The sequence below is a fragment of the Zootoca vivipara genome, chromosome 7 (assembly GCF_963506605.1).
Source record: "Zootoca vivipara chromosome 7, rZooViv1.1, whole genome shotgun sequence".
NCBI lineage: Eukaryota > Metazoa > Chordata > Lepidosauria > Squamata > Lacertidae > Zootoca > Zootoca vivipara.
In genome coordinates, this window is record NC_083282.1 from 82590050 (window position 1) to 82734228 (window position 144179).

Here is a 144179-nt window from a genome sequence, read left to right on the forward strand (position 1 = left end):
AATAACTAACAGCATCGATCTGAGGCTTGGCACCAAAGGCAGGTTCCAAATGGCAAGGCGCATTAAGAGATCGAACTATTAAACACGGATAATGAGCAAAATAATTATGTGTTTCCAAGCCGTAAAAGGTTAGACTTTAAAGTTGTCACAGTTCATAAGCAAAGGAAGATTTAATCCCACTCCTAATAAAATATTTATATGATAATGCACTTTAATCAAAACAGTCGCAATTAATTTGGGGGCGGGAGATCTATCGTCCTTGTTTGCTGTCCTGGATTTTCCAATTGAGGGGAGTGGGAAGGAAAGAAAGAGAGAGAGAGTACTTTAGCACAGCATACATTTTCTTACTGAATAGTGGATGACTCCCACTCGTTTGCTTTTAAAATGCAGCTCAGTTCAGGATAAATCGACATAGCCACAAACAGCTGTGTTGTTCGCATTCCTTAACCCAAATGGTGATCACACCTAAGATTTTGCACAGTGGTCATTGCTTATGCTGCCATAATTATCTAGAGGAAAATATGAGGAAGTTGCGGGGGCCACATAGAGCAGCTTTCCCCACCCAGATTATTATTTTTATTAATTACATTTCCCATCAGTCCAACCAGCATAGTCAGGGATGGTAGTGGTTGTAGTCCAAAACATTTGGACCTCAACTATGAACCTCATTGGACGTCACTGCTTTCTGTTCCCCCATGAAAACAGCTATAAAGCTGGTCTGCCGTCACAAATGTTATCCCTTCCCCCCCCGCCATTTTCCAGGTTAAGAGGGCTGCAAACATATTTTTTTCTGGAATCAAATAACATGGAAATGAGTGCTCAAGCATGCATTATTTTCCACTCCTTTTCCATCGTACAAAATTTCAAATATTAATGCAGAAATTAATAGCGAGTGAAACTTTGGCGGAATGGAATGAGCTCCCACGGGAATGTGGCCTTAGCTCATGTGGGGAGGTGAGTGAGGAGAAATGCATGCCCCTATTCAAAACACAGCGGTCCACTACCTGTTGAAGCACATCCTGTGAAAAGCCATAAAATCAGTCAGGTGACTAAAAGGGGTGGGGCCACTTTCCATCCATCCTTTTATTAGACATGGAGCAGAATTGTTGGTGGCCAGATGATGGAGTATGTACACAGATTAGTTTCAAACCCAGTTTAACAATTTGAGACAAGCAGCTGTAGGTTTGCATGTTAGGAGCAGCCATGGAGGCTGAGCCACAGTGTTAAGGTGAATTCCAAAATACATATTTATTCGTTTAAAAAAAATCTCCAGCTTTTTTAATATAGAAAAAAACACCACATACTTTCTCTTTATTTCTATTTGCTGCCTGTGAAAGATCCCATATGTTTTATCTACAAATGGAGACAGATTTGGGTTAACGGCTGGGTTTTTTGTTTTCAATAATGGCGGGGTCAACCATTGCTTGTTTGTTTCTAGGGATAGGCCTAGCTGCAACCTGCTTAGCACCCTCTATTTTTTTGAAACGTTGGTTTGCTTAAGACAGGCATTGACCGAATGTGGATTTTTATTCTCGCCCCACCTTACTAATTTTACTTTTAACATTACAGTGGTACCTCTGGTTGCGAACGGGATCCATTCCGGAGGCCTGTTCGCAACATGAAAAGGCCACATCCTGAAGCGCCGAATCTGTGCATGTGTGTGATGCAATTTAGCGCTTCTGCGCATGCGAGCGCACCGAACCCAGAAAAAACCCGTTCCGGGACTTCCGGGTTCGGCGCGGGACGCAACGTGAAAAGACATAACCTGCAGCGGACATAACATGAGGTATGACTGTACCACAAAATGGTAAGGCAGCAACACTTTTAGGAGGCACATTTTAATGCCTTCAGTAGGTATCTGTAGGTGAGTTGCTTTTAAGTCTCAGTAGGTTTGGGTTTGGGACCCAGGTGGCGCTGTGGGTTAAACCACTGAGCCTAGGGCTTGCTGATCAGAAGGTCAGTGGTTCAAATCCCTGTGACGGGGTGAGCTCCCGTTGCTCGGTCCCAGCTCCTGCCAACCTAGCAGTTCGAAAGCACGTCAAAATGCAAGTAGATAAATAGGTGTCGCTCTGGTGGGAAGGTAAACGGCGTTTCCGTGTGCTGCTCTGGTTCGCCAGAAGTGGCTTTGTCATGCTGGCCACATGACCTGGAAGCTATACGCCGGCTCCCTCGGCCAATAATGCGAGATGAGTGCACAACCTTAGAGTCGGTCACGACTGGACCTAATGGTCAGGGGTCCCTTTACCTTTACCTTTAGGTATGCTTTTTAAAGCACTTTTCATTCTTGTTGTTTTTAAAAAAGCATAAACACATAGTTAAATGCAACCGTGGAAGGGGGAGTATCTGATTGAAGAGAATTCCTCAAAGTAGGAAAGGGGGATACTTTTTTTTAAGGTTGTATTTTAATGCAAGCCAGCCCTGATAACTTTTTATATGCCAATATTGCTTACTGTGATTCCCCCTCCCCCTCAAGCGAAGCTTAGTGTTACTCGTAAGGCATCTCTGATGTGCCTTGTTTCTCTTTTCACAACCTGCTACCATACGACATGCTAACTGTACTTCCAAACAGTGCGCTGCAGCCCTGTGAATCAAGCTTCTCCAGCAAATTCCCACATTCCCCCAGGAAAGCCTCTCAAAAATGCCCTGGCAGTACCAAAAGCTTTGCCATGCCTGTGACACTACCCCAGCCTACATAAGATTTGCCTAGATGCCCAATTGACTTCTTATTGTGAATATGGGTTGTGCCCCAATGATAGCCCTACTCAGCATATACCCAGTGGGTGGGATTCTGCCTAATGCTAAATGGGGTTTGTGCACAGGGAACAAGTATGCACATGCAGTGACAGAACTAGAGGTTAGCTCAGTTGGTAGAGCATGAGACTCTTAATCGCGTTGGTTTGAGTCCCATGCTGGGAAAAAGTTTCCTGCATTGCAGGGGGTTGGTCTAGATGACTTTTGAGGTCCCTTTCAACTTATAATTCTATAACTTTCCCCAATCTCCTCCCTCCGTGTGCCCCCTAAACTTGTTCTGTGGGTTCCCTCAGCCCCCCAGAGCAGATTTAGGGGGCCATGGGTGGAGTGAGAGGAAAACCCTGTTAGAATTATACATTGTAGAATTGGAAGGGACCCAGGGGGTCATGTAGGTCAACCCACTGCAAATTGACCTTGTTTTTGTGCCTGCAAGAACTTAGTTGAAATCCTGTCCACTGCAATGAATGAACATGACTAACTTAGGCTCAGTGGATCTTTTCCGATTAGGGCTAGCATCAAATACATCCCTGCGTGTGCATATCTGTATATCTATATCTCCTTGTTATTTTCTCACTTTATCGGCAAGTGTTCCCTTTCTGAGGGGGCGGTGGAGCAGGAAACGCTGAGTCTGCTGTTTCTCTTGGAGTTCAGATGAAAAGCTTTTCAATGAACCATCATTGATTGGAGCAACTTCTGTTGCCTTTGGTTTGGCCAGATGTTTCCTAATTAACTATCTGTCATGTTTTTTGAGAGTCCCATGGACTGCAAGAAGATCATGGACTGCAAGAAGATCAAACCTATCAAACCAAGATCAAACCATGGACTGCAAGAAGATCAAACCTATCCATTCTTAAGGAAATCAGCCCTGAGTGCTCCCTGGAAGGACAGATCGTGAAGCTGAGGCTCCAATACTTTGGCCACCTCATGAGAAGAGAAGAATCCTTGGAAAAGACCCTGATGTTGGGAAAGATGGAGGGCACTAGGAGAAGGGGACGTCAGAGGACAAGATGGTTGGACAGTGTTCTCGAAGCTACGAACATGAGTTTGACCAAACTGCGGGAGGCAGTGCAAGACAGGAGTGCCTGGCGTGCTATGGTCCATGGGGTCACGAAGAGTCGGACACGACTAAACGACTAAACAACAACATGTTTTTTAAGAACAGACATTTCCTACTAAATGAAACGTAGTGTGTGTTTCTTGTCCCCCCCCCCCTGCCTGGGTGAAATAGGGCAAACGACTTCGCTCTGGCACTGAGGCTCCCATCCCCCCTCCCACCCCCGCTGGAAGATGGAAGTTAACATCAAAAGCTTGATCCTTTTTTATTATTCAGTGCAACCTCTTAAGGCCAACTTTAACAAGTTGCAAATGCCCCATTTAAAAGTTGGTGCTTAAAACTTTGGGGATGAGTGAAGAGAAATATTAGCACCATGTTGCTCGGGTTACTGCAGAGGCCGTTTTCCGCAGCAACACCAAATAATAAAGCACACTGCTTGTATTCACGAGAAGGAAAGCCTATGTTCCCCCATGAAAAGACAGAGCTGTTCGCTCTCTTCTTTTACTGGTGCAGAACCAGTGAGATTGCAAGTAGTCGATGAATGACTCCATGCATGTATTGCTGTGACATTTCTTCAATACCTTCTTCCCCTGTGAAAAAGCCTTCTTTCCAAGGTGGTATGTTCTGGTGCGGGGTGCAAATTTTACATGGAGGTGCTTTCAAAGAACACAAGAACCTGCCTTATACTGAGTCAGAGCATTGGCCCACCTTGCTCATTTTTGTCTACACTGATTGGCAGCAGCTCTTTGGGGTTTCAGACAGCAGTCTCTCCCTGTCCAACCAGGATATGCCACAGATTGAATTTAAGACCTTCTGCATTCAAGACAGATGTCCTACCACTGAGCTATCACCCTTCCCTATAGAAGCAACTTGCCATCTGGGAACTGAGGCAAAGGACTGTGGCACCAGTGAAAATGCAGCTCGACTTGAGAACCGAGGCAGGGTATTTCTGGGAGTGGGCAGCTTGTTTTGAGAGATGCAGCTCTCCCTCTGATAATTGAGATAGTACCTTCCCAGGAGAGGGCTATACCACCTCGGACAGCGCCGATGCGTTGCACTTTGGCACTTATTGGTGACTTTCCACATGAGGACTGAAGTTGTGTGTTCCTGGGAGAGCAATCAGGCTGCATAAGGCCTTTGGTTGTTCAGTAATGGGCAGGGGATGAGGCCATTAATGCTTTGGGTTGCTTAAAGCTTGACAGCTTTATTATATTCTTCTTCTTCTTCCACTAAGTAAACCTTTGCTTCTAGCCACTGTCAAACAGAAGAACTGCTTTGTCAGTGGATTCATGACAAGCTAATTACAGAGATAATAGATCTCAACAGAAATGAATATTCAAATATACACGCCCCCCCCCCAAGTGTACATTTCAGGGAACACATTCCAATTCTGAAAGCTGTTTTCTTTATATTACACACATTCACACACAGAGATATCCTTTCAGCTTTCTTTGTGCCCTGTTAAGGTGAAGGCAGAGTTGTCCCGAACCCCTCCAGGCATAAACCACATCAGTGGAGGCCCCACTTGAGAATATCTGCAAGTTCAGTGAAATGCCTGAAAGGGAATCCTACACAAAAGGTGTTCTCAACTAAATGGAGAGCCTAATCACATACATACACCCCTTTCAAGATGTCACACACAATTGGGCATTACTGTTAAATGTTAAGATACCACAGGAGGTGGGAGCAGTGGGGATGAGCACTCTGGCTCCATCCCAACCCCTCACCACCCTCCAACTTGGGAATGGTCACCTTGCAAAGTGGGTAGCCTTTTGTATTTGTTGTGAGACATTGTCTCAGTCAAACCAACAATTCATGCTTTGCCAGATGGGCACATGAAGAGGCTGAAGCTCACAGAGTTTTCCTGTAAAGTTTGCTGGAGAGAGAACTCTGTGAGATCACTTCCCTTTGTCTGTCTTGGCAGGAAGTTGCAACACAACATACTTCCTTCCTGCTTCTCTCTCTTTCTTCATCATGCTTCCAAACTGAGCTCTGCAGCCAGACACAATTTTTGAACTTACATTTTGTACTTTTGTAACTTGGATAGTAGTTACAAACTGGCCTTTATTTTACTAATGCCACTCCTGCTTTGAGACCCAGATTATGCAAGTAAACACCTCTTTTATTTCTTCACAAAACAATGTCTGTGTGATTGTTGTTTTTAAGGGGAAAAGGTGGGTAATACTAAGGAAAATCTAGTCTGCCTTAAAGCATCCTGGATTATTGTTTCTAGAAGGTTAAATCAAACTTGTCTTAGCTTCCAAGTTTAAGCTGCTAAGGATGATATTTTGCTGATCTCACTTATGTGAGCAAGGAAGGATAATATATCCTCTTTCTAGTGTCTAAACTCATTCCTATGCTTGTGAAGGCTCTCCATCATTTTACAACCCTGAGTGCAGCAGAGCAGCTTAGTGGTGAAGGGCAGGCCATGGGGCACATGTAGCTGATAGCCCAGTTCTCCAACACTGCACTGCCTTTCCCCACCTAAGCCCCTGCTGCCTGAGGCAGCTGCCTCACTCGACCTAATGGTAGAACCGGCACTGTGTACCCTGACACTATTGTATCCCTTTCCTGTGTGCATCTCTCCCATGGCAGTAGATTGCAAATAGGAGATCAGGTCTTTGTGCATTGCATAACATTCAGAAAAGCACCCCTGTATTCTTTTATACATCAATAGGTGGGATACAGGTCACAACTAGAGGGTTGAGATTTTTGCTCACCATCATTTTCATCTTATTATCATTACCACCACCTGTTCAATGAGCTCTATTTGGGTTATTATGCTTTATGTGGTTGCAGATACAATCAGCCAGCTTCTTTAAAAGCCCAGCTGCAGAGTTTATTGTACTTTCCATATTTATATAAGACACCTCTCGTTCTCTTCCGTTAGGCACCTGAGCAATTAACCGAAAAACAAAAACATCAACAACAATTATCTTACTTAGCTTAATGCCAGGGAGACAAGACATATGGAAGGAGCAATTGGGGCACGCCAGACATGTCATACTCTGTCTTAATTTTCAGGAGCTGGACTGGGCAGTGCTAACATTTCAGGGGGGAAAGAAAGGTGGCCTGTAATTAGGGCTGAATACACACCAGACCTTTGAAAGAACATTTGATGCACATTGTTTCTGCTCAAAGAATTCTGAATTCAAAAAGAATTTTGAATTATGGTGCTGGAGGAGACTCTTGAGAGTCCCATGGACTGCAAGAAGATCAAATCTTTCCATTCTTAAGGAAATCAGCCCTGAGTGCTCACTGGAAGGACAGATCGTGAAGCTGAGGCTCCAATACTCTGGCCACCTCATGAGAAGAGAAGAATCCTTGGAAAAGACCCTGATGTTGGGAAAGATTGAGGGCACTAGGAGAAGGGGACGACAGAGGACGAGATGGTTGGACAGTGTTCTTGAAGCTACGAACATGAGTTTGACCAAACTGCGGGAGGCAGTGGAAGACAGAAGTGCCTGGCCTGCTATGGTCCATGGGGTCACGAAGAGTCGGACACGACTAAACGACTAAACAACAACACACACCAGACCTTTGAAAGAACATTTGATGCACATTGTTTCTGCTCAAAGAATTCTGGGCACTGTAGTTCACCCCTCACAGTTATAATTCCCAGCAACCCTTAACAAACAACAGACCCCAGAATTCTTTCAGCGGTTGGGAGGATGTGCTTTGAGTGTGCATAGTGTGAATGCAGCTTCAGCTTGTGTACACACAACACATTTAAAGCCCATGACTTGCCCGAGAGAGCCCTGAACTTGTAGTTTACCCCTCACAGAGCTACATTTCCCAGAACCCTTAACAAAGTACAGTTTTCAGGATTATTTCAAGGTCAAGCACAAATCCAGAAAGATGACACCTCAGAGTTTTAGCCACACTTTGGCCCCTTCACAGCCTCCTGAAAATAACAGCTACAAAAGATGTGGGAGGGTCCAACCCCACACCACCCTCCCTGTAGTTTGAGGGCTGGGACTGGGGAGCTACTTGTTTTTCCTCTATGATTAATGTAGAGAGTAGTGGGAGACATTCCCATTTGGTGAACTTAAATGCTACCTAATGGTTCCCCTGGGGTGAGAGCAGCACATTGCAGCCATGACTACAAGTAAAAGGTGCTCTTGCCCACATCGTGGAAAGCCTGGGGCAAGCTGACCCGGGCTGCAACATAGTGCGCTTACAATAGAGAGCTAATAATACCGCACTCCCACTGTGTGCCCCTGTCAGTGTGTTGACAACATGGCCTGTCAACACCACGATTGTGTTGCCTCTTTGGAGTTGGCCTTGAAAAGACCTCGGTGAGACAGCCCACTGAAAAACAGAATCTGCAGGGGCTTCCAAGGGACACTTCCTCAGCATGTTGTGTAGAAGCTCAGGTGAAATTAATATGGCACAAGGCACACAAGCCCTTTAAAGCACAGTCAAAGCACATTTCCCACCCTCAAAGAATTCTGGGTACTGTAGTTTACCCCTCATGGAGTTAACAATTCCCAGTAACCCTTAACAGTCCCCAGAATTCTTTAAGGGACTAAGTGCGTTTTGAATGTGCTTCATAGTCTGTGGGTGGCATAAGGCAAAACTCTCTGCAGTATGCAGAGGCTCCAGCTTCTCCAGCTGATTGAGGGGGCCTGACACAACGTTGTGTGAGGCCTGGCCCCCTCAAAAAAATACTGAGTGGAAATGCAGTGTAAGATTTGTGTTAAGGAAGTGAACTGCCCTCATGTGCACTGCCACAGGGCATCCCCAACTCCCTTGGCAATGGTGTCATCTGTTGAACCTTGGCTACTGAATTCAGACGGTTGCCAAAGACTCCATAAGTTATGAATAGGGTTCTATGCAGCTCTCTGGCAGAATTGATGTAGGGTTTCTACTAGGCTGAGGGGAAGACTCGGATAGTGCTCAGTGACTTCCACTGTGCTGGAACACAACAGAACCATCAACCCAAGACCATGAAGAAGGACCACTGAAATGGCTCCAGATTTTTGGCAAGCCTAGGTGCTCCTCGGTGATTATTTGGTGGACTGTCGGTGGGTGCTCTCTCCACGTTGGCGCTATCTTGGAATTTAGAAGTACAATCGACTTGGAGATTCCAGAGTACTAGACCGATTTCATTTCAGGGCTTTTACAATGGGACATATTTTGACACCACAAGAGTATTATTGGGATTTGGTAACCCCTGAAAAAAGGACCTATAACTGACAGCTCCACACCACCCACCGATATGCAAGCTGTTGTATTGCTAGGACCCTTTCAGCCCTTTAGACACTACAAGTAAAGTGAGTGCTCTTTGCATTGTGGTATTCCATCTCTTTGATAGTCAGCCCCCTTTCTTCTCCACCGCTAGTCCGTTAGGCCAAGTGGGGCACTGTCCCAGCAAGCTCAGTGTGTCCTTAGCCAGCCCTCACCTGCTTGCCATCTTACTTACAAGCATAGAGGAGGACTAAGGCAGAACTAGAATGAATTGGCTCGGCCTCTCATCGGCGCCACCTGATGTTGGGCTCCTGGACCAGCCTCCACTAGCACCTGTTACAACTTCTGCTTAAATCGTTTTCTTTTTCCATTGCTCACCCCTTGCCCATCATAATGTCACACAACGTATGGTTCTTTCCTTTTCCTAAACATGGGTTGAAGGGTGGTGTGCTTGTGTAGGCTTCGTGCAAGTGTGATGTGTGAATGTATGTTGGTTTGGGGCAGAGCCTGGGGGCACAGCCCCAATGCTCCCCTCCACATGCTCACATCTGCCTACACTGGAATACGGCTCACAAGCTCCAGAAGCCATGCGCCTATGAACATGATGCTAACTAAAAGCAACAAATGCATTAACCCATGCTGAAAGCACTACTTTGTGAAACAGTATCCATAGAGATCAAGATATGGGGAAGGGTTTAATCCATGGGTCAGCAACCTTTCTCAGCCATGGGCTGGTCCACCGTCCCTCAGACCTTGGGGGGGGGGCTGGACTATATTTTTTTGGGGGAAATGAACTAATTCCTATGCCCCACAAATAACCCAGAGATGCATTTTAAATAAAAGGACATATTCTACTCATGTAAAAACACGCTGATTCCCGGACTGTCCGCGGGCTGGATTGAGAGGGTGATTGGGCCGCATCCAGCCCCCGGGCCTTAGGTTGCCTACCCCAGGTTTAATCTGTCCCTGATAGAAACTGTTCAGCTCAAATATGGTGGTTGAGGAACAAATAGGCTAAAACCAACCTTCTGCTAAAGCCAACCTTCAGCTATTTCCCCCTGCTGCCTCCCCCCACCCCCCAATCCTTCCCCCACCCCCAAGTAGCCTGCACCAGCTTCTGATTGCCTTTCCTCCCCACCGGACTAAGCAGAAAAGTCCTCAAAATAATTGAGGTCAAAGAGCCAGCAGTCTCTGAAGCCATTAGAGTGCAGTGTAGCTGTGACCTGGAAAATAAATCCATTTCCAAATGCTCACTATATTAAAGGTTGCAGATGGAGTTTATGTGTTTGCGTAAACATTTATCCACTCCCAGCTCGGCTGATTTGCAGCGATATTCTACCATTATGTGATCTGCACGGGTGATCCATTCACCGATGCCTTGTTCTTCCACTTTGTCTCTTTTCCGTGTGTGGTTCTTACAGGTCTCTAGGTGTTCTATTATGGCAGGGTGCACAGGTTTTGGGGGCCCTTGGGCACATTTGCAGACTGGAGAAACTGCCGTGGGCACATCTCATATGCACAGGCGCATGTGCTGGAACGATGCAGGTGCCCACTCATTCCCACACACCCCCAGGGGGATATGCCTGAAAAGAAGTGTTTTTGCACCAGCATCTGGCCTAATCATGGACAGGGGGGTTGGACTTTATGGAAAGTGTAGCTGGGGAAGACAGAGTTAAGCTTACCTTCCTACCTTGCATACAATAGGAGGCTTCATCCAAGCCTAATTCCAATGCAGGGAGGCATGGGCGTACCCAGGATCAAAACTAGGGGGGGGCAGGCAAGCCACGGGGCCCGGCCACGCCCCCAGCCACCCGATTGGCTGGCTGGCGATGACGTCGCTGGGATCCCCCAGGAGGCGTGGTCAATGTCCACACACCCCGGAGGGGAGGGGGTGGTCACCCCAAGAGAGAGACCGAGAGAGAGGCGGAGAGGAGCCTGGCGAAGGTGGCAGGGAGGAGGAAACACACACACACACACACACACACACACACTTTCCCTCGCACACAACACAACTCAAGCACTTTCTCTCCCGCCCTTGCTGCCGCTCCTCAGACTTACTCCGCTCCTGCTGCGAATGCCAAGTTGCGACCACCGATTGCCGTCGAACTTGCCTGTAAGTACAAGGGCAAAGAGGGTGAGAGGAGCCACTGCAGCAGGCTCCTCTAGCTAGCCTCTTCCTCCTCAGCATGGAGCGGTCACTCCGGAGCCTGATCCTGTGACGCACCCACCCACTGCCTCCTCCTCCAGAGGGAGGCAGCGGTCACGCGGTTCTCCGCAACCACTTTCCCCCGCCGGCCACTTTTTGCACTGGAAAAAAACAGTGCGATGCTACAGCTCGCGGCGTGAGCTGTAATTTATACCTTTCCCCCCCTTCCTTTTTAGCTTCTAGGGGGGGGTCAGCTGGCCCCCTGCCCCCCCTGGGTACGCCCATGCAGGAAGGGAAGGTGACCTTGCAGGTGTGAGGAAAGGCCTCTTTGAGTGCATGTTCGTCACTCATGTGTGCCATGTTGGTCACTCATGTTTTGTGGCAGGCATAGGCAAACTGAGCCCTCCAGATGTTTTGGGACAACAAGTCCCATGATACCTAGCTAACAGGACCAGTGGTCAGGGATGATGGGAATTGTAGTCCCAAAACATCTGGAGGGCCGAGTTTGCCTATGCCTGTTTTATGGGATGGAATATCTCTCTGGTTTCATTTTTGGATTGTGATGGCCTTCTAAAGTCCAAGGTATAAGGTCCAGCTATCTTGTTGTGGCTCTGTAGAATATCAAATATAATTGATATTCAATATTAATATGTAATAATTAATATAAGGTAAAGGGTAAAGGGACCCCTGACCATTAGGTCCAGTCGTGACCGACTCTGGGGTTGCACGCTCATCTCGCATTATTGGCCGAGGGAGCCAGCATACACCTTCCAGGTCATGTGGCCAGCATGACAAAGCCGCTTCTGGCGAACCAGAGCAGCACATGGAAACGCCGTTTACCTTCTCGCTGTAGCGGTTCCTATTTATCTACTTGCATTTTGACGTGCTTTTGAACTGCTAGGTTGGCAGGAGCTGGGACCAGGCAGCGGGAGCTCACCCTGTCACAGGGATTCGAAACGCCGACCTTCTGATCGGTAAGCCCTAGGCTCAGTGGTTTAACCACAGTGCTTAATACCCATCAACATGGTTGCCCTATCTGTAACTAATTACAACTTCAAGAAGATGTATTTCTTTCCCATTTGGGAGGGGGGAGTTACCTGGAACTGTGTGTAACATGTAGTTTGGCCTTTACTCATCTCATTATGTAGAACCCAACACAAAAATGAATACCAAACGAAGAATCTGCCATGCCAGATATCTGGACACAAAGTTTCTTGGCTTCCTTCAAAATGCTGAAGTTGTGAAACACTGTTAGGAGCAGAAAGTCCCTTTGGTGCAGAGTAATGTAATCAAGAAAGCGAAATGTATCAGGCAGAAGAATTTTTGCTGTCATTTAGCGCTATAAGCATGATGTGCAGCCCAGCGATACTATCCAAGAGGAATTTCAATCATCTCTTTAGCAATAGCATTAATTACTGCAAGCACTTGGCAGCCAATATCACTGATATGTTGGGTGGGGGGGAGAGAAGAGAAAAACAAATTTCCCTTGCAGACATTTTAAAAAGTCAACCAAGAAGACTCTTATAAACAATTTAACATTACACATTATGTCTTCACCAGAGTAGAAAGAAATATCAGGGTAGACTGGATGTTTCTGGAGTCTCTGTAATCATTGCTTGGTTTTTATTTAAATCGGGGATAAGAAACCCATGCCCCCCCAGTTGTTTCTGAACTACAGCTCCCATCATCCCTTGTCACTGGCCACAATGGCTGGGTCTGGTGAGATTTGGAGTCTAGCAGTATCTAGAGAGCCACAGGTTCCCCATGCCCCATAATATTTGTAAATGTCCAGGTTGAGTCTCCATGACAGGTACAGAGACATAAACACTTGGTTAGATCCTGCAAATCCCAAGGCAACAGCGTTCCTCCCCCTGAAACCCCCCAAATCCAAATCAGCTGGTCTCTCAGACAAATGTAGACTGCTGCTTATTGCAACACACCTCCCCATGCAAAACTGGTTTGGAATCTCACCTTGCTGTAGAGTGGTTGCTCACTCGTCACCTAGAAAGATGAAAGACATCACCAAAAAAGGAGACGAAAGGAAATGGAGCGCTGCCTAAATGTTCATAAGCAAATTTAGAAAAAGGTGCTATATTTTTAATAGAAATACAAATCTCACCACGGTTTAGAAGACATTGAGTCAGTGATAGATTAGATATATCTTTATCTAATCCATATCTACATATGGTAGCTCCATGGAGCAGTTCTTGGCTGTCACTATGACAGAGAATGGTCCAGCCAAAGTCAAGTGCTTTGAAGTGTTCAGAATTCACAGATTGATGTTTGGCTGCATTATGTAGCAACATTTAGGGCCATAGGTGCCATGCAGCCCTTCAATGCTATGAGTAGAACCTCAAGCTTATAGGATACAATACATAAAGTATTTGGAGGGATGAAGGTCCACATTTGTGGCATGAAAGTTGCAACAGGGTCTGAAGTTTCTAGTTCTCCACATGTGCCGAATATTGTAAACTGCTTTGATATCTAAAAAAATTCCTTCAGTAGCACCTTAAAGACCAACTAAGTTTTTATTTTGGTATGAGCTTTCGTGTGCATGCACACTTCTTCAGAAACGGCTACCTACCTGTAACCAGAACTATGCTTTGATATCTGTTCCTTTACTTATTATTCTAAACAACTCGGATGTTCTTGATGCTGAAGTGTCGCGGTCTAGTTGGAGGCAGAGGAATAGTGGGAGGAACCAGCTGGGGAACCCCCAAGGGAAGAAGGCTCAGAGCCCAGTGGTGGTGGGACCACAATGAATGGTCACAGGGAGAAGACTGGGAAGAGGAGATGCCAGAATCTGAAGAGGTAACAGGGCTTAGTGAGTGGGGAGAGTCTGTGGCAGAGAGAAGTCCAGAATCAGAGGCAGAAGCTGAAGTAGGAGAGGAGGGAGGCAAATAATAATAATAATAATAATAATAATAATAATAATAATAATAATTTTTTATTTGTACCCCGCCCATCTGGCTGAGTCTCCCCAGCCACTCTGGGCGGCTTCCAGTCGAATATAAAACAATACAGCAATAGCACAATTACAAAAGTCACAAACAACACATAAACCACATCAAAAAAATACACAACCGATTAGAAAACAATTTTGACATAAATCAAAATCTAAAACTAAGAATACATCCTTAATACAGTTGAAAATAACATAGGTAAAAAATAACAGGAATTTAAACAACAACAAAAAACAAAACAGAATGGAGCCCTCTCTGTCCAGCAGCAGCGGCGGCAACAGTCCTTTATAAAGCCCATCAGGCCCCGCCCTGGGCCAGGTGGTGAGTGGCAGGACTGGGGCCTCCAGGCGCTGAGCAGGGGAGTCCTCCTGGCTGGTAGCAGCAGCAGCAGTTCTTATAGGCCTTGGCCCCGCCCTGGGCCAGGTGGTGAGTGGCAGGACCGGGGCATTCAGGCGCTGAGCAGGGGAGTCCTCCTGGCTGGTAGCAGCAGCAGTTCTTGTAGGCCTCAGGCCCCGCCCTGGGCCAGGTGGTGAGTGGCAGGACCGGGGCCTTAGGCGCTGAGCAGGGGAGTCCTCCTGGCTGGTAGCTGCAGCAACAGCAGTTCTTATAGGCCTTGGCCCTGCCCTGGGCCAGGTGGTGAGTGGCAGGACTGGGGCCTCCAGGCGCTGAGCAGGGGAGTCCTCCTGGCTGGTAGCAGCAGCAGCAGTTCTTATAGGCCTTGGCCCCGCCCTGGGCCAGGTGGTGAGTGGCAGAACCGGGGCCTTCAGGCGCTGAGCAGGGGAGTCCAAGAGGCAGAGATGGGTCAGGCTGGTGAAGAAGCACAGGTGTCTTCGCCTCCTGCTGTGACACACTCCCCTCCCTGCTGGTCTCCTAGAACCAGGAGAGGCATGAAGAGGACAGAGAAATTAGCTTTGCATAGGCGCGGTCTCAGATTGCTTGGGGGGAAACCCTGGAGAGGAGGGGAGTTAGGCAGTCTCAGCAACTGTTTCATGGGGGCAAGACCTGTGCAGAGTCTGTTTTTGCTAATAAAGAGTTAACTCCAACTTGCTCAGTGTGATTTACTGCTGGCTCTCTCCTGTCATATAGTGGTATATGAATATTAGTATTATTAAATACAGTTGACTTGTACCAAGGCCCTGCATAAAGAACCACTACTGAAGAGTCTGATATTAATTCATTTCAGACCTGACATACCCTCTGTATGGTCTGATGTCCAGCCCAAATAAAATCACATGGGGCTGGAGATGTCCCTACCTAGGACATTCAACTGGCAAAGAAGATGCTCTTCCACTGAGCTACTTCCCTAATTACTGCATTTTTCGCTCCATAAGATGCACCTGACCAAAAGATGCACCTAATTTTTAGAGGAGGAAAGGGGAAAGCCCTGTTTTTTTGGGATCAGCTCAAAGTTGTGCAGCTTCTTTTGCAAATGGGAAAAGCCCCTTTTTTGGGTGGATCAGCTCAGTTGTGCAGCTTTTTTGCAAAGAGGGAAAGCTCCACTTTTTTGAGCATCAGCTCAAAGTTGTGCAGCTTCTTTTGCAAATGGGAAAAGCCCCATTTTGGGGGGGATCAGCTCACAATTCTGCAGCTTTTTTGCAAAGGGGGAAAGCTCCATTTTTGATGATCAGCTCAAAGTTGCTGAGCTTACCTTGCAAAGGGAAAAACTTTTATGGGGTTCAGCTCACAGTTCTGCATTTTCTTTAGGAAAGGAAAGGGAGCCATTTCTACAGTTTCCAGACAGGTAATCTAATCAGCCAGTCACATGCCGCTGCAGCCTCCTCTGCAAAACATTCAACAATGGAGGCCTGGGCAAGGGGGCGGGGCCTGGAAGGGAGCTAGAGTCCCTTATCTCCCTCCCCATCTCTTGCAATCAGCTGCTGAGCGGGTTCCTTTCAACTCCCTCTTTCTCTCTTGTTAGCCTTTAGCTCTTCCAAAAAAGAAAGAAAGAAAAAAGCACAATCTGCTTTTCACCCCTGGGCAATCTGGCTCCAGGGACCATGCATTCGCTCCATAAGACGCACAGACATTTCCTCTTACTTTTTAGGAGGGAAAAAGTGTGTCTTAAGGAGCGAAAAATACGGTAATGCCCACAGTCTGCTTAAGGAAAAGGCTCCCTTGTTGCAAATCAGAAATCCATCAGATCACTCTAGAATCATCCCAAACGAGGAAGCGCCAGGCCAGCTGCCTATTTCAATGCTGATGTCCTTACCTGATGCCAAAGGAGGATTTGTAACCATTTGCGTGTGACTTTTGAACATGTACATCTCTTGTTATTGCAAAAATCAGCTAGGAAGAGCCATTAGTTTCTGAGAGCATTGGTTGAGAAGAGCAACATTAGTTCAGAAACATTAATTTTGGACAAATGTTTACAATTAACACATAATTTCATTTCTAATCGAGTTTGGAATGAACACACACCACATCCCATCCAATCCAGAGCATAAGAGAAATGATGCTAAAACTTCAAATCAGGTCAGGCTGCAGAAGGAAATGCCTCCCAGGTGACTAGTTTATGGATTTCTTCTTTCCAAGAGTGGAATTAAATCCCTTTTTGCAGGTGGAGAGTGGGCAAAGGTGGTGGTGGTGGAGTATCTTGCGTAAGATCACCAAAACTGTTATGCAACACACCTGGCTGGAGAGATGAGGCAGAAATTTGCTCCTGTTCACATTTAAAGGCAAACCTACCAAAACACTATGCGAACCCAAACCCAGCTACAATTTGAAATTCACACTTCTCTGAATTTTGCAATGCCATTCTCCAGCCATGTAATGTGTAAAGGAAAAAAAGGTATATACTTAGGTGTGCAGAAAAATGTCTCTATTAGTCAAAATAACATGCAAAAATGCATTACATTTGGGAAAATATAAATATTAGGGAAAAACAAGTTCTACTGAATCCATAGGTTTATTTCACACACCCCACACCCCCTCCCACTAATTTGGCCTCACCTGCTTTGGGGTAGGGGGCAGGGGAACATGCCTAAGAGATGTGTTCTCCAGGATCAGTGGGAGCATGCCTCTCTGAATACCAGGTCCTGAGTTGGTGCCTATTTTGTTGTAGCTCCTGGGCTTCACATGGGCATCTGGTTGGCCACTGTGGGAAAACAGGACGCTGGACAAGATAGGCCTCTGGTCTGATCCAGCAGATCTCATGCTCTTAGGAACTGTCTCTTCCTATACAAGCACCTTGAGAACTTTACTCAGACTCCAGGGTCAAACTTCAACCATCTCCTGAAAGATCTAGCTATCTTCTGAGGGTGAGAGTAAGGAAAGAGGCATTTTCCACCATGGTGCCCAGACCGTGGTATGATTATGCCAGAAATGCGAAACTGGCCCCGCCCTCTTTGCCAACACTGAAGCAGGCTTTGAAAACTTTATTTCTAGAAGGGCTAGAGCAGGTTTTCCCAAACTTGGGTCTCCAGCTGTTTTTGGAATACAATTCCAATCATCCCTGACCACTGGTCCTGCTAGCTAGGAATGATGGGCGTTGTAGTCCAACAACAGCTGGCTACCCAAGATTGGGAAACCCTGAGCTTAGAATCTGGCTTCCCTGCTCAAGGGTACCTACCAGTGAAGCCCTTCATGGGAACTTGGTTGGTGACCCCCAACCTAATGGAGCGGTCTCCCCTGAATTGGATCTGGTACTGTATTGAGAGAAATGAAAACAGTGCAAGGAACTAAAATACTAGAATTCAACAATTCATTGTATGTAGCCACATTTCAAATATAATCTCTGGGTTAAAAGCAGATAGAAATAATTTGAGGAAGCCCTCAGATGCAATGGGCCCTCATTCTGTGCATACCTATAAATCTACCACTGCTCTGAGCAGGAGCCCAGGCTGCCTCTGTTACACAATTGGTCGAAAGTGATTCTCTCTGCATCGGAGAGAGTCCCTTTTCTCACATCTCCTGAATGTCACTCTAATTTTGCTCTCCCTCAGTGGCTGACAGAGAACTTACACTCTCTGTTGGCAGAAACACATCGATTCTGTCACTTGGTACAAGGAGCATCATCCTTTTTCTGACGGTGTAAACATCTTTTTGTCCCCCGAAGGGACCAAAACTCTTCTGCAATCCAACTTGACTGACAACGTGACCTGGATCCGAAGGATTTTCTTCTGAGGAAAATCCGCAGGGATGCTGTGCGAGGAGCGCTGAGGCAGAGGCTCTGTTTAATTCTTTGCTCACCTCAGCAGAAGTGAAGAGTGTCTGAGGAAAATCCTTGTGCCCCAGGAGAAACTCTTGTTAATCATGACCAGGCTGGAGAAACACTGCCTTTAGAGGAAAAGAGCAACAGATAAGGCTCCTGGGTGCTTTGGTGGAAAAGCCAGAGCTGAATAGACATGATGGGTGCTTCCAGGTGACCTCTTTATTGAGCATTCATCCTGACTTGTTTGCAGGTTAGAGGATGTTGGCTAATGATAACTCATTCTGATTTGTTCATGGGGAGGTCAAACGAGGTTGCACCAAACAAGTGTTATATCCCACACTTTCCAGAGCATTTCCCCATCACGTTCCTTATTGCAAAAAGTCTTGTTTTGGGGAAGCAAGTTTGTTGCACAAAACCTCCAAATCAACGGTAATTGCACAACCTGAATTATATTGGATGCCACAATTAGAGGCTAAGCCTACTAGTAAGTGTTTTGCTTGAGATATATATATGTCTATATATTAAGTCACTTCACAAGAACCCTGCTAGAATATGCAGGTTCACCTAATCAAGCATCCTTGTCCCTATAATAGCCAGCCAGGTGTATCTTGGAAACGTTGGAATAGGAAGGGCTGGGGGAGAAATTTGGTTTATTTGGTGTTAAAGGTGAACCTACATAATTGATCCTTACCAGGGTGGGGATGGGGGCGGGATACAAGCCAAAACACAGCCATCCTTTGAAATGTGCATTTCTCTGAATTTTGCTATCCAGCTCTCCAGCGAAGAAATGTGTACAAAATTGCACATAATAAAGTGTGCATATATTCATGAAAATAATATACCAAAGTGCATTATATTAGGGGAAATTGCATGCAATAATGTCTATAGGAGAAATTCACAGTTGAAGAATTTTCACAAGGACTTTTTTTTTTTTTTACAAAATCACAAACTTGATGTAGAAATGTGGCAAACTGAATTTTGGATTGCAAAAGTGAGTAATGGAGAGAAACAGAAATCGATTCATCCAACCATATGAGCATGATGTAAAGCCTTCCTATCCTGACCCCTGACCCCCTAAAAGTGGCATTCAGAATGGCTCGAATGTGTGGGATATTTAATGCAGTCAAACCAACAATTCATGTTTTGCCAGATAGGTGCGTGAAGGAGCCGAGGCTCACAGAGCTTTCCTGTAAACTTGCTGGAGAGAACTCTGTGAGATCACTTCCCTTTGTGCCCTGACAGGAAGATGGCAAAGCTATACATGCACCTCCCTGCCTGGACACACTTGTCTTTTCTCCACCATGCATACAATGTGAGAACACCCCTAGGCTAAATAACTATATTAAGCCTGCTTGGACAAAACTGCTGTATTTGCAGTATACAAGAACTATACTGAGTGAGTAAATGTTATTTTTAGCCTTTTCCAGACTGTTTGTGTGTGACTGTTATTTTAACGAGGATAAAATAGAGTAATTCCAGGAAAATCCAGTGTGTCTTAAAGCATTCTAGACTACTAAAACTAAAAAGGCTAACACTAGCCTATCTAAGGTTCCCTTTTAAGCTACAAAGGAGTTGCACCCTGCTAATAATAATGATGATGATAACAATAACAATAACAACAACAACAATAACAATTTATACCCCGCCCATCTGGCTGGGTTTCCCCAGGTGGCGCCTTGCCTTCAGATGTCTTCTAAAAATCTGGTAGCTGTTTTTCTCTTTGACATCTGATCGGAGGGCATTCCACAGGGCGGGCGCCACCACCGAGAAGGCCCTCTGCCTGGTTCCCTGCAACTTGGCTTCTCGCAACGAGGGAACCGCCAGAAGTCCCTCGGTGCTGGACCTCAGTGTCAGGGCTGAAGGATGGGGGTGGAGACGCTCCTTCAGGTATACTGGACCGAGGCCATTTAGGGCTTTAAAGGTCAGCACCAACACTTTGAACTGTGCTCGGAAACGTACTGCTGATCCCACAAACGTGAGGAAGGAAGGATAATATCCATAAATATATCCTCTCTTGGCATCTAATCACATCCCAAAAGAATGCAGAAGAAGACAAGATAGTCACAGCCCTTTCCTCTCTCATCCTAGCACAACCCTGTTCATACTGTAGCTCATCAGCAAACCTGCAAAGCAGGTGAAGAAAGAGGTGGGGCAACAGATCAGTGATTAGCAGCACGGTCCTATCATTAGGCAGAGTGGAGCAGCCACCTCAGGTGCAGATAATTGGGAATAGCAACACCACCCCATCTGTTCCTCCTGACTCCCCTCAGCCATTTCCCTCTATGGCCTCACCTGGGTGCCCTACACTTGTTGCCTCGGGTGCCAAGTGGGAGATGCTATCCCATCGCCAGGCTTGAAGTTGGCATTCATTTATTTTATTTTTTATTTATGGAATTTATATACCGCCCTATACCAGGAGGTCTCAGAGCGGTTCACAATCTCAGGGTGGCTTCTGTATGTGGGATGGAGAGGGAGAACAGCTTGTCCTTTGCCACAGGTGGCAAAATGTCTTGGGCTAGCCAGTGGTTGGACGCGGTATAAGGTAGCTTCTTACCTTCCTATGCACTGAGGGATCGAAAGGTATGCATCTCTTTAAACATTTTGTCTGGTTTCGGTTAAATTAAAGGGGGTGGGGTGGGGAGTTAGATCAACTTTGAGCTGAAAACCTCATGAAGTAGGCCATGCGACCAGAGGAGTCAGCAAAGAGCTTCTTAAACCCGGATACCAGAAACTTCTTTCCCCCTTGCCTGAAGCCAGGAAGCCTCCAGGAATCAGAGGTGATTAAATGCAGGCGAAGACAGCTGTGCAGAGAGAAAGTGAATCATAAAGAGATCTGTCAAGAAGCTGTGGGAACGAGGATTAAGCCCAGGCCTGAGGAGAAAGCTACAGAATTGGAAACTCTTCCCAACAACAGCAGCGGCGGAATAAGTTTGGGTTTGTGAGGAGGAGAGAAAGGAAAACACACACTTTGAAAAGACCAAAAGGAAATTCTAAGTAAGAGTCAAGAGACTGAAATGTAGCTGCTTTCAAGTCAAAGTATGTACCTTCCAGCAAGTGCCAACTGGTGAGGAAGAGACGAGGAACTCATTAAACTATAAAGAGTCCTGTGGCACATTAAAGACTTGCACAACTTTATCTTGGCCTGAGCTTTTGTTGGGAAGCACCAACTTCATTATTTCCTGCAACTGTCAAGCCTTTCAGAATTCTCCTCCTCCTCCTCCTCCATTAAATGGTAATTATCCACACCAGGCAGTTGTCAGTCATACTAAACCTTGGTGTTTATTTTTCATATGCCTCTCTCGCATTTTATTTTTTTTAAGGAAAGAAAGCAGCCAACACGTAGGGTTGCCAGACTCAATAGTGGACAGGACTTCTGTGCCTTTAATTGCCCTGCTCTCTTTTGAGTCTGGAAACCTTAAAGAGAAACCAGCAGACCCTTTGTTTAATTTCCAAGCAAAGGGTCTGCTGGTTTCTCTCTAAGGTTTCCAGACTCAAAAGAGAGCAGGGCAATTAAAGGCACAGAAGTCCTGTCCACTATTGAGTCTGGCAACCCTATCAACACAAGCAGCAGCAGATGCAATTGTTTTGTTTTGTTTTCAATTGGCTCCTCATCTGCTAGCAGTGGAGTCCTGGGTGATGGCCAACTTTTCAGCCACCTTCTGTAGCAGTGGCTCGGTGGAGTTAGGGTGGCCACGTGCCCTCAGAGCCTGCAGGAAAATAATCTTTAGAAAAAGTACTTAAATGGAGGAGGACCCCCATAATGGCCCAGTGGCAACTGAGTATGTTCATTGGCCACATAATGCTGACTAGCTGTTGGCTGATGGGAAATTAAAAAAACAGGAGAGAGTAATGGAATGAAGTCTCCTAAGCAGGAGCACTCCATACTGGAACAGGCACTGTTTGTCACGACTAGAAGGCAAATGTTCTGAAAACCCACAGGGTTAGGTAAATAAACACTATAGGGATAATTATGACTTGTAGAAAAAATAATCATGAAGGGAAACCTAAAAAGTACAACTAGGGGACCCTGCAATTCCTACATTCCCCACCTTCCCTAAAAACAACAACTTGGGCTATTTGGATGTGCTCTGAATGTGAAGCAGAAAAGGATATACCCAAATATGACAATTTTAGCACCTTCCATCTTTCCTTATTTAATGCAGCCCAAGGAAAGTTCTTTTGCTTCTTTATTAGTGCTGTAAATCTAAAGGACACAAGACTATAGCAGGACATACCATTCCTACTTCCCTCTATAAACTTTTATAGTTTTATATTATGGAATAAAAAAATGGATCTCAGTCATTCAGTCGCTTTGTTTCTCAACCTTTTGCCTTTTTTGGCCTGTATGCCAATCCCAGGCACGTGGGGATTCCTGGGGAGTGGCATCCATCATTGTGTTATCAAAGATCATCTCATGCCCTGAATGCCCAACTGATCCTTGTGTTCTGCAGGAAAGAGCCTCCTGCAGTTACCAGGCCCATCTGGATTCCTAGTTATCGCCTTAAAAGATATTACAAGGGATAGATACCAGGAAAAAGGGAATGACCCTGCCACTGTGGAGGGAGATAAAAAACAACAACTGTGTGGTGAGAGAGGATGGTGTCATTGACTCGTGCCTGGAGCACTTTGCGCTGCAACACTTTGTTGCTCTCCCAATGCTGATTGCAAACACCACTGAGCATGAGCAGTTGCACCTCCTCTGTGTCCTTGTTCCATGTGGCACACTCAGCAAGTGCTGGGTGCCCCATAAATAATGTCAGTGTTAGCCTGACCCACATACTCAGCTGTTCAGTCACGGTGACCCAGAGAAACACTCGGGCTCAAAATACGAGAGTCTTTTAGGCACCCGGAGATGGTTTGTGTTCTTCAAAATAGCTCTTGATGGGGTTTGGACTGTGGAATCTGAGTCAAGGGTTGAGTTGTTATTATTTAAGGGATTTGGAGCAGCATAAACCCAGTATAGAATAATTGATATAATAATTGTGATAGAGCGCTTCTGTGCATGCATGTGGGGTGAAACCCAGAAAAATACTTCCGCTTTCGCAACCCGAAGTTTATGTTACTTAAGAGTAACATAACCCAAGAATCTTCTCTCTCTCTCTCTCTCTCTCTCTCTCTCTCTCTCTCTCTCTCTCTCTCTCTCTCATTTTCAGTGGATTACTATTTTAAACCACCAGAGGCAGGAGTTTTGTGCCTGGCTGTTTGAAAGCTTAGGTCTCTCAGTGGATGCTCAAAAATGTGTAGGGGCAGCACTGAGGGCACTGGGGTGCCCATGGTGCCATGTTGGGGACCCCAGAACCAGAATTTGATTATTTATCTGATACAGTTTAATGATCCCCTCTTTGATTTGCAGAACCTCTGGTTTTCTGTTCCATGGTGCTTTTACTAAATTGATTTATATATCTTGCATTTATTGCTTATTGTAACCTGCTTTGAGGGCCCCCTAAGTGGTAGGGAAACTGCGTATAATGCTGCTACGGTGCTGATAACCAAACACCGAGAAGCAGAAGAAAACCAACCGTAATGTTCGTTGTGTTTATTTCTTTCATCTGTACACCCTCTTGAAATCATGTATGGCATTCTTTTAATTGCTTTCATACATGAAACTGTTTGGAAATGTTTTGTTTTAACCGCTGGCATTTGTATTGCTAAGTTGCTTCAGGCGATTGGGTCCATCAATCCCAATACTGTCTACACGGGCTGGCAGTGGCTCTCCTGGTTTCCAGACAAGGAGTCTCTTCCAGACTGCCACTACTTTGGGGTAGGATTCTATCACATCCAGGCAATTTGAGGTTGCCTGCTTTAGGGTTGCTTTGGTGGTCTTGTGCAACCTGCTGCCCCAAAAGTTCATACTTTTTCATGAGGAAATGCATTGGAAAATTGTGGGGTAAGAACACTTGCTTTGACACAACATACCTCCTGTGGATTGTGGGAGTTATAGTACAAAGGAGGGTGCCAGATTGAGACCCATGTTCACACCAAGACGGAGGAATCTGAGGCCTAAATTATATGAAATTATATGAAAATGATGGTGGTACTTGTTGTTTAGTCATTTAGTCGTGTCCAACTCTTCGTGACTCCATGGACCAGAGCATGCCAGGCACTCCTGTCTTCCACTGCCTCCCGCAGTTTGGTCAAACTCATGTTTGTAACTTCGAGAACACTGTCCAACCATCTCGTCCTCTGTCATCCCCTTCTCCTAGTGCCTTCAATCTTTCCCAGCCTCAGGGTCTTTTCCAGGGAGTCTTCTCATGAGGTATTGGAGCCTCAGCTTCAGGATCTGTCCTTCCAGTGAGCACTCAGGGCTGATTTCCTTCAGAATGGATAGGTTTGATCTTCTTGCAGTCCATGGGACTCTCAAGAGTCTCCTTCAGCACCATAATTCAAAAGCATCAATTCTTCGGTGATTAGCCTTCTTTATGGTCCAGCTCTCACTTCCATACATCACTACTGGGAAAACCATAGCTTTAACTATACGGACCTTTGTCGGCAAGGTGATGTTATTAAAGTTTACTATTATAAAAAAGTTTATTATATACCATAAGTAGGAGGAGAGATCAGAGGGAGAAGATTGGGGGGAGGGCTGGGTGCTGAAGGGGCAACAGGGTTTAGTGAGCAGGGAGAGCCAGCGACAGGCAGCAGTTCAGACTCCGAGGCTGAAGCAGAGGAGAGGGGATAAATAAAGAGGCTGCTGCAGAACCCAAGGACTTCCTCTCCTACTGTGACAAGCTCCCCTCTCCACTGGTCTCAAAGAACATTATAGTTAAGTACCTACTTAACTCCTACTAAATTATCTAAAATGTATAGAGCAAGTTCAAATATTTGTTGGAAGCATAAAGAAAAGGAAGGTACTTTTTTCATATGTGGTGGACATGTAAGATAACAAAATCATTTTGGGAAATGGTATATAATAAACTTTTAATAATGTTTAAAATAACTTTTGCTAAAAAAAAAAACCAGAAGCTTTTTTAAATTAGGAATTACAGGTATTGAGATTCCTAAAGACCAGAAGAGACTTTTCATGTATGCGACAACAGCTGCATGGATGCTACTGGCCCCAAAATGGAAAGAAGCAATAACCCCGATGAGGGAAGAATGGCAATCCAAACTGCTGGACCATGCCAAAATGGCAAAACTAACTGGGAGACTCAGGAACCAAGACGACAAGGACTTGGAATGGGGAAAATTCATAATTTACTTAGGGGACCATTGCAAGCAAATCAAAACTTTAGCTGGACTATAAGAATCACTTGTAAAGTAATGAAGATTAAGGATTATTTGGAAAAATGATAATAGTGGAGAACGTATGGATATGTAGTCTTAATTATGGTAAAAAGAACCCACGTAGGGGGTGGGGATGGGGAAGTCATGAGATTCAGAGAATCTCACAAAATGATTACACAAATTGTTCGATTGTAAATTTCTACTGATAAAACTAAATTTAAAAAATATTTTTAAAAATAAATAAATAAATAAATAAATAAATAAATAAATAAATAATAAAGCCTTGACTTGGAAAAAGTTTTTCAGTTTGAACTGATGTTGGTAAAAAGCTAATAGCCAAAACAGGCACTTTGGGAATCTGGAGCTCTTTAGGAATCCACTGTGCTCTGCTTATATACTTGTAAACAAATCAGAGACACCATGGATTGGATCTACATTTAGAGGAGACCTATGGCAAGCCATGGGATGTGGGTGGCATTGTGGTCTAAACCACTGAGCCTAGGGCTTGCCGATCAGAAGGTCGGCGGTTCGAATCCCCGCGACAGGGTGAGCTCCTGTTGATCAGTCCCAGCTCCTGCCCACCTAGCAGTTCGAAAGCACATCAAAGTGCAAGTAGATAAATAGGTAAGGTAAGGTAAACGGTGTTTCTGTGCACTGCTCTGGTTTGCCAGAAGCGGCTTGGTCATGCTGGTCACATGACCTGGAAGTTGTCTGTGGACAAACGCCAGCTCCCTCGGCCAGTAAAGCGAGATGAGCGCCCAACCCCAAAGTCGTCCGCAACTGGACCTAACGGTCAGGGGTACCTTTACCTTTTTATGGCAAGCCACAGATCTACTCTAAGTACTTCCACAAATCTCCAATGCCCTCTCCCCCTAAACGTTTTATTTATTTTTAAAATGTAAGTAATTTTTCATCTTGCTTTTTGGGACCAAAATACTTTCTAAGGGCTGTATCCAAGCAAGTTCAACTGAGAGTAGATCCACTCAAATTAATGGACCCAAGAAAGTCATGCCCATTAATTTTAAATGGTTCTACTCCTGAGTAGAACTAACATTGGCTACAACCATCAGTGGCTCAAAAACAGTAATAAAATTAAACATTACCAATCCAGTCGTTAAAACCATGAGCACTTTATACATGTTTGAAAGCAGTACAAAAACAAAACAAAAACAGCCTATATTGTAATTACATTCAAGCTATGCATCATCTGCTACTATTATGCTAACAGTGAAAGAAGTTTAAGACCAGGCATCCCCAAACTTCGGCCCTCCAGATGTTTTGGACTACAATTCCCATCATCCCTGACCACTGGTCCTGTTAGCTAGGGATCATGGGAGTTGTAGGCCAAAACATCTGGAAGGCTGCAGTTTGGGGGTGCATGTTTAAGACCATACCAACCATCAAAGAAAGATTGAAAGAAACCTAAGAGAAAGGGAACCAAATGAAGCTTATGAAGAAGGGAGCCACCACTAAAAAGGCCGTCTCATTTTCCCACCGGCCCAGTCATACCTACTGCAGATGCACAAGGCAGGTCTCTGGGGCCTATCTTAGGTACTGTATTTCAGCACTGTCCCTAGAACTACTCAGTGTGAACAGTATGCATATAGAGCGGGAGGCATGTCCAGGAGGTCTGAGAAAATCCAAAAGGACATTCAAGAAAACCCTGCAAACAGTTGAGTTTTTCAAACATAATTTTAATGTGATCACTGCAATTCGACCACAGCTTCAGAGAGGAAAAGAAAGTCTCAGGTGATCTGTGCTTAGGACTTCAGTCAATCCGAAACAGTTATTTGAGGCAGGGTTGTGACATGTATACATTTGGTGCAATAACGCAAATTAGGAATATTTCTTTTGTTCAAAAGAAAATAAATACTTCATTTGCATGCGCGTGCAAAAGCGCACACACACATACACAAATATTCCAGGACTGAGATTAGTTTACTTGAAGAAGAAAAACCCACACAGTTTGTCATAGGCTTTGCTTTTTTAAAAAAATGAATGCAAAGACCCAAAACAGAGGGTTTTCCCCTTCCTTTTTCAAAATCTTTTTCAAAATCTGAGTGTTGCGTTTCCAAGACATGATATATTTGTGTTAAACAAAGCAAAAAGGTGAAAACAAGCAATCCAAAGTATTGTAAAATTTATTGTTTTAAGTATTGCAGCTTTTAAAGAATAGAATGACATATCATTGCCACCATCGGTTACTGTTACACAAGAAGCATTTTACAACGGAGTTGTGGAAATTGGCATCAGAGTACATATTCATACTAAAACAGCAAAATATAGATAAGTACTGCATTGCATGTGCTGTCTATAGTTTACATAAGTTTTTTTAAAAAATCTGAACAAAAAAAAAATTCAGGATACAGGACTGCCTATAACAAACTCCAAAGCCAAAAGCAATCCAACTGGAAATTGAAGAAAATATTAAAATACAATGAAATGTGACTATAAGGCAGGCAAATTAGGACTTTTAATGTAGTCCTTCATGAGCTTCTATATTACAGCAAATAATTGAAAAAAGCAGTTTATGGAATTTTTTGTTTTTTTCTCTCCAACCCCTTTTGTTTTGTGTAGTACACGGGAGAAGTATAGGTCTATATATATCTGAGTGCCACACAGATCATACAAGAGAATACAAATTAAGTCTGTTCTTGGCTAGTATATTTATGCTACACTTCTGGCTTCTTTAATTCAACTCAGGAGAGAAAAAAGGGTGAGCTTTTTCTTTCCGTTAAACATAGCATTTAGTGCAATTTTGAAGAGAGATTCAGGTGTACTAAAAAGAAAGAACAATATTCTCAGAACAATAATGCTTTTTTAAAAATTATTATTATTCTTACCTATGACCATCCTTATTTTTAAGTGAATTGTGGATCAGATTTCTAAACCCAACGCTTACAAGAGTTGAAAGCAAGAATCATGAAAAAGAAACTTGACTACTTAGAACCAATTGCAACCTGCCGTTATTATTTTCAAATACGCATTCATAATATTTTGGTGGAACTGGTGTTTAAGAATTCTCTTTGCTCTACTGTAAAAGTAGCCTACAACACAAAAAGAAGCTCCAGATCTACTGGCTCTTCACACTTCTAGCAGTTAGAAAGGAGTTTGTGAACTATAAGTGTTGCCTTGTTTTCTTCCCATAATTTTTGTTTTTTAAGGGGGTCTTTTCTAGGGCTCATTTCTTCACTCATTTAGTCAGGCGCAAAACATAGCATTCATCAAGGAAGGTCTGTCCTTCCATCTATTTTTTTTTATCAATGAAGGTCTGTCTGTTTTTATGAAGGCCCACAGATCTCCCATTGAGTTATGGGGGCAAGAATGGAATTATGATTAATACTGACTACATACAACCCCCTGTGCACAAGTGTATGTCTGTGTCATCAATGCTAGCAAGATTCCCAGCAGAATTTCTGTAAAACTGGCAAATGGTTTGCCATTTAGAAACCATCTAAGAAGTTGGCTCATTTAAACAGCCAGCATGACAGTGTACACATGCCGCAGATCTGATTGCAAAACTATTATTGGGGGGAATTATAAGGGGGGACATATTTCTCACTGCAAACACTTAAGCAAGTGTGAACAAGCTACCTGAGAAACCCCAACGGTGGAATGACTCCTTGATCAGTCCAGGTTAGTATCCGAGTTCCTATTGGCACAATTCACTTAAGGTTGCCACTTTTTCCTCCTAGCGGGGCTCCTGGTCCTGAAACAACTTCATGTCTGTCAGAAGCTCAACAAGCACACCTTTCCCCCGGGATGGAAGTGCTATCAAGGGAAAACATTTGCTTGCGGTCTTTCTGCCTTCCACCCAGGCTGAAAAGGCACAGGAGCCCTGGTAGGTAAAAGGTGGCAACATTAGATCTACCGGTAAGTTGGTGAGTTGTCAAAATCATTGATGTCCACCATGTATTAAGCACACATCCGCCTGCATCTTAATGCCAACAAAGGGCAAACGGGATATCGTTTTCCTTTGCTGGTATTAAGCAGCAGGAATGGGGAGGAATCAAACCACTCTCCACCAGAGCCATTGTGTTAAAGGGAGTTCTCACGGTGGCTCCTGCTTAGACCAACACTATCTTTGATAACTACAACTGGCCATTCAACAAGTTGATTAGCAAAGCTTAAGAGGGATGATGGCATTACACAAACACACACACACACACACACACACACACACACACACCTATTTTGGTCAGGCAGAGACTCTCATGGAAAGAGGGTTGAGAGTGGACAAGAGGGCAGAAGTGTTGTGCCGAGTTAACAAAGGCCAGGAAAGAGGGTGGAGCACTGACCATCCAGTCTGTCTCCGAATCAAAGGCCTCTTCCTTTGTGGATGCACACCAGCCTTTTGTTAAAAGCAGAGGAGCAAAGCCAGGAACAAAGTTGGCAGCCCAGTGCCGGCTCTAGGGGTTTTTGTTTGCTTTGTTTGTTTGGGGCAGAACAGGGGATTTGGGGCAGTGGGCCTCCCCCAACAGGGGCCTCCTCCTCACCAATGTCACCTGCTGACCCAGTTTGCCTTCTTCCTTCCCGGCAGCTCGGAGGGAGAGGGAACTGCAACTCATCCCTACTGCTCCTACTTAGAAATGGTCAGGTGTAGGACAATTACGCGGCAAGGAGTAACAGCAGCAAGAGCCAAGCAGGTGAAGGCGGAGGTCAGCAGTGGGTCTCCTGCCCCGCTACCCACCACTGCACCCCCTAGGATAGCAGACTCCTCCCATTTTATACAAGGCACTCTGAGGACGTTTAACAACCACCAACCCCGGTGATGGTTTTGCAACGACAGCAAGAGTTTTCAGATATGTGATGCACATTCACCCAAAAGCTACTGAGGTAAGCATTATTATTATCATTTTCGTTTCGTCATCTCTCTCTCTCTCTTTCTTTCTTTCTGTAGCAAACACACTAGTTAAGACCATAGAACGGAGAAGAAAAATGATGACAACGACCAACAAACAATTAAAAAACACAGACCGTTACGAGTCACTCGTTTTGGCTCAAGAGGGTGGCAGATATATATATATATATATATATATATATATATATATATATATATATATATATCAGTTTCGTCTTTTGGTTGGTATTCTCGATTTGCAATATCCACCACAGTTTCAATACCTACTGGAGTAGGATACGTGCATACAATGTATTTCAAGTTACCTCACAAACAGTCCCAAGAAGAGGTGGCAGAAGACAGGAGGGAGCACCTTAAGCAGCTAGGCACATCAGACTCGGTCTAGGGGGGTGTCATGGGTACAAGTTCAAAGAAGTGGTACCCCCCCCCTTTCAGAAAAAAACCCCCAAAGAAGTAATTAGGGAAACCAGGGATCTTAAAAAAGGGAAGCGTGACCAAACCCTGGAAGTTTCCTATCACTAGCAATGATTGGATTCCTCCCTCACCCCCTTTTCTAATTTATTTCTTCAGAAAGGGAGGTTTTACTGTTTCTTTTTAATAAGGCACTAAATAGACATGTTACATAAAGGAAAGATACTCTTTTTTTTTCAAAAAGAACTTCTATAAATTCATATACTTTGTACCTTTCGTAGGAAGCGGTATTTATTCCTTTTAGTTCACCTTTTTTTTAAAAAAAAGGTAAATTGCAGGTGCCGTAAAGCTATCGTCAAGGAGCTATGGGTGGGAAAGGCAGGTTACGATGCTGTGAATAATAATAATAATAATAATAATAATAATAATAATAATAAAGGTCCAGGAACCTATCACTAGGCAAAAACAAAAAATAGCACAAAAATTCCTTTAAAATGGTGAAAACTTCAAGTTCATCTCTTAGTTGTCTCTATTGTCCTCTTTAAAATATATATAAATAGTGTTGCAAATGGTCAGAACTTTTAAAACTGTTCTCTGGCTGGCTGCAGGATTGCTGTTTCTTCCCCCCTTTTTTCTTCTTCTTCAAGTAATAGAAAAGTCGCATAAAAACAAGAGTTATTGCCTTTATATCTTTCATTTATGTTACCTTACTAGTTAGCATCTGGCAGAAAGCAAAATTACACCTCCTTGTAAAAAATAAAATAAAAAATGGTCGCTTGGTACAGTTCCCTCTTCTAACCATTCCCTATTACTCCAACATGGAGCTCTTGCATCCCCCCCCTCTGGTGGAACTGTGTAGGCATGAAGGTTGCCAACTTTTCAACTGGCCATTGCAGCTGTGCCTTTATCAGCAGCTAAAAACACGAGACCAAAAGAGCAGAACCTGTTCCGCCTCGTCCAGCTTCTCAAAGTGAGCAAATAAGATGCCTCCAAGAATCCCACAAGCAGCCGTCCTCTCCTTCCTATCAACTGATATTTAGTAGCGTACTGCATGTTGTGCCTAATAGCCACTGCTAAACCTGTCCTCCACGGTCTGTACAGACATGGCATGCACACACACACCAGCAGGCGATCGTGTTTGTGTCTCCGTAGAGTTGAGGGTGGGGAGGGAAGCTCCACTTGCTAATTTCTCACCATCGTGCTACTGTTAAAGACAGAAGAACGGGCCAGGCTGGTTTGTTTCCGTAGAGTTGGCAACCTTTGCAGCAATAGATTAAAATCTACGCACAAGACAGGAAAAAGCGTTTCGTTCCCTTATACATGCATCTATTTCTTCCTCTTTCTCTCCTTAATTTACGTCTCTCACTCTCACTCTCTTGCACAGTCAACATACAAAATTCACCATGAGGGTTAAAGCAACTGATCAGGTCTTTTTTATATACAATATATAAAAAAATGTAAACAATAGTGTTGTAAGACAAAATGCTTTATGAAACAAGAGAACTAGACAACACTCAAAAAGAAAAGAAAAGAGTAGATAATGGTGACATGAGCTGTTTCGAAGGAGGATTAGCGAGCAGAACCTCGACACAGAAGGATGTTGCAATGGTTATGTTTTGAGCGAAGGCCAACTTTCGGAAGAGGTAAAGGTTTCGCTTCTAATGCATTAAGAACAACTCTTTAGCCTTTAATACATCACAGGAGTCAACATGTTTCCATCTACATTTGTCCACGACCCACTCCAGCCCCAGCCCCAAGTCCCCCCCATCAGAACCTCTTTAGCTAGAATAAATAAAAGAGAGTTAATGACCAGAGGAAGCTGAGCAAGGCCTGCCAAGTTGGGTGCCCTCGCACATGGATGGATTGAATCTCAAGACCAGTGGTCAGCAAACCTTTTTCAACAGGGGGCCGGTCCACTGTCCCTCAGACCTTGTGGGGGGCCAGACTATTTTTTTGGGGGGGGAATGAATTCCTATGCCCCACAAATAACCCAGAGATGCATTTTAAATAAAAGGACACAGCCGGATTTAGAAGGAGATTGGGCCAGATCCGGCCCCCAGGCCTTAGTTTGCCTACCCATGCCCAAGACTGATTACATGGGTTCAACAGAACTGCATACGCTTCCCTTTCACAAGTCATAGGCTCCGGCAGACTTTGCACAACAGGGACCAAGAGGAATGCGGTCCCCGAGACATGAATGCTTGATTTCACCAGGGCGGTGGTGGTGGTTGAGGAAACCAGCTGAGAGTTTTTATACGCTTGGCTCACCACATAGCTGGGGAGTGGCATTTGGCTTGGGGCGAGTGGGTAGTTCTGCAGGCCCAAAAAACTGGGAGCAAAGGAAGACGAGACTCTTGCAGTGTTAATACTCGTGCAAATAGAAGGGATGTCAATGGACCCATATTCTTGTCCCGACAGAGCAAACTGCACCTGCTCAGCCCTCCTCTTCATTTACACGAGTATTAAGTGCACAGGGACCTTATCCTTCCCCATCTGGTCAACCTTCTTTTAAGAGTTTATTCAAAAAAATTTATGGGAAATGGAGCTGTCCCAAACCAGGCTTCTACAGAGCATTAGAAACAGCTGATCCATAAGGCAGGTTTGCGGGATCACCCTGCTTTTATCGCCTTAACTGACAAAGGTGAGCCAGACTGGTTTGGGGGGCGGGGGAAATAACCCCAACAATTAGAAGTCACCACCTGATCATTAAAAAGAAGGCATTTTAACAACCACTTATGCTTTTATAGTCATCCTGAAATTAGTGAGACGGTAGCAGTAGAAGGAGCTGTTTAAATTGCTCTCTCGAGGTCTTGGCTTTGCAAAACTCTGTTTAAAGAACACGATGTCTGCGCTCTTCTTAGCTTTGCTCAAAGCAGGGGCTCCCCAACCATTTAAATTTTGGCCATAGTTCTGCATTCTGCTGGCAGGGCCTGTACAATATGCGTAGCTATCTCCGAATCAATGAGAGCCAGACAAATCTTGTACCAGGGCAACTGTGAAATCATGCAGTGCTAACTCTTTGTCAGGGCAAGCTCCAAACTTTGCTTTTAAAAAAATATATTTTTGTCATGCTTCCAATAACCATAAATGGCCAAACAAATGCACAGTCAATATTTTATTTGTTGATTTATTTTTTAAAGTCTTTATTTCCAAGGGAATGTACAAGAGTGGAATCTTGCGCTGACTTAACATCCCTGGGAACAGACACCTGAGTGCAAAAAGAAGGGAAACTGTGAACAGTTTCGAAAGGTGCATACACGAATGTATAAATGACCACTTTTATCTTTAAGTCGAAATCATACCATACCAGAAAAGAAAGAGGGTAGTTTATACACATGCATTAAACACCCTTCAGAACGGATACAGTTCCGTGTACATTCTGCAGTCAGGTATCTTGACGACACCTGTAGCCAGGCGTCATAGATGCGATGATCAGGTTTGAGACATGGCCGAGTGACTCTGGAGAGCAAAAATATGAAAATAGAAAAATGTACAAGATGCAGTCTTCACATGATGTTCCTTACTGGTCTGTGGCTTTAGTTTTACAGGCATTCCCTCCCTCAATTTCTCTTTTTTAGTCCTCACTTCCGCAGCAACCCTATACACATTTACCTGGGAGTAAGTCCCATTCGACTCAGGGGAGCTTACTTCTGAGTAGAAGCATACAGAATTGCCCTGTTATAGACATGTTTCCCTTAACAGTTTTGTAGCAGATGTGATAAGAGGCTTTTGACCAACACAAGCACTGACACATTTATATTAAAAAATAGTGCAAAATTTCAACATTTATATAAATAACTCTAAACCCCTGCTTTTTTTTGTTTGTTTTTTTGTTTCGCTTTTTTTTACAATGTAATACATGCTCTTTTGAGTTGCCTCACAAAAATTGCCATTTTTTTAAAATTCTAGTTCAGAAAAAAACACAACAAAAACTCTTCTTCTTCTTTTCCCCCTCGTCAATAGTCTCTTCTAATATAAAAATACCTGCTTCCCCAACACACATACAGTTTCTCTTATTTTTTTTAATATATATTTATATTTATATTTATATATATATTGCAGATCTTTAAACAAATGTTTTTGTGCAAATATTTTTGTCTTTTAAAGTTAAGTGAAATAAACAACAACAACAAAAATATTGTAGCGCCGACACACGCAGCTCAACTAGAAACAAAACTGGGGCTGGGGTGGGGGGGGGGAGGCAGAGAAAAAGGATTGGGTATTTTTCTCTTTAAAAAACAAAACAGAACAGATACCCCCCCCCCCAAAAAAAATACCCAAAAAACAAAAAACCTTCTAGACAGAACTCAACAAAGAAATGTTTTGCAAGCTTGGTTGGCTTGTGCATTGAGACCAAACATAAACATGTAAATATTTATATGGAGAAGGGCGTTGCGTTTCATACACAGCGTCTCCGCCTCTCGATATCTCCCCCCCCAACCCACCCCACCCCACCCCGGGTAACAAGTGCAGAGTGTTTAATATCATTCTCTTTCTCTCGCTCTTTCTCTTTTTTTAAAAGGGGTGCCCTTTTTGCTTCTCTTTCTCTTTGTTCCACACTGTTGTGCTCTCAAGGCTGCCGAACTGCGATGAAGGGTGGAGCCTGCCCCCCTCCAGTATGGCGGTCACCCCGCCGCTGTTCTGTTGGTGCTGGTAAAAGGTTGAGCCGGGGAAGTGACCGATCACCTCACTGTACGTGGGGGGCGGCCCTTCCATCCGGCCGCTGCTCCCATAGCAGGTGGCGCTGATGCCAGAGTTGCTGCTGGGGGGCCGGGGGCCCCCGTACACCGAGCTGTCTATCAGGTCGCTGTCAAAGATGGTTCGGTTGGGAGGCGCCCGGACAGACTCCCTGTTGAGTTCCATTTGCTGCTCCGGGTCTCGGAGCTGCAGTGTGCACGGCCCCTGGTAAGGCGGGGGCTCCTCCCCGTCTGACAGAGAGATGGTGGGTGGCAGGTCGATCTCGTGCTGCATGTAAGGGTACGTCGGCTGGAATCTGTTGAAGCGGTCCCTCTGCAAGAAGGACGGGACGGCAAGCCGGTCCGTAGGCCTCGGTGTGTAGACTTGCTGCTGGAAACAAGAAGGGAGATGGGCGTAAGCGTCGCGTTCCGTGTGCAAGCCCACGAAAGCTGGCCTCTGTGCTAAGTTTTGACCATGTTTCGGGCACAGGCTGGGTGAAGAGGAGTGGTGGGAAGCCCCAGGGGAACCCCCAGAGGAAGAAGGTTCAGAGTCAGGAGGTTGGTGGTAGGACAGTGAGGAGAGATCAGAGGGAGAAGATTGGGAGGAGGGCTGGGCGCTGAAGGGGCAACAGGGTTTAGTGAGCAGGGAGAGCCAGTGACAGGCAGCAGTTCAGACTCCGAGGCTGAAGCAGAGGAGAGGGGATAAATAAAGAGGCTGCTGCAGAACCCAAGGACTTCCTCTTCTACTGTGACAAGCTCCCCTCTCCCCTGGTCTCAAAGAACATTATGTGTAACAAGACGGGCAGAACAGAGACCAGAGGTGCACAGACACAGTTTGCGGCTGCTTGGGAAACATCTGGGAAATGGGGAACCTTAGAAAGGGTAAAGGGGGGGGACCTTCAGTCTTGGCAACTGCAAGAAAGTGGTGTTGGGAATTGGAAGGGTTGCTGAGCTAGCTGTATGCCATTTCCTTGCATAAAGAGAATTTCACTGGCAACTGTGACTTGCCTCTGACTCCAGCCCTGACACCATGCTACTTACCTCTGTTACTCCATTTCCCGACACTGTGCTTTCTGAAGGCCACAAGCTTCCTTCCTAAAATGGGAAAGAACAGGAAAAGGTTGGATAATTCCTATTGGGCAATGCTGCTCCCCCACCCTGCTCAAACTTATTAACGATTGCTAGTAACAACGGCAACTTCCAAAGAGCCTAACGGTTTCTAAGAGCTGCACATGTATGATCTGAAGGAGCGTCTCCACCCCCACCGTTCAGCCTGGACACTGGGGCCCAGCTCTGAGGGCCTTCTGGAGCATCCCTCATTAGAATCACAGAATTGTGGAGTTGAAAGGGACCCTGAGGATCATCCAATCCAACCCTCTGCAATGCAGGGATATGCAGCTGTCCTGTACAGGGATCAAACCTGCAACCTTATCAGGACTACCCTCTACCCAACTCTACCCAGGTTATATGGCCTGGAAAAGTGAAACCACAGGGAACCAGACAGAAGGGCTTTTTGGTAGCTGCACCTGCCCTGTGGAATGCCCTCCCGGCAGATGTCAAAGAGTTAAACAACTATATAACTTCTCACAGACATCTGAAGGCAGCCTGTTTCAGGAAGCTTGGATGGGCGGGGTTTAGGAAGGGTAATGGGAAGTCACAGAATGAAAATTTATGACGTACTTAGTGATGTATTATGTAAACACTTAATAATAAGAAATAGAAAAAAGAAACAAATCATTATTATTACAAAAAAAATCACAATTGCTACCTGCTGGCTCACAACCTGCTCACAATCTAACAGGCATGATACAAAAGGAAAAAGACTGAGGAGGGAAGAAGAAAACAGCTGCTTCTTCAGTGGTCAGTTGACAGGGCAAGGTTGGTCTCCCCTTTGCCGTATGCTTCTCTTTCCCTATTTAATTCTCACAACATCCCTGTGAGGTAGGTTAGGCTGAGAGTGGGTGTTCTTCTTGAGAGACAGGAGGCACAGCCTTCCAGTGGCAGGCGGCAAAGCTTAAAATGCATCTTGTACATTATGTCAGTGATGCTTACAACAGCCTTGGGAGGCAAGAGCAGAACCTCCTATTAAATAAGATGTCCCTTGTATTGGGGAAAGTACCATAGCTCACTGGAAGAGCACACTGTGAGTAGTACCAAGTTCCATCCATCCTTAGCATCGCCAGATAGGGCTGCAAAAGGATCATGACTAAAAACGGACCTCCATGAACCAGCACCAGGCAGTATCTTAAGTAGCAGGAGTTTGCATGGGGAGAGAAGTTGAGAGAACTATAGCTTGTCTGGTGACACCTCTAAATTATTAGCTGAGCCATCTACAGTCACACCTCGGTTTAAGTATGCCTCGGTTTGAGTATGTTCAGTTTAAGGACTCCGCGGACCCGTCTGGAACGGATGAATCCACTTTCCATTACTTTCAATGGGAAAGTTCGCTTCAGGTTAAGTTCGCTTCAGGTTAAGTACGGACTTCCAAAACCAATTGTGTTTGTAAACCGAGGTAACACTATATTCCAAATTCGCCTTGCTTTGGCTTGCTGCCCCTTGGAATGCCAGCAGCAGCCAAAAAACAAAACAAAACAAAAACCAGATTTGAGAGGGATGCCTGCTTGGAAGCAGAGGCCATGGAATACTATCAAATTCAGCTTAAAGATGATGGGAAAGTTGCCCAGAAAGCCCAATGCAATATTGAAACTGACCCAGAAACTCCAGCGGGTGCAGAATGTCGCGGTGAGACTCATTACGAGGTCCTCACCGCGAGACCACATTCATCCAGTGCAGGGCCGGCTCTAGGGGTAGGCTGGGTGGCGCGGGGCTGGCAGGGGGGCGCCTCATGGTGCCCGTCCACCAAGGCGGGGGCGCCGGAGTGATCTCCGCACCACGGCGCCCGACATGCTTGAGACGGCCCTGATCCAGTGCTTTACCAGCTGCGCTGGCTCCCGGTGGAGTACAGGGTCAGGTTTAAGGTGCTGGTTTTGACCTTTAAAGCCTTATGCGGCTTAGGACCCTCGTACCTATGGGACCGCCTCTCCTGGTATGCCCCACAGAGGACATTAAGGTCCACAAATAATAACATACTGGAGATGCCGAGTCACAAGGTGGTTAGACTGGCCTCGACAAGGACCAGGGCCTTCTCAGTACTAGCCCCGATCTGATGGAACGCTCTCTCTCAGGAGACTAGGGCCCAGCGGGAGTTGTCATCTTTTCGTAGGGCCTGCAAGACGGAGCTGTTCCGCTTGGCCTTTGGACTGACTCAGTCTGACCCCGGTGTTACCCTCCCCTAAGGCTTTATCCTACAGATATTTAAATGAGGTTGCACTTGTAGATTCCTAATTTTAAAATTGAATTTTAACATTGTATTTAATCTGCATTTTAACTGAATTCTTTCTTTTATGCTTGCTTTGATATTCTTGTTGTTAGCCGCTCTGAGCCCGTTCTTGACTGGGAAGGGAGGGGTATAAATAAAATTATTTATTTATTTATTTTCATAAAGATCCTTTTTGACAGGGGGCTGCAAGCATGGGTGAAACAGAAGAAGTAAAATTCACAGGAGGTGGCTCAAGAACCTTTGGGCTTCAGTGTAACCTTTAGCATGGCCTACTATAGTCAGATCCATCGCTCTGCACACATTTGTTTCTGGTGGCACCAACCAGTGTGGTGTAGTGGTTAAGAGCGGTAGATTCGTAATGGGATCCCGTCTCCGCTCCTCCACATGCAGCTGCTGGGTGATCTTAGGCTTGTCACACTTCTCTGAAGTCTCTCAGCCCCACCCACCTCACAGAGGGTTTGTTGTGGGGGAGGAAGGGAAAGGAGAATGTTAGCCGCTTTGAGACTCCTTCGGGTTGTGATAAAGCGGGATATCAAATCCAAACTCCTCCTCCTCCTCCTCCTCCTCCTCCTCTTCTTCTTCTTCTTCCTCTTCCTCTTCCTCTTCCATTACTATGCAGCCTGCAAAGGATTGCTGCCCCAGGGCTTGCAGCCCTTGAGCTGAAAGGGGCTCCTCAACCCGTGGGGTTAACAAATCCACTCTGCACCGTTGTATTTTTGTTCCCAGCTCTGTAGACAAGGCATGCTGCAACCAGAAGAGGAGGCCAGAAGCGATTTATAGGGAAATGAGATGTTGCTCCAGATGGTTCCCCCTTCCTTCCGTTTTCATAGCAAATCTTGTCTCAAAAATGTCACACGTAAGATGCGAGGCTACTCTGGAGTGAAAGATAACCAATGCCGGTTTCATATGGAATATTAATTGACTTGCACCATTTGGGTGATATAACTAATAAACCGGCCATATTTCAGGAGGCTGCTGTGTGTAGCTAGGGAACTTGTTTAGTATTTTGGAGTGCCCCTGCATCTTACGCTCTACTTCTTAGTCAGAAAGCACAAAAACCACACTAAAGAAAAATTAGATGCACACGTATAAATGCATCTCCAGATGGTAGCAACAGAGATAAAAATCAAAAGGGCATTGTTAAGCTTTCAGGGAAATGTTATTCTGTTGTGTTGTCGCTCGCTCGCTTCTTTAAAAGTTTCATTTAAAGAACAAACAACCATGGCAGATTGGTTGTTGTTGTTTAGTTGTTTAGTCGTGCCCGACTCTTCGTGACCCCATGAACCAGAGCAGGCCAGGCACTCCTGCCTCCCACAGTTTGGTCAGACTCATGTTGGTAGCTTCGAGAACACTGTCCAACCATCTTGTCCTCTGTCGTCCCCTTCTCCTTGTGCCCTCCATCTTTCACAACATCAGGGACTTTTCCAGGGAGTCTTCTCTTCTCATGAGGTGGCCAAAGTATTGGAGCCTCAGCTTCAGGACCTGTCCTTCCAGTGAGCACTCAGGGCTGATTTCCTTAAGAATGGATAGGTTTGATCTTCTAGCAGTCCATGGGACTCTCAAGAGTCTCCTCCAGCACCATAATTTAAAAGCATCAATTCTTTGGCGATCAGCCTTCTTTATGGTCCAGCTCTCACTTCCATACATCACTACTGGGGAAACCATAGCTTTAACTATATGGACCTTTGTCGGCAAGGTGATCAGAATTATAGATCCACATTTTTTAAAAAAACCTTGTGGTGAGATTTCCCAGTTAAAAAAAAGAAAGAAGATGGTGCAAACCTCAACCCACCTAGATTGCAACTTCCCTTGTCAGGGGCAGCAGTTGCATAAGGAAACTTGGAATTGAGAAAAGGCTTCACAAGTCCAAAGCACTTAATATGCATTTCCAGCAGCGCTTCAGAAGACAGGGTAGTGCTGTTATCTCCACAGTGAGTTCCATGGCAGAGACAAGAGCTGAAATGGGGACTTCCTGGTTCATCACTTGGTCTCTAAAGTCGCAGGTCTACTGCACCCTTACCTGACAGCAAATTCTACTGAAGCCAGTGGGGGCTTGCTTCTGAGTAATTAGCCACACTCCAAGTAATTTGCATAGAACGGTTAGGTTGGAGATGGGGAACCTGTTGACTACAGTCCCTGGCTGGGAGTTGAGGCCAGCAACATTTTGGGAGGCCAGAGGTTCCCCACTCTTATATAGTAGAATGATAGAGTTGGAAGAGACCACAAGCACAAGAGCCATCCAGTCCAACCCCCTGCCAAGCAGGAAACACCATCAAAGCATTCTTGACATATGGCTGTCAATCCTCTGCTTAAAGACCTCTACCACACTCCTTGGTAGCAAATTCCACTGCCGGACAGCTCCTACTGTCAGGAAGGTCTTCCTAATGTTTAGGTGGAATCTTCTTTCTTGTAGTTTGAATCTATTGCTCTGTGTCCGCTTCTCTGGAGCAGCAGAAAACAACCTTTCTCCCTCCTCTTTACGACATCCTTTTATATATTTGAGCATGGCTATCATATCACCCCTTAACCTTCTCTTCTCCAGGCTAAACATACCCAGCTCCCTAAGCCGTTCCTCATAAGGCATCGTTTCCAGGCCTTTAACCATTTTGGTTGCCCTCTTCTGGACACGTTCCAGCTTGTCAGTATCCTTCTTGAGCTGTGGTGCCCGGAACTGGACACAGTACTCCAGGTGAGGTCTGACCAGAGCAGAATACAGTGGTACTATTACTTCCCTTGATCTAGATGCTATACTTCTATTGATGCAGCCCAGAATTGCATTGGCTTTTTTAGCTGCTGCATCACACTGTTGACTCATGTCAAGTTTGTGGTCTACCAAGACTCCTAGATCCTTTTCACATGTACTGCTCTCAAGCCAGGTATCTCCCATCCTGTATTTGTGCCTTTCAATTTTTTTGCCCAAGTGTAGTACTTTACATTTCTCCTTGTTAAAATTCATCTTGTTTGCTTTGGCCCAGTTGTCTAATCTGTTAAGGTCATTTTGAAGTGTGATCCTGTCCTCTGGGGTATTAGCCACCTCTCCCAATTTGGTGTCATCTGCAAACTTGCTCAGGATGCCCTCAAGCCCATCATCCAAGTCATTGATAAAGATGTTGTAGTAATTGCAGGACATCTTCGGGAGAAGAAAAGGTTAAGGAGCAGACCCTTCACAAATCCAGAATGGAGCCCCTAAGACGGTTGGATGGTGCCTTGTACGCCTCCTTCCAACAACTCCTGCAGCCAACATCTTGCTCTGCTTTCCGTTGGACCACATCAACGAGACCAAGAGAGGAGTCTTGTCTGGGCAGCCCAGGACCTCCATACACACTGTCCAAGCTTGTGCCCCCAGAGAGGTCACTTTGGTCTTTGCAGCCACGGCAGGCGCTGTGATTCTCCAGCAATTTTACTTGTCCCCCAGTCCCTCGAGATAAACTGATGCTAACAACTGTGGTTTTATGGTTGCATCTTTTAATACTCAAGGGTTAGCTTGCCCTAAGAAGTGGCCACAAGCCCTGGAATTGGCTTGCACCAGCTTTTCAACAGGGTTGGCAACTGGTCCCGAACGGCAACACTTAATTTTCATACAAGATGGGAGGATGAGACCTGTTGCTCAGAAGGGGCAAGGAATTGCTGCAAACAGCCCCTTGGAGCAGTCGTCCTTAATCTTTGCAAACATATTTCATCTGTGCATGCTGTTGCGGGAACCCACTAATTTATTCCCCCCCCCTATATTCGTATGGTGGTTGAGCTGCTGTGGTGACCCACCTTAGGTCAGGCTGTGTCCCAGCAGCAGATCCCAAACCACCAGTTGAGGACCAATGCGTTAGAGCAGCATCTGTGTGCTATGCGCAAGGGCAGCATTGCACGCAGGGGGTTCCACTTGGCTTAGAGGTCTGCTTGATAACAGTTTACAACACTGGGCAGAGGAGCGAATCACTCCGAGACATACAAATGCTTATTTTTTCATCATCCCATAGGGCATATTTACTAAGTGGTGAGTGTATCATCACCTTATGCTCAGTGGTTTATATTTAATTTAGCAGTGGGCAATGTCATTGCATTATGCCATCTGCCGCTCCAAAGTCTTCAGGCTGATGTCTGAACGCTACTGCGGGGAAAGAGGTGGATGGAGGCAAGCTTTCCTGCAGCCCCAAAGCCGATCCTTTGAAGCATCTTCTCCCATCACTCTTAAGATAATCATATGCCTTCCACTGCATACAACAACCCTTCATTGTTTTTATTCTGGACAAACGGATCCAGATTAAAATGTCCAGAGCCAGCCTTAAACTCTTCACAGCTGAAAAGCAAAAGGTTAAGAGAATGCCTCCTCATTTACTAATGGATTTTTAGTCTTGTCTACCAAAATTACGCCCAGAAATTGAGATTGGGGGCTGGGTAAAAAAGGCCCTCCTGGGCCCATCCGTGCTCAAAGCAACTGGTTGCCTAGTTTTCTTTCTTTAGCCAACATGGAAGAAGAAGAAGAAGAAGAAGAAGAAGAAGAAGAAGAAGAAGAAGAAGAAGAAGAAGAAGAAGAAGAGGAGTAGTAGTAGCAGTTTGGATTTGATATCCCGCTTTATCACTACCTGAAGGAGTCTCAAACCGGCTAACAATCTCCTTTCCCTTCCTCACCCACAACAAACACTCTGTGAGGTGGGTGGGGCTGAGAGACTTCAGAGAAGTGTGACTACCCCAAGGTCACCCAGCAGCTGCATGTGGAGGAGCGGAGACGCGAACCCGGTTCCCCAGATTACAAGTATACCACTCTTAACCACTACACCACGCTGGCTCTGCATGGTGCCCTGCAGACGTTATTTGAAGGCTGCCTAAAATCATACTTCCAGGGCATTTGTGCCCCTGCCACTGGTTGCAGATCTCAGTTGCCGTCGCCCCCAGGACCAGCCCAAGATACGCTGCTGCAATGCAAGACGGTCTCCCCCACCTTCCATGTACAAAAGGCAACCCAACCTGCAGGTGAAGGTTTCTTCAACAATGGCAACAAGACAGCTGAGAACTCAAGAGGCATCTGCCTCTCTGACTAATGGGAGGGCCGGCCCTGCTGCTCCACTTTCCAGTCAGCTATGGTGCTAGACTCCTAAGACTCTGGTAGTCCACCTGGATGCCATGCTCATTTTCAAGGCCGCTTGTTAAACACCCCACACTTGATTTTTGACCCAACTGAAGAGATAAGGATGTGAGACTTCTAAATGGAATACAGCAGCAGCAGCTAACCTTTGGACCTCTAGATGCTACTGGACTACAACTCCCATCATCCCAGACTTACTGGCCATGCCAACAGGAGCTGATGGGACTTGGAGTCCAACAACACCTAGAGGGACACAGTTCCCTGTCGAAACATTTGTTTGGAGGGGCACACCCCACATTGCACAGAGGCAAACATACGCTTGGCAGGGAGTTGCAGCCAGCCATGTCTCTCTGACAAGCGTGTTTGAATGGTGCATTCGCACTTCACAACTCATTCACACTTTAGGTTTAATATATGTCCCACCGAAATAAAATAATGTGAGCTGCAAAGCTATGTATTCTTGGTTTAACCCACTAGGGGGAGCTTTGCTGCCCCTTATAGGACTGCACCCAACATAAGCAGGCACTGCCTTTATTTAATGGAGAGAGACTGAAACCAAGTCGCAACTCCTTCATTACTTTCAGATTTTGCACTCTGGAGTGACACATGACAAATAAGCTCCTTCAGTTTTATATTCTGTGGCTAGATCTGCATATGCTAAAAAACTGTGTGTGTGTCAGGGGAAAGTTTTCCCACACAGCTGGGTGCGGGATAAGACTAGTATTTCTGTTCCCTGATGTGCTTGGTTTGATCTTGCTGAGTAATTATCGGTGAGCTTTCAAAAATGGTAATCCCCGCTTGCTGTTTGGAATGCAGCACTGCAGCAGGCCACAGTATCGCCTCAGTCTACTGCCTCCATTTGCAGCAAGGTCAGGTAAAGGACCCCTGGACGGTTAAGTCCAGTCAAAGGCGACTATGGGGTTGCGGCACTCATCTCGCTTTCAGGCCGAGGGAGCCAGCGTTTGTCCACAGGCAGCTTTCCGGAACACCATGGCGGAAACCAGAGCACACGGAAACGCCGTTTACCTTCCCGCCACAGTGGTACCTATTTATCTACTTGCACTGGCGTGCCTTCGAACTTCTAGGTTGGCAGGAGCTGGGACAGAGCAACGGGAGCTCAGCCTATCACGGGGATTCGAACCGCCAACTTTCCGATTGGCAAGTCCAAGAGGCTCAGTGGTTTAGACCACAGTGCCACCTGCGTCCCATTGCACAGGCTAGACTAGGTGATTTCACCAGGAAGAGGTTTTCTGGCCTGAAGGTACAATGTTTGGGTACCAGGCCTGCTGAGGATGCTCCCCTTTGATGGGAAGTTAAGCGGCTGCAGTATGCCTCCACATAGGCAAGACCTGTTGCATGGGATTTTGCCCACACGGTAGTCACAACTTTCCCTTGGTCAGGGAATGAGTGAAAAGCCCACGTGAGATTCCACTTCAAATAGGAATACAAATAATACTAAATGCTATAGGGCAGGGGTCGTCAATGTGGTACCCAATAGACATTGGTTTGTATAGTTATTTAAATGTTATTTCATTTATATCCCACCTTTTTTGCCCCCAGGCAACCCTGTAAGTTAGGCTGAGAGATAGGGATTGACCCAAGGACACCTAGTGAGCTTCATGACCAAGTGGGGATTTGAACCCTGGTCTCCCGGGCCCTAGTCCAACACTCTAACCATTGCACCACACTGACTCTCAGAATGCAATGTGTTGCTACACCTCCCACCACCACTGACTGTTGACCATTTTGGTTGGGGCTGATGGGGACCCACATCTGAAGGGCGCCATGTTGGCTACCTCTGCCATAAACAGAGAAGTATTTAGGGCGGCGCGATTGGTTCTGCCGCACTGGGCGACAAGCCTTGGGGGCGCCACAACTATGACATAGTGAACTGAGCAGAACGGAAGGAGCGATGTGTAGAGGGCACCGAATTTTGGTCCCGCGCAGGGCGCAACTGAAATTCGAAAGACTAAAAGCCCGTCCCTGCTGTAAAGTAACGAAATATTGCCCTAGCCAGGAATGCATAGCTTTGCAGGCACATTTCAGCACCAGGTTAGCCCAGAGCGGGGGGGGGGGGGAGAGAACTTCTTGAGATTTCACATCCATTGCTCAGAATATTCACATTGGTTTTTAATTGTGTTTTTATGGCTTCTATTGTTTCTTATGTCCACCATATAGTCTCCTATTGCAGTTTGAATTCTGTAGACTTGCAATTGCTACCACAGGTCGAAAAAATCATTAAGCAGACGGCCGAAACCCCCAGCAATTTTCAACCGGTCTGTGGCAGAAAACGTTTGAGAACCGCTGGCCTTACATACTGCTGCTGCTCCCTATATATTTATCGTTAATAAGAATTATACTGCGGGGTATGATTTTCAGCTGTTATCTTAAACCAGGCATCTCCAAACTGCGGCCCTCCAGATGTTTTGGCCTACAACTCCCATGATCCCTAGCTAACAGGGCCAGTGGTTGGGGAAGATGGGAATTGTAGTCCAAAACATCTGGAGGGCCGAAGTTTGGGGATGCCTGTCTTAAACAATGCATTGTTGCTTTGGATTTAGTTACCTATCTAACTTGGGGGGCTTTCCTATAGAACAGTGGGATAAAAATACATTATACAACAACAACAACAACAACAACAACAACAACAACAACAACAGGAATGGGGTAGAGGGAAGTGCCACAACTTCCCTGGTGTACAGTATACTACAGTTTTGCCTCTACTCTACTAAGCTGGGGAACAGACAGCAAAGCATTATGGGAGAACTGGGGAGGGCCACAGGCCTGATCTTAGGCCACAGACAATCCCATGGGTCCTAAAACTTTCTAGGAGTATCACAGGTCCCCGCTGCACATGACACCATTGACAGATAGATTGGCCACACTAGTGGACATTAGAAAAGTTTGTAAGAGTATCAGCCCACGTATATTTTCCAAGTGAGATTGGGAGGGATATAAAAACCAGGTCGAAGTCCTCCCAACATGGCTGTTCCAAAAGCACCCAGGGTCAGCTGGTGAGCACAGCAAACAACATGAACCAGCCAGAGAAGCAGGAAAGAGTTTGGGGAGGCACACATGGGCTACTTACTGATGATAGGTTTTCCTCTCTCCTCCGTCCTTGACTGTGCCGATTGATGAAGGACCGTGCAGAGAGTTTGTAGTGATTCAGCAGACACGTGATGACGACCACCATGACCATCATCACCACCACAATTATGATTATCTGTACAAACTCCAACTCCGCTGCAGGGAAAAGGAGACAAGAAGAAAAACAAACGCTTATTTTGAGATCCTGGGAGGAAAAGGCACCAAACCAAGAAAAAGCTACTGAAAGTGATGCTGCTGCCAACATTTGTGGCAGGGCCATAGCTCCGTGGTAGAGCAAACGCTTTTGCACACACAAGGTCTCAGGTTCAATCTCTGCCTTCTCTAGGCACGGCTGGGGAACACCCCTGTGCAAAACTCTGATGAGCCACTGCCAGTTACAGCAAGATGGAAATGAGCTACGTGGACCAGTGTCTGGACTTGGCACAAGGTAGCATCCTATGGTTCTAATGGTGGATTTGGCATTCGTCCAAGCCTAATCATCTGCTTAAAGGAAAATAGATGCAATGCAAAAGGGATACAAACACTAGCCAAGAAGTCTCACAAGTGAGCAGAACAGTCCAAAAGTAAAAGAGAGAGAGAGAGAGAGAGAGAGAGAGAGAGAGAGAGAGAGAGCGCATTCATCTCTCCCAACCCAAAAATTGGTGTGCGAATTGTTGCCCATTTGCTCATTCATTTAAAACATGGGCTAAAACTGAAGTGGAGCTTAAAAATAAGAGCAGGTTGCAAATCAAGACTGGGGGTGGGTGGTGGTGGTTAATACTAACCACGTTACAACCTGGCTCCAAGAAGACCCAATCAGTTCAGTTTTGGTACAGTTATTCCTTAGCCAGGCAGAAAGAGAACTGAACACCTAAAACTAAATATGCCACAAACAAAAAATGCCCAAAATGCGTCAGCTGCACACTCCATGCCATCTCAAAAGCCAGCAGATTTATAAGCCAGTTTCTCTACAACACACAATAACCACTATGACTAAGCAATGGGCATCTAGTAACATACACACTGTGTTCTGTGGCCCCTAACTATTCTTCATAAGCTGCAACAATCTAGATTGCAGAAAGCAGCGTTGGCATAGTACATGGCTTGTTAGAGCCCTACAAAGACTTGCCCTGGGCTCAATGGGGCAGTAGCAATCATTCAGCCAAACTGGTCTTGCATAGGCTCTTGCCTGCCAATGTGTAATTAATTCCTGTCAAAGGAAATGCATGGATTCGCACGATAAGCGAGGACTCTAAAGAGCTCTGCTGGAGAGTGTTACTGTATTTGTATGGAAGGTATATGTGGAGGTCCCACACCGCCTCATGGGTACTCCAGTGCAAGAGAAAGCATCACAAAGCTGCTCCCTAGATTGCAATGACAGACGGGTGTCACTTTGTCTTCTGAAACAACCAGGAAACAAGGCAGGTGAGGAAGCAGGTCAGGTGTCCTCTGGCAACCATTCTTCGTCTCACCTGAACCAGTTGAGAGCACTTACTAGTTCATTTCCAAGCACCGCCAGGACATCAGGTAAAGAGTTTTTTTAAATTAATTGGTCATCTGCAAGACTGTTGTCAAAAGGTGCCCCCTTGGGGATTTTTGGAGACAACACTGAGGACACAGACCTACTCAGGAAGGAGAGTCCACTGAGGACATCTTATGTGAGAGCTCTCCAAAACCTGGAGCTGGCCACTGATCATTGGCAAGGTAAAGGAAATTGCATATTGCCAGAAACTTGATTATAGGTGCTTTTGCAAGACAAGTTGGAATGCAATCAACAAAGGGCGCCCTATTTGCTGCCAGAAGGAAAAGCCCACCTTTAATCTTTGCTCTGCTATCCGCTATTACTGTAACGCACCAGAACAAAAATAGTCCTTAAAAAAAGAAAAGGAAAACAGGTGTGCTTTGAACAGCTTCAACCTTGCTGCCTTACTAAAAAGCCAGCCTGCAGAAAAGTTTTTAAAATACCTCTCAGGGAAACATTTGTCAACCGTAATAAAGTTTCGAGAAACGTACCTTGCACCCCTTCTGATTCCCCCTCCCCGGCATGGCATTTCTCAGACACAAACTTCCCATTGACGCTGAGCAAACCCATTGACTGACGCACAGCTGATAGAAACACACACAGACACACAAAGCGCGCAGGCTTTTCTTAACCTACGCTGATTCCAAACCATTCCCAGTGGCATCCGCATACCAGACTTCCAGACGTAATTTAATTCAGTGCTCAGTTCAGCCAGCTGGCAGTGGCAGCTTGAATGGCTTGAGTTGGCACAAAAGTGTACTGCACACAAAAAGGGGGGTGGGGTGGGGGTTGAGAAGAGGAAGAAATGCAATCCAAGCCACCATATAAACAAGAGCAAGCAACAACAGGCTACTAGTTAAAACTTCATTAGAGAGAGAGAGAGAGAGAGAGAGAGAGAGAGAGAGAGAGAGAGGGCAGCTTTCGGCAGGAATAGCTCCATGAGCTTGAGGATACAGTTCCCCACATTTTGCTTGGAGGCTGGCGTGGTTTTGGAAGGGATAGAATTTGATCCCAGAGACACAACACAGTCATTTGATAGAGACTATTATTCCCAAACAGCTTAGAGAGAAAATGCTCGCCTGCGCTTTGGGCAGAAAGGAAGAGCCAGCCTTTCCCTCATGGGCTACATTTGCCAGACTTAGGAACTTTCTTGGGAAGAAATGGAGCCACAAATTCATCAGGGCCAGGGCTCAGAAAACAGACTCTTAGGGAGACCCCTTATTACATTAAACAGGTAGTTTTCCCTTGCATGCCCACTGCAAATCACCCCTTCCACCCCAAACCTCTATTTGGACAGAAGTTGCAGATGGGGGACGAATAACCCCACCCAAAGGCCCAATCCCAGCCCCCCCCAATGCCTCAATTTTTCAGGAGTTTACAAAAGCTGTCCCCATTTCTGATTTGATCCTGGAAAGTCCCACTTTCCCTTAGGATGGAGGGAATGGAGTTATGTGACTCCCGAGCGGACTATACAACCTTTAGAAAATATCCGAAGGCAGCCCTGGATAGTTTTAATAGGTTTTTATATATGTTGGGAGCCGCCCAGAGTGGCTGGGGCAACTCAGTCAGATGGGCAGGGTATTATTATTATTATTATTATTATTATTATTATTATTATTATTACATCCCTATTTTCATTGGGGAAATGTTGGAGGGTATGTAATCCATAGAGTTGCTGGGAGGGGGTGCAATTTTAAAAGGGGAGGGAACACAGGCAAATGAGGGCAAACTATATGATAATGGGAGGGTATTTGCATTGGTAAGTTAAATCTTCCAGCTGGATGGCTTCAAGGTGGGTGTCTCAATGTGACAAACACTTATGCAGAAACGCCTAACAGTTGTCACATGACCCCAGGGCTTGTGCGTCCATTTAGGCGGACTAGGCAATTGCCTAGGGCGCGAAAATGGAGGGGGCGCTGGTGAGCCTGCCCCGCAAAACCCCTGCGCCACCGCCGCCCTCCTAAGGTGCGCGCTCGCGCTTCTCCCTCCCATGGAGGGGACGCTTTGAGCTCCTCAGCGGCTGCAGCGAGCAAGCGGTGGCGGTGGCAGCGCCCGTAGCTGAAGGCTTCAGCTACGGGCGCTGCCGCCGCCGCTCACTCGCCACCACCAAGGAGCCCCCAGCGTCCCCTCCACAGGCGGGAGGAGCGCGAGCCAAAAGGAGAGCTCAGCGCCCTCCCGCCTATGGAGGGGACACCGAGAGCTCCCCAGCGGCGGCGGCCGCAGCGAGCGAGTGGCGGCGGTAGTACTGGCGGCAAGCGCCCGCAGCTGAAGCTTCAGCTAAGGGCGCTGCTGTCGCTGCCGCTCGCTCGCTGCAGCCGCCGCCGCTGAGGAGCTCAAAGCGTCCCCTCCACAGGCGGGAGGGCGCCAAGCTCCCCCCGCCAATGGAGGGGACGCAGGGGCATCAGCGGTGTTGTGTGTGCGTCATGACGCATGTGTCATGACGCATGCGCCCGGGGGGCGCCAGAAGATGTTTTTGCCTAGGGCGCAAAAAGCCCTAGCACCGGCCCTGCATGACCCTGACCTGATGCACGATAGTGGACACACAGAAGAAGAATCTCATCATGGGCTAGATCCTCAACAGCTTCTATCTCAACATTATTCTACTAGAAGACTTCCTCCAGGAGGACCTGCAGCAAGAGAACTCAGCTGGTTGTTTTAAGTTCGTGTGTGAAATACAGTTCTCCCCCACTTGTCTCTCCCACCAACAAACAGAACAAACGGCTTCTCCTATCCCAGGACTTTGGGTGAGCTTTTCCCCTCTGTTATAAAGGGCTACTGACTGATACTTCACCACTCTGCCACATGAACATCATGTGGGTTCACAGCTTATCCCAGAGACTCAGGGCAGCTTGAAGGTGACGGCCAGATGAGCCTAGGCCCCAGGGTATGTAAGAGAATTCATTCATATCATTCATTCATTCATTCATTCATTCACTGGTGTATAATAGCCCATCCTTCATCAAGTCCCAAGGTGGGTTAAAGCAACCCAAAAAATCAGTATTAAAAACAGTTAAAACAAACTGCAGTCACAGGAACAGAGTAATGGGTAAATTTCGTCCCACTTGGTATATTTTTAACCAGGGGAACATCAAATGCCTTATACCTACACTTATGTGAGCTCAGGTGTAAAGAGAATAATAGCTCTGAACTTTACCATTTTCTTGCTTTGGAAACTTGGGGGCAGGGGCTTGTGAGATGCAGTGCTTAAATCTCGGGATGCAGGATGAAGAAATGACCTGGTCCTTTTTCTGGGATTTGGCTAAAGTGAAGAAAGGGGTTTGTGGAATGAATTTGTGGGCTCCCTGGATGGCTTTTAAAAGAGGATCAGACAAATTTACGGGGCATAAGGCTACCCATGGCTACTAAGTATGATGGCTATGCTCTGCCTCCACTGTTGGGGGTAGAAAACTTCTGATTAGGAGGTGGTGGGAGCCACAGGATGCAAGACAAATGGGCTACTGGTTTGGTGCAGCAGGCTTTTCTGATGCTCCTATAATTCAAGCTAATTAAATTCTCTCACATCTCATTACTGTATTAGGTGAGATTGTGTCATGCATGTTCTGGGACACATAAGCTAGGGTTGCCATTCGTCAGGAATTTCCCGGGATTTCAACGGCGGAATTATCTTCCGGGGGGAATTTTTGAAGAATCGGCAAAATGTCTGGGGTTTTTGCCAACTGAACAAGGAAGTGTTCAGTTCTGAGCACCACAGTTCAAGAAGGATACTGACAAGTTGGAACGCGTCCAGAGGAGGGCAACCAAAATGGTCAAAGGCCTGGAAACAATGCCTTATGAGAGCTGGGTATGTTTAGCCTGGAGAAGAGAAGGTTAAGGGGTGATATGATAGCCATGTTCAAATATATTAAAGGATGCCATATAGAGGAGGGAGAAAGCTTGTTTTCTGCTGCTCCAGAGAGCAATGGATTCAAACTACAAGGAAGAAGATTCCACCTAAACATTAGGAAGAACTTCCTGACAGTAAGAGCTGTCCAACAGTGGAATTTGCTACCAAGGAGTGTGGTGGAGTCTCCTTCTTTGGAGGTCTTTAAACGGAGGCTTGACAGTCATATGTCAAGAATGCTTTGATGGTGTTTCCTGCTTGGCAGGGGGTTGGACTGGATGGCCCTTGTGGTCTCTTCCAACTCTATGATTCTAAGTGTGTGTTAGAATACTACTCTTGGCTCTCCTTTTGGGGTGTGTATGTGTGAATCCCCTCCCAAAAGCTCAAAACTATTATGCTGATTTCCCCCCAAAAAAGCCGAATTCTTACTTCTTGAAATATGGCAACCCTACATAAGCACACCCAGAGAGCACATTTCCTCTTCAAGTCACTGAGTCACTGCAGCCAGTTGCATGCAGTGGGGATTTAGAGAGCCAGGTGTTTAGAAGATTTGAAACCTGGAGGCTGGGTGTGTCTATTTAAACAGGTAAGGAAAAATCGGCATGGGGTGGCGAGGAGCACTTTTCGAGAAGGCATCAAACACAATTGCAGGCTGTTTTTATCCGAAACTATGTTCACAGACAAGCAACCATGGAAACCATTTTTTAAAAAGAAGGGGGGGGGAGATAGGAGTCCCCCCCCTTCTCTCCAAAATCTGCTCTGAGTTCCAACGGTGTTTTTAGCCAAGAAAGGAGCAGGCCTCTGGATTGGGTAGTTGGTAGGGAGACTAGATGACTCTAAGGGTCCCCCCCTTTGCAACTCTACAGTTCTAGGATTCTATAATTTCTTTCATGCAATTGGTTGCTAAGTGCTGGATTTAGTGGGGTGGGTGGGAAGGAAGGGATAAGATGATTGGTGAGAGTTCCTTCTGGCTTCCACACGTGGTTCAGCGCCAGCATAAGCAAACAAAATGCCAGGCAAACCACCCAGTCCTGCCAGTTACCTTGGAGCAGAGTGCTGAGTCGCAGCTGCTCTGCCAGCCACTAGATATCCCCCCCCCCCCAAGTATTACATTTCCTGCATTTCTTCCCAAGGGTGCCCCAAAGAACTTCTATAACTACGAACCAGACCCTTGTAAAAACTTTTATTTGCTTGCTTAACTTTGAATTAATTAGTTCGGGTTCAACAATATTCCCTGATCTGGCCTTGTCAGCTGAATGCGGGGTGTGGGGGGGGAGGGGGGAAGGATATGATATTATTTTATTATATGAAATTATTTATTTACAACCTGCTTTCCGTATCATAGCATGCACCTCAAATCAGCTTACAAATTAGAACAATAAAACAGCAACTGTATAAAAATCACGATCTCCCATAACCAGTTCCAGCAATAAAACAACTTTTTTAAAAATACACAACGCGATTGGCCAAATAAAAAGAAATGAAAGAATAAAGCCTCATGCTGCAGTGATGTGCTCAGTTTGCGGGGTTTAGGCCGCCCAGCTGTGTGGTGTAGTGGTAAGAGCACTGGTGGGCAACCTGCACCCCTCACCCTCGTTTCTTGAACTGGTGAACTCATCTACCACTGGCTTTGGCCCTACAACTATTAACATATGGCCCTCCACAGATTACCCCACAGAGAAATGTGGCCCTTGGTTAAAGTGTCAAGCTACGTAGGACTGCGGAGACCCAGTTTCAAACCAGCCATTGGGTGATCTGGGGCCAGTTGCTGTCTTACTAATACTAATAGTACCCCACCCATCTGTCTGGGTTGCCCCAGCCGCTCTGGGCGACTTCCAGCATATATAGAAAAACATAATAAAACATTAAAACATTGTAAACTTCTCTCTACAGGTGTCTTCTAAAGGCTACATAGTTCTTTATCTCCTTGACATCTGCTGGGAGGGCGTCCCACAGGGTGGGCGCCACTACCGAGAAGGCCCTCTGCCTGGCTCCCTGTAAACCTCACTTCTCGCAGTGAGGGGAACCTCCGGAAGGCCCTTGGAGCTTGATTCCTACCTCTCAGGGTTGTTGAGAGGATAAAACCATGTTTGGAGGGGGAATCATGCACACTGCCTTAAGCTCCTAGGAGGAAAAGCAGGATATAGATGTGATAAACAAGCAAGCCTGGCTACCAGAAACAAGGGGTGTGTGTGTGTGTGTGTGTGTGTGTGTGTCTTATATGAGACTTACAAAACAAAAAAGGGGGCACAGATTAGAGCAAAATGTGCATTTGCCGATTTGTATGTGTACCGTATGCAGCACAATCCATCTCACCACAGTGAAGAAAGACTGCGAACAGTTCAGGTAGCTCTCCATCTGTTGCCCAGGTACTACCAGGTGATCTGTGGCAAGTTCAAGGGCTCTGCTCCCCCCCGTTCCCAAGTCTAAAATAAACTAGTTGCACTACTATTACGGATCTCTGTTTGATGTATCCCCACTATGAAAGGAAGCAGATGGGGATGGAGCAGAATTCCCACCCATCGTATTGTGGTTGGTTCTCTGTGGTTCTCTGGGGCCACAACTACTGAATGGGGCTGGGCACCCTCAGGTTTTGGCCTGGGTATGGGGCCTGAGCAGGCCTCAGACACACCTTGAACCGCATTTGAGGATCATTAGGAAGCTAGCACAGCCACTGAATAAAAAAAAAGAGGTAGGTGTGTGTGATACTTCTGCCACCTTCTGCCAACCCGCTTCTGCCAGCAGCCAGATCCCCTAAATTTGACGCCAGTCTTCAAGGGCAGCCCCACGTGGAAAGCACTGCAGCAACCAACCCAGGGGGATTTACTCAACCAAGGTTCTTGATGACAGTGTCCTTGTTCTCTGCAGGGAAGGTTGCTAGTCAATATGTCAAACGCAACAGACAAAACTCGTCCTTCGCCAAAACCCTTGAACTCAGAAAACCTACAACAAACCCGAGAGGCACTTTACTTAAAGAAGAAAAGCAGTAAAAAAAAAAAGCCCACCATGCTCCCCGTTGTTCCTCTGCACCCATCCTTTCCAAATTTTGCAGGGTGGCTTGTCCTTTCCCGCATCCCCCCTCCCCACTAAACAACAACAAAAAAGGATAAATAACCGCAACCTGAACGCACCACACACACCAACTCAGCCTTATTTACCGTTTTCCACAATGTCTTCAACATCTATGAGAGCAAACGCTGCCAGCGAGAGTTTCATTGGAACCAAAATTTTTTAGTGGGGGCTGGAGGATAGAAATTTACCCAGCAACAGAATCCAAACTCTCCTCTCTGGCTCCCTGCTGCTTCCCACTCTTGCAAGCAAAAAGGGAGAGAAAAAAGGCGTGAATCTCCATTCAGCGAGCGCAGAGCATGCATGCGTGTGTGTGCGTGTACATGTGTGTCCACACACACACACACGTGTGTGTCATGCATATTGTCCCAACCATCTCAGTCCTCACCACAGGGAATTGTCTAGAGAGCCTGTAAATAAACAGAGGCCTTTAAATCCCCCCCCCAAAAAAATGAGGGGTGGAGGAGAGGAGCAGGGGGGGGCGCTTTCCTTTGTATTGTAATGAGATACATGTCCAGAAAAAACGTGGCTATGAGGAAGTTGGGGCAGCGGGGGCGAGGGGAGAAGGGTAGCAACAAAGGCCCGTCAGATGCAGGGCCCTCCACCTCATTTGAATGTTTAGGGGGGGCAAGAGAAGGGGGCATTCAAGGGCTCCCTTTGCAAAGAAAGCCTTCCCCCCACAGCCAGGAGGTGGGGGGGGGAAGGAGCAGGAGGCGTTGGGCCCTTTTTGTTTGGCTGCAGCCATAAGGGGTTAAAGGTAAGAGCAGCCCAGCTTGGGGCGGGGAGGGGGGCAATCCTCTTGTCCTTGTGTTAACTGCTTTCACCCTGGGTACGGTTGGCTGAATCCTAGACAGCTTTAAGCACTCTGGCAGACAGACAAGGGAGCCTCGAGGGTGGAGTTCAAGCAGGCAGCTTTGACAGTCACATCCCGAGCCCCCGAGGAGAGGCCGCTCTGCGGTGGGAGAGTCGCAGGGGGCCCGGGAGAAGTTCACAGAGGAGTCCATGGAATTGCTTGGCTCCCCCGCCACCCCAAGCCCGTCCTCCACAGCCCCTGCCCCGCAATCTTCCTCCCTGCACCAGCCCTGTTTTAGGAGCGCTCATCTTCCAGAGCAGAAAAGGCTTCCCACCGATGCAATTTTGCGCAGCGCATGTGTGGCTGGAGGGAGGCAGCCAGCGTGTGTGTGTGTGTGTGTGAGTGAGGGGGGAGGTCTGTGCGTTTTAAGATTTACCGCAGGGCAGAAAATGCCCCTCCAAAAGCAGGGCCAGGCATTCTTTCTGCCCCGCTCCCACAAAAGTGCCTGTTTTGTTCATTACCTTGAGTGTCTCTCTCTCTCTTTTTTAATGCCAAAAAGAAAGTCAAGGGAAACAAAAGGCCCCCTCTGCTCGGGGAGAGGAGAACCAATCTATTTTCAGATGCATATTCCCAGGTATTGCTGAAAGACCCACACTGGCTCCCAGTACGTTTCCGAGCACAATTCAAAGTGTTGGTGCTGACCTTTAAAGCCCTAAATGGCCTCGGTCCAGTATACCTGAAGGAGCGTCTCCACCCCCATCGTTCTGCCCGGACACTGAGGTCCAGTGCCAAGGGCCTTCTGGCGGTTCCCTCGCTACGAGAAGCCAAGTTACAGGGAACCAGGCAGAGGGCCTTCTCGGTAGTGGCACCCGCCCTGTGGAATGCCCTCCCACCAGAGGTCAAAGAGAACAACAATTACCAGACCTTTAGAACAGTGTTTCTCAACCTTTTTTGGGCCACGGCACACTTGTTCCGTGAAAAAGATCACGAGGCACACCACCATTAAAAAAGTTAAAAAATTTAACTCTGTGCCGCCCTATAATATAATCATGACTGTAAGATACACTTGCAAAATATTGCTTTCCGGCGGGCCAGTGTAGTGTATTGGCGGCCGCCAGGCACGTGACAATGCAAATCGCCCTTCTCGTCGCGGCACGTCGCGGCACACCAGCCAGCGTCTCGCGGCACACTAGTGTGCCGTGGAACAGCGGTTGAGAAACGCTGCTTTAGAAGGCATCTCAAGGCAGCCCTGTTTAGGGAAGCTTTTAATGTTTGATTTCTGTATTTTAATGTTTTGTTGGAAGCCGCCCAGAGTGGCTGGGGGAACCCGGCCAGATGGGCGGGGTATAAATAATAAATTATTATTATTATTATTATTATTATTATTATTATTATTATTATTATTATTATTATTTGCCCCCCACAAAACTTTTGTCAGCATTAGTAACAGTAAGAGCAATATGTGCCTTATGAAAGAGAATAAGCAATGTCAATATAAGTTGATTATTGGGACCCAGCAGCTGGGAAGTCCCACAGCTTGAATATACATTTCCCTAGAATCCGGAAGTGAGGTGGGAATACACAAATAATGGTTTGTTTCTCTAGATGTTTTTTTCTGCCAGGACCCCCCAAAAATCTTCTGAATCCCCTCTTAAGGTCCCATTTCCATCTGATTCCCAGACAGGAACTTTTCAGTGAAGGTGCCCCATCCTTACAAAGGTTCACCTGCCACCAACTTATTGTTTGGGCGCTAGATGAGGATGATTTGGGGTTTTTGATATTGTCCAATCTGACTAGTATGTTGGGGTTGTGTGTGTGTGTGTGTGTGTGTGTGTGTGTGTGTGTGTGTTTGAAAGGGTGTTTTTAACTTTGTTAAAATGCCTTGCTGTTCTTTTGTTTTACCGAGGTGGTTATCGTTTTGGAATTGTTGGTTTTAATATTTAGCTGCCCTAGAAACTCTTTTAGAGTTAAAAGATCAGAGTAGAAATGTCGGCAAATGAATTAATAAAAGCACAGTCAGATAACTGCTGTGATTTCATACAGGAGCACGTATTGCAAAAGCCATTAAACCAGACAGCAAAACAAACATACTACCAGCTAATCAATCAGCTTATTAAAAGATCATTAAATCATCTAAATGATACAGAAAGATGTCGCTCGCCCAGCCCTATCATACAAGGAGGCACCTTGAAGATTCAGGTGGCTTGGGAGCACTGATAAGCATCATACCCATAACCTTGGGTGGTAAAGTTTCTATCCCTGAATTATCATTGGGTATCTGTCCCCTTCACTTCCTCCTCCTTCCATTTGACTGGGGTTATGCAATTATCATGCGACCAGAGAGAAGGGCTTCATTTTCTATAACCAATCAAAATCTTATGCATCAATAGCTTTTAACTCACATGCACAGGTGAGCTTCATGAGCAGAAAATTCGCAGGAGGCCAGACACCTTCCCGCCCCCCCCCAAGTGATCCTCTAGCTCCACCTCTATAATTTAGAATCAGTGCAAATACAAAGTAGGCATATTGATGCCTTTGCTATACCGTCTCACTTGGATAGAGTGGTACATGAAAGCTTAAAGAGCTCATGGATATATTTTCTTGCATTTCATATTCATGAAGTATTGTTTTTGAGCAGGCGTAAAGAGGAGTTGAATTCACTGGGTCAATTCAGTCCGCTAGTCAGGCCTGTTTGGGGAGAGGAACCCCTCAAAATCTAATCTCTGATCAATATATTACTATTGTAGTAGTGCTAGTAACCCAATAACAGTGCCAAAAAAAATCATTTGAGGAAAGGAAACAAACTGCACAGATTTATCATTCTGCTCATTCCTATTTATGTATTTTTCAGATATATGCATTTTGTATTTGGCTTCCTAATCATTGTCACTTTTCAATTAGAGGAGACCTCATTCCATTTTTCCCCCTTTGTAATTCTCCCCAGGGAAGAGTGATGGATGCACCAAGCTTTACGCAGTGGACAAATGTGGCTTCGAAATGCAAAGTAAGGTCACACTAATTTAATTTAGCATAATTTTTTTTTTTTACTCCTGAATACATTTCAGAGGCAGGTTCAGACACTGTGTTGGAGTGACACAACCTGCTTCTTTGTATTTTCCTGTCTAGACAAACACAGACGCTTTGGGAATCCGGGCAGCGTGAATGGGGAGCAATGTATAGATTGCTTTTACGGATAAAAATCCCCACTGAACACACACACACACATTCCCATAAGTGCTATCAGTTTCAAGGACTGAGTGAAAACTCAGGGACAGGTCACTGAGGGTTGTCAGCATGCCTACAAATTGTCTCTAGAGTTGGTTTTGTTTTTTGTTTTTTGTTTGCAATAGCCAGTTTTCTCAATTATGGCTCCAAACCTTATTCTAGTGGGACTGGATGCGGCCTTTTGCGGAAAATGTGGTTCTTGCCTAACAGCAGAGCATACCAATGACAACTCCAATGGTGTGTTCGGTAGAATGATGAAAGAGCCATTGCACAAACGAAACACTGCAGGTGTGCATGACCCAAGTTTACAAAAATTATTAATGGGAAAAATAATAACTAGCGCTAGCCCTATTCACTCTCAAACCCATGTAGCGACAGAGGGGGAGAATGGAGATGAATTCATTGGACCCTCTCCATCCTAGGAGCCCCTTCTGCAGATCCACAGCCCTCCATTTACTGGTGGCTGTGGAAGGAAGCCTGCTGAACTCGAGTAGGGTCTCTGCATGATTAAAGAACCCTGAACCTCCAGGCTTTAAAAGAATGTGGGGAGTCTCCGCAAGTAGAAAAGGGCCTGACAGCTCTCTCTCTCTCTTTCTGGGTCTCTGCGTTTGTGTGTAGGGGATGCAGTGCAAACTGAATGGGACTGAAATGGATTTGCTCTCCAAAAATCCCCTTTGTGGATTCTGGCAGCAAATGTTACCTGGATATACTCTTAGGTTATGGCAGGGATGGGAAACCTCAGGCTCTGCCAATTAATCTCTCCAGATGTCTCTGCCTGATCATTAAGACTCTTCCCAGGCTGCACTCCTTGCTTGGCACCCTCCTTGAGCGCCTGTGCTTGAACTCCAGAGATACCTCTTTGCTTGCCTGGATAGACAAGTGCATAGGGGACTAGCTCACCCTATAAAGGTTAAAGCATTCCCTTTTGTTGCTCTGCTCGTTGTTGCCTCTGGCCTACCCACCATGTGGCCCATAAGGGAATGCGGCCCTTGGTTTATGGATATCAGTTAGGTATTGCCACTTAACATTAGCACTCGGCACACAAAATATCCCAAAACTGAAACAAACTTTTGTTTTGAGGGCAGTCTACATCTGATAAGATTCTGAGAGCTGACATGCAGAAGGAGCCAACATTAGACAGTATTTATCATCTCAACAGTATTGACAGTATCGAACAGTAGATATGTCGCAGCAGACAGAATTTTTCATCGTGTATTTGTAACATCACAACCACTGTTTAACTGTATCTCATAAGAGGACTTGCAAAAAGCACAGTTACTCTAACTCAGTATGACATACCAGGGAACATTCACTGAATCGGCACAAAAGCACGGAAAATGCCCCCCCAAATGTCATCAAGTTCTAATTTGGGTGAATTTTGACAAAGATTAGGAAACGAAACCTGTATTTCACATTTGGAGAATTTGATTATTTTTATTAAGAAATGTCTTAGAATATAATCTCAGTTCTTTTATTTTAGAATCTCTGGAAACCTTGGTATTCTTGCAGATAAGAAGTTTTGTGGACCATTTCATGGTCCTTTGGAAGAGAAGTAAGAGTAGCTGCATTTCAAATTCTGCAGATCATTACCATGTTTCAATATTTGAGCTACATACTGGAAGGGAATGGTTTGTTTCAATGCTAGCTCCCTTAATTACTTTAATGATAATAATAAAAAACCAGGGGATTTCTGGAAATCCAGAGAAACCCAAACTTCCTAGAAGCCTGTGCACTCTTCCATGAACCATCTTTTTTTTTTTAATAAAAAAGCAAAAAAAAAAAAAAAGCTGCCCTACTAAATCTCTCTCCTCCCTCTCCTCTCAGACACACACCCTTGCTGGCTAACAACCAAATATGTGCAAGACACATCCATGTCTGGACTCCTGGCTGCCCACAAAGATATGAGGGAGGGGGCAGTGTCTCAAATTTATGAAAATCTAATCTTGTTAGTCAATGCAATCTGTGTGACAAGGCAGAGCGAAACTCATTGTCATTCTCACCAGCAACCCCCATGCGGCTGACTTGCACCGGGCATGCAATTTCATTTATCTCTGCTCCAAGCGCAAGCCTAGCCAAGGTTTCCTCCTGATTTGAATGAAGACCTGCTTCTTTAGAATCGCAAGCCAAATTGAAGCAGACATTTAAAGGAATAACTTTGCAAGGGGGAGCCAGGCGCTTTCAAATGCTGTAGCCATCGAGCGTTGGTAGACATAAAGAATGGACAAAATATGTTTCACTCTCTCTCTCTCTCAAATATTACTTCTCGCCCTTCGTCTAAGGAACTTGGGGTGGGGAGTTCCCCAGCCCTACTCAAGAGATGCCAGAAATTGAATCTAGGACCGTCTACAGCAGCTGCTTTAAGTCCGAGCTACAGTTCCCTCCACAGCACCATGGGACTATGGATCAGAACCCAGCCCAGGTCTTCCTGATCCAAGAACTTCAGCCATTTTCCGGCTGTTCGGGAAAAATTAGTACATGTGTGTCTCTGTGTTTAGGGGAGGATTTCAGCAGCAGTACCACCATCAACTTATACACATCCATAAAAATATTTCAGATATGCAAAGCACCCTACAGCCATCCTAATGGACACAGCTAGCTCAGGGGCAGATCCTGCCACTCCTTTCATTCCCTGCAAATGAACAAACTGAAAAAAGCCTCTACACCACGCAGGCTCCCAGTCATAGCACATCAGCTGAGAAGGGAGCATGCACATATAATTTTTTTGCTATTTTATTGCACCTGCGAGAGTAGGCAATAATGGGATTGGGCTTGCATGTGCTGTTTTACCTCCCGGTCCTTGTGGTAAAGTCAGTGACAAGCTGCATTTTTAAAGAAACAAGCAAACAAATTGATAATCTCACATTGGCATTCTTTTGAGAACTCTTGGGTATGCATCACCCATATCAGAAACTTGTGGATTAGTTTGTCGGTCCTAATACTTCACTCCATGTCACTGCAATTTGACTTAGTTGTCAAATTAGTTGCCTTATTGTCAATTCACAGTTGTTTTGCCAGAGTTTCTTTCTCTTCTCATTTATGCAAAATGCCCACCTTTTAAAGTAAGGCTTCTTGCCTTCTGTAGCTTCACTGACTCTGCCCATTAACCAAGCTGGCATCCTCTTAAGACATGTCTGTACCTTCCTCATATTTTCAGTGGGCTTTTACAGGCCCCTGAAGCAAACTGTTTGCACCGTGTGGCTCATTGCTCCGCTCTCTTCAGGAGTCTTCCTGCCTAACACAAACTGAGCATGGCCTATTTTCATCTGGGGAAAGGTTTTTGAAAAACCAGGAAATGAGTCACTTTTTTTTACAAGGAACGGGGGTTTGCCTAATGAATATGGAAATTTGTATCAACTTCCCAGTGTTCCTAAGGCCAAATTTTAGCAAGATGGAGGCAAAACTGGGCATAGGAAATGGAAACTGGGTAGCGGTGTTATGGAACTGCAACTATTTCTCCAATTATTATATCATCAGCAGACCAGATCTAACTGGCTTGGGAAAGAGCAGTGAGAAAAAGCAATCAGGGTCCAGGACACCAATGAAGTTAGTGGGAAGGAGCAGCAAAAACAGAGGATCAGGCCATATGGAGATGACAAGGACAGAGAGTTGGGTTTTCAGGGCTTAGCACAGGAGCCTCCAACATTTTTAGGCCCGTAAGCACATTTGGATTTTTGAGTGAGTGCCGTGAGCTCCAACCCCGTGGTCTTCTTTTCTCCCTTGTGTGAATAAGCCCTCTCCCCTGCAGAGACAGAGAGAAATGGCATGCACAGTAAGTTCTTCACACGTTTCCAAGGGGTGTGGACACAATCATTAATATGAGCCTTGAAAAACACAGTAGAGGTGAAAGAGGAAGTGGGAAAGAATATCACTCTTCCAACTTCCTCCTTCAGTTCTATGTACTTTTCACAGGGCTCCAAATATTATTTAGCATAACTCCTGATCACTGGAATACCAATCCAGTTTTCAGCTGGGCTTTTAGCTTTCACACACTGCCAGGCGTCTCCACATAACTATTCAAAAGGCATTTCACCATCTAACAATGCCATGATACTGTTCTGCATGAGGTATGCAGCTTCCCTAACTGGTAACGCTGGCTGAGATCCGTGCATACATGTGTGTTTGTGCAGAATAGGGGGGGGGGGAAACCTGGTCTCTCCGGGAACACAGATGCAAACAGCACTTTGCACAGACTTGTAGAGCACCCCATGAGACAAAACAGAAAACCAGGAAGAAACCTGCAGTGTCCTGTTTCCCGCTCCCTATGGTGCACCCTCAGAGGATGTTTCTTCCCAAAAGGTATCTGCAGAATGTAATCCTAAATCAGCATCAGTATGATTTTTTCCCCCTTTGCTGACTGCATTGCTGGAAGCTATCTGGGGTGGGGGTAAGCCTGAATGCTGGAGCTTCTCAGCTAAGCACAAACACCTGTGTTGAATTCCAAAGATTATGCTGGATAGTTAGCAGAGAGGAGAGAAAAGCAGAGGGATAAAAGGATTAAAGGAAGATTCACAAAATATACACAAGTTGCAGGGTGGGAGAGACACAAACTACATGGCAGCAAAAAGCATTTGTGAGTCAAGCTGAATCCAACTTGGTGCCTTCCAGATATTTTGGAGACCACTGATCTAGAGCATGGGTGGGGCAAACTAAGGCCTGGGGGGCAGAATCTGGCCCAATCGCCTTCTAAATCTGGCCCGCAGACGGTCTGGGAATCGGCGTGTTTTTACATGAGTAGAATGTGTGCTTTTATGTGGCGACTTTTAATTGTTGGGGTTATTTCCCCCGCCCCCCAAACCAATCTGTCTCCCCTTTTCAGTTAAGGCAATGAAAGCAGGGTGATACCACAAACCTGCCTTATGGATCAGCTGTTTCTAATGCTCTGTAGAAGCCTGGTTTGGGACAGCTCCATTTACCATAAAAATTTTGAATAAACTCTTAAAAGAAGGTTGACCAGATGGGGAAGGATAAGGTCCCTGTGCACTTGATACAGTGGTACCTCTACTTACGAATTTAATGCGTTCCGAACGCACATTCGTAAGTCGAAAAAAATTGCAAGTCGAATCCCATAGGAATGCATTGGGAGAAAAAATTCGTAAGTAGAAGCAACCCTATCTAAAAATTCGTAAGTAGAAAAAATCCTATCTAAACCACATCCAAGATGGCGGACGGAGCTCCATTCGTAAGTAGAAACATTTGTAAGTAGAGTTATTCGTAAATAGAGGTACCACTGTACTCGTGTAAATGAAGAGGAGGGCTGAGCAGGTGCAGTTTGCTCTGTCGGGACAAGAATATGGGTCCATTGACATCCCTTCTATTTACACGAGTATTAACATTGCAAGAGTCTTGTCTCCCTTTGCTCCCAGTTTTTTGGGCCTGCAGAACTACCCACTCGCCCCAAGCCAAATGCCACTCCCCAGCTATGTGGTGAGCCAAGTTTCCTCAACCACCACCACCGCCCTGGTGAAATCAAGCATTCATGTCTCGGGGACCACATTCATCTTGGGCCCTGTTGTGCAAAGTCTGCCGGAGCCTATGACTTGTGCAAGGGAAGCGTATGCAGTTCTGTTGAACCCATGTAAACAGTCTTGGCACCAATTTGGAGAAAACTGCTCTAGGCAAACTTATTTATTTGTTGCATTTATATACCACCTTTCCTCTAAGGATCTCAAGGTGAATTGCATAGTTCTCATACTCACGTTATCCTCACAACAAAGCTAGGTTAGGCGGAGAGTGAGCAATTGGCCCATGGTCACCCAGTGATTTTCATGACTGAGTGGGGATTTGAACCCTGGTCTTCCAGTTCCTAGCCCAGGAACTCTGACCACTACACCACACTGGCTCTCTTGGGAAAGCACCCTTCAGTTGTCGATCAGTAAACTGCAGCTTCCACCAGCCCTAACTGAGAGCACCAGGTTGGTGAAGGGCAAGAGCGGGTGCCAATTTCACAACTGGAATAAACCATGTTAATTAGGCACATCGGCTTCTACCTTTTTCAGCATGTTGCTTAGCGCGTGCACACACACACACACACCAAAATCAACACCTCTGATATCCTTAGAGCTGCACTTGCAGCATGACTCACAAAAGAGGACGTGAACACTGTCGAGAACTGTCCCAAATTCTATTTCAATCTTAGTTTTCCACTTGTGTGGCACCGGATCTCGCTCCCTTCTCTGCTGTAACCCCAGGTGTTTCTCTCCCCCCGCCCTTCCTTTTTTCCTCTTTTTTTCTTTGGTGGTGGTGGAACATCAAACAAGCTCTTAGAGCTTCTGCTAGCAGTGCTGATCATGAGATGCCATCGCATGTGCAAAAAGGAAGAGGCAAAGGATGAGGTTTAAAAATGTAATTAGGCACTTTCTTTACCGTATTACATAAACCGAAAGAGGCAGCAGAAATGTAAAGGCCCTTAAAGGACCAGTACTGGGAATTAGGAGAAGCAACGTGCCTCAAAATATATTTAAAAGTTGGCTATGTGCAATTAGGAACCCATACTTGCTTGGCCTCTTCTGTTCTGTCCTATGCACCTTCTCTTCCTTTTCCAAGGTCCTGCTTCATTTTTGCTACCTGCCCCATAGCTGACTTGAGGTCAAGTCCCTTAGGTCACAACTCTTGGAAGTCCTTATTTAATGGTAGCACAGCTACATCAATAGGGTGACTTCAAAGTATAGGGTGCTTTGAGGATTATGATGTTCACAGACGGTTCTGTGCTTCTGAAATGGTAGGAAACAGAAACACAGAAAGAAAAACAAACAAACACACACACACACATACACACACACACACTGCAGGTAACTCCTAAGAGCAGGCATCCCCAAACTCAGCCCTCCGGCTGTTTTGGGACTACAATTCCCATCATCCCTGACCACTGTTTCTGTTAGCTAGGGATGATGGGAGTTGTAGTCCCAAAACATCTGGAGGGCCGAGTTTGGGGATGCCTGCAGGGCCGTCTCAAGCAGGTCGGGCGCCCTGGTGCTGAGGCACGGAGATCGCTCCGGCGCCCTCGCAGCGCACAGCGCGGCTTTGCCGCGAGCGCCCGGCCGGCCCCGCGCCCTGGCCTTACCTAGAGCCGGGCCTGGATGCCTGCTTAGGACCATTCGAAGATTGGATGAAAAGAAGTCTATGGAGGCCAGTCTCTTCTGTAATGGTTTTCTTCCATGGAAGAATATTTGTGGCAGAGTCAACCGTCGCAACATCAGAAATCAAATCTATGTGGCTTTTGTTTCAACATTAGAAATCAAATCTATGTGGCTTTTTGTAGGAATGAACGACAGGCAGGGACAGACGGGATCCCGTCTCCTAACCTCTGGATCTTGCAGGCAACACCCATGTCAACTTTAGCCTGCCACATATTTCACCTCTATCCTCAGCTTCGGTGCTAAGTAGCACAAAGCAGTATCAAAATGGGTCGGATCCAAGGGCGCCCTTTTGCAAGCAGGCGAGAAGTCTTGTCTTGGCGCAATAGCTGTTTTCACATCTCTCACTACGACGTTGCCCAAGAAAAGTAAAGCTTAAATCCACTGACGTTACTCTGCTCTGCCGAGAGCTTGCACAAGTGCCCACACAGCTTGTGATGCAACTAGACAATGAGAACTAGCTATTATGGAGTGCAGACTCTTGCGTGTGCAGGTGTTTGTGGAACAGCATTGGCGGCGATTTTCCTTCCGCTCGCAGTTATTTCAGTCCAACCCAAAATATTTTAAGGTGTCTAGAGAAGTAACCTGCTTTGGGGGATGACACCACACATTGCCAGACCTTTTCAGCACTGTTAGAAACTCAGGTACAGTGGTGCCTCGTCTTAGAAATTTAATCCGTTCCGAAGGCACCTTCGTAAGTCAAAAAATTCGCAAGTCGAAAAACGCCATTGGAAACGCGATTTCCCATAGGAATGCATTGAAAACGGAAAAAATCGTAAGTCGAAGCAACCCTATCTAAAAATTCGCTAGTCGAAAAATCCCTATCTAAAACCGCCACGGTTTTTCCCCGGATGTTGAGACATTCATAAGCGCGCGGCCATTACCCCCATTCGTAAGTCAAAAAATTTGGTTGTCGAGTCGTTCTTAAGTCGAGGTACCACTGTATATAATCAAATCATCAAATGGCACCTTCAACATAGCAGCCACAATGGAATGTCTAGGTGCTATCCTCCCCACCTTGTGCAAGTGGAATTAATTAATTAATTAATTAATTATTATTATTATTATTATTATTATTATTATTATTATTATTATTATTTCTACACCACTTTATATTTTAAAGAACAAATCTCAAAGTGATTTCCAATACATTAAAACATCAAATAAAACAATCCAGGATAAAACAAATTCAATCTTCAGGGAAAGCATTTCAGATCCTTTTCTAAGTGACACTTTGCTTTCCCGCAAAATTGTTGCGCAATGTGCCTGGCGCCTGGCTAATTTCTAGCGCTGCTTTTCACGCAACCAGCCATCAAGGCCAGCAGCAGCGGTGCAGGTCAGGAGGTCATCCTACAAATTTAACAAAATATAAATAAATACCCTTGAGGAGAGTCAATAGCATAACAATCAATTTTATATGGATCAAGTGACTGCAAAAAGCGTCAGTGTTCTGCTTGCAAGGCTTGTAGCTCACCACCTTTCCTATTTCCATAATGTTTACACACTGACACACACGTACATACATCTGGTTGGAACGCTCCGCAACAGTGATAAATTTTACTATGACAAAAGGTCAGGCTATGGTATTCGGTTTTGCAAATACTTCCATTATAAAAAGAGGAGTGCTTTGGTTAGGGGCTGGGCGGGGAAGAATGTTCAGTCATTTGTAAATGACAATGGTTGGGTTCCCCCCCCCCAGCCCTCTCTTCATGCAAAATTTTCATTGAAGAGAAAGGAAATGCAAACCCGAAACTAAAGAGAGATTTCAGAAGGCAGAAGCCAAAGGCAAAGACCCCAAGACATGAAGCATTAAGACTGACCTAAAATTCAGAGATTGGTAGGGCTGGGTCAAGGAGCACCTTCAAAAGTTCCTTATACGTAGCCCAGTCCTCCATAACATGGAGACGCGAGTGGTGCTGTGGTCTAAACCCCTGAGCTTCTTGGGCTTGCTGATCAGGGGGTCAGCGGTTCGAATCCCCGCGACGGTGGTGTGAGCTCCCGTTGCTCTGTCCCAGCTCTTGCCAACCTAGCAGTTCAAAAGCACGCCAGTGCAAGTAGATAAATAGGTACGCTCCAGAGGGAAGCTAAACGGCATTTCCGTGCATCCTGGTTTCCGTCACGGTGTTCCATTGCGCCAGAAGCAGTTTAGCAGAAACAGAAAGCTGCTTGTGGACAAATGCCGGGTCCCTCAGCCTGAAAGCAAGATGAGCACCACAACCCCATACTCGCCTTTGACTGGACTTAACCATCCAGTGGTCCTTTACCTTTCACACACACACACACACACACACCATGCACAATGCCACCACAGGCTCAGCCACTTCTTCCTGCCTGCCTGGGACATCAGAAAGATCTAGAACCATAGAATTGTAGAGTTGGACGGGGCCGTGAGGATAATCTTGCGGCACCCCTTGCAATGCAAGGAAACTTTCACCCAACCTGGACTGCCAATCCTTGGGCTGGAGGCCTGTGGTCAGTTTAATACAGGTCCTGCTCTCAGATGTGGCTCCTTTTCAACTAAGGGTGGAACGAGACACAGAAAGTCCACATTCAACAAGAGCAAGTCTCCTAGTTGTTTCCTGCAAATATGCCTTACCTGGAAGGCATTGTAGGAGTCAGGGAAGAAGCATCAAGTGACAGTATTCAGTTTATAGGTGCAAGGAGACATCCTTGGCTACCTCCCTGAAGTTTGCTCCTATGTCCAAAGCCAGGTGTTGGCAGGGTTTTTATAATAATAATAATAATAATAATAATAATAATAATAATAATAATAATGGAAACTTTCGACCAGCCTGCTACAGGACATCTGTGCCTTTTCTTCATGTGTGCTTTCATATCCCAAGGCATTCAGAAGCCTATAAGAGTAGGAGAAAAAATTCCGAACTGGGCATTTGACATCATTAATGTCTCGTAGAGAGTGTTACGTTTCCTTTAGAAATACTTGTGAATACTCTGCAGAGTGAAGCAATGCAGGTCTGTTCTTGGCCAGGGGGCATGTGGGTTCTAAGGGAGCCTGGAGCACTTAATTTACTTTTCACATTACCCAGGATAGTACAGTCATACCTTGGAAATCAAACAGAATCCGTTCCGGAAGTCCGTTAGACTTCTGAAACATTCGACTCCCAAAGCGCGGCTTCGGATTAGCTGCAGGAAGCTCCTGCGGCCCATCGGAAGCCCCATTGGACGTTTGGCTTCCAAAAGAACATTCGAAAACCGGAACACTCACTTCTGGTTTTCGATCGTTCGGGCGCCAGAACGTTCGACTCCCAAGGCATTCGGGAGCCAAGGTACGACTGTACAAGTTTCGTATGACATGTATTTTTTAACTGCCCAAGAGTTCTTTTTGTATCTGGTTGCCCATTTTAAAAAAAAAGCGCTGGGTTGGTGGAGCACAGGCCAGATCCCCTTTTGGACATCGCTCAAGTCACCAGTTCGAGACCCAGTGTATGTTTGTGCCCTTGAGAACTGTTCTAGGTAATTGTATCACCTAATAACTCTTCGCGCCAACAGGGAATAGCCCAAGCAGGATCAGAATATTAGGGTGAGGTCAGCTAAGTAGAGGAAACACAGATGTAATTTGCCAACATGTTGCAGTAGAGTAATTTCTTAAAATAAGTAAGAAATAACAGCCCCGGCAGAAGCTCTTCAATACTGTAGTGCATGGAATCCGTAAGCAAGGCATCAGAATCCATTCTCCAGAGTCAAATACATTTTTTTTTGCTTTCAATTAAATAGTAATAAAATAAAATGCCATAAGAGGCTGGTGCTATGCTTGTATGGTTTGCAGAATGCAGTCTTCTTCCCCAGCCCCCAAGCCGCCTGAAACTCACGAGACCAGGAAGCATGCTTCAATTTCTCTTTTTCTTTTTAGTTTAGCTATAGGATACTTCTGCTAACTGCCATTTAGGAATTTCATTTCCTGCTTGATCAAGTCCTACTGAAAGAGGCAATTACTAAATTTGTTTCTAGTTATAGAGTTATAGAAATAGATGTTTGTTGTTGCCCGACCACATCTGTCTCGCCGGCAAACTGTCTGCTCTGGGCTCCCCAAATAATAAAGAGAGAGAGAGAAAGGAAAGCAAACCCCATTCCTTGGAGAGCTTGCTACTGCTGCAGAACATCAGAGCTATCTATCAGTTGGGTAGAATTCCCACTTCTTTTCTTTCTTTTTAACACCTTGTCCCAAGTTTATACGCTTTTATATACATTTTTAAAATGCACTTCTGAAAGCACTTCTCTTTGATGGCGGATGCAGTAACTTTATATTTCATTGCCAGAAAAACCCTTCAGAAACCAAGCCACAATTTTGCACTGATCAGCCCCCTTGCCTCCAGCAAGGTGGCTTCTACATTAGGGGTGTGCTTCTATGGGCACCTGTAAAAGGCCCATGCCTCAGGAAGGGCCCCACTGCCAATCCCTGGAGCCTTATGGGCCTGCTCATGTTTCTGGGCCTCACTGTTTCCACCTCTTTGCCTTCAAAGAAGCAGCAAGGGGACCAAGGAAAAGCATCAGCAACTTGCTCCTTGCTTGGCCTCACCCTCTGGAAGTGTTGCAGATCGGGGCCAGAGAGAAAGGCAAGGAACAGCACAGTTGTGGTGAGGAATATTAGCAGAGAATAAAGCAGTTATGGGGGGGAAAGAAACTAACAATACTTTACTGATGACAAACTGAACAAGGGCAAGGTATAACTTGGGAAGAATCATATTTAAGATTCCTCACTGAAAGGGGTTGGACTAGATGTCCCTCGTGACCCTTTCACCACAGTTCTATGATTCTATGAGTCTAAGGCCCAGTTGAGAATAGGGAGACATATTTGACTACACATCCAGAGGTAAACCACCTTCAGAACAACTTTTCTCTCCTGCTCCATCGACTGTCAGGTCTCAACTGTCTTCGCCATTGACATGCAGACCAAAAAACAGAATTAACCCCGAATGACCTCTGCTGTTGTATATCCAACAAGGATGCCCTGAGCCAGGAGAGCCCATGGAGAGAAACTTGCCTCCTGAAATCTGGTACTAGCTTGCCATCACACCCCACCAAGAACCACCTGTTGGCAGTACACCTTACAAGGTGGCTAAAAGGTGAGGGAGGAGACCCATGAATGTCCCTCTGAGCATATCATATGAAGTTGGAAGGGGGGGGGAATAATTCAAGGTTAGCTCTGGGAACCTTCAGACCTGCATTTACTTGGTCTTTTTGGCGTGGCACACAGATCACAGCATGGCTGCAGATCAAAGACCAAGTTCCCATTGGGGTGGGGAACATGGTGCTCATGGAACTAAATGTTCCTCCATATGAAAACCTCCCTCCATAAAGAAATCCAGGTACTGTATCAAGGGAAAGGTTTCTGCCTAGGCCCCATCTGCATTATGCATTTAAAGCAGTATCATACCACTTTGAAACAGTAATGGCTCCCACGCTGCAAAGAATCCTGGGAAATGTAGTTTGTTAAAGGGTGCTGAGAGTTGTTAGGACACCCTTATTCCTCACACAGATCTACAGATCACAGTTAGAATCACAGAACTGTAAGAATACTTGCTCGGTATTGATCTACTACACTGACCAGCAGCAACTTCCCAGGATTTTGGACAGGGAATATTCCCCGGCCTACCTGGACACACCAGGATTTGAACCTGGGACCTGCTGCATGCAAGGCAGATGAGCCACAGCCTTTCCCCAAGCAGCAGCCATTTTGATGAGGAGCGTGTGTGTGAAAGGGTGGCGGGGACCTTATCCAGCATCAAAATGAAAGAAATGAGATTTTGCACAGCCAAATTCTGAACATGATAAGGAAGCTGCCTTATTCCGGGCCACAATATTTGTCCATCTGGGCCAATACTGTCTACTCTCGTACCTACGGGACCGCCTCTCCTGGTATGCCCCGTGGAGGACCTCAAGGTCCACAAACAACAATATTCTGGAGATCCCGAGCCATAAGGTGGCTAGATTGGCCTCTACTAGGGCCAGGGCCTTTTCAGTATTGGCCCCAACTTGGTGGAACGCTCTTTCCCAGGAGACCAGGGCCCTGCGGGATTTGTCATCTTTCCGCAGGGCCTGCAAGACAGAGCTGTTCCGCCTGGCCTTTGGGTTGGACTTAGTCTGACCCCTGTGTTTTCCTCCCTCATGGCTTGGATTTATGGACTACTTAAAATCAGGCTGCATTTTAAACTTAAATTTTAATACTGTATTTTAATCTGTATTTTAATCAATTGCTTTTTATGTTTTATTGTAATTTTATTGGTGTGAGCTGCCCTGAGCCCGGTTTTGACTAGGGAGGGCGGGTTATAAATAAAAATTTATTATTATTATTACTCTGACTGGCGGCGAATCTGCAGGGTTTCGGGCAGAAGTTCACTTGCAACCTGATTTCCTTTCTTTCTTTTTATACTGGAGGTGCCAGGGATCAAATAATCAGAATTGGGAGAAGATGCTTAACACTTTCACTGCCTCAAGTCTCTCTGAAGTTAACTCTCTTTTCCCCAAACTTGGCTTCAAGGTACACTTGACTCTGGCTGGGAGGAAATGACCATCCATTGGGGGGGATTTGCAGGGGAGTGTTGGTGGATCCAGAAAGGATACTCTCCCCCCCCCCCACACACACATTGTCTCTAGGCTCAAGGTTTGCGAGCAGCTATTTGTTGTTGTTGTTAAGTCGTTTAGTTGTGTCCGACTCTTCGTGACCCCATGGACCAGCAGCTATTTGCCAAGGTGAAATTAAACCACACCTTGGATGCTTTCTGGCTGCAAAAGGAAGCCAAGAACACAAATGTTTTTGGTTTTTTTTTTTTAAAAAAAAGAGTTTTAAAAAAGAGTAAGGTAAAGCGTCGTCCCACCCTCAACCCCAAAATTCCAAGCAGAAATTTCATACCAAAATTCAGTTGTCAATACTTGTGTTGCATCGAATGCCTGCTAAGGCAGAAACGGGGCACTTCTTTCACATGGACGCCCATGAATTTGGCTTTCTTCTTGCTCCTATTTCCATTGCCTGTGGGGGTCCTCTTTCACCATAAACCAGAAGGCGAATGGGTGGGTTTGGGGTGAGGGGGCGGAGGCAAATATTTATGGCTTTTCAGCAAGGTCAACACCAACAATAGCTCTCCCTCCCCAGTCGCCCACAAGGAGGGGAAAAGCTTCCAGGATATCTTAATATATTCTCTCTCTCTCTCTCTCTCTCTCTCTCTCTCTCTCTCTCTCTCTCTCTCTCTCTCTCTCAAGAGGACTATGGTATGAATTAACTCCCCCTTCTCCTTTCCCTTATAAACTTCTTAATTTCATGCACAGGAAAACCACAACATTCATGACCTGGGCAATTTTGTCCTGAACAGGGATGGCATAAGGGTGATAACCCCCTTTTTCTGGAGGTGGAGAATTGGGCATAGCACAGCCTGTTCGCCCTCCCCCCCCCCTTTTTAAACAATAAAGTAGCAGCTATGGCAACAGAGCTAATTAACGCAGCTCATTTGCATAACTAAAACCCTCCCAAGCCCATTCACAGTTCCTTCTTGTCTCCATTCTTAAAACCTGGTCTGAGGAGTTGTATTCTTCCTCTTACCAGCCACACAAAAATGAAAGCAAAGGAGGAGGAGAGGGGGGAGGTTACAAAGAAGTGGCTATGTTTGAATATAAACACAGCTTTAGAAATGTGATCTGCTTAAGTAACTCCAAATGAGAGCCCTTTTTCCAAGCTCTGTTATCCCCTCCAAATGTTTGGGGGTGGGGGAAGAAGAAAGGCCCTCATGACACCAGGAAAACACAGCCTGGGGAGTGGGCACCCAAAAGACAACTGAAACCTCCATTGGTGCACAGTACTAATAATATGATTGCTTGGGAGAGCATACAGGGATAAAATCGATTCTTTAAAAAAACCAACAACCAGGGAGTGGGTTAAAAGAGAATGGGTGAAAAAGGTTCGGACTATATCATATAACCAGAAGGAAGGGGGGGTACGTCTTTTCACTGCAAACACGTATCTGGATGATGTCTAGACAGTCATAAAAAGGGCAATTAAAGGGAGGCAGGCTGCAGTGCGCTAATGTCTCCTTCTGAGAAATGGAACAATTTTATAAACACACAGGACTGGCTTTTCATCCCTTCCACCTTTAAAATAAGCCAAGAGGGCAGGCAGAGTTTGCCAGATAAGCAGTGGGGAGGAGAGAAAAGCCACTGCAATCCATTTGTAGATGAAGCCAGTCAAATTCACCTAACCCTTGTCTAGTTGTCTACTCCCCCCTCCCTCTGCCTGCACCTTCACACACACACACACACACACACACACACACACACACACACACAATCAAATATTCCGCCTGCGTCCTGTCTAGACTGTGATAACAAAGGGCATTTCAGCCCCACAAGATGCGCTGACAGAGAGAGTGGCCATTTAAAGCGGCAGCATTGCATTTCTCTGATGACTAACATTTGTCAGGTGGCCTTCAAAAGAAAATAAGCCATTCTGGGGTCCTGAGGCCACCTTGCTCTCATAATGCAAAAAAGATACCTGAAACAGCCCTGTGCTTTCAAAAACAAAAAAGATTTTATATATATTATATATATATAATGCTCCCACAGTGGACGCAAATCTGCTTGCAATTCATTACAGAAAAAAAGATGCTGTAAAAAATTGACTTGCAAATGTGCCCCTTAATTTACGATTTGACAATATTATATCATTTGTGGTTATGTACTGTACTCTGTAGGGTTGTCCCTCCTTAGCTTTTCAGCACTGAATTGCTCTTATGTCCCTTCTCATGACCTTTGCTCCCTCCAGAATCCTGGGTAGCTGGGATTGCGAAATGATGGGTTGTGTGTAGGGGGTGGTGGTGGTGGCTCTGACCTGCTCTTGTAACTTGTAACAGCAGCTTGATATGCAGAAATCTGGAGCCTCTGCAGGCCTCTCCTTCCCCCAGTAGAGAAAGCATTATCATCAACTGCCAATGTCTACAGCAGCAGTTACAAAGCACAGGAGCTTGTGAAACAAGTTGGCAGTCCTATCAATTACCCTCAAGGTCTCCTCCTAACTTAAATGGTTTCTTAAATGAATTAAACTGCTCAGGACACCTACATGACGCCATCTCCCCACCCCACCTCCAAGTCCTTCAACGTAACTCTTTAGTTCTCACATCCCCACCAAAAATAATGTGCATTAACTTGTGAATGCCTTTCCCCAGGGGTCAAGGAAGCCATCTCTGTGGCCAAAGCCATTCTGCAACTGTGCTGTCCTGTGTATGTCTACTCCATCATTAGTTCTGTGACACTCACAGACAGGTAAATAAAGAATTGTAGACATTATGAAGTGTCATTTATATCGACAGCCTTACATTAATGCTTATTAATGATTTTTTTAAAAAATTAATAGGAGCATAAATGTTGCACATGATGAGCGCTGCAGCACAGCTACATTTTCACTTATCTGCACTTCCAGGAGGGTATGGCAATTGTCCAGAACTGTTGCAAATCAAGTACTGTGCAAAATTCTGCAAAAGCAAAGGATTCTGTTCATATAGCAAATGGACCACATGGCAGCAATTCATAGATAAACCTAAGAAATTAAAACACCGTCGTCCTACAGTGAGAGAAGTGATCGGCATTGTATAAATGTGTCTCCCGAAAGATAGTGCAAGAGAAAGACCCAGTTCAGACATACCGTATATTCCAGTTTATAAGACGACTGGGCGTATAAGACGACCCCCAACTTTTCCAGTTAAAATATAGAGTTTGGGATATACCCGCCATATAAGAAATACAACCCGGTGTATAAGACGACCCCTGACTTTTGAGAAGATTTTCCTGGCTTAAAAAGTAGTCTTATACGCAGAATTATACAGCAATATAGTATCTCAGCCGTATAAACCTTGCTTTACAGAACCAAGAGCAAGTGCTCTCTGCCTGCATGTGTCCTCTTATCGTGCACCACAATGCAAAATGTCCAGGGTTTGCCAAACCACAGTTTCCCATTATGTCCAAATTAAAACAATAACAACAGTGGTTTGATCTCCGACTGCAAACCAGGATTTGTGGGAGGAGAAAGGGTGTGAGAGCATGTGTGCACGGCATGCTCGTTCTGGGTTTACAGAACCAAGTACAGTGTATTTTAACTGGGTCAGAAATAGCTCCCTCTTGACACCCTGACCTTACACCGTTTGCTAGCTGATTGAGGAAGAGAAAAATACTTTAATCCAATTCTATTATTTGATATACGATCCTAGATCGGGAATGATGAATGTGCCTAGCTTACCTTCTTGAATTACCGGTACATTTTGCAGGCTACTGTGCAACGTTCAGATTCTTAATAGTGATGGGGGGACACACACACAAAACCCAATTGTCTTGTATGCACAGATCTAGTGGCAAACCAGGCTGCTTCCTGCGCTGTTTGTGTTGTGTGTTTTCTGTGCTGTTTGCGCTGTGTGTTTCCCAGCATGAATCCCTGCCCATTTTGCATGGCGCAGTGTTTTCAGAGCACTTCATGATGTCATGCCAAGTGTGCCCAAGACTCATACCAAGATGACTCAACATAAAATAGTAGCAGGGTGGAAGAGCAACAGATGACATTGTTCAGCACTAGCGACTCACGCGCAGCTTCGAACCTTTCCCCTTCTATTTGCTCAGCAATTAAAACACACACAAAGAGTTAAGCAATGCCTCAGCTCTCTTAGAAACACCATGTTGCCTTTCAAGCTGCCTACTTAAAAAGCAGCCAACTTTCTAAATGGTAGGCAGCAAACTGATCTTAGCAACTACACCAGCTTTATAAACAAAAGGGCAAATTGTGGGTGATGCAAAAAAACTCTTGAAAAGCAGGGCCAGTACAGGAAACGTCCTTCCTCCTCCTAGGGTGAATGAGCTGCGGAAGACTTAAAATATCTTGAACCGCACACAAAATCTGGCTTAACAAGATTTAGGCTTATCATGCTTAAGAGAGACAGCAAAGGGTCCTTGGTTTTGGGGAGCGGGAATGAGTTTTTGAGGGGTAAAGTCCCCGTGATCAATTTCATTGAGCTAGAGCATGGCATGTGCACCTGGGATCTGCTCTCAGCATCCCTAGGCAATTAGTTTAGGACAAGCTTCCTCAACCTTGGCCCTCCAGATGTTTTTGGCCTACAACTCCCATGATCCCTAGCTGGCAGGACCAGTGGTCAGGGATGATGGGAATTGTAAGTCTCAAAACATCTGGAGGGCCGAGGTTGAGGAAGCCTGGTTTTGGAGCTGCCATTTAAGTCACCGCAATGCTCTGGGGGGCAAATGTAGCTAACGTGGTGGTCCTCAGATTTCTTGAGTCTACAGCTCTCATCTTCCCTGGCAATGTTGCCTGAGGTTGATGGGAGCTGTAGTCCGGCACCATGTGACTACACTTCTTGGGGCACTGTGGGAAATTTACATTCGGCTGTGTATTGATATTCTGCAGTATAGCCCTTGCTCTGTTGTGTCAGAGCAATGGAGCTAGCAGAGGTGACCAAACCTGATGAAGGGCTGTGGTTCAGCGGCAGAGCGTCTTGCTTTGTATGCAGAAGGTCTTGGGTTCAATCCTCAGCTGGGAAGGACCCCTGCCTGAAACGAAGGACGGCTGCTGCCAGTCATTGCCAACCAATGCTGACCTAGAAGGACCGTATAATAAGCCAGCTTCCCTAATTCTCTTATGCTGAAGAGTTCCAGCCATCATTCAGTCTGATGATATACCTGATAGTTCAGAATGGAAGAGTATGCTCCGAACTCTCTCTGTATTTTATACATGTGGATTTCCAAAAGTGGCAGTTGACCTGACAAGTCTAAGTCAGTGCTACTGCTATTTTCTCTCCTCTCTACCATTTCTGCTTCTCTCTGTGGATTGGGTACAACACAGGGTCTTTTCTTCATTTTTTTTTGATAGGTTTAGTCTCTGTGTTTTGTGTTGGTTTTTCTTTTTCTTTAAGGCTATGAAGAACAAGGGACTTGGGGTCAGGGAGGAGAAAGAGAATTGGTGAAAAAGAAGTGTAGCTAGAACATTGGGAACAAGACAGTGGGCCACAAAATGCCGATGTGGTTGCCAAAACCGTGTCTTCCGAAGGACTCATGGCCACCTTTGACCATTAGCTCTTGCTTTGAACAAGAGTTGTATTCAGGAAATGCAAAACAACTATTCAGAATGAGTATGACTTAGACATCTTGTATCTCACCAAACCCAACTGTCCCAATTCCTTGTATTGTGGGCTGTCAAGATGCTTAGTTTCTTTTCCTTCCTTCCTTCCTTCCTTCCTTCCTTCCTTCCTTCCTTCCTTCCATCCATCCATCCATCCATCCATCCCAGGCAGGCAGCAGACACAGCAGTCTATCAAGCCTCCTAAGGGTCTGCTATACCACAACAAGACAATATTCACAAAATATATCAATGTGCAAAGTACACTTTAGAAATAGCCATGTGACATAAATGCTTAGGGCGTTAGGCTGAGACTGCGGCCTGGTTCATGTGTCGTGCTAAGCCTATGGCCTGTTCCCAGGGCCATGCCAAAAGGAAACAAACCAGAGTGTTGGCTTAGCATTACCTGTGAAACAGCTTGTGGTTTATTTCTTACCAAACAAGCCAAGACCAAACCACCAAGACCACCCAATGAGTCCATGGCACAATCATCCACATCTAGTCCCAGTTATACATGCTAGACCACTCATGTGGCTCAATCCTGTGCATGTTTTCTCAGATTTAAGTCTCAATGGTAAGTGTGCAGACCTACCTACCTGGGAGTAAGCCCAATTGAACACCATTGGAATTACTTCCAAGTAGACATGCATAACATTGCGCTACTCTTATTTCTGAGATGGAAAAGTGGGGTCAGTAACTTCCAACCCTCTAGCCTTATATTGCATCATGAAACTGTTGTTACAAGTGATGCGGGGGGCCTGAACATCTCTGAAATTTCAAATTGGGCTTGCTACTGTTTATCAACATTTATTGGACTATATGAGCATCAATAATTCCTCCCTTTTTCTTCCCCACCTCCCTTGTTCCTTAATTATTATTTTAATAAGACTGCTCCCAACTTCACTGCTCATTCCACAATAGCCCAAGGGCTACAACTGTTCATTAGACAGAATTTCTCTTTTAATTGCACTGACACGGAGGCGTAGGTTATCTGAAAGAAATTACTAAAAGGAGCCATGAAGGATAGAACCAGATTCTTTTCTTTCTCTGCCCTTTGGAAGGGTTTGCATTATCACACTGCCCAACTTCCAAAACAACACTTTTACGTTCTACAAACAGCAAGTCCTGAAGTCTACACATGGGATTTTCCTCAACATATGTAGCCATTTTAAATCCCAGCGAACCCTTCCTCATAAAAAGGGGCGGAAGGGCTTTATGGCACCACTGTAAGAACGTAAGAACCATCTGCACTGGATCAGATCAAAGGTCCATGGAATCTGTCATTCTGTCCCCAACAGTGGCCAACCATTGGCCCCAGGAAGCTCATGGGCAAAACAAGATGGAGGGTGTCAGCCGGTGTTGCTTGCCCAAAGCATCTGGTAATAAAAGGGGCAGGGAATCTGCAGCCCTTCAGATGTCATTGGTGGGCTTCAGCTCCCATCAGTCCCAGCCAGCATGGCCAACGGGCAGGGATGAGCAGAGATGTAGGCTAGCAACATGGAGTTCACATCCGAAAAGAGCCATCGCCATAGCCATTTGGGGCCTGAGCATTTATTTACAGGGCCAGCTGGAAAGGTGCAAACTCTAAAATCGATACTTCCAAGCGAGCATGCTTAGGCTTGCAGACTTATTCTCCTTGACAGCCTGGTGGATGAAGCAATGGAGTCAGCATGGACCTTGATAACAAGAGGAACAGATGGCTTCATCACAACAATTGCAAAGTTGGAGCATTGTTTGAATAACTGGAACACTGGTGTGTGTGTGTGTGTGTGTGTGTGTGTGTGTGTGTGTGTGTGTGTGTGTCTTTTAAAAATAAGATAAATGCCTTACTTTTTTATTATTATTAAAAAAGAGGGTGGGGAGAGAATATGTACCGGCAAAAGTATTGGCTCTGCTTTGTTGCTAAGGGAGTTGTATTTGCCTAGAATCCAACAAAGATATTTAAAATTCTGCTAATGTGTCGCAACAACACCCCCTTCTCAAAAGACCGAACATCTTGTGTGTGGAACGCAGTGGAAAGAGGGACGTCAATTGTACCCTTTCCATGAGGCATATGCTGCTTAGACCTGACTGCAGTGTTTTAGCAGTGGAGGGTATTTTTTTCAGTATCTTGGTCCTCAACGCTATTTGGCAGCTTGCTCGAGACTTATTGGCATAGGGTAAAAGGTTTTTATTTAGACTGTGTCAGCTGAGAATCTGTGCATGTAGGAACTGGAGTGGAAGTAATCTTGACTGAGTTTCAAAAGCACGTTTCTCTTCGGGAGCTGCCTTGGTAATTACAAAAATTGAGTGTGCTTAAAAAGCGGGGCCTGCTCTCTGCGGACGAGCCCTGGCTTTATTTCCCAAGCACAACCCCCTATTGTGGGAAAACATCCACTGATCGGGGGAAGAGAAAATTGGCTGGGAACACTATCCTAACCCCGTGACCCCTCCGAACAAAAGGTAGAAAAAGTGTCTAGACCTCCAGTCTGAATCCAGGAGAAGGCAAGTATTGTATTATCGAGATACATGGCTTGCTTCGGAGAACAGAGGCTGGCATATACTTTGGTGGGGTGGGGTGGGGGGTGGAACAGGAGGGAAGCAGAAAACAACTCGGAAAAATAGTCTGCATGGAGATTGGGAAAAGTTAAAGACTATGCCCGATCCAGTTTCATCATTTTAGAATGCAATTTTGCAGTACACCGTGTAACGAGAGAATCAAACACGGTGCTGACTTTTGCACTTAAAACCATTCTGAGAGCCCAGAGTGTGCAGAGACAATACTGGCCCTTCACTATGGAGACAGCAGCACACCAGACAAAACAACTTCAGGAACTGCTGCTCTTTTTTTGTTGTTCTGAAAGAAGGGCTGTCTGATGTCCAGATTATTCTCGCCATTTTTGCCATATACTTCAATCCAACCGTTTGAAGGCGAAAGTCTAGGCATGCTCCCTTTCTCTCTCTTTTTGCAGAGGGAAGGAGTCCCACTGATTTTAGTGGGACCTCCTCCCCAGTAAACAGATAAAGATAGAATCAGGCTGCATGAGCATCATCTGAACATGCTTTGTGCCACAATTCATCCAGCTGAAAGGAATTTGAACCTGCCTCCTTCCACAATGCACCGTGGGCGCTGAATTGTAATACTTTGGGGAACTTTCCTAATGAGCAATTTGGGTTTCTTTCAGAGCAGGTTGTTACAAGACAAGAGGTGTATTTCACATCCTCCCCTGGAATCATGAGCATAGGAGGACTGCGGCCAATTGGTATACCCTACTGAGATAACTGGAGTTTACTTTCATTAAGCAAATGCTGCAAAACCTAAGACAGGATGCAGCAAGCGTTTGCTCACTATTAACTCATCTTTCTTATTCTTCGAATCCCTACATTAAAAATATTAGATCCTATTTTGCAATTTCACGCATTAAAGATTGTTAAATGTGCAAACAGCCTAGTCCTAGAATCATAGAATCGTAGAGTTGGAAGGCACCCCAAGGTTCATCGTCCAACGCCCTGCGAAGCAGGAATCTCAGCTACCGTGTTTCTCCAAAAATAAGACACTGTCTTATATTTATTTTTCCTCCAAAAAAAAAAAAACCGGTGGCTTATTTTCAGGGGATGTCTATTATTATTATTATTATTATTATTATTATTATTATTATTATTATTATTATTATTATGTATGGTACAGCTTAACCTACAAGGTTAAACTGCCTATCACTATGGCTTATTTTCGGTGTATGACTTATTTTAGGAGAAACACGGCAAAGCATCCATGGCAGATGACCACCCAGCCTCTGCTTAAAAACCTCCAAGGAACATACACTGGAAGTTGCAGGCAGGAGAAAGATGCTTTGTCAAAATATGATGAAGCTTTGTCCTTGCAAAGCTTAGGGAGGACTAAAAGCCTTGGCTGTGTAGGGCACAAAAGAGTTGTGTGCATGCGCCTCAAATCCCCCTGCCCATCCAGGAGTGCCACAAACTCTTGCTGCCTGTGCCACTTGTGGCAGACTGGCCACCCATCACCCAATTTGGAGGGCACAGTTTTATATAGGAAACTTCATTATACCAGGTCAGACCATTTGTCCAGCTACTCCAGCATTTTATTAATTGGAGATGCCAGGGATTGAGCTTGGGAATGTTAATGTGCAAAGCGGGTGTGGTCTACCACCAAGCTACAGCTTGTGTCCACAGACCTCCGATGAACTCACAGGAATTTGATGCACCACATGCCCAACACACTCCCCTAGAGAAGACCAGAGTAGCCACAGTGGAATGAATTAACAAATAATTGACTGCAATGGAAGACCCACGATGGAGGTCTAATGTCAAGATGTCTGCGGCATCTTCCACCACGTGAAGCAACCTTGCTACTGTTAGGGATGTAGCTGAATGGAGGAAGAAATCCCTGACCCGATATAAACCCAGTTACAAGATGTTCTGCTACTTCCAGTAGCAATTTGTGTGAGTGCAGAGAGTCGTTTTTTTCCAGCTGTCACAGAGGCAGAACTACCACTCGGAAGCAGAAGCTGGAAATGGAGACTGGGCTTTCTCAGATGTTCTTCCTCCATGTGGAGGTTTCCTTGGGAATTGTTGTTGCTGTTGTTGTTATACCTGGGCGGCAAATTCCTGAACTGGAGTGATGTTAAGATGTGCCGTGGCTGCCAAAGATGAGGAGACGGCCACATGTTGCCTATCCCCTTTGGAGAACGAGAGCTGCTCCTTTCATGGGATTTAGTAGGTGCTGCTACTAATGTTGATTGTGCTTGTATCCGCAGACAATCGGTACACATCAGTGTGTAACCCCCACTGAATTCAACAGGATTTACTTCCAAGAAAACCTATTTTGGATTGCACAGCAACCTGAGGAACCTCTTCTCCTAAGAAGAGGTGGAATCTGGAAGCCGTGCTCTGCCTGTTGTGCGTTGCATTTAATCTGCAGCTGCCTCTACTTTAAAAGCAATGGGGATATTAGTTCTTTTGGTTAAAAATACACCAGGGGGAAAGAAACACTCATTGGTCTATGTTATTTACACTTCCACATAAGTCTCAGCAGTGTGTGAGAAATGGCAGGTTATGAATACCATAGTGCCTTAGCGATCATGTGTGTGTGCATTAATGTGCATGCACAGTTGACACAAGATGCTTCTCTCCTCTCCTAGTTAGGGATTTGCAGCCCAATTCCATACATATCTAGTCAGAAGAAAGTGTCATTGATTTCACTAAGACTTATCTCCTTATAAGTGAGGGAGTTCTCAGTATGGCCCGTTGCATAACCTAGAACACAAGGTTCTAGTGAAGATATACACAATTGTGAAGCTGCCTTATATCTAGTCAAGATCATTGGTCCGTTTAGCTCAATACTGGGTGATGGGAGCTGTTCAGGATCTCAGGTATATACAGTGGTACCTCGGTTTACGAACTTAATCCGTTCCAGAAGTAAGTTCTTCAACCGAAACCGTTCTTAAACCGAGGCGCGCTTTCCCTAATGAGGCCTTCCGCCAATGGTGCCCTACCGCCATTCGGCTTCCGTTCTTAGACCAAGGTAAAAAGTTCGCAAACCAGTACAACTACTTCTGGTTTTGCAGAGTTCGTAAACCGAATAGTTCATAAACAGGGCTGTTCTTAAACCGAGGTACCACTGTACCTTAACCTGCAAGCAGGGATACTGGAGGTCCCCGGCACTGAACATGTAACCCCTCTGCGTGCATCACATTGTGTTATTCCACTGAACCTTTTCCCAAAGCGTTGTTCTAAGGTCCAAGCCCTCCTGGCATGTAGAAGGGTGGCATTCAAAGTTGTGGCTCCTAAAGTTGCTGCAATGAAACTGCAGTACACAGGGAGCAGGAGGTATTAAGACCAGGGCACTGGTGTCTAAGCCTCAGGCAGGTGCCCAATGATACTGACCCCTGATGCCCGCCTTGCCACCGCATCTTAACAGCTGTAATCTCTGCAAGGGCTGTAATTCTTCCGTTGTTCCCAGGAAATAAAGCTAGAAATGCCTAATAATGCTGCAGGGGTATGCTGTTATCTTTTGGAAATGTGTAGAGCAGTCTCCCGGGAGGAAGCTTGAAACCTCACAATAATACTAACAAAGCTTGTGAATATATATATATATATATATATATATATATATATATAAGCACTTTTGGATTTGAGAGAGCGGCTTTTTTCTTCTACCAATGTACAGGCTGAAGCTGCAGACAAGACCCAGACAACAAAGGCTCCAAGAATAACTATCTGATACAGGGAGGTCTGCCTTAGACCAGCTTTTTGTTTAAAAAAAATCCTCAGAAGCTTCTTATTTTGCTATGCTGTGCGCTCGCTCCCCTTTTTGTCTTACATTTAATGGGGGGGGGAATTGGGAGGTGGGGAAGCAAAGCAAAAACAAAAAAACAAAAAACCCCAAACCCCTCTGACAGAATAAGGGAAAGACAGGCAGGCCAGATTTATGCTATAGGAAGTCTCAATAATAATTTGTCTCAGGAAATGTCACTGTAAGGGCCTTTGGTTGCAAAGCACTCCTTGGAATCTCACATTTCTCTGCAGACCCATCATCTACTGCCATGTTTTTAACACCTAATATTGAAGATCACAATGCATGGGGTTCTTTGTTGTCCAGAAACAAGAAACTGGTCAAAGAATCCAACATCCTCTCAGCAGACATTCAAAGGGAAGCCCATGTTCTCAGTACAAACTTTCCCAACTTGGTGCCCTCCTGATATTTTGGACCAGAACTCTCCTCAGTCCCAGCTAGCATGCCCCTGCGGGCTAGGGATGGTGGGGTCTGTGGACAAAAACATCTGCAAGGCTCCAAACTGAGGAAGGCCGCCCTACTGAAGGGGTGACGCACACATAGCGAAATCTCGAAAATGCTGCATATAAAGCCTTAAGTCAGGCACCCCCAAACTGCGGTCCTCCAGATGTTTTGGCCTACAACTCCCATGATCCCTAGCAAACAGGACCAGTGGTCAGGGATGATGGGAATTGTAGTCCAAAACATCTGGAGGGCCGAAGTTTGGGGATGCCTGCCTTAAGTGCACTTATTGCCCAGGATCTGCCTCAAGCATCTAGCCGTCTTCTTGAAACGGCAGGCATGCAACTGTGTGAGCAGCACATCCAAGGTAATTTCAAACCATTTTATGAGGCCCGACAATAGCAGCTCTTCATACAGGACAGCACGAAACATAATTAGGTTCTGGCAGCTCCCAAAATACTTAGCCGAACCAGTTTACCTGGTGGGAAAGTGTGTGGCCAGACATTCAGTGCCTGAAGACATTTGAACGAAAAACAAAAGCACCACAAAACAAGCTCGTCTGTCAGCACACCCATTATTTCTGTCTCAGCAGCACATGCAACAACTTCTTTATAACGTGGTTGCCAAATAAATGCCTCGTGTGTTGTAGGACATCCTGTTCTGGGCTGGACTGAGAGTGGGTGGGTAAGATAGAGAGAGAAGCCCATGTAAGAGATATCCCATTTGCTCATACATATTAGGAAAAGGTTGCATATTCACACAGGCAAGGAACTTATCACTTGCTACCCATACCTTATCAAACTTCAGATACAGCTAATATTTCAGATACAGCCATGCCTAAGAATGCCAAGAGTTCAAACTGGCATCTTTTCCTGAAGTCATTGCCCTTTTTAAATTAATATTTTTTTAAAATCCAACATTTGAAATTGCATCTTCTGGCAATATTCAGAGAGCTGTGTTAAACACTCAAAAGCTTTTGCACATGCCAAATATTAGCAATACACATTCTCTCTCTCTCTCTCTCTCTCTCTCTCTGTGTGTGTGTGTGTGTGTGTGTGTGTGTGTGAGAGAGAGAGAGAGAGAGAGAGAAAATACTACTGGTTTTCTTTATGCACAAAAGTGGAATTAGCTGAGAAAGAATTCCTTTGCTCAAGATAAAAGGGTCGCAAAACTAAGCTAACTTAGAGGGCAATTCCTCTTTCATCTCAAGGCAGCCCTGTTTAGGGAAGCTTTTAATGTTTGATGGATTTCTGTATTTTAATATTTTGTTAGAAGCCGCCCAGAGTGGCTGGGGGAACCCAGCCAGATGGGCGGGGTATAAATAATAAATTATTATTATTATTATTATTATTATTATTATTATTATTATTATTATTATTATCAGAAGCCAGTGTATACAGAACTCTAAGCCAATGAGTCATAATAAAGACAGAGGTTAATTGTTTTCTTGTTGTTATCAGCACGTGAACAATATTGGCCATGCAGACAAGTGCACAGACGTTACTAGTCCTCAACATTTCTTGACCTATTGAATGTCATTTGTGGCACCCCAGAAGAACCAACTCTCTTCTACTTTACGAAAACTGCCTCATCCGCTATCTCTAGAGAAGGGGTTATTTACTAGCCAACATAAGATGTAAGGAACCCAGCTTAGTAAAGATACGGTAACTCACAAAATGTGAATTATGGCAAGCAGTGGGCACCAGGCTGCCAAGTGCAGAATAGAAAGCAAACTCCCAGACGTTTATCATTAAATCTCACTATTTGACAGATATTTCCAAGCTTAAATTCACAACACCCATGATAACAATCTTAGAAAACTAGGGTTTAAGGAAGAAGAGATGCAATTGTCAAGCAAGTTCCTCCTGGGAAGTTCTGGCAGATGAGGTCAGGATTTCCTGCGAGTAAATAGATGTTTCACAGTCAACTTGCAGCCTTGCCCCTCAAAGCCATTTCCTGGTGAAGGCAAGTCCATTAAAAGCAGTGGAGTTTGGAGGCAAGTATTCAGAAGACCAGCTCACAACTTTTCTGGTCTTCTGGTTAAGTATGTCTCCATGCCAGTTGCTGGTGTGTTTCTCTGGCAAGCTCTCTTTGCCACAGTTAACTGCAATTGACCATTGTATGTTGGAGTGAGGAAAACCCTGCATTGTCCGTACCTCATCTCCTTATGCTGGAATAATCGTGGCCTCCAGGTTGGCTGGGCAGAGATCAGTGCCATAGGCTGAAGAACCTGGCAGGTGGCAGTCAGAGAGTGATAGGCTTCTAGCCCAGTGGAGGAAGGACTGGGAGTTGCAAGGAAGGGAGAGGGAGCCCTATTTGGCTGTTAGGCAAACAAAAAGAGATTGGACCTTCTTCCCTTAGGTCATGGGTGGCCAACTCCCAAGAGACTGCGATCTACTCACAGAGTTAAAAATTGGCAGTGATCTACCCCCTTTGGGGGGGTTCAGGTCAAAGTTGTTGAGCTTTTTTTTTTTTTAGAAAAGAGGAAGGCCCATGGGGGGGGGGGTTGGATCAAAGTTGTTGAGTTTTTTCAAGGAGGAGGTAAAATGTTGAGGGGGGTTTTAGGGGAGCCACAGTTGTTCAGCTTCTTTGGGGGGAGCCAGTGATCTACCACAGATGTCCAGTGATCTACCAGTAGATCACGATCTACCTGTTGGGCATGCCTGTCCTACGTGAAGGGTTCTCAAGTGCTTTGCATACTCAAAAACCGGTCCCCAAAACGTGGGACTCCCTCCCCAAGGACGTACACCTGGCATATATGCTGAAGATGCACCTCTTTATTCTGGCAATAGATAGTTAAGGCATTTTATTATGTGGAACCCACCCCTTTTGCTGAATCTATACTGTTCTGCTCCATTTGGAACACTGTTCCCTGTTTTCAGTTGTTTTTAATAATTCTATATTGTATTGCTTGTAACCTGCCCTGGGGATCTTATGGTGAAAAGCTGGTAATAAATCTCAGAAGTCAATAAAAATATGGTATGGATGAAGTATTAATAAAATAAATAAATACAAGTCAATCAGAAGGATTTAAATAGATGAACAAGGCTCGGACACCCCAAAACACAACCTTTTCTCTTTTTCAGGCAAAAATGACAGTGCTCAACAAACTGCATGCGAATTATCAGCCTGGCACCCTCAAAGTCTTGTTTCAGATGAGCTGCCAGGTTTTTTTTTAAATAAAAGTAACACTGGTGTACAGGAACGCTTTTGAGACAGGTTGCAAATAAAGCGAACATGGAGAGCACGCATTAGAACATTATCTTCTGGGATGCACAAAAACAAAGCACGTGAACTTCCACCGAATAGCATGTTAACACTAGACTGCGTGCCTCCGATAAATCTTTATTTAAATGCAGGACCTTGGACCATTTATCACGAACGCCACGACAGAAGTGAAAAATACCACTAGGATCAATGCCAACAAGTTTATTACCGTCCCTTGCCCTTGGTAACCTACTAATCGGGGGGGGGGGGAGGAACGACAGTCAATTTGTTTAAACTTTCTAATGCCAACAACGGCAACAGAAATCTACCCATAGATATTCCGTTGCAACCTGAGCCCCCGCCCCCGTTGAGAACAAAGGGCAAGCAGCAAAATGCAACTACGCTCCTCATTTTTATAAAAGGTGTGCGTTTGTGTGGGCCACAGCCTATTTCATCAGATCCACAGTGACTTTTGAAATCAGCAAGTTCTCAATTCATGGACAACATGACCCCATTTCTTAGAAGATGGTGAGATAACTTGTGTGGGGACTTTTGTGACATGGCAGGAGGGAAGCTGAGACCAGACAGACCTCGTCTCTGTTGAACTTCAGGAGTTTGACAAAGACTTCTCTATTTCAGCAGGCATTTTAAGGAAGCTTTATATGTTTGTGATTAATCTTAATTTTACCCACTGTGTGCTTTCTGTAATTTTTATGCGTGCTGCTTAGAGAATTGGGTAATTAAGTAAATACTAAATAGATCAATGTTCCTGGGGGAAAAGGAAAAGATCCAGTGCTATTAGAACAGGGTGCTTCTTTTGACCTTCATCAAGCGCTTTGCAAAGTAAGACCAGGATGAACAGAACCTAATTCAAAACTTGGTAACTCAGAGAATGGCCTTTTACTTCAGTAAGACTCAATGCAAAGTAGGTATGATCCTGATAGTAAAGTGGTCTTTGCAGCTGAAGTCTGAGGAATGGATTAATACCAGAAACTTTGATTCAGCAAATTCCAAAATCCTTTCCTTACAATAAGAAAAATGCACAGAGTTCCTTGGCTGTTCTACACATTGGGCCCAAACCGGGATGAAGAGAGAAAGGCAGGGGCAGAGGCAAGGAGATCATTGTGTAGAATTTCCTGGTTTTAATGCTAGTGTTTCTGCCCTGGTTTCTAACATTCCTTTCACACTGCACTTTCACTATGGAACAGTGCGTTTTTTAATCAATATTCCACCAGGTCATGCTAAATTTCATTCGCACCATTAAGTGTGGTGCGACACAATAGCAGAGGTCATCGGACACCTTTTATATGCATAGGAACTTCTCCCCCCCCCAATTCACCCATGGAAAGAGTGGGGGAAACCTGTGTGCCAGAATACTGCCCCAAATTTCATCACGTGAGCGGCAGTGGTATGATCCATGAAAACCATATGAACATGCAAGGAGTGCAAGACTCCTATGATTTTCCAGGTTAATGGGGTTAACTACAGCCTAAGATTTCCAGGAGCTAATTTGTCATCGCCATCAGTTGCACATGCGGAAGCATTTCCTGCTCTCTGTTTTAGCACCAGTGGTAGCGTCCCAGTACTGTTATTTCTAACAAGTATTTTTTATTTCTGTTTCTGTTCTCCGTCGCATTTCTGCTACCAAACATTCCAACCCAAAGGGGGGTCATCGCATACATACACAACTGAACTCATGCAAAAGAATACCTAGACCATGTTCACAGCACACAACCATTGTATTTTAAGCAAAATACGTCATGCAAAGCTACAACATCTTGAATTTACTTCCCTGGAAACGAGCATCGATTGTAGAATTATAGTTGAAGGGAGCCTTGAAGGCCACATCCAGTCCAACTCACTTCATGTTGACAGAGATCCAAATCTAAAGCATCCCCAACAGATGTCTTCAAGCAGAGAGCAGAGCAAACAACAGCCAGCCATCCCTCTCAGTACTTGGCTATGGTTACAGGTAGGTAGCCGTGTTGGTCTGGGTCGAAGTAAAATAAAAAAATTCCTTCAGTAGCACCTTAAAGACCAACTAAGTTTTTATTTTGGTATGAGCTTTCGTGTGCATGCACACTTCTTCAGATACAGTGAAATAGAAGTCCCCAGGCACTTATGTAGAGAAGGGGTGGGGAGGGGTGGGGATGGGGAGGGGAGATCACTCAGAAGGGTTAGAAACTAGTTTCTAAGAAGTCAGTCAATCTGACTAGTTTCTAAGAAGTCAGTCAATCACCCACTTCCACCACCCTTCTGAGTGATCTCCCCTCCCCATCCCCACCCCTCCCCACCCCTTCTCTACATAAGTGCCTGGGGACTTCTATTTCACTGTATCTGAAGAAGTGTGCATGCACACGAAAGCTCATACCAAAATAAAAACTTAGTTGGTCTTTAAGGTGCTACTGAAGTACTTGGCTATGTTGCTGAATTGGAACATGGCAAGCTGCCTTTTAATGTCAGGCTGTTGTTGGTCCATCCAGCTCAGTATTGGGTCAGTCAGTGGCGGCAGCAGATCTCCTGGATTTTCAGGTGGGAACCTTTTACCTGGCCTACCTGAAGATACTAGGGGTTGAACCTGGAATCATTTACATGCAAAACATGTGCTCTGACACAGAGCTACGGCCCTTCACACAAGGAAGGCCAGCAGTGGCAGGAAAGCTTTCCTGAAAACATTAACTGATCCAACTTCCATATACATCTCCCTGAGAGTTCCAAAGGTGTGGGGCCACCATTGAGAAAGCCATATCCCTAGTGCCTGCTGGCTTACACCTATAACCATCAAACGGACAGTAGCATTTGGATGGGCTGTCTGCATGCGTGTTACACTTCTACAACTGTGAGGAAACCAAGGCCACCCAAAATATCTCGCTCTTCCTTCAAGGAGTTCAGGGCAGAACAACCCTGTAATACTGAGAGAAAGAGATTTGCCCAAAGCCATCCAATAAGCTTCATGGCCAGGGAGAGACCCATCCTGACTTTTCAAGTCCAAGTTCACCTATTAATTTGCCACAGGCAAAATGGGAAACCCAGTCCAAAACAGTACCTGGAGAGTAGACCAAGATTCAGTGTGTGTTACTGTAATGCAGGGAGTCTATTTTCCCATGGAATCTGGATCAGCAAGTGCTTCAGTATGACAAAGGAGAAGTAACCTAGTTTCTAAGTTGTGCAGAGCCCCACCCTGCAAAAAAAATGGCTGGAAATTTATGTTTTCCACATGAATCTGTATGGGAAAAGATGACAAAGAAGGTGGGGCCACCATTGCAAGATATTCCACTGGAGCAATAAAATGCATGACAAAATGGTCAAAATATGTTCATCAGCATCTGCAAGCAGTTTCTCCGCTTTCCTGCATTGAAAATAACTCCAAACCCAGAATAGGATATCAAAGCAATTCTTAGCATATCTATTCGGTTTAGAAAGAGTCATAGCACAGATCTTACCGAATTCGTTGTGTTTTGTTTTTTTAAAGGAGCAACTCCAGCTTTAAAATGGTGGGGGAATTATGATTTGATCAAAGCAGCTGGCCATTAAAGGAGAAAGAAAATGAGAGCAAAATGCCTGTTCTTGGCAAAAGAGGAAGAAAAAGAGCATAGATTGGACTATGTTGAGGCAAGGCCCTTCCACCATTTGCTGAAACCATAACTGAGACTAAGAATTGGGAACTTCTGGCCTTCCAAATGTTGCTGAATGCCAATCCCCATTAGCCCCAGTCAGTTCGGCCAATGGTCAGGGATCATGGGAGAAGTATGAGAAACTCAAGATATATAAGCTAGGCATCAAATGGCTCCTTAAACCAAGGTTACAGTCGCCAAAACAGAATGTCTAGTCGCCATTTGGGGGCAAGACGGCTCAGTCTTATTTTTCAAATGATGGTCTGACTGTGATTGATTATCAGTTAAACATCTGGCTAGTTCAGATGACAATCTTGAGGACTTTAAGAAGAAAAGTTGCTTGATCCAGGGACACCCCACATATATATATTGGCTTATTCCTACCTCTTTTCCTTAATAGTGACACTGACCATTCATAACGTAAGAATATACTTCACAACTGTGAGCAGGGCAGTGGGGTGGGGTAAATGAAGACAAGCTACAACAATTACCGGTAACACTACAAGGCTGTTCACTGCTCCTGCTCAGACTGCACAGAAAAAAGCATTTTGATTCCTGAAATTCATTCTGATTGTGCAAATAAAACATAACTGATAACAGGATGCAGTATCAGTGTGTGGAAACAGTCAAGATCCAATGAACCCCAGATATGCATCTCCAGATGGTGGAGCTGTCAGATGCCATCCTGGCGCCCAGGCATCTTCACTAGGTCACAGGGGGGGGGGCTGATAGCCAGGTGCAAAATGCGCCTGGCGCCTGGCTAATTTCGAACAGTGATTGGGGGCTGTAGTTCAGCAACACCTGGAGGACCACAGGCTCTCCATCCCTGAGTCAGACCTTCTTCCCTGAATTTGAAGTTCCCACTTGGAAGCAAAGTCTCTTCTTTTAACAAATTGCTCACATTTCAATATATCTACTTGTATAACTCTTATTTCTAAAAACAGATATCCGTGAAAAGCAACAGGAATAGAATTCTTCATAGCATAATATTATAAGACAAATCAGTTCTTTGTGTTCTGCTCAGTTTGCCAGTTCTAATCTTAATGTGTAGTTAACCTCTTGCAAAGCATATCTTCCAGATCTCACAGGACCTGCACAGAAGCTGAAAACGCATGTGGGTTTTTGCCAAAGCATTTCCTGCTGAGATTGCAGGCCTTTTGAAGAGCTCTGCTTCTTTTGACCAACATGCTTTCCAGTAAACTTATTCTGCTTATCTAAATTAAATTTGCAGTGCGCTTTTGACATCTCAGTTCTGGCGAAGCTCATCCTGGTGAGCAAGATTCTGGTTGAAGAAACCACAGTGAGGAAACAAAACATTGTGTAGAGGAAGTTGACCTTTTTAAAAATTATTTTTTAAAAATAAAATGTATGGACAGTAGATCAAGTTCAACAGGAAGTGGTAGAGTATCCATCTGCTTTGCATGCAGAAAATCTTGCATGCTTTGATGAGGGAACGAAACAGCTAATAAAATGCTATTTCGTAAGCAATTTCAATAAAGCCACAAACTTCGTGCACAGCCTTACTCCAACCACTTGAATACAAATCAACGCTTCTTTTGCTAGATCTCACAAGGATCCCCGGAGGCACACCAGCTGCAACAAGCTTTGTGGGCCTCACCTTCAACTATTTCAGAAGTTGTCCAAACTTCTTCACATATGGTTCAGTAAGAAGTTTTGAGGTTGATGACTGTGTGCTTACTCATAGTATCAATGGGACACAGAAGGCCTGCCTTGCTCAGTTTCCCTTCTTCCAAAGAAAAGGGTTTTATTCACAGTCCGTAGGGATGGAAGTAGGGGCAGAATTGAACAAATGGGCGTGGGGAGAGAGATGATGTTTGTGTGTGTGTGTGTGTGTGTGTGTGTGTGTGTGTGTGTGTGTGTTTTAAAGACTTCAAATGAGAATTCTGTTTGCACAAGGTTAAACTATGCAGGAGGCTTCAGTAAAAATTCCTAGACGGGAAGTCAAAAAGCACACTCAGATTCTGACTCGGCCTACAGCAAAATAGGAGATGACACACACTTCCTTCAAAAGGCTTTTCAGAATAAAGCACATGCAGCTTGCCAAGCAGTAAAGTCTCACAGCACGGAAGAAAAGAATGGGCTTTCACTAGTCACGACGGTTGCTACCATAAGCATTCAGCGTCAGCCAGGGTTCAAGGTGCATGCTTAATTTTACAGAACGTAGAAGTCAGCCTGAAAGGCAGCAGTTGCAAGTACCAAAGAGAGGGGAAAATCTGTTCCTGCCAATGTGCCATCTAGGGGGCTCTTCCAGTCTGAGGGCCACATTCCTTTCTGGGGCCACATGCTGGTGGCGGGTGGGACCAGAGGCAATGTGGGTGGAGCGATGTATGTGAAGTTTTACCTTTGCATACCCTCCAGCATCTTCTCACCCAAATCCAGGGCATCCTGTCCCCACACAAAACGGCTTTCACATCCAAGCAGGGGGGGAAAGAGGCAGGGCCATAAAATGGTTGCGAGCAGGGCCCCCCCATCGACGGGAAGGGACCTACCGTGTTTCCCCTTTTTTAAGACACCGTCTTATAACTTTTTTTCGTTAAAAAAACACAGGGTGGCTTATTTTTGGTGGGGTGTCTTATGGTCTCCTCGGCTGGGCCAGGCCGCTGGCTCGGGGTGCTGCTGTGTGCTACGCGCAGCGCTGCTGAGCTCTGTCCTACCTGACAAGGCTGTTGTATGTATTAGAACAATACAATGTACACACAAAGATTTCAGTGCTCTGAGGTGCTATTGAGCTTGGACTCTCCTACATGGGAGGTTTTAAAACCCAGGTTTGGATGGCCAAGGCTTCTCCAGCTGTGACTGCCATCTGATGGGGATTATTTTAGCTGTGATTTCTGCATAATTGCAGGGGGTTTGACTGGATGGCCCTTGGGGGACCCCTTCCAGCTGTACAGTACTATATTCCCAGGTCTTCAGGTTCACAGGTCTTCTCCATCGGTGATGGGAAAACCTGTGTCCCTCCAGATGATCATAGAATCGAAGAGTTGGAAGGGACCCCAAGGATCATCTAGTCCAACCCTCTGCAATGAAGAATCATCAGCACCATGCTCTAACCAATGGAGCAAATATAGATATAAATAGGGTTGCAATGTCTCATATTTTTTCGAGGACACGTCCTCTTTATCACAGGCAGAGTCGTCATAGCGATCCATAATTAAAAGCAGGAGTTGCCAAATGCGTCCTCTTTTTTGCTTTTGCAAAATATGGCAACCCTATTAAATAATGAAATAGAAAGCCCCCATCTTCCCATCTTCCCACAGCGTCCCCCTCCGATCACCCTTTAAAGGCATTTTCTCCGCTGCGCCCCTTTTAAGACAGGCCAGACGGCAGAAGAAAGGGGCAAGGGCTCTGCTGGGTGCTCCGAGCTGCTGAGCGCTCCGCGCTCCGCGCGCTCCAGCAGCTGGTTCTGGGCAGCGGGACGGCAAGCCTCCTTCGCCGGGCAGAGGCGAGGCCGCTGGCTCCGGCGCTGCCGGGTGCTCTGAGCTGCTGAGCGCTCTGCGCGCTCCAGCAGCTGGATCCTGGCGGCCGGCCGCTGGCTCCGGCGCTCCGCCCGGTGCTGCTGGGCGCTCTAAGCGCGCAGCGGCGGCACTGCGGAGCGCTCCGCTCTGCAGCAGCCGTTCCGGGCGGTGGGGCGGCAGGTCTCCTCGGCCGGGCGGAGGCGAGGCCGCTGGCTCCGGCGCTCCGCCCGGTGCTGCTGGGCGCTCTGAGCGCTCGGCGGCGGCGCTGCGGAGCGCTCCGCTCTGCAGCAACCGCTCCGGGCGGCAGGGCAGCAGGTCTCCTCGGCCGGGCGGAGGCGGAGCCGCTGGCTCCGGCGCTCCGCCCGGTGCTGCTGGGCACTCTGAGCGCTCTGTGGCGGCGCTGCGGAGCGCTCCGCTCTGCAGCAGCCGTTCCGGACGGCGGGGCAGCAGGTCTCCTCGGCCGGGCGGAGGCGAAGCCGCTGGCTCCGGCGCTCCACCCGGTGCTGCTGGGCACTCTGAGCACTCTGCTGCAGAGCGCTCCGCTCTGCAGCAGCCGTTCTGGACAGCGAGGCAGCAGGTCTCCTCGGCTGGGCGGAGGCGAGGCCGCTGGCTCCAGCGCTCCGCCCGGTGCTGCTGGGCGCTCTGAGCGTTCGGCGCTGCGGAGCGCTCCGCTCTGCAGCAGTCGGTTCCGGGCGGTGGGGCGGCAGATCTCCTCGGCCGGGCGCTCCGCGAGCTCACCACTACAACAGCAGCCGCTTCCCAGGCCCCGCTGGCTGGCTGAGTCCCGCTGGCTGGCTGGGGCGCTCGGCGGTCTCGCTTTTAAAATCCAAAATCTAGTCACTTAAATAGGATCTCAGTCTAATTCAGCGACATCTTACTCCCAGTAGTGGCCATAAGAAGGGTGTTAGTTTTCATACAAGGCATGGAGGTATGTCTTATTTTCGGGGTATGTCTTATCTTTCGCAAATGCTTAAAAATGCTGCCATGGCTTACTTAATGACTACGTCTTAAAAGGGGGGAAACACGGTACCTCAGCCACTGCTATGGTTACACACAGAGAAGGGGAGGGAGGGAGGGAGAGAGAGAGAAGCTCCTTGTACCTCTCCTTGCACCTCAGAACAGAAGGGTGGGTGTTCAATACTCTGCACAAACAACTGGGACAAAGCAAGTCTCTCACAAACCAGCGAAGAAAATGGCCTGCACATTTTGTCTCCTGCATCAATTTTTTCAAATGCCAGAAACATAACATTTTTTAAAAAAGAAAGGAAGGTGGGGGTGATGGTTCTTCCAGGGGAAGCGGCAGCTCTCCCACCACCCCGATACCCAAGGGAAGAGCAAAAAGTGTTTCATGTATTGTGGATTTTTTTTGGGGGGGGGAATATTTGCCAGGACCACTTGGGGGCACCATAGGAGGTGCTGGTGTATCTTCATTCCACTGATTTCCAGCAGGCTCAGTCTAACCAAGACCACATCATATTCTGAGCAGGGAGAAATAACATAGCAGAACAGCCTCCGCTGAAGACATCGCAACCGACTACATTGAGGGTTTCCCTGCAAATTCAAGAGAAACCCACCCACAGCTTAGGGCCTCGCCTCTGTCAGCCCAGACCAAAGGAATGTTTGGAAGAAAACCCAAAGGCCCATGACTAACTGTTAGTGGACATTCACAGGCATCTAGTCTCTGCAACGGAGCGTGGAATGTGGAACAGGTGTGGCAGGAATGGAAGCGGCACAAGCCCTCTGGAGCATTAGCTAGTTCCACTCCCTGCGTCGTACGTTGCATTTCCCAGTTAATAGCAAATAAGTCCACTGTGTGGCATAGTGGTCAACAAAGACCTGCTCCACCATGCTGGAGGGTATTTGGACAGGGGCGAGGGGTCGCTCTACCTAGCCCTACAGAATATTAGAAATACAATAAAACACCAAACATTAAAATCTCCCCTATACAGTGGTACCTCTACTTACAAATTTAATGCGTTCCGAATGCACATTCGTAAGTTGAAAAAAATTGTAAGTCGAATCCCATAGGAATGCATTGGGAGAAAAATTCGTAAGTCGAAGCAACCCTATCTAAAAATTTGTAAGTGGAAAAAATCCTATCTAAACCGCATCCAAGATGGCGGACGGAGCTCCGTTCGTAAGTAGAGTTATTCGTAAGTAGAGTTATTCGTAAGTAGAGGTACCACTGTACTCAGATAGTTGTCTGTTTCCTTGACATCTGATGGAAGGGCATTTCACAGGGTGGGTTCCAGTACCGAGAAGGCCCTCTGCCTGGTTCCCTGTAGCTTCACGTCTCATAATGAGGGAACTGCCAGGAGGTCATTGGAGCTGGACCTCAGCATCTGGGCTGAATGATAGGGGTGGAGATGCTCCTTCAGGTATACAGGGCCAAGACCGTTTAGGGCTTTAAAGGTTTGCACCAACTCTTTGAATTGTGCTTAGAAATGTACTGGAAGCCAATGTAGGTAGGTCTTTCAGGACCAATGTTATATGGTCCTGGCGGCCGCTCCCAGTCACCCGTCCACCTGCTGCATTCTGGATTAGCTGCGGTTTCCAAGTCACCTTCAAGGGTAGCCCCACATAGAGCACATTGCAATAGTCCAAGCAGGAGATAACCAGCGCATGGAGCACTCTTGAGAGACAGCGTGTGGGCAAGGTAGGGTCTCAGCCAGCGTACCTGCTGCCCTGGACACAGAATTGACCTGTGCCTCCATGGGCAGCTGTGAGTCCAAAATTACTCATGGTTGATACCGATAATGGCAGTAGATCTTGCAGAAGCTGGAACCACAACTAGTTTTAATTATGGGCTTACAGCATCTGGGAGGGCACTACAGTGTATCGTTTTGGCAACTACGGAGCAACAGTAGCAAAGGGCAAGTTTTCCTTGTCACATCAGTCCGGTGAGGCAGGTGTGATCTACAAAGGGTATATGAGCTAGCTGTTTCCAGTAAGCAAGAGAAAAACAAAGAGAAACAGAAAGTAATTACAGCGTCTAGACAGAACTGTTGCCACATAGGCCATTGTGGAAGTAGGACCAGGCATGACAAGGCAAAATCTTGTTTGGGTTTGCTTAGCATGATAACATTTCTTCTTTGGAATTGCAGGCTAGCCTAAAAGCCCATTAAAACCCAGCAGGGCATACATCTTCCTTTGGAGAGAAACCAAATGAAAAGTCCAACTCTGGCAGCAACTCCAAACAGTGTGTATTTCCAGGCTGCAAGATGTTGGGTGCATGAAAAGTGCTGTCGGTCGGCAGGATCTTACATAGGACATTAAAATTACGCAGTGCTCCACTGGTATATATGCGAGTCCCAAGCTAAGGAGATGAGTAACTATACAATATAAAACCCTCAGAAGACACCTGAATGCAGCCCTGTATAGGGACCGTTTTTTAATGTTTAATTATGTTGGAAGCCGCCCAAAGTGGCTGGGGAAACCCAGTCAGATGGGCAGGGGGGAAGAAGAAGAAGAAGAAGAAGAAGAAGAAGAAGAAGAAGAAGAAGAAGAAGAAGAAGAAGAAGAAGAAGAAGAAGAAGAAGAAGAAGAAGGAGGAGGAGGAGGAGGAGGAGGAGGAGGAGGAGGAGGAGGAGGAGGAGGAGGAGGAGATATTGGCTGGGAAGCCTAATGGTTGTACCAAGTACTACTCCTACACAGAACAGGCCCATTAAAATAAACAAACACGACTAACTTAAAGGTAAAGGTAAAGGTACACCTAACCGTTAGGTCCAGTCGTGGACGACTCAGGGGTTGCGGCGCTCATCTCACTCTATAGGCCGAGGGAGCCGCCGTTCATCTGCAGACAGCTTCCGGGACTAACTCAGGTCCATTAATTTCAGTGTGTCTACTCTGAGTAAAACTTAGTTGGATACCAGTCATAGGAACAGGCCTATTGATTATGGCACTTTTAAGTAAAATGCTGCATAGCATTTTTGTGCAGATGTTTTTGTGCATTCTGGGTCCTGCATAAATGAGACCTTGGTCTTCCAAGATGGAGATGCATATTGTTGTATGAACATTACACTTTCACAGTTCTTTTTGCCCCTGATACGGTTCCAAATTAGCCAGGCAAGTCGTGCAACTGACACGGGTCCAACTGCGATCACATGGAGATCTCTGGGTGCCAGGTTGGCAACTGGCATCTCCATCTTGCTGGCCCCTCCAGCTTTCTTAAGCAGGTAAGTAGAAGGGCCTATTTATTGTATTTATATCACACCCTTTCCTCTAAGGGGTACATGGTTCACCCCCCACCTCAGGTAATCCCTACGATGACCTTGTGAGATAAGTTAGAAGCTGTGACTGGCCCAAGGTCACCCAGTGAGCTTCATGACTGGGTGGAGATTTGAACCCTGATCTCCCAGGTCCTAGTCCAACACTCTAACCACTACACCACACTGGCTTCCTAACATACTTCTGCTATGGGGCAGCTATATAAATTAAGTAGGTAAATTAATATGGGGAAAGCAAAGTATCATTTAGAGAAGGATCTGAAATATTTTTCCTTGAAGCTCGAATTTGTTCTATTCTGGATATAAAGTGGCATATACAGTTATACCTTGGGTTGCAAACGTGATCCGTGTTCACAACCTCAGGTATGACTGTAAATGAAAATAAAAATAAAATTCGCTGGGGGAAAAAAGGCTCCTAGACATTCCATTGTGGCGACCATAAGCTACCGGTAGGTTTAAGTTGGCAATTGGTGACTAGCTTATATATCTGAGTTTCTAACACTGGTTCCCAACAGTCAACGTGTGCCTTTCGTATGGAATATAAATGGAAGGTCTCAGTTAGCAGACTCCTCTGTGGGCACAATGAAGCTAGAAATTTAGCTATTCCCCAACAAAGGCAATTAATCAAAAGCACTTTGGAAAGATACATCAAGTAGATACAATCACATTTGAAAGTTATCCTTCCAGAGATCACTAGCAACATGCATAAAAAGAGATTTATGTAACGGTTGGCATTACCTAACTGGTTTATTCGTAAGGGTAATTGGCACCTCTTCCATCATCATTCATACGCCCACCTCTTTCCCCGGCACCATAAATAGATTTCAAAAGTTTCTGCAGATGAGCATGACCCCGTTTGTTAGTGCACTTAGCCATGTATGATTCATTCTTGGCTAGTAGCAGCTTTCTGGAATTACTGAAAGATAACTAGTCGACAGACAAACCAATAAATGAATCATGCTTTCCATAAGGCCATACCTTTGGCCTTCTACAGACAGCAATCACAAAGTTTTATAAAAGAAAAAGGGGGGGAGAACAAAGAAATTACTCATGCTCTTCACACAATGCTAATCACAGTTGATTCATGAGCTGCAGATTTATTACTAGAAATCATGTGTGTGTTGGGGCAGGAGGTAGCGGAGCAAATCTGTTGACTGGGTGGCTGGAGTGATTCAGGGGCACGCAGTTCTGGTTGCCCCATCTCAAACAGCTGGGATGCAGAGGAGGGCAACCAAGATGATCAAGGGGGCGGGAGCATCTTCCCTATGCAAAGAAAGGCCATCTTGAGTGTTTGGTTAGAGATGCGATATAGGTTCATAAAATAAGGCATGGTGTAGATTGTAGTGAAAGTGGAAAGAGGGTTTATGGTTTGTTTGTTTGCTTGCTTGCTTGCTTCACAACACATGGGCATAAGGGCCATGCAGTGAAATGGATGGCCGAAGGCAAAAGAGACAAGGCACTTTCATGCAGTGTATAATTAACTTGCAGGATTCACTGCCGCAAGACGTGATGGGACAGCCATTTGCCTGGACGGCTCTAGAAAGGGAGAGGCAAACGAATGCTTATTCCTTGTAAGGACAATACAAAACTTCCATGTCCAGGGAACAATAGGGAGAAGACTGGGTATTGCAATCGAAAGCACCTTGCACATCACTTGCTGGCTGCAGCATGAAGTGACCACTTTCCTCTGTGAATTGGCCATCACAAATAAAATGACACAGAGGAAACTTTTTAATAAGTTGGACCAGAGAAGATCGCCCCAATGTGACTGTTAGCTGTGGTTCTGGGAATGCTTCACCCTTCTTATATTGGCCATGCACATATTTCTTCCTAGACCGTATAGGGGGTCCAATGACAAAAAGAAGATATACAGTACATTCAAGTGCTGTTGTTTCTGGAAACATGTCTTGAGTCTGCACCTTCCTTGTCTCATGCCTGTGAACTACAGTGGTACCTCGACTTCCGAAGGTTTCGACTTACGAAGTCGGCAAACCCGGATGTCTTGTTCGCCGTGCGCACATTCTGCGCCTGCGCAGAAGTGGTGCTCGCAGTCTGCGCATGCACAAAGCGCAAAATTGCACTTCACGCATATGCAAAATGGACGCTTCGACATCCGAAGGTTGCGACTTATGAAGAGCGCCGCGGAACGGATCGCCTTCGTAAGTCGAGGCACCACTGTAGTTTTCTCTTGCCCCACAGCTGTGGTTATCTCTGTGGAAAGCAAGAGTGTAATGGCAAGAGGCCATGTAAGCAACTAACACAGCAATCCTGAGTATTAAGATGCCAAAGTAACTTAGGCCAGCGTGGTTTACGCTGGTGTAAGTTGCCCTGTTCCAAACTCTGTTCAGGAACCTCTGGGAGAGGCTACTGCTGGCTGAAATGGCAGGTGATTGTAAGTTCCTTCCCCAACCCCTGCCATGCCCCCTTTTGGGGGACTTACGCCAGCAAAGTTCTGCCAGCTGAGCCCCAGTTGAGGGACTTATCCCCACCTAGTCCTGGCTCAGCTATGATAACCCAAGAACTTCCAAATTCAAGCTCTCTCTTCCTGGTGGATCTTTGGTTTAGATTGTTCTGTAAGCTAAGTTAAAATCACAGTGTTGTTTTTAAACAGAAAAGAAAAGAAAAAACCCCATATACACACAACTCATATGAGCACACACATAGTCCAATGGTTCTTTTTCCACTGAAAAGAAATCCTTGTTCACCAATTCTGCAACCTGGCCAGAGGCAATTTGGCTCGCAAAGCATCATGTCAAGATGACTCCATAGAACAGGATCCTAAAACTTCTGCCCTTATGCTATTAAGGAATATTTCACAAATAAGTGCAATTAATGGGGGGGGAACCAATCCTTAAAAAGAAAAGAAAAGAAACTTGCCCTGTAAACTGCCTTAGGTTCTAAATGTTAACAGTATTCACACCCAGAAGGCTTATTCCAACTAATAGCATTGTCCAAAAACTAAATTACAATGACAAGCAACCATTACACTTAATGTTCATAACAGACAGTAGCCCTCTTCAGGCATCCATTCTCCACATGAGTCATATAGAGGAAAGTGGGGATGACTTTGCTAAACTTCTGTTTCCAGGAACCTCCGCAAGTTGAAGAAGTTTCTGAAACAGGGAGCCTCATTTACGTGGAGGCTACCATGCGATTTTGAAAACAGATCTTCCAGAGATCCAAAACGTGCAGGGAGCCTCCAGGAGCACAAGGAGTTCCCCGCTTCAGACTTTCACCCCCCAATCCAGACATTCATAGAGGGTGATAGTGACAGGGGGACAGAGCTGAATACACTCCCCCCTCTTCCCCCCCCCATAGAATGCTACCAGTAAATTAAACTGCGGATACCGTAATGCCGTTATACAAATACGGTATATATTTGTGTATATTTGAAACACCACTGAAAAAGCCTGCAAACACCCCATTCCACCCCTTTTTGTGATGTTTCCGGGTCACTTCTGGGTTTGGCGTAAAAAGCATGTGAGCAGTCGTCCACACACCGGACACACCTAAAACAGTCGCTGCCTGTACCAGTTGCTGGAAACCCTAGGAGGGGGAATGCTCTTGTGCTAGGTCCTGTTCTTATGTAAACATCACAATGCTCAAAAGGGTATCAGCCTAGAAGGCAGACTGGGGTATTTACCTGCATTACCATTCTTTATCAATCAGACATTCTGCAAATCTGCAGGCACACTCATACTAAAACCTTAACTTTGCTTATTTTTTTTCAGGCAACATGTCATGGGAAATGCATATAAAGGTGTTTAGAACCAAAGTACCTATCAAAGAGCTATCCAAACCACTTTCAACCACAGTAGACTTAGGCTTGACTCACACATACATGTACCTAGAAGGTCTCTTAACTGTGTGATAAAAGTTGATTGGTTGACAGAAGTGCACACTTCCTGATGCCTTTTGATTACTCAGTGCTATACACTGCAGTTAACTATGTGAGATGCCTCTATTGGAAAGGCGTTTGGCCCGAGGTGATGTACGGATGCTCAGCTTGTCTTGTTTCGTCACTGACAGATGTCTACACATGTAAGCCGTCCCTACTTGTTGCAGTCATCAAGCGACGAGGATGCATGCCGAAATATGTGAGTGCTGCACAATGTAACATCAGTAACAGCAACACTACAAAGTACTGCCCTTGAGAAGCCATAGAAACAAAGCACAAGATGCCCCAGCAATAGGGCAAGGGAATGGGCTTCCATTTTATGGGAGCTGACCCTGAATTCTGATGTAGGTGAGCCAAAAGAGGGTTGTGCTCCTGGTGTAGGTGAAAAACTGTGCAATGGTCAAGCAGAGCAGAAGGAACTCAGAAGATTATTGGAACGGGAAGGAACCCAGTAACAGGTACAGCAGATAAGAGGATCAGGTAGCATGAAAGGAAGGACCTGGAGCTGTTGCCGGTCAGGATAGACAATACTAGGCTAAATGGATAGATATACAGTGGTACCTCGACTTACGAACGACTCAACAACCAAATTTTTTTACTTACGAATGGGGCAAATGGCCGCACGCTTACGAATTTGTCAACATCTGAATGGAAACCGCGGCGGTTTTTAGATGGGGTTGCTTCGACTTATGAATTTTTCCGTTTCCAATGCATTCCTATGGGAAATTGCGTTTCCAATGGCGCTTTTCGACTTACGAATTTTTCAACCTACGAAGGTGCCTTCGGAACGGATTAAATTCGTAAGTCGAGGCACCACTGTATACCAAGTCAGGCTATATTCCATTCTGAAGGCCAGAGGCACATGTGCCTTTCAGAGAAACACAACCAGAACAAAATAGGGACAGAACACTGAACAAAGAGACAGAAAGAAAACCAAGAACTTTGATGCTGGTGGTCGGTTACTAAGCTCAGCCTCAGCCTGATAAATTAACTCGGCTTCATTTCCAGCTCTAAATCAGTGGATTATTCCAAAGCGCAGCTATTTCCCTGTTGGGTTAATCTTTTGAGACAACCCTATCCCTATCAGAAACCACAACTTGGATAAGAAGTATAGCTTAGCATTTGCCCGACAACTGATGACTTACCAGGCTGTGCTCGTGACCATGTGTGATGCGAGTCAGAGGTGCTGCCGACGGCAGTGAAAAGCATTTTGACACGTCCCTGCTATGTGCTATTCCTAATCTCTGATGCATACAGAGCATGGCAACACCAGTTCCCCCATGTATATGCAAATTTGGGTATTCCCCACCCCACCCCAATAAATGGCTGTCTGTATACCCCTTTGGTTGTTCTGAGCTGTCCCACAAAAGCCCATCAGAATCAATCCCAGTGCCTCTGGCCCAGTGTCTCATTTCCTGAAATGACTTAGTCCAAGTCCAATGAGCAGGGTTTAAATTTGGAACGCTTTAAGCAAGCTAGGAGACAAATCGAAGACTGGAAGTTGTACTATCGGTCTGCTGCAGATCAATCTCATCCTAGAAGTTGAAAATCTGTAATAAGGATTTCTTCCTTCTTTTTGCCTGAATGAGTATTTGTGGCAGAGGCAGTTCTTTGATACAGTTGTTTTCAGCAATATTGACTTGATTTTTACTTCCACACTGCTAATATCTGGTAAGGTATTTGTTTCTGACCCCATTGTAGCCCATAGCAGATCCCCATAGATTTTAGTGGAGCCTGAACTGCTATCAACTAGCTAGCAATTCACGAGTCTCTTCAATATACAGTCATACCTCGGGTTAGAGACGCTTCAGGTTGCGCGTTTTCGGGTTGTGCACCACATCGAACCTTGAAGTACCGGGATGGGTTACTTCCGGGTTTCGGCGCTTTGCGTATGCACAGAAGCACTGAAGCACAACCCGCGTGTGCGCAGACGCAGCACTGCGGGTTGTGAACGTGCCGCCCGCAAGGATCACATTGGCAACTTGAGAGTCCACTGTAACTTGAGAGTCCACAGGAACCCACTGAAGACCTACCACTATAGGCACATGTGTATCAAGGGGAATTTAATGTACGGTGCTCTCTCTAAAAAGCACCCTCGGCCTATTCACCTAGACAGGTCCCTCAGGTTAGCAACCTTTCAACTTCCTGTTAATCAAAACAGCAAGCACAGTTGGAAGAGAGAGAGAGAGAGTGCAAAGGTATATATTGCTTGACAAAGAAATTAATATTTGACCACAGAAAAACTGCTGATGTGCATCTGCTCCAGAACAGCTCTCTCAGGATATTACAAGCAACACAGAACACCCTAAGCACAACGCTATGTATGTAGTCAGGGCTCAGAAAAGACCTTGAGAAGGTGTAAGGCTTTGCTCTGAAACACAATAGCCTAATTCGGACACAACGCTAAATGCCAAAGCAGTTCACGTAACCCAGTAATGTCACTGGCCTTGTTATGACATAATGCTGAACTATGGCCTTGCTGAATGAACATAGGGCACTCCCCCCTTACAGAGACAGAGATAGGAAGATTTTGCTTCCATTTTCAATTGGCCAAAGTTTAGCGTTACATCTGAGGCTGTGATCCAGTATGGCCTAAACTATGGTCAGGCGTGACCAATGATGAGAGCTGTGGTACCAATAGCTTTTGGAAAGGCACAGATTAACCACTCCCAGTCTATTGAAACAAGTCAGCTTCATAAACCACGGTTTGGTTGTTTTTGTAGACCAAAGCCAAGACTAACCACAGTTTGCCTAGGTTCAGTTATAACACTAAACTGCAGTTAGTTAAAATGGAAGTTTCTCATCTCCCTCTCATGGCCATATTAGGAGGTGGCTTAGTCATGTATTGCTAAGCCACAGAGTTATGTCTAAATGAGGCCATTGAATTACATGAACTGCTTATTCAGACTCCATTTAAAATAACTCCCTAGTGTGTGAACACAATCAACATGTAAGTTTCTAAACATGCATCATCACCCATGCCCACATGCCAGGGAACAGAGCCCTGGATCCTCCTCTTTAATTAAATCAAGCTTGAGTCCTATTCAGATCGACCCACATGCATTCACTAAATGCAGAGTAGTTGTCAGAATAGAGTTGCGTATAGATGGCATGCTTCCTGAGATTTTGGGAAGACAGCAATGATTGAGACTGTATTCTCCCTACTCTATTAAGAGAACCAATTTATATTCTGTTGTATTTGTAGTGGTGAAGCTGCATGGCGTGTTCAGTTGCTCTCGAAACTGAACCAGTTGCACTCCAGCTTCTGTGAGAGAATGGAACATTGTCATTTTAGGTTAAAACCTCGCAGGGTAGAAGACCAGGAAAGAGGTCCCAGGACACAGAAAAGCCAAGGGAGACAGAGGTCAGAGGTGAGAAAGGAGGGTCGGTGAAGAAGAAAGCTGCAGAAAAGAATAGAGGAGAAATGGGACTTAAAAAAAGAAGGGGCAGAGAGGGAGCTCTGAAGGGATGTCAGAATGCTTATGATCAGGAGGGGCCTTATACTGTGAGCAAGAGAGGAAGAGGAGTGTTAGGGAGGCTGGGTAAGAAATAAGAGCAGCTAAAGGAAATGGGACAATGGAAAGAAAGCTTTGAAAAGCAGGAACCAGAGAAAGCAAGGAGTGGTGGCAACATGGAACTTATAAAAGGAAGAGCTCAGATGAAAATAGAATTGGAGCTGTGTATATTACTGATGTGAAGGATGTGAGTAGGCAAAAAGGGGCCGAGGACTGTGGGGAACATAGCAAGTCTCCTGTCTAGACCTGAGAAGGAAATTGTACCATTTGAGCTTCTCCTATCACTGTGACATGGCGTCCTGGCAACCCTGATGAGGCCAAAACGCAAGGGAGTGCAAGTACTTTGGGATGGGGAAGGCAAAGGGCAAAACTGAATTTCACTTGTTTTGGACCAATCACCCAGTTATTGGGGTGTATGCTTCTAGTGTAGCATCCCTAAGTTACGGGAAAGTATGAATGACGACAACAGTTTGGAATACGGTTAGTTCCTTTATGCCAGGGGTTGGGAACCTGCGGTCCTTTGGATGTTGCTCAACTACAACTCCCATCACCTCAGGCCATGCTGGCAGGGGCTGATGGGAGATGGAGTCCAGTACCTGCAGAGCCACAGGTTCTTTCATCCCTGCTTTATACCATGAGCGCTGTCATTTAATTCTTCTGAATTTGTACCTGCAAACATTACAGCCGCACATAAAGAGTACAAGATGCCTCCTCGCCCCCCCCCAGTATCCTCAGGCATCATCACACTGGGGTACCCAGATGGACAGGACCACCTGTTACCAAAACCTGATGAACTTAAAAAGGTCAGAAGTCTCCAATACCACCCAGAGAAACCGAGGTAGAATGCAGGAAGGCTAAATTCTTACGGATTTGCAGCTCTGCTTTATCCAGGCCTCACAAACTACCTTTCAACAACACACACGCTTCTTTAACGCCGAGAAAACAAACCCATTGACAACACCCAGCAGAATTAACTGTTTTATAGAAATGATCACAGCAGATGAATGAAGAGTGCGACGTGCCGATCCGAATGATTTGTTATTTACAAAACGCAGCCAGCAGTGCGATCTCCCTTGACCTCATTTCACTTCGTCTGACTGATTAGGACCACATCGGGGATGTCTGGCTGTCTCAGAGAGTGTCGCGGTGAATGGTTGCTACGGTGGGTCAGAGTAGTCAAGACTTTGAACTTGGAAGAGGGGGAGCGGGGCTGGGGGTGGGAGAGAGAAGAAGGCAGAAAACAGGCACTCTGTAATCCTAATCCAGGGCTGAAGTGCAGGAACCAAGTTCCTCCTCTATTTCAAATAAGATCTTGTAGGCAAAGATAACCCCAAATCTTCGAAATTAACCTAAGTGTGGATTAACATGCATATATGGTAAAGATGAGCATTTTTAAAAGAATATTGCATTCCCCATTGTGGAATCCTCCACCTTTCCATCAGTTTGCAGAATTACAGATCAGCATCTCATTGAAATGTGCTTGCAGCAAGATAATTCATGTCCAGGATTATTCAGCATTGCTGTTACCTCTTAAGACACTTGGGCTCTTAGCTTTACAAAGAATCAAGTAGCATTTTCACTACTCTTTCCAATGAATGCCTAAGAGTGGGGAAGGGGTTTTAATTCTCCTTCGAGGTAGGATAAGAAACCCGGGTGTAGGAGTGTTTTAGATTAATTGATCTGGGGTAAAAAAATAAATGGTACCAATGACTACATGCATTCAAACATCAAACAGGTGGAAGGCGACAGGTACAAAATCCTCTAGTGGGGTAGGTATTTCAGTCCCTAAAGAGACACATCACATTAATCACTAGTTCAAGAAGAGTTAAAAGTTCTTAAGAGCTTGGGTTCCACAGTATCAGATGATATTGTCATTGTGATTTAGAAAGCCGTGTTAGAAGCAGGCAGTGCTTCTTGTTCATACTTACCTGGGAGTAAGTCGCATTGAAGCCAATGAGGCTTACTTCTGAGTAAGTGGTTGCACTCTTCTTAAGAAAGCCAATGCGCAGCTCAACTCTATGCACTTTTATTCCCCAGAGGTCCCGCTGGTTATTCATAGGGCTTACTCTCAAATAAGTGCATAGTACTGTTGAGTAAAGCAGACGCTCCTTGACGGATCCCTACCTCATTATTCATAGCTTTTTACCCACAGACTAATTCACCTCTACAAGAGGCAAAAGGAATATTGAAAATTCATATATTGAATAACATTGTAAACTGAGCCCTATCTTCAAAGCGCCAAGGAATCATTTGAAAGAGAACAAATTGTTCCAAACAGGAAACTTTTTCCTGTGTGTCATAGGAGACTTTCTCTTCCAGCAGAATGTCGAGAGCAGATTCTTATCCCCCCTCTTTTTTTGTTATACCTATTTCTATACTTTTTCCAGTGCCTATCAAGTAAAAAAAAGTTTTGCTTTCTCAGGTGTAGGGTGGGGAAGATGGCTTTGGACGCCCACTCATTTTTTGTGTCAAATGAGAGAATCACACAAAAACTACCCATCTTATCTGCTGTATGGAGTTTGCTCAAATCAAGATAGATTAGATTCAGTAATAATAATGTTAAGATAATCAGGCAAATCAGCTTTGTACTAAAATATATGTTTGGTTTTATATGGAATCAATGTCTAAGTCCCGTTTGAGTTCCAAGTGCAGAGAAGCATGTAGCTGAAGAATTTTCAGACCTAATCAGTTAAACTCTCAAGTAGTATATGCTGCTGTTAGGAGCCCAAAAATAGCAGAAAAAGCCAGGTATTCTAATATATTGGCATTAACAGGTAGTGGTCCCATTGCCTTCCATACAACTGCATGTTTTGTTATAAAAAAGGAAATTTGCTTTGTTAGGAAGACCATAGCCTGACCACTGTAACATGCTTCACAAGATTTTAAGACTGATGCAAGATACTTGGAAGTAGGTCCAAATGATTTTGATGGGGCTTACTCCCAAGCAAGCAAGGAATATGTACAGATTGCAGCCCACTTATATTTGCCAATAACTTCCAGAGGCAAAGTCCCATACAGTTTAAAATTAAAGCAGATTCTAGCCCTAAAAAAAAAATTCACAAAAAATCCATAACACATAACTGTCAGGTTTCTGAACAGTCTGAATATCTAGACAGAACGTGTTAAGTTTTTAAAATACAGTAAGACTTTTCCTTTTGAGCCTGACTAGGGTTAATAACAAACAACAAAATTAAGAAAGTGCCTCAGGTGATTTAATTCCTACACAAACATTTTTTTAAAGAAACTGCATACCAAAATAAGTATGCCAGGATATTCCCTTCCTCGTTTCACTTTGGCCTCTAAAGAATGTATATATTTGGATTTTGAATGCAGTTAGTACTGATGCTAACCCTTGCAGGTCAAATTGCCCTGAGTATCACTACTTCAGAGGTGAGAAATGAACTCTATTTGGATCAGCAGACAACTAAATTAACAAGACTGCCTCCACGTCAGCCAAAACATCATTATGGCTGATTAGCTGAGAGAGTAAGGGACTGAAAATAAAAGTGATGAATTTGAGACAGGAAGAAGAAGAAGAAATCATGCATTGAGGGACATGGAAATCTAGCATCCTGTTACACAGTAGACTTAAGTCCCACACATATTTTTTATGAGCTGGGAATTTTCTAGCAGGTGAATAGTCCAAACCCACAGTTTAAAGATCAGGAATGAGATTTGGGAAGTGGGGGTGGGGTGGGGTGGAGAATCCATCTTAATTGCTGCGGTATTAAGAGAGATAATCAAATTTTCTATGGACATTGATCTTTTTAATTTACGGAAATCGTTTCAGCCTACACCTCCAATAGGAGGAGAAAGACCCCTCCCACAATCATTATTAGGAAAGACCTGCTCTGTCTGGGAGTCTAGCTAGCTTACCACCAAGGGCACAAGCACATTCACCAGTAAGGAGGATATCAGGATTATGTGCTGCTTGGATATTTTGAACAAGTTCTGTGATATATTTAAAACAAAAACAAAAAAACCTTGTCAATAAAACAGCAACAACAGAGGGGGAGGTGGTAATCATCACAAAAGTGGAACTGTCAAAAATATTCCGGACCTGGGCGTCTCCCAACATCAGAGAGTTTAGTTCTTAAGTGTAACATTGCAGAGTGGTAATGGCAATCCCAGGCTGTATTTTACTGCTTAGTGATTTTGTTTGTTTCTTCCACCCAGGCACGTTTTAAAAAGATTCTTTTGAAAACTGCCATCTCTCTGAAATACTTTAAGGTACCTAGTCCATAAATACAGATGCAGAAATCATTTGGTATCACTAGCTCTTAGACAATGCGTTTAGTTAGCCAGCTTTATAGGCACTTTATAGACACAGACACTCAGGGAGTTTGGGGGGGGGGGGAGGCAACTTTGTCTGACTTAGCCTTTCTAAAGGCTAGACAGAGCTATAATCTACTTCTCAGACCTAGCGATTACTATTTATAGGCACAAATTCTAGTTCGCTGGACATAACATTTGCATTCTTACCACACAGACAGACACACACACATAGAGAGAGAGGACTAGGTGATGAGACAACTTAATTGCTGAACTATTATCCTGTAATTTCATGGCGGGGTGTGCCGCTGCACCGTTCCACTAACGTTGTTAATTCACCACCGTCCTCTGCTGAGGTTCAAAAGGCATCAGAGCAGCAGCAGCCGATTAAACATTTTGGAGCCGGAACCGGTATAAGAGAGTTCTGCGTCCTGCTGGATCAGACCAAAACCAAAAACGTCCATCTAACACACACCCCGCCCCCCAGTATTCTGTTTCCAACCACGTACAGTGGGAAACTCGCATGCAGAACACAAGCACCTGGTAGCCAGAGGTAGACTGCTACTCGACACGGGAGCTCTATTTAGCTACAATGTTCAACCGCATTGAGCGGCCCTCCATTATGATATGCTCTAATCTTGTTTGCCTTCCTTCCTTTTAAAAGGGTCTCCCGAAAGAGCCTTCTGAATCGTTGCAAAAGACGGGTGCAAAATGCACAAATGCAACCGGGGGAAGGAAACGGGCTCAAAGCTTAGGGGGGTTGGAGAAAAGAAATGGGGATGTGTGTAATTTTTTTTAGGGGGGGTTCCCCGATCTGCAGCGGATTGCAGCAGGGCAATAAACAGCAGGGCAGCCACGGCGATCATAAAAAAGCGGAGCTCGTCTGTGTGTTGTTCTGGGCGGAAAGGGCTCCCGGGGTTGCTTGCTGGATTCTCCAGCCGAGCATGTGCTTTAAATAGCCTGAACAGGCTGTTTCACCGTCTGGCTTAGGAAGCAGACAAAGCTCCTAGGGGCGATGGAGCTCACTGGCTGGGATCGCGCGGCCGCTTCGCTCCTCCCCGGCCCCTTCGCCTCTCTCCGAAGGGGAGACCCGGCCGCGCCGCCAAAGCCGGAGAAGAGGCTGCTCCGCCGCTCGCCCCCCCCCCGGGCCCCGCACCACTTAACGCACGCGGAACGCGCGGATCAATATTGCAACGACTCCCCGGGTCTCCTTTCGGGTCTCTCGCCGCCCACCCCCCTCACCCCATCCAGCCGGCGTCCCCTTCCCTTCCCCGGGAGCCTCGCACTGTCCCGCCCCGCCGCCGGCAAAAGGAGAAGGGCAACGTTAAGACGGGAGGAAAAGATGTCGAGTTGAAGTTCAGATCCTGGAGAAAAGAAGCCAAAAGCGAGTGAACTCCGGGACTCCAGAAATCAACTCTTTTTAGGTCCCTGAAGAGTGTCTCCAAATCGCATTTGTGGAAAGCTGAAAAATTGTGCAGGGAGTCACATTACGAGGGGGGATTTCTTTTTCTTTCTTTCTTTTGCAATTGAATAAAGGAAAATAAAACTTTGGGGCACCCGAAAACACACAAACCAAGTGGGGAAACAGAACATACCCGCAAGTCTTAAAATATATTGGTCTAGTTTTTTAAAAACACAACAACCCAACCCTTCGATTTTTTTGCAACGCAAAATTAAATAATCGCCCAAAGCCCAGAGAAGGCGCCGCGTTTGGGAACGGAACGACCCAGCAAAGCCGAGCGAGGAGAGTCCGAGACGCCGCTTCTCTCTCCGGCCCCAAACAAGGCGACAGGAGAGTTTTGCACACATGCAATACACACAGAGAGATACAGAATGGGAAAGAAGTACTTACTGATCTCCATACTCTGAAACAAAGACCGTTTGCAGTTGCATGTACAGGAGACATTGGGCTGGCTGGCTCCGGTTGTGCTGTTGAGACCCATCAAGTTATACATTTAAAAAGAAGCGGAGAAACAAAGGACGGGAAGACTTCAGGGGTCTCTCCGGGCAGCACAACATAAAGACGGGATCTTCCTTCGAGGGGTTTGGCGGCGGAAGAAGAGTGGGGGGGGATGGGTGGGGGGCAAAATATAATTGATTAAAATAAAAACACCTTTGGAGAGGAAGGAAGGAAGGGGGTGGGGTGGGGGACACGCACCCTCCAAAAATAAATTTCACGGGGTGCAGGGGGGAGGGATTCAAGTTTAGGGGGGAAATGAGCACTAGAGAGAGGAAATCTCAGCTCTCAGCGCTGCGGCTGGCCCCCTCCCCTCCATTGCCCCCCAGCCCCAGAAGTTCGCGGACAGAGCCGGGTGGGAAAGGGACTTGCTACTTTGTTTCTCTCGGTGTGTGCCTCCCTCTTTCTCTCGCCTGCCCAGGCAAGATCTTAGTAACTCCCTCCTCCTCCTCTTCTCCTCCCCCCCCCCGCACTCCTCCTTCTCCTGCTGCTGCTGCTGCTCCTCCTCCAACACCCCCCCCGTCCTTTGCTCCTCATTCAAGTCCAAGGAGATCCAGTTTCATAGGGGAAAGAGGAGGGGGGAGAGCAGACAGACGGGGTGACGTCAGCGCTAGACTGGTGCTGCCCTTTCCAGCGGGCGGGGCGCGAGCAGCGCAGAGCGAGGGGAGGGGGCGGAGAGAGCCGAAAGGGAAGAGGCGAGGGCGGGCGGGGGAGGTTGGCAGAGAGAGGGAGAGGGAGAGGGAGGGAGGCGGCGCGGAAGCGACTGGGCCTGCTACCCAATCGCAGGAGGCGTTTGCCTTTCAGCCACGCCCCCCTCCCGGGCTTGGCGCCCCGCCTCTTAAAGGCAAACGCGCCCCTTCAGAAGGTGCCTCTGTGAGGCTCCGAGGAACCGACAGAGGGAGATGGGCTCCTCGCCGGTAGAGCAGCGATAAGGTCCTTATTTGTGCACGGCGGACGAGGCTTTCTTAAGCCGCTCCTGGTGCTCCAAGCGCTCACCCCCGGCGACAAGGAGGGACAGTTAATAGATGCTAAGTGATGTGAGCGGTTTGCAAGAGCTGACGATGCTTGGAATGCGGTCCTCTGCAAAGTGGGGTATTTTGCACCGCTTCGTAGTTTATGTTAATGAAGCTGGTTTCCATCGGGACTGAGCTGGAGTGAGCGAGCCTGTGCGTTTCTTAGAGCGACATGGCTCCTATAAATCCTATCCGTTGTCTTTTCAGAACTCAGTTCCCCCGAGCCTACCTTCTGGGAAATGGGTATGGGGTTAGGGCTATTGCAGCAGTAGCAAGCGAGGCTCTTCGGATGGGCAACCTCCGCCGGCTGGGTTTCGTTTGCAAGGGAGGGGAGGGGAGGGGAAAAGCAGTCCCGAAAGAGGTTCACGTGTGCCAAGTCAACAGGCATCATGACCCTTTAAGTAATAAAAAAGGCCGGGTGAGGAAGAAACAGGGGGAGGGGAGATAAATACTGCACTAGCGACCTGTCCCCCTGCGGATCCAGTTGCGCTTGTCCTTATAAAAGCCTTGATCCCGCTCACCTCTGTTGTTGTTGTTTAGTCTTTTAGTCATGTCTGACTCTTCGTGACCCCATGGACCAGAGCATGCCAGGCACTTCTGTCTTCCACTGCCTCCCGCAGTTTGGTCAGACTCATGTTCGTAGCTTCGAGAACACTGTCCAACCATCTCATCCTCTGTCGTCCCCTTCTCCTAGTGCCCTCAATCTTTCCCAACATCAGGGTCTTTTCCAAGGATTCTTCTCTTCTCATGAGGTGGCCAAAGTATTGGAGCCTCAGCTTCACGATCTGTCCTTCCAGGGAGCACTCAGGGCTGATTTCCTTAAGAATGGATAGGTTTGATCTTCTTGCAGTCCATGGGACTCTCAAGAGTCTCCTCCAGCACCATAATTCAAAAGCATCAATTCTTCGGCGATCAGCCTTCTTTATGGTCCAGCTCTCACTTCCATACATCACTACTGGGAAAACCATAGCTTTAACTATACGGACCTTTGTCGGCAAGGTGATGTCTCTGCTTTTTAAGATGCTGTCTAGGTTTGTCATTGCTTTTCTCCCAAGAAGCAGGCGTCTTTTAATTTCGTGACTGCTGTCACCATCTGCAGTGATCAAGGTGCCCAAGAAAGTAAAATCTCTCACTGCCTCCATTTCTTCCCCTTCTATTTGCCAGGAGGTGATGGGACCAGTGGCCATGATCTTGGTTTTTTTGATGTTGAGCTTCAGACCATATTTTGCGCTCTCCTCTTTCACCCTCTTTAAAAGGTTCTTTAATTCCTCCTCGCTTTCTGCCATCAAGGTTGTGTCATCTGCATATCTGAGGTTGTTGATATTTCTTCCGGCAATCTTAATTCCGGCTTGGGATTCATCTAGTCCAGCCTTTCGCATGATGAATTCTGCATATAAGTTAAATAAGCAGGGAGACAATATACAACCTTGTCGTACTCCTTTCCCAATTTTGAACCAATCAGTTGTTCCATATCCAGTTCTAACTGTAGCTTCTTGTCCCACATAGAGATTTCTCAGGAGACAGATGAGGTGATCAGGCACTCCCATTTCTTTAAGAACTTGCCATAGTTTGCTGTGGTCGACACAGTCAAAGGCTTTTGCATAGTCAATGAAGCAGAAGTAGACGTTTTTCTGGAACTCTCTAGCTTTCTCCATAATCCAGCGCATGTTTGCTATTTGGTCTCTGGTTCCTCTGCCCTTTCGAAATCCAGCTTGCACTTCTGGGAGTTCTCGGTCCACATACTGCCTCAGCCTGCCTTGTAGAATTTTAAGCATAACCTTGCTAGCGTGTGAAATGAGCGCAATTGTGCAGTAGTTGGAGCATTCTTTGGCACTGCCCTTCTTTGGAATTGGGATGTAGACTGATCTTCTCCAATCCTCTGGCCATTGCTGAGTTTTCCAAACTTGCTGGCACATTGGGTGTAGCACCTTAACAGCATCATCTTTTAAAATTTTTAAAAGCTGTTCCTTTTGCTCCTTGGAAAGGCACCCTTTAAGTGACTGCAGGTCCTGTATCTTTCTTCCCCCACCCCCACAAAAAAACGACAACAATTGCACTGGCTGCCAATTAGTTTCTGGGCCCAATTCAGAGTACTGGCTTTGCATGCAGAAGGTCTCAGATTCAATCCCTGGCATTCAGTTGCTGGTAGGGCTGAGAGAGACCTCTGCCTGAAACTCTGTAGAGCTACTGCCAGTTAGTGTAGACCAGGCATCCCCAAACTGTGGCCCTCCAGATGTTTTGGCCTACAACTCCCATGATCCCTAGCTAACAGGACCAGTGGTCAGGGAAGATGGGAATTGTAGTCCAAAACATCTGGAGGGCCAAAGTTTGGGGATGCCTGGTGTAGACAGAGGGATCATTAATCTGACTTGGCATAAGGCAGCTTCCTATGTTTTGCATCAAGACTGAGTGAGTGAAAAGCTGAATGAAAGCTCATGTCATGGGATGTGCATTCCGGTAGTTTTATGGTGCCGCATGACTCTTTGCTGTAACAACTTGCATGATGCCCCCTACAAGACATCAGAGGGCAAGAGGACCTCTTAAAATGGCACATCTATCAAAAAGAATGTTGAGCTCTTCAAATTATAAAGTATGCACTTCTCTGTAGCCTAGGAATCACATTTTCATATTTGGATGCCATAAATGTGTGCATATTTATTTTGTGTGCATATTTTATTTTGTCATACAATAACTCACAACCAACATGCAAGTCAATGAGAGCTTGATACTCACTGAGAGATCCATTTTTTAAGACAGTTAGCAATGGGCCAACTATGTAGGCCGGCTGGCAAATATCAGAAGGAATGTTAAATTTAATTCACAATGGCCAGCTAGCACACTTTGTAGCACACCGGAAACTCCTATCTAGCACATGTGATGTGCCAAAGTCCAGCTGTTGTCAACACCATTGGGTCACCCTACAGCACTTTGGGTAATACTGTATGTGAGAGCCAATCTATGCCTGAAGTAGAATGAGGGGATAGGCTGGAGTGGTAGAATTCTGGGATGAACAGATAAGATGTTACAGTATATGTTGTATGAGGGTTGGATCTCAACCCCCACCCCAATATCAATACCCGGAGGATAAAGTTCAGGCCTCCACTCCTAGAGAGGAATGCCGCTGAAGGCAGGAAACTACTGGCACCAGTAACTGGCATGGGGTCCATAGCTGTCAAGTTCTCCCTTTTTTAAAGGGAAATTCCCTTATGCCGAATAGGATTCCTCGCAAGAAAAGGGAAAACTTGACAGCTATGATGGGGTCCCAAAATGCTTTTTCTGGTGTGTGTGTGGTAGAACTGTGTGACAGCCTGGTGACAGCCACAGATTGCTGGTTGGAGACATGGGGAGAGAAAGACTGTAGAGCAGGCATCCCCAAACTGCGGCCCTCCAGATGTTTTGGCCTACAACTCCCATGATCCCTAGCTAACAGATCCAGTGGGTGGGGAAGATGGGAATTGTAGTCCAGAACATCTGGAGGGCCGAAGTTTGGGGATGCCTGCTATAGAGAGATCCAGTCTCTTCTTGTAAGTTTAAAAAACAAACAAAAACAGCAGCAGCAGCAAACCACAGTTAGCTTGCTCTTAACAGACAAGTGCACTAGGAATAAAATAACCCCAGAAATGATGCCTATCTTTGCACTAAGATTTAGTCCAAAATTATTTCCGTCCACCCTAAGCTGAGAAATAAACCTGTGTGAAGAAAGGCATGTATAATAATAATAATAAAAATGCTGATGCAAGCTCAGCCATAGCAGTGCGAACAAGCTGCTAAACTACTTGGCAAATCCTGTTACTCAGAGATAAAGACAGCTTTGGGTTCTCTTGTAAAAAGAAGGCAATGGCTCCTCCATAATTCTTCATAGCTATGATTTGCTGCTTGCAAATAGTTAAAGGGTCTTTATCTTGCTCCTTCTCCCCCTAGAGAACCAACAATGCCAAATGTGCAAAAATACAAGGTGATTTTATTTTTTTTAAGGGCTCATAATGAAATGGCATGAAAAAAGCTCAAAATTACTTGCAAGCCTATGGAAATTATGAAGCACCAAGCATGGTCTTTCTTAATGTTAAGTGTGAACTTTCATTGCCTTCCGTGGAAAATGGGATTTAAAAATAGTATTAAACAAGTTTCTAACAGTCTCCCAAGTTTGTTTGGAAACTGGCTCTCGCTGATGAAAAGGCTTTTTTGAACATGAACAGACTCCCAGAAGATTGTTTAATCTTCACACTTTTGCCACCTGACAGTCTATGCCCAGCTTCAACAATACTTGATAATCCGGTGGGGATGAGACGAAAAGTCTTGTATCACAGAGAACAAATGTGATTTAAGAAGCTTAGCAGCTGAAAGGTTGTGAATTATCTTAGGGCTAGAGAGCGAAGAGGGAAACTTACTAGGTGACTCTTAACGGGCTCTCAGGTGATGTTCCTCCGCCATCCCTCTGCGGCAAAGCTGAATGCCGATGGAATCGAAAGCAGCTGTTTGCAGTTAAGGCAAAATGTTGGCACTCACATCCACCAACGCTATGCCAATTCATTCCCAGCTTATGGACACTGAGAATTAATGGGACATAAATTTGTCAATGCGTGTATGCCAATTTGTAATCTAGGTTTTAATTTTTTAAAAATGGGAAATGTTTGAATTTGAAATTTATTATTTTTAAATTGTTGCATATGGATGGACAAAATACCCTGTGTAAGCATATTGGCTTTCCAGACTGAATGATGCCCCCCCTCCACCTGCTCAGTTTTAGGGGTTTTCCTGACACCCCCCCCAGACAAGCCAACTGTGGTTGGCACAGGGGGAGGAGGGGGGCACCCTTTTGCACAATTAGAAGCCCTTACACGGGGCTTCCGCTTGATGGGGTTCATTAGGCAAATTCCATCCATGTTTCTAGAAAAAACCCAATCCGTGAACAGAGTTAAAAAAAAAAGGCAACCAAATTGATCACAGGGCTGGAGACTTGAAAGGCTGCGACGTATTGGAGCTTTTTCACTTAGAGAAAAGGCTGAGAAAGAGGATCCCAGATAGAGGTGACGATGCAGAGAAAGTGGGTAATAATAATAATAATAATAATAATAATAATAATAATAATAATATTTATACCGCGCCCTTCCCAGTCAAGACCGGGCTCAGGGCGGCTAACAACAAGAATATCAAAGCAAGCATAAAAGAAACAATTCAATTAAAATGCAGATTAAATACAATGTTAAAATTCAATTTTTAAATTAGGAATCTACAAGGACAACCTCATTTAAATATCTGTAGGATAAATCTGTAGGGTACAATACACAATAACTAAAACTTGGAGCCATCCAGCAAATGTGGAAAGATTTGTCATTAAAATGGTTGGGGGTATATTTGGATCCTTTCTGGCTCAGACAATGAAAGGTCTTGGAGCGTCTCTGGTTAACTGGACATACTCATTTCAGGCGGAGAACAGAGCACTGTAAACAGGAGTGTCCTCCCAGCAGCTTCTCACCACTCCTCAGTATCCGCTGCCTGAGGTGGTTGCTGCACCCTGCCTAATGGTAGGGTCAGTCCTGCAGTATGCCAGAACCTCAGGTGCTTTAAGCAGCAGCCCCCCCCCCGGGTCAGAGACCCAGTTTGGCACACACCACCATGGGCAGAGGGGGCAGCTGCCCCCCCCCACAAATCAAGTAACTAAATAAAAATACTGAACTGACCAATTGTGTCACAGATAGCTTGCTTCTGCCACACACACCCCAGCATAAAGCCTGCCCCCTAAAATAAATCCCCCACACATTTGTGTACACACACACACACACAGAGAGGCTGGGAGCCTCAGTGATGCCCTTCTGTGCCGTCACCCAGGGCCAAAAAATCCAGCTAGTCCACCCACAGCTATAGCACTGGGTCCCCACCCCACCCCACCCCAAAAACATCCCCATGACAAGAGACGGAAGCTGGTGTTTTCTTTCTGCATTGGTTCTCTACTTCCCAGGACTACTCATTCTTTCCTTGGAAGCCATGTTGAAAATCTACCAAGAACAATGGGAACAGGGATTTGTTGCAGCTTGGGGCCAGCTCCCCCACAATGGTTTCTTCAGGCTTGTCCTTTGTGACCATTGCCACCAATTACACTGAATTGTACCATTGGTCTCTATCTCGCCCAGTATTGTCTACACCAGGCACCCCCAAACTCGGCCCTCCTGATGTTTTGGGACTACAACTCCCATCATCCCTAGCTAACAGGGCCAGTGGTCAGGGATGATGGGAATTGTAATCCCAAAACACCTGGAGGGCCGAGCTTGGGGATGCCTGGTCTAGACACTGACTGGTAGTAGCTGTGTAGGGGCAAATTGAACCCATGACCTTCTGTGTTCAAAGCAGGTGCTGTTCCTCTGAGCTACAGCATTCTGCTCCGTTGTATGCAAAACTCCCCCCCCCCTTCCTGCCCTTCATCCTTGGCTTTGACCCGGCACTTCACCTCTCAGCTGTGCTTGCAATTTAAAGCAATTGGCTGCCCAGAGAGCCCGAGGCCAGAACCTGAGAGCAATCATGTTCTGAGCTAAATCCAAACCATATTAATTCATATACCACCAGCACATGTCTTCACACTTACAGTATGGGGCTGAGTCATAAATAAGTCACTCTGTTAACAAGGCACATTTGCTCACGTTTCATCGGAAACCATTAAACGGTGACCTACTTACACTAACCTTGCCATTAACCATTGAGAAGGCCTCTCCGTCTTCTGCGGGGGCCCTTGTTGCTATTACGCGTGAAACAGGTCCGGGTCATGCTACAGACCCTCTCTTGCTCCTAAATCAGTGGCAATCCAGGGGTCCAGGCAGCAGCCTTTCCCAGTCTTATTTGGAGATGTTGGGGATTGAACCCAGATGCACTTCCACTGAGATATAGCCTTCCTCCTGCTTCATCAACCTCTGCAGAGGAAAAATAGAATAATAGGAGCACTGCCATGTTTGAGAGGAGCTCATGCCCCCACCCTGGTCACCGCACCAATGTTACTACGCTTCCTTTTGCCCATGGCCAGGGCCAGATTTAGGTTTGATGAGGCCCTAAGCTACTGAAGATAATGGGGCCCTTTATATGTCCACCTGTCCTTTGTCAACAACAAATTGTTGCTGTTTTTTTGTGTTGAATATATGCTATATGGTAATTTATGGACCTAATAGGTATCTAAAGCCATTTGCCACTGTTGCTGTATATAGGTTTTGTTTTATTTGTTTTTTATCTCATATTTTGGAAATGTACTGTACATCCAGGTTTTTTCTTCCTTTAAATTTTTTGGGGGGCCCCAAGAGAGTGGGGTCCTAAGCTATAGCTTGTTTAGGTAAAGGTAAAGGGACTCCTGACCATTAGGTCCAGTCGTGACCGACTCTGGGGTTGCGCGCTCATCTCACATTATTGGCCGAGGGAGCCGGCGTATAGCTTCCAGGTCATGTGGCCAGCATGACAAAGCTGCTTCTGGCAAACCAGAGCAGCACATGGAAACGCTGTTTACCTTCCCGCTGTAGCGGTTCCTAAATCCGGCACTGCCCATGGCTGCCTCACACCTTCTTCGCCTGCCCCACTTTCTCCCCTTCCCACATTGCCCTGATCCCTCAATTTTCAGGTGGCAGCAGGGAAGTGCTGATTTAGCTCCTTTTCCTTTTCTTTTAAGGACCATATTTCTTCCGCATGAACTAACCTGGACCCAGCATTCACCATCTGAGGCCCTTCTCTGTGATCTTCCACCAAGGGAGAGGGTGACAAGATCTGAATGGGTCTTTTTAGTGGTCCTCACTTCTGCAATGTTATCAACAGGGAAGCGTGTCTGGTACCATCTATCTATTTTTGGCCCTTAATTCAGACCTCTTGCTTGCTTGTCTTTTAGTGGTTTGTGTTGTGTTACCTTTATATGTGTTTGTACGTTATGAATGTAGTTTTAGGTTTTCATTTTGTGTTGATTTTTTAAATATTGCTTTTAATGTTTGTATCATTATTGTTGGCCATATGGCATCTAAACCACCGCATGGCAATTGCTGCAACAAGCAGAAAAACCATTAGGTGGTCAGGCAAGACCCTCAGCAATTTTCAACTGGTCTGTGGGCAGAGGGAGAGGTTGGGGAATCTCTGGTTTAGGTAAGAAATCTAGACAATAAGTGGTTTCAAATAGCCGGTCTGTTAAAAAAAACGCTTCTTGACGAATTTTGCTACGTTTGGACTTGGGAAGATGATGAAATATTTCAAGAAGGGGCTGTTTTATGACATCAAAGAAAGATAAACACACCTTTCCTGTGCTTCTGTCAGGTGTGGTGGCGCAATCATTGGCAGGCAGCAATCTCAGACAGCTCATTCGTCCAAACACAGAACAGTTGGACAGACTGGTGGTGTGAAAGTGCCATATTTCAGAATCTGCTACTCCTTAGTTACCGACTGATAAAGTCTACAATGTCTACATGTCAGTACAGGGCTGTCTTAAGCCCATCCAGCGCCCTGACGCTAAGGTCCCTCCAGCGCCCCCCTCCCGCGCCCCTCCAAGGACCTGGGAGTGCCAAGCGGACCGCGGCAGCAGCGGGAGGCCACCTCCAAGGACTCCACGCTGCGCCGCCTCCTCGTTTCCCCAGCGCTGACCAGCAAGAGCTGCTTGGGCGCTGTGTGTGCGCTGGTGGCGAAGCTCGACTGAGCGGAAAACAGCGCTAGGGGAAAAAGGAGGTGCAGCACGGAGTCCTCGGAGAAGGAGAGAGACGTGGCGCAGCCTCTCATCTCGTGGAGCGCAGTCCTGGCCAGATCGCCGGAACCCTGCACTCACTTGGTGCCCTTCCAGCGCCCGGCGCCGTGGTTCTCCGCGCCACTAGCCTCTATGGCTAGGACGGGCCTGTGTCAGTATCTTACATACCCGTGTTTTCCCAAAAATAAGACACACTCTTATATTTATTTTTCCTCAAGAAGACACACTATGGCTTATTTTCAGGGGATGTCTTATTTTTTTAATTACACATCCAGCCTCACCTCTTCCTTGGCGCCCTCCAGAACTGTGCCTATCACTATGTCTTATTTTCAGGGTATGTCTTATATTGCGCAATTGCGTAGAAATCCTGCTATGGCTTATTTTATGGGTATGTCTTATTTTCAGGGAAACGGGGTAGGAAGCTGCCTTATACTAAGGCCATTGGTCCATCGAGCTCATTGTTTTCTACCATTATTTTCTGACACCAGATCTCTAGGATTTCAGGGTGGAGACATTTGAGGATGCTGTGGATTGAACTGGGGATCTTTTGCATGCAGAGCAGATGCTCCACCACTGACCTAGGGTTGTGTTGTTGTTGTTGTTTTTAGACATCATCCCTGAATTTCTTTATTACCTCTAATAATTCTCTGTATTTTTCTGGATCCTGTTCTGATCTGGTTGTTATAATGGTGAGATATGCTCTTCTCTACAACCACAGTGCAAGCCATTGCACCTTCTTTTCCAAGCAAGGCTGTCCCAGCACCCAAACAAAAACCCTATAATGTTCCAGAAAGGCAACAGAATGGTTGGCCGGACTCTGTACAAGATAATCAACTCATTGAACTTTTTCAAATGGTCCTTTTCCTGGTCCCACATTTTCCTTATAACTGGCCCTACTGAAGTTCTCCCTAGCACTGCCATTCGTCCTGCATAAATGCAGTTCGCCCCATATTCCCCAGCATGATCCACTCTGATTATACGGTCAATAACTGGCTTATTGATGTTTTCGTAGGTCGTTCCAGTACTACAACATCTGTAAGGTGATTGCAAGGTTGGCAAATGCCATCTTCTTCTTCCACCTTCCCTGCAAAGGGACCGCCAGCACTCAGCTCGCAGCAGCTGCAGTCCCACTACCTCCGCCATCCCCCACCCACCCACCACTGACCTAGTTGAATCTCAGCAGGCTGTGACCTGTATATATTTATTTATCAGGATTTATATACCACCCAAAATCTCTAATCCATCTACATAAAGCAATACAAAGTAGCAATACAAAATACAATGCAATGGACAGTAAACCAGCACCAGAAGTTCTTAAGACAGGTCCAGCAAACCTAAGTACGACCCTCCATTAAAAATCAAAGTGAGGAGCTAAAACTTTAAGAGCCTTTTAAAAGGATCTAAGAGACCGTGCCAGCACCATCTCTGTTGGAAGCAAAAGCCACAGGGTCACCATAAAGGTCCAATTTTGCATGTCTGCCAACCTGATAATTTTCACAGGGAAGAACTTAAAGAGGCCCATCTGACATTGACCTTAGGGCACAAGGAAAGTGATATGGGGTCAGATGGTTCTTTAGGTAACTTCAGCTGTTTAGGCCCTAACTGGAAAATAACCAGCACGTTGATTTGGGCCCAGAAACACGCAGGCAAGCGGTGCAGACAATACAAGATTGGAGTAATGTGCTCAGACCTTCTGGCATTCACCAATAGCTAGGCAGCAGCATTCTATTCCAGGGCAGTTTCCGAACAGTCTTCAAGGGTAGCCCCACATGGAGCACATTATAGTATTCCAAGGTTCACCAACATTTTTAGTCCCATGGGCATATGTGGATTTTGGGAGGAATGCCATGCACACTGCCCCTTTTGGCCATTTCCCCTCCCCCCAATGAACCCCCTCCCCTTTCTAAGAGGCAGGAAGAGAGGAGGTGTGGCTGCAGACTTTGGTTTTCCAAAGGTTCTGGGTAAAAGCCAGATGCAGTAGAATTCAACCGAGCCTTGAAAACCCCATAGAGACAGAATAGGAAAAGAATGTCACTTTTCTCAACTTCCTCCTTCAGTCCTATCTGGTTCTCCAGAGAGAGAAAAGTAACCAATTTCACCCATCTAATGACCAGTGAGTGATAAGGAGTGCTGACCCCTGTACTATTTCATCACGCGGGTAACAATCTCTCACTAAATACGGTTGTCAACTGAAAGCGGATGCCTTCTTCCCCTGCCGCCGTGTCTACAAAATTCAGGGTTTTAATTCTATCTCCGTTTAAAATGGAACTGCCAGATCTAGGCTTTAGATCCACCGACACATCTGCACCACAAATTAAGAATGAATATTTAAAAAGCCACTCTAGATGCTTCCTGTGAAACCATAAAGGCCATCAGAGGATCGTGAATGATTCATTACTATCCTTGTCATATTTCTAATCTCTTGCCCTCCAAATACACAACTGCAGTCACGCCAGTAACCATGTCTTAAGTACACAGTTTTTTTCTACTTCTCTTGAAGTCGAAAGTCTGCCTTGTATTGCACTGTTAAAAGAACCTTAGTTCCCCCTATGCACCACAACAGGAAAAATTCTCTGTGTCTTATTCTAATACATATTGAACTTAGCCCCCCAGTTATGTGTGGAGAAAGGTTTGTGTACGCAGTGGGGTTTTTATTTCTGTTACTGTTGGTGCTGCTTAGCAGACTGCTTTTGACACTCCCCCAAGGTTCAGGAGCAGCTTATGGTGGGCATGTGGAGCTGCTATTAGAAGGGGCAGGGAGAGATTTCCCCCCTTCACCAAAAAAGGTGCTATTAGATATTGAGTCCACAGTGCATCACTCTGGCTTCTGTTCTGACCTGGTGCCCTAGGTCTGGTTATTTTAAACACAGGAACAAGCATTTCAAAAAATAGTAGTGCTAACATTTCCACAACAAAAACAGAAGATTTTGAGCTATTTTTAAGGAAATTCGCCAAAAAAATCAACACTTCAGACATGGGTTGCCGTACATCTACATTTTTCTGGATTTTTTTTTGCAATTTTCAGAAATTCCACAGGGTTGCTGTTTCTGACAGATCTGCCTGGGGAAAACCCAGACATACAACAGCCCTATCTAATCGCCCACCGGTATCTGTAGTGCAATGCACGAATGGTTTTTGTGCAAACAGTGAAGTCTCTGGAAGCGATTGGGTAAGCTGCTTTGGTGTCAAAGTTGGGCAGAAGAAACAGAAGAGTCTTTAATTGCGGCAGAACAGCTTAAATTCTAGGGAGAATCATATAATTGTAGTTAGAAGGGACCCCCAAGGGTCATCTAGTCAAACCCCCTGCAATGCAGGAAAGAGGGAGTAGAAGAAGCCTGAGCAGTGGGACCCTAGAAAAGGAAAAAATGGAAGAGGGACTAAGGTAATTTAAGAGGATTTAGGTGGCGGTCAGAAAGAAAGGCAAACTGGGAAAGATAAATTGTCTGACTATGGTGCTGAGGGGAGGGTGGCTCAAACCAGACCTCTGGGTCTTCCACCAGCCAGTCAGATAAAGCCCTTGAGGGCAAGGGTGTCCTCAAGGTTGCAGTGCTAGCCTCAGCGCTGTCAGTCAGATTACTGTCCATGTTGGCTGTCGGGAGTTGTAGTCCAACACCAGCTGGAGAGCTGTAAATTTCCCCACACCCCTGCTATAAACCCTGTTCTTCCTAGTTTGGTCTGGCAGCCTGAATCGCTTTTCCTCATTAACTGCAACTTGCCTTTATCTGGCTGGAAGTGTGGGGATGGGATTTAGCTTGCATTGGAGGCTAATCATGGAGAAGACCGCCTTGCTACCACAATGGAGACAGTCCTTGGCATATCCAATGTTTTTGTCTCCTAATGATCCTCAGCACCCTTAAACTACAGTTCCCATGGCTGCTTAAAATGGCCTGATAGTGCTTCAAATGTACAGGGCAGATGGGACCTTAATGGTAGACTAATGGTAGACTATCAATGGTCAATGGTAGACTATCCACTTTGCCCGCAGAAGCCCCAGGTTCAAATCCTGACATCTCCTGGTAGGACTGGGAGAGACCGCCTGCCTGAAACCCTGGAGAGTGGCTTGCCAGTCGTTGACAATACTAAGCTAGATAAAGCATTGGTCTCCGTGTTGGCATAAGACAGCTTTTTAAGGAGGTGGGGAAGATGGGAGACCCTGGAAAGTTGCTGTCCCTGCAGACGGTACTGCGGTAGGTGGACAAATAACCCGACTGCATCATATTAAACAGATGCAGCTGCAGGGAGGGCGAACGTGCATCTATGGAAAGCCTTCTTGTTCCAACCTTGCAGCACTCTCAGAAAATGAAAAACGGTGGCACTTCTGAGTCACTCCCACTTGCTAACATATTAAAATACACGCCGCTACAGCTATTTTCAACAGGGATCCATTATCGCTGTAGGTAGGCTGCTCTTCCCGCATTCAGCTGTGAAATTCTCTTTGTAAAAGAGGAGAGAGGAAAACAACGTCCCAAATTGGCAACAGGTACTTGTCGCGCACACCTTTCCCTCCTGCTTTAATTAACAGCCTCGGCTTTGCAACCCAAGCGCCGAAGAGAAAAGGTGGCGGGGGGGAAACTGCGGGTCTCGCTTCTCTTTGCAATTGTCTGGGGCAGCTTTTCAGAGGGCTGCTCTCGGAGCACCGCGCTCCTCCTACTCCTCTGGGAGTTATTAATTTAAGCGCTGGAAAGGCGCGAGCGCTCAGCTTGCACGGCTGCAAACGGCCTCCTGCAACTCCTCGTTGTTTTTGCATTTTTTGCATCGGCCCTCGATTTGCAGCCTATCCGGAGGCTATTCGGAGTTCACGCTGCTCTCGAGGGGTAGGAAAGATACACATCCCGCCCCAAACAAAAGCAAGCAAGCAAACTCCAAACAAAGCAGCCTTATCTGTGGGTGCTTAGCGCGCAGTTTCCTGCTGTCTCCTCCTAAATACCTGGAGAGGAAATAGGTAAATAGTGATACGGCTCCACTTTGCACCATATAATTAGGGCTCTCTCTGTATCCCGGGGGGGGGGGCGGGGAGCGGCGGCGGCGGGAGAAGGAGGAAGCGGACCACAATGTCGTCTGTCACTTTAAGGCGTCTCCAGAGACGGCGCAGCGGTGGATTGGATTCCAGACGTGGTTTAGATATCGCAGACGGGGCTTTTCCGTCTGGACATGCAAATAACACCTTCTCTGCCCGCCCCCCCCTCCGCCAATCGAAAGTTCAGATCTTTCAGGTGGAAGGTTCTCTCCCCCGCACCGCCCCCCCCACGAGCAGCAAAGGGAACTAATCAGCACCGCCAGAGAACGGAGGGACTCAGCTGTCTGGATGCGGGGGTTTTGCAAGCCACGTGGTCGAGGAGGGAGACAGGGAGGTGGGGGGGGGCGTCTATAGAGGCAGACACAATTCATTACCCAGGCAATCAGAACGGTTGTAAAAAAAGGGGGGAGGGGGGGGGGTCTGCTAACCTCAGGTTGACCCGATGCTATCACAAAGGAACAAACAGCTTCCCCTTCCCTCTCTCTCTCTGCCCCCCCCCCCGACAGCCAGGGACGTTAAAGGGCCAGGTCGCAGCGATTTGCTTTTACGTGCATGCAGAAGCTGCATTCTCGCTTTTGTTTGCTCAGCAAGAGAGTGAGGGGGGGCGGCGGCAATGATTTCCCCCCAAAGCTACGACTCTTTCCCTTTATTTAATTCGAAAGGGAACACCGTTGGCCTTCTTTTAATATGTCGATCTCTTTTCTCTCTTAAGGTGCACCACCAGCTACAAAAGAAGTTGGGGCTGCTGTGCCTTTAATGGTCTGTGTAGCAGGGGGGCCTTTGCAGCAGGTGTCGTGTGAATGGCAAGCTAGACCTGGAGGAATCCCTTCTTCTGCAGAATTAACTGCTCAGGGTTCAGGAGCGTTGCTCTTTTTACTTTGGCCATGTTGTCTTCTCCCTCTCTCCCGTGTGTGTGTGTGTCAGAGAGAATGAGTGAATCACAAACATACACACCTTAATAGTGTGGGTGATGCCAGGGATATAATTGCACCAGTCCACCTACCATACTGATGCTCCCCATCTAAGGGTTCTCCCCATTCAAAATGCATGCTATTTCCGTTTTATGTATGCATTTGGGGGGGGGGGGAATTCATCATGCCTTTCATCTCATAGGTTTCCAGTGAGATGCAAGACGTTTGTTTTAACATAAGAAGAGCCTGCAGCAGGATCAGGCCAATGGCCCCCTCCAGCCCAGCATCCTGTTCTCACCGTAGCCAACCAGAAGATTCCTCTCCTGTGAAAGCTCAAGATCACTTTGCCCTTCTGCACTCTGATGTTGGAGGCAGAGCATAGCCTATTCCCCCATAAATTCGCCTCATCCCAAATTGATGGCTGTTGCTGCCTCCTGTGGGAGTCTAGTTTAACTAAATTCTCCATCTCTCTCTCTCTCTCTCTCTCTCTCTCTCTCTCTCTCTCTCTCTCTCTCTCTCTCTCTCTCTCTGGTCTGTCTTGAATCCTCTTCAAAATTCAGCTTCGTTGGATATCCTCAGGTCCACTGCATTGTGTATGTGGAATGAAAGGGAAGGGACTGTTACTGCTGAAGCATTTGCTCTGCAGGCAGAAGGGCGTAGATTCAATCTCGGGCATCTCCATGGAAAAGAATCAGGTATCTGAAGATGTGGGAAGAACCCTGCAGGAGACTGCGGAGAGCTGCTTCTAGTCAGGGACTAAGTTAGATGGACAATTGGGTTACATGGACTCTCCTTGGAGGTTTTTAAGCAGAAGTTGGATGGCCACCTGTCAATGATGCTTTAGCTGAGCTTCCTGCATTGCAGGGGGGTCTAGAAGACCCTTGGGGTCCCTTACAACTCTAGGATTCCATAACTAGTCTGACCCTGGTCTTAGCAGCTTCTCAAGTAGGGCAACCAGGAGGCAGGTAGCTTAAATTGTTAACAAAAGCTGCTCCTTGCAAATTAGTAAATTCAACTGCTTGTATTTGAGATCTATGTTTCTGGTGATATTTAATAGATACTAACAAACAAACCAGAGACCAAATAGCAAACATGCGCTGGATTATGGAGAAAGCTAGAGAGTTCCAGAAAAACGTCTACTTCTGCTTCATTGACTATGCCAAAGCCTTTGACTGTGTCGACCACAGCAAACTATGGCAAGTTCTTAAAGAAATGGGAGTGCCTGATCACCTCATCTGTCTCCTGAGAAATCTCTATGTGGGACAAGAAGCTACAGTTAGAACTGGATATGGAACAACTGATTGGTTCAAAATTGGGAAAGGAGTACGACAAGGTTGTATATTGTCTCCCTGCTTATTTAACTTATATGCAGAATTCATCATGCGAAAGGCTGGACTAGATGAATCCCAAGCCGGAATTAAGATTGCCGGAAGAAATATCAACAACCTCAGATATGCAGATGACACAACCTTGATGGCAGAAAGCGAGGAGGAATTAAAGAACCTTTTAATGAGGGTGAAAGAGGAGAGCGCAAAATATGGTCTGAAGCTCAACATCAAAAAAACCAAGATCATGGCCACTGGTCCCATCACCTCCTGGCAAATAGAAGGGGAAGAAATGGAGGCAGTGAGAGATTTTACTTTCTTGGGCTCCTTGATCACTGCAGATGGTGACAGCAGTCACGAAATTAAAAGACGCCTGCTTCTTGGGAGAAAAGCAATGACAAACCTAGACAGCATCTTAAAAAGCAGAGACATCACTTTGCCGACAAAGGTCCGTATAGTTAAAGCTATGGTTTTCCCAGTAGTGATGTATGGAAGTGAGAGCTGGACCATAAAGAAGGCTGATCACCGAAGAATTGATGCTTTTGAATTATGGTGCTGGAGGAGACTCTTGAGAGTCCCATGGACTGCTAGAAGATCAAACCTATCCATTCTTAAGGAAATCAGCCCTGAGTGCTCCCTGGAAGGACAGATCGTGAAGCTGAGGCTCCAATACTTTGGCCACCTCATGAGAAGAGAAGAATCCTTGGAAAAGACCCTGATGTTGGGAAAGATGGAGGGCACTAGGAGAAGGGGACGACAGAGGACAAGATGGTTGGACAGTGTTCTCGAAGCTACGAACATGAGTTTGACCAAACTGCGGGAGGCAGTGCAAGACAGGAGTGCCTGGCGTGCTATGGTCCATGGGGTCACGAAGAGTCGGACACGACTAAACGACTAAACAACAACAACAAACAAACGCACGCACACACTTGGGCTTGAATGTTCCAGATATTGCAGTGGGTGAAGAAGAAACCACTGCTTTCTCCCTCTGAAGCCCCACATGGGGTATATCTTTATTTCATTTGCATTCTTCCTTGTATCTGGAGGTGCCAGGGATGGAACCGGGGACCTTGCACAGGCGAAGCAGCTTCCCTGCCACTGAGCAACATTCCTTCCCTTGGATCCACCATGCCAGGCTCACAGTGATGGCCACTGCTCCACCACCACCACCACCCCTCTCCATCCTCACTTAAGCCTGACATCAACAGACTGGTGGCGATATTGAAATCCACCAAGTGGAAGCTGGATGGACTGGAGTTAACAAGAGAAGACAGCTAAGCCAAAATTTGTCATCTGAACCCAGGATCTTCTGCTGCTTAACTCCTCGGAGGCTGGATCTGCTGCCCCTCCCAGATGTCCGGAGCCTGCTGCCTCACATGGCCGCATGGGTTGGCTGGCCCTGGCTGCCACGCTGGCCTAAGGAGCCTGAGAAAGGAGCAAAGCAGCTGAAATCTCCTTGGAAGCCAGTGTGTTGTGCTAAGCCTTCATTTGGCTTGGTGTGACATTGTGAACGCAGCCATTCTCTGATAGCCACCTTCCCACCTTTTTTTCTTTCTTTTTTTTTTGGAAATTGTTTTTATTTTATTTTGCAAGTGTAAAGTACTCGGACCTCCACGAAGACTTGCCCTGGCAACCTTGCCTGCTGTTCTTTGGTATGCGCTTTCTAATATTTAAATCCAATCTTTAAATATGTAAATCTTTTTCTATGAAGAGAAGTAAAATTAGCAGCATATGATTCCCCCCCCCTAAACATCAGGCCAAGCTGCTGCCATAAATCTCTCATCCTGCTGGTTTGGGAAACGGGGGGAAAGCCTAATATTTCATTGGGAACATTTGGTTAATGTGCTTTGCCATTTTCTCAGAAACATCTAGAGATAAATAACTTTGTCTTTAATTTTACTGGTTGTGTAGGATGAATTGACCGAAATCTCAAGCTTGGGGGGGGGGGAGTGGGGAACAAGCATTGCATTGTATATAAGCAAAATAAAAAAAATTCCTTCAGTAGCACCTTAAAGACCAACTAAGTTTTTATTTTGGTATGAGCTTTCGTGTGCATGCACACTTCGACTCAGACCAACACGGCTACCTACCTGTAACTATTGTATATAAGCATATGTATTTAAAAGTACAGATAGCTCTGCTGAATCAGAGTGGTTTCAGGATATCAGCAAATCCTTATTGTAAATAATGCAGTTCTTATCATTCCAAAACGGGTGTTTTTAGGATATAATAAAAGAGGCAATGTCTTATGGACTTGAATAAAATCATAGGTAATTTTAACAGTAACTTCAGGCTGGGTTGTGGGAATTCTACAGCAATGATACAAGTCATCTTTTTAGACAGGGCACTATCATAGAGTAGCGGTAACCACCTTGCATGGTAGATGCCGGAGGGCAAGGAGTTGCAACAAAGAGCTGTGGGTGCCATCTGTGGGTGCCCTGCACTCCATAATTTAATCTGCTGCTCTCTGGGTTGGTGGGGGGGAACACTGTCCCATCACCAATGTTGGAAGTAAGACTCTACTGTTAGTCTGGTGAACATCTGTATGTGGAATTGGGGTGCATTGTTTTCTCTCGGGCAGCAAAATATCTCGAGCATTCTCAAATCTTTTCAAAGTCACATTGCAATAAACTTTTTGAATCAAGGCGCCCCCCCCCCACCGTTTCTTAGAACGTTTTTTTTCTTCCTGGCTTTTTTTGTTTTGTTTAAATCATCTTCAAATAACAAGTGATTGTTTTTCAAGGATGAGGAGAGCTCACCGAGCGGAGGGGGATAGTGACTTCATTTCAGAAGGCGCACATTCATCTGGTTTTCAAAAAAAATAAAATAAAAAATTATAGCATTGTCTGAGGCCAGAAGGCTTTACTTCTGGAAATCTCTTTTTGTATATTTGATACAGCTAATACATTGCCAATGTTTCCAAGGAAACGAATATGCTCCTACACTCTCTCTCAGCCAATGTTAAAACAATTCAGAACTTAATCCTGAGTTCTGTTTTTTTTTGGGGGGGGGGATTCGGAATGCACATAATTAACATAACAATCCTGACAATTTATTTATTGTTTATAAGCTAGAATTGCAGCATTCACCTCGCAGGGTAAACCTGAGGCCAGCACTTGCTAATTACAGTGTAAATCTATTTTCCAAGCAATTGGGGGTGGGGTAGTCTCGATATGAAAATAATTGCGATAAATCTGTTATATCTATTATTCATTTGCTCATATTACTCAGCCATTTGCTCATACTGAGATTTAAATGGATGACTAAATCATAGAATTGTAGAACTGTAGAGTTGGAAGAGACCCCGAGGGTCATCTATTCTAACCCTCTGCAATGCAAGAATCTTTTTGCCATCGTGGGGCTCAAACTCACTACCCTTAGATTAAGAGTCTCCTGCTCTACTAAAGGTAAAGGTAAAGGGACCCCTGACCATTAGGTCCAGTCGTGACCGACTCTGGGGTTGCGCGCTCATCTCGCATTATTGGCCGAGGGAGCCGGCGTATAGCTTCCAGGTCATGTGGCCAGCATGACAAAGCTGCTTCTGGAGAACCAGAGCAGCACATGGAAACGCCGTTTACCTTCCCGCTGTAGCGGTTCCTATTTATCTACTTGCATTTTGACGTGCTTTCGAACTGCTAGGTTGGCAGGAGCTGGGACCAAGCAACGGGAGCTCACCCCGTCACAGGGATTTGAACCGCCGACCTTCTGATCAGCAAGCCCTAGGCTCAGTGGTTTAACCACAGCGCCACCTGCTCTACTAATATGGGTAAAATATGTCTTAAGCAGGTGGTTCTTAACCATGGGCAGGCTTCAGGGGGTCTGTGAACTGTGGACACAAAGACACACATCTTCCTGTTACTTTGAAAATTGTGACAAAAAAAAATCTGGTAAGGAGGTTCATAGCTTTCATCAGATTCTCAAAGGATTTTCCTAACATGTATAATTAGAGAAAAATCATTACTGACAATTTTTAAGGATTGGAATTTTTTATATGGACTTTTTGCATGAAAGAAAATGAACTGGTAATATCAGGATTTGAAGACTGAAATAATACTGATTTATAGATGATAAAATGGTTGGATTTTAAGGAATGAATATTATATGTAGCTGCAGAACAGAGAACTGGAAGTCCTTTTACTCTTTTCAATTTTTCTTTAGTTCTTCCTTTCTTTCCCTCTTCTCTCCCTCTCTCTTTTTAGGTCTCTCTTTTTCTGGTCTTTTCTTCTTTCTCACTTTGTTCTCTCTCCCTTTTTAGACCAAGGAGCTGTTTTATCGTAGTTTATTATTAAAAAGATACTTTGTAATGGATTTGTATTTTTGTCATGCTGGCCACATGACCTGGAAGCTGTAGGCCGGCTCCCTCAGCCAATAACGCGAGATGAGTGCCGCAACCCCAGAGTCGGTCACGACTGGACCTATGGTCAGGGTTCCCTTTACCTTTATAGCAATTGTTATAAGAATTTAAAGGTCATATATATATATAAAATAAATGTTCATAACTGTACATATAAACCACATGCCTGAAACCCCATAGAAAATGTCCTGAACAAATTGACCACAATATCTGCCCTCACCCTTCCCCTCAAGTGGGCGGGATTTGTGACATCGTGTGAGGCTTACCTGAAACGGGTGCCACCCACCTGCTCGGGTTGGCCTATCACCCGCCACCTAGCCAGGTAGGACAAAGGATGCCTGGCCGGGGGGGTGGGGTGGAGTTAAGGCCAAAGAAAGTAGGGTGAGCCTTGCGGTCAAGCCTCTTTGTTCTTTCTTCCTGCTAGAGTCAGGAGTAATCTCCAGGAGTGTTCCAGGTGGATCTAGGTAAGTCCTGGCCTTAAGAAATTTTAATGGGGGACAGGCGGCATGGCTCAATTTTACAATTTTGCGGCCATTCCTTGACGGTTCAGTCTTTCAAATTTATTTTAGGAGGCCGCGCAGCGGCCCGTTTTGCAACAGCGGCGCATGGAGGGGCCTGCGAGCCCATCCGCGGCTGCTGCTTATTCGGGGGGGGGCGCTCCACTGGGCCCAGTTAAGGGCCACGGGTGCCTGTGAGGAGGCTGTGCAGCGGCCTGTTTTTTCAGCACCGCCGCGTGGGGGGCCCCTGTGGGCCCATCCGCGGCCGCTGCGTGTCTGGGGGGCGCTCCGTCGCGGGTGCCCAGGAGGAGGCCGCACTGCGGCCTGTTTTCGCAGCGGCGGACCCATCCACGGCCACTGCTTGTCCAAGGGGGTGCTCCGGTGCCTGGTAATAATTTCTGCTCATAATCTCTGGGCCGTGGGTTCGAGCACCACATTGGGCTCAAGGTCCGATAAGCCAGCCCCCCCCGGGCCTACGGACCCATCCACGGCCTCTGCTTGTCCGAGGGGGTGCTCCGGTGCCTGGTAATAATTTCTGCTCATAATCTCTGGGCCGTGGGTTCGAGCACCACATTGGGCTCAAGGTCCGATAAGCCAGCCCCCCCCGGGCCTACGGACCCATCCACGGCCTCTGCTTGTCCGAGGGGGTGCTCCGGTGCCTGGTAATAATTTCTGCTCATAATCTCTGGGCCGTGGGTTCGAGCACCACATTGGGCTCAAGGTCCGATAAGCCAGCCCCCCCGGGCCTACGGACCCATCCACGGCCTCTGCTTGTCCGAGGGGGTGCTCCGGTGCCTGGTAATAATTTCTGCTCATAATCTCTGGGCCGTGGGTTCGAGCACCACATTGGGCTCAAGGTCCGATAAGCCAGCCCCCCCGGGCCTACGGACCCATCCACGGCCTCTGCTTGTCCGAGGGGGTGCTCCGGTGCCTGGTAATAATTTCTGCTCATAATCTCTGGGCCGTGGGTTCGAGCACCACATTGGGCTCAAGGTCCGATAAGCCAGCCCCCCCGGGCCTACGGACCCATCCACGGCCTCTGCTTGTCCGAGGGGGTGCTCCGGTGCCTGGTAATAATTTCTGCTCATAATCTCTGGGCCGTGGGTTCGAGCACCACATTGGGCTCAAGGTCCGATAAGCCAGCCCCCCCCCGGGCCTACGGACCCATCCACGGCCTCTGCTTGTCCGAGGGGGCGCTCCGGTGCCTGGTAATAATTTCTGCTCATAATCTCTGGGCCGTGGGTTCGAGCACCACGTTGGGCTCAAGGTTCCTGCACTGCAAGGGGTTGGACTAGATGACCCTCGGGGTCCCTTCTGACCCCCCCCAGGCCTGATAAGCCAGCCCCCCCAGGCCTGATAACAATGCTGTGGGTTAAGAAGACCACCCTTCGCCAGGTTCAGTCACTAATGGGCTATCTCAATTTTGCATGTAGGGTAGTTGCACCAAGCCGTGCTTTCTGTGCACGCCTGGCACGCCTGACGGCCGGGGGGGGGATTAGCTCCCCACCATTACATAAGGGTGACAAAGCAGATAAAGGATGATATAAAGATTTGGCTCACATTCTTGCAGGACTATAATGGGGTCTCATTTTGGCAAAAAACCTTTGATCCGGGGTGGAATTCCAGGTCCATTCTGATGCTTCCAGCCGCCATGGCTTTGGTGTATTCTTCAGGGGCCTTTGGTGTGCCCAACCATGGCTGTCCTCCTGGAATACAGCAGGCATCGCTCGTGATCTAACCTTCCTTGAGTTTTTCCCTAATCTAGTCGCCATCCGCCTCTGGGGCACCCAATTCGCGAATTCCAGGCTCTGTTTCTGGTCTGACAATCAAGCGGTGGTAAGAATCATATCCAGTCAGTCTGCATGTTCGTCACTCATGTGTGCCATGTTGGTCACTCATGTTTTGTGGCAGGCATGGCCAAACTTGGCCCTCCAGATGTTTTGGGACTACAGCCCCCATCATCCCTAGCTAACAGGACCAGTGGCCAGGGACGATGGGAATTGTAGTCCCAAAACAGCTGGAGGGCCAAATTTGGCCATGCCTGCTTTAGACTATTTGTGGGAAGGGAAGTGATGGAGAAAATGTACCTGAAAGTGTGGGATAACCATAATTTGATGTGACATCATATAACCTCCATGCAAACAGATCAGAATGGCTTTTCAGTAAACAGCTGGTGCTATATAACCTCCCAGTGAACTTTGTTGCAAACATTTCAGGATTAATGCTCAACAAACGGGTAGTCTGGAAGCCCTGATTTTGCTTTACTTGGGAGAGCTACTACAGGAGAGAACGTCTTCTCAAGGACCTTGTTTCTCTTTTTGGTAGTGCAAGCCAGGCTGTGATGGGATGATGTCTAACAGCTGCCTTCTCCCCTCCCCCCCCAGGGGACATCATTGTTACATCTGCTCCAGCTGTGAAGTTAAAACTCCAAAAGGGATATTAAAGGAATGAAATACATCATACTGAAGGTACCTGGGGTTTCTCCCCCTTCTCCTTTTGGGAATGCAGTTTGCAAAATTCTTTTCAACCATCTGCCTCACCAGTGCAGTGAAATATTCGGAATACATTCCAGTCCCTTAATGAACGTGCAGTAGTGGGCCTGCATCAGACAAGAAGGAGGAAATCTTTCTAATGAACAACAAATGCTGCCCAACTACTGTATTGCCTGGAGCAGTGGGATGATGGATGTAGGCAAAAAGAAGGAGCTGTTTCCATCGCAAGCCCGACTTCAGTGAGAGCACTTGTGGAATTAACCAAGGTAGTCTTATTTAGAATTCCAACAAAGAGCAGAATTGTATGAACTTTGGTATTGGGGTGGGGTCTGTGGAGGGAAATGTACTGGGAAGAGCCCGGGCACAAGATCCCAGGTTCAATACCTGGCATCTCCATGAACAATAAATCTCAGGTCGGAGTCGGAGGAGGGGAGCCAACTTAAATAAAAAGCTGCTACAACTCAGAACAGACAACAGTGGGCAAACACAGGGCTTTATTATAACACACGGACAGGTGTTTGGATTCAAGCCTTCCAAGGGAGCAGGTAGAGGAGATCAACTGCTGCCTCCTGCCTTTGTTTTTGCTGTGTTTGCAGCACTGAGGTGACCTCACTGAGGAGCAAGCCTGGGCAGTGTGTATGGAGGTCCTGGGCTGCCCAGATGACATGACTTGCTGATGTGGTCCAAGGGAAAGGAAAGCTATACATTTGGCACCATCTTGGCTGCAGTTGTCGGAAGGAGGCGTACAAGGTGCCGTCCAACAGTCTTAGGGACTCTACTTCAGATAAGCCCAGGATCAGCAGAAAGCCCCACATTCTGAGCTTTCTAGTCTTTGTAGAAGGGCTACGGGTGACCCGACCAGGGTTGTCTCAACCCAACTCAACGGAAGCCTGGATAAACCTGAATTGCTGTGATTCAGTTTGGGATTTGGACTTTGGCTGAATCTGGTACACAGCCAGCTCTGATTTGAAAGGTTCAGTCCACAGTCTTGTGTCAGGGACCATGCTGAGGAGGGCTGCCCTGAGGAGGAATGGTGGGAGCCTCCCCCTCCTCCTGATCAGGATCCTGAATCTTCCCAGGAGCAGGAGGACAGTATAGATTTGGAACAGTGGTTTGCAGAGGGACATAATTCAGAAGGCAGACGCTGGGAAATACTGGATGAGGAACAGCTAGGAGAAGAAACACTGGGAGAGAGAGGGTTAACAGATTCACTGTCTCTGTAAAGCATTCCTCCACCCAGCCCAAGGATAAGAAGAGCTGATAAGGTGGTGGAACAGAAAGCACATAGATTACGAGCTCAGGTTACAAGATGCAGTAGTGACATGGGTGACTAGGGAGGAAGTGGGTGGAACCCTTAATTGGGAGCACCACCATTCCTAGGAAGGGATTCTTTGTTCCCTTGCTGTGATCATTAAAGTTTCTAACTGGTAAGAAGACTCCTTTGCCTTTGTTCTGCTTATCTACTGTGGGGGGCGGGGAGAAAGTCGATTCCCTGAAGCCTGACATCTTGATTCAAAATGGCACCCAATGGTATCCAAATGAAGACCAAAGCCTGCTTCTTGATCTCAGGGACGATCACACCAAATTGGGTGACAATATCTTCAGAGATGTCCAAATCAGTAGTGTTCTGAGTGGTGCTGTGAGAGACCACAGCTCACGTCAAAGCTCCCAGTTTCAATCCCTGAAATCTACAGTTAAAATGATCAGGTGAGGGGAAAGTCCTCTGCTTGAGGTTCCAGAAAACGGCTGCCAGTCAGAGAGCCAGTGTGGTGTAGTGGTTAAAGAGATGGACGAGGACCTGGGAGACCAGGGTTCAAATCCCCACTGGGTCATGAAGCACAATTTGGTGACCTTGAGCAGGTCACTGCCTCTCAGCGTAACCTACACCACAGGGTTGTTTTTGCTGGGGTTAAATGAGGAGGGGGAGAACCATGCCCACTGCCCTGAGGCCCTTGGAGAAACGGGTGGGATATAAATGCAAACAAACAAATGTAATAAGAGGTGAGAGGAACAAGCCGTCCAATCCCTGTGTTCCTGTGAAAATTAAGTCATGCATTGCAGGGGGCTGGATCAGAGGACCCTAGGCCTAGGGGGTCCCTTCCAACTCTACAATTCTATGAACACTGAATGTAAGAATTGTATCCAGTTTCCATTTATATTTGTGTATGTAACATGACTTTCATATTGGACCATCGCAAGCATGCCTGACATTTCACTAGAGCTATTATGCTGTCACAAGACTACTTGATCATCCAAAGTAGAGGCTGCAAAAACACATCTGCAATGGAGACTGTTTTCATAAAATACGCAGCTTCATCCCAGCAGTGAGCATATCTGGTGTGTGTGTGTGTGTGTGTGTGTGTAGGACAGCGGGAAAGGGGAGGAGGTGGAGGGGGGGTAAAAGGAGGAGAATATGGAAAATGTAACATATGTGGGGCAATCACAGCCTGTCAGTATTAGCTAAATCTGTTCCTCAAAGAACACCGTGGTATTCTATCACGTTGTCAGTATTTTATGGATTTATTCTGTGCTGATCAGCAGCCGCAAACCTTGAATACTTAAAAAAAAAACCCCACCCAAATCCTTCTTCATTGACAAGGAAGAACTCAACCTCTCTCCCCCTCCGAAAACTGTCAGTCTTCCCCCTAAAATAAGTCTGAAGTGTGACAAGACCTTTCAGCCTCTTCACTTGCCATCTCAAGTGATGACTTGCACGTGGGAGTGGACCATTGCAGGCTTAGCACTCACAAACGTTCGACTCGCGGTATCTCTCTCTCTCCCCCCCCCCCCGGCCAGCAGATTCAGCTCATGCATTCAGCCGCCACTCATCCAGGGTACACGAAACAGGGACACATGAAGTTCTGCCCTTGCATGTGTGACCCGCAGGGCTGGCAGAAGACACCTCGCCACCTGTGAAGCATCTTCCTTGACTTCCTCTCCCTTCCTCCTCTTCTTCCTGGCCTCTTCTGCCACCTGCTGCCTTTGGGGCCATTTTGCTCTGAGACACAAGAGATCCTTCTTCGCTGCAAGGCAAGGCGGCCCTGGAGAACGCCGGCATCACCTCACGCCCACCCTTCTGCAGCGGCAAATGCCGTTTAGAGTTTCGCTGCAAAGTCTTAAGCAAGTCCCCTCAATGCCTCGCTCTTCTTGAGACCAGAGTTAAGTGCTGGAGACAGCTCTTTCGGAGCACATCTGCCACTTTGCTGCTCTAGCAAAGGAGCCACGATGCTCCCGGAGGCCTGGGGAGTTGCTGCTAGGCTGGGCGTGGTGGCTAGTTGGCCGGTAGCAGCCACTCATCCATCCAGAAAAAAGGCAATGGGCAGCTCTGCAGACAAGAGGCAGCAGTGGACAATCCTGGGGGTGCCACTCCTTCTTATCCACCACCTGAGGCCAAGGTTTCACCTTGTCTAGTGGGTGGGCCGGTCCTGATTGTGGGAATGTTAATGATAGTATGAAAGGATATATTGAATAAATATCCTTCCTTCACTCACGCTAGTAAGTGATGTAGCAGAGCAGATTCCCCCCAATATAGCTGGAAGCTAGTTTGCAGATTCGTTTGAATCTCTTAGTTAAGGTTATCTCCTGGTGTCCCCTTTAATCCCTCTTAAAAGAATAAAGACATGAGAGTCTTTCTGAGTAAAGTAACAAAACGTTTACTCACATTTCAGTTCATGGTATGATCCCTGAAAGGCAAGCTTTACTTAATAGTTACACAAAGAAAGTGCGCATTTATCTCAAAGGGAGACTGAACTCGTGCTGCTGGCTGAGAGCCAGCAGACAGAAAAATTACATTAATAGAACAAAATGGGTGCAGGAGAGCAGCATGGCAACAAAAGATAGAACAAGACGATAGAAAGACAAAACAGTCAAACTGAGAAAATGATTGCATGACTCGGCTCTTTTAAGGAGTCAGCCAGAGCCACGCCCATCTCCCAGGTCACATGCAGGGGGAGGAAGCTCCAGACCAGGCATCCCCAAACTTGATATTCCACAAGATGGAACAGCAGAATCTGTTGCAGGGGAAGGGGTGAGGTACATTCAATAGATAAACCAAAGGTTTTAAAAAGAATAGGAAAGATTAGTTTGGATAAGGCAGGCATCCCCAAACTTCGGCCCTCCAGATGTTTTGGACTACAATTCCCATGTTCCCTGACCACTGGTCCTGTTAGTTAGGGATCATGGGAGTTGTAGGCCAAAACATCTGGAGGGCCACCAGTTTGGGGATGCCTGTTCCAGACCTTTGGAACAAGAAGTTGCACTGTCTGGATGTCCCCCTGCATGTGCCCACCTCGGGGAAATAAGGAATGTTGCATTTACATCCCACACTGATGATCCAGTTCTGAACATATTTGCAACTTAGACAAGTGCTTCACTTTCCCTCTTCTAAGCAGTTGAAAGTCCAGGGCAGCCTTTGTAGGAAATGTGTCCAGACAAGGGTGACAAAGATGGTGAATGGCCTGTTAGGAAGAGTTAAGAGGTGACATAATAGCCCTCCTAGGATCTAAAGAAGGTTTACCACATAGGCCAGGGGTGGGGGACCTTTGGCTGCCCAGATGTTGCTGAACTGTGACTCCTATCAGCCCCAGACCAGTGGCTAGGGATGATGGGAGTTGTAGTTCAGCAACATCTGGAGGGTCAAAGGTTCCCCACCCCAGACACAGATGATGGAGAAATTGCTCTGGGGATAGGACCGACAGGGAGCAATTGCCAAAAAATGGGATTTTGTTGACGTATTTGGAAGAACTTTTTCATGACAGAGCTGTTGGGTAGTGGACTGCCCGGGATGGTTAGGGGCTTTGAAAGAGAGGCTGGACAGCCAGCTATAAGGAATGCTGTGATCACACGAGATTAGGCAGTTTTATTCAAGCCTCTCTCTCCAGCACCTATTGGTGCAAATGACAGCTTTCTTCCTGCGTCAAACAGCAGCATCAAGGGATGCTGGACAATTTTGTCAGGACCACAATGCAGGAGGGGGGGAATAGATTATAAACCCCCTCCCTGCATGCTGTGGTCCTGATCCTTACCCCCTGCAACTTCATGGCTGCTATTTAAATTCATCACATCAATCATGTAAAACCAAAACAACATACTTAACATAAGCATGCAGTGCAGCCCTAAACCGCAAAGATACAACATTCCTAGTTACTTGAGTTTCCCAAATGAATTAAATTTAACCCTAATTAACTGTTTATGATTTATTTGAGCATGTGTTCATCTGTATCTCTGCAATATCAATTGTCCTCCTGTGCGGCGCGTTTAATGTACAACATTTCATTTTCTTGCAATAGTGTCATAATATTGGTTCACTACTGGTCTCATTTTTCCCATGGGAAACTGAGGGGTGAATGCATAGTTCTGCTTCCCACCCCCACTATAAACAAATGGCTTTTCTGAATCACACACCCTTCTTATGGGGCCACAAACGTCCTCAATATGCAACGTAAAATCGCAACTTTATTGGAGGACAGTTCCTGAAACATCTTTTTTCCATCTGAGTAGGGGAAACAGCTGAAGAGTTAGGTACGAATGATGCTCCGGTGCTGGAGGATGTCGGCAAATGGAGTGCCGCCGTGCATAGCATAGCTAATGCCAAGCAAATGGGGCACAGCATCATAGAGATATGGAGACAGAGCAGCTCCCTCTAGCCGCTTTGTGCTTTGCAAATGACTGATTGCAATTGGGAGGTGGGAAATTCAAAGCTGTGCTCTGTTTGGACGTGGATGAACTTTTTCACTCTGAGAGCTGCATTCCCTTAAGAGCAGCCTTCCGGGTTGTCAGTAGTAGGCAGACAGAGTGGCGCAACAACAACAACAACGAACAACGAACAACAACAACAACAACAACAACAACAACAACAACAACAACAACAACATGCAGTCCATCTGACTGGGTTGCCCTAGCCACTCTGGGCGGCTTCCAACAAATTATAAAACCACAGCAAAACACCAATTGTTTCAGCCATGCAAAAGTCACAAGTTTCTATGGACACTTTGTCCTCCATCCAGGTACCCAAGAGGCATTTTCACAGGGGTAAGTAGGTGTGACTGCAGAAAGCTCTGACTTTTACATGCCTACAGGAATTACACTTGCTGCTCTGAGCATTGTTTGCCTTTGGCTCCACCCCTCCATTTGCATGTGCCCCCCCCCCCGCAGGTTGCTCAGGCTGAAAAATACCACCCTACCCAATTTGGACCACAGCCTTTTATCCACTGACTTTTTCCCATTCCAATTGGAGTGTCTTTTCTGATTGACTCTATAAATCTTCTCCTGGTGATACCTCTTGCCTTGCTGTTGCTTTATTTCCCCAGCAAGAACACAGGACATCATATTCCCAGCACTTTAACTTAGA

General features: G+C 46.0%; 1 protein-coding gene and 1 pseudogene across 2 annotated transcripts; both read right to left on the reverse strand.

Annotated features, from left to right (window-relative positions):
- Positions 1–27601: 27601 nt before the first annotated feature.
- On the reverse strand, positions 27602–113937 carry PMEPA1 (prostate transmembrane protein, androgen induced 1). Of its 2 annotated transcripts, none has more exons than XM_035121289.2 (4): positions 113425–113937; positions 46935–47089; positions 36468–36521; positions 27602–35814 (listed from the first exon to the last, which is right to left on the reverse strand). In XM_035121289.2, exons 1-4 carry the CDS (start codon positions 113525–113527, stop codon positions 35266–35268), a joined length of 861 nt encoding a protein of 286 aa, XP_034977180.1. In that variant the 5' UTR covers positions 113528–113937; the 3' UTR covers positions 27602–35265. The 2 variants fall into 2 exon arrangements, with proteins under 2 accessions (XP_034977180.1, XP_034977179.1); XM_035121288.2 differs by having other exon boundaries at positions 27602–35817.
- A 9901-nt stretch (positions 113938–123838) lies between these two features.
- LOC118088430 (5-demethoxyubiquinone hydroxylase, mitochondrial-like) lies at positions 123839–124377 on the reverse strand (annotated as a pseudogene).
- Positions 124378–144179: the final 19802 nt, after the last annotated feature.

What these genes read in the sequence shown, in the direction of transcription:
- PMEPA1 (XM_035121288.2), bottom strand. Translation starts at nt 113,527, where the DNA reads ATGTATAACTTGATGGGTCTCAACAGCACAACCGGAGCCAGCCAGCCC. An exon ending in GAGAGGAAAACCTATCATCA is followed by an intron (nt 36,522 to 46,934) that starts GTAAGTAGCCCA and finishes TTCCCATTTTAG; the next exon opens with GAAGGAAGCTTGTGGCCTTC. An exon ending in CGGGAAATGGAGTAACAGAG is followed by an intron (nt 35,818 to 36,467) that starts GTAAGTAGCATG and finishes TCTTGTTTCCAG; the next exon opens with CAGCAAGTCTACACACCGAG.